Raw genomic sequence first — 144,179 nt, forward strand, 5'->3', positions numbered from 1 at the left:
GAGCACTGCTTTACATCTGTCGGCATCCCCACCCTGAGCACTCCTGCACAGCTGTAGGTGATTCCCCCCCAGCACTCCTGCACAGCAGTGCTAACTCCTGCATTATTGGAGTACTCCCACCCCGAGCATTCCCTGTCTGCTCGTGCTCTTCCATGCATGTCTGCACACTCTCTGGGCAGTTCCACATCTTCGTGGGCGCACACACCCCCTGCTCCCTCGCAAGCAGAGGTGCACCCTACACCCTCCTCCTCCGCACACATCCCGTGGCTATTCCTCCGACACCGCGGGTTGGGTGTCTACCCCACACATATCAATACACGGGTGCGTGTCCCCCACCCGCACTCCTCCGCGCCTGCGGGAGTCCCGCATCTCTCATCCCCCTCCACCACCTGGGGCTGGCAGACCCCGCTGCGGGCAGGGCGGAGCGAGAGCCGCCCGCCGCCCTTTAAGAGCCGCGGCGGGAGCGGCGCTGGCCCCACCCGCCGGCCGCGGGGCCGGGCCGTCCCCCTCATTAATATGAAGGCGGCGGCCGCGGCGGCGAATGGGTAATGAAGCTGTCACTCCGGCACCTACTTGTTGGGTGTCCGCGGAGCCGAGGCGCACAGAGGGCGAGCGGAGCCCGCGGGAGGGGAGCGGCGGCGGAGCGCTTCGGGCGGCCCCGCCGGCAGCCCATGCCCTGCGCCCCCCGGCGCGCTGCGGGCGGCTCCCCCACCGCCCATGCCGCGAGCGGCCGCCGGTCCGTGGCCGGTGGGCTCGGCGGGCTCCTCTGAGGCGGCGGCGCGGAGCAGCAGTGGGAGCAGGAGGCATGCGGGGCGCCGGCCGGCCGAGCCGGGCCCCCCGCGCCGCCGCGCTCGGCCTGGCGCTGCTCCTCGCCTCCTGCGTGCAGGTAGGGACGGGGCGCGGGGGGCTGCGCTCCGGCCGCGGGGCGCCGCGGCTGCCTTTTCCCTTCTCCCCGCTTCCTTTGCACCTTGCTCGTTTCTTGTTCGTATTTGTAGCTATAACACTCTGTACATATGTGTATGAATATGTACGCGATATATATTGCCGCGGCGGGGTTAAACCCGCAGTCGGCGAAAGTTGTCGTGGGGAGCCGGGGACCCGCAGCCCCGCGCTGCCCCCGGCCGCGGTAGTAACGAGGTTGTCTCCCCTTCGGTTTTTATTTTTAGGTGTCCCGGTCCACGGGCTATTTCGAGCTGCAGCTTAACTCGGTGCGGAATGTAAACGGCGAGTTGTTCAATGGGGAATGCTGCGATGGCACGAAAAGCCCCGAGAACCTGGACTGCTCCCGGGACGAGTGCGACACTTACGTGAAAGTCTGCCTCAAGGAATATCAGGCCAAGATCACCCCGGTCGGACCCTGCAACTACGGATTCGGATCTACCCCCGTTCTCGGTGGAAATATTTTCTATTTAAACAGCAACAAATACTCCCACCAAGGCAGAACCCCCGAGACGGGCAGGATTGTTATTCCCTTCCAGTTCGCGTGGCCGGTAGGTTGTTAATCGCGCTCTCGTTATCACCCTTTTTTTGTGTGCTGTTCCCCCCCGCGCCCGCTCCCGTCGGTGCTGCTCCCGCTTCCCCGTTATTGAGCGGGGCCAGCTGCCGGGGCGCTGCCTTGGGCGCGGCCGCCGCTTCCCGGGGCTGCGGGGCACGGCCGGCGGCGCGGGGAGCGGAGGCGGCTGCGCGGCGGGAGCCACCGCAGGCGGTGGGTCCTGCGGGAGCCGGCTGCAGGCTGGCTGGGTGAGGGGCCGCGGCCGGCAGTGGCCGGACCGCGAGAGGCTGAAAGCAGGAAAATCACAATAACGGGGAGAACACCCTTTTCTCTCTCTCTCTCTCTCTCTCTCTCTCCCCGCCCGCGCAGCGGAGCCCGACGGCGCGGCCGCGGCGCGGGGCTGCCCCCGGCAGGGGGCGCTGGCGGCGGGCGCAGCGCGCGGGCCGGGGCGCGTGCCGCGGCTCGCGCAGGGCGGGGGCGGGGCGGGGCGCGCGCGCCGGGGGGTCCCAACACCTGCGCGGGGCGGGGCCCCCGCACCTGGGCCGGGCGCGCGCTCCCGCCGCTCCCGGACCCGCCCCGCGTCCCGCACCGCCGGGGATGGAGCCGGAGCTGACCCCTCCACCGGCCCCGAGCCCCGGCCTTGACCCCGCGCACCCCGGCTGCGTGCCGGCGTTTTGTGTGTCGGTGCGTGCGGGACCCGCGGCCGCGCCCGCTGTGCCCTCCGCTCCGCGTCTCGGGGGCTGCAGTGGCTCGCCCCCGCAGCGCGGTGTTGCCTCAGTCCCCGCCGCCTTGTGCGCCGCACACAGAACGGTCTGGGTTGGAAGGGACCTTAAAGACCATCTCGTTCCAGCCCCGCTGCTGTGCGCAGGGACGCCTTCCACTGGCCCCGGCTGCTCAGAGCCCCATCCATCCTGGCTTGGAACACTTCCAGGGATGGGGCATCAGCGGGGGCTGCAGGCCAGTGCAAGTGCTTGTCCTTGGAGACTGAATGTTTCCTCCTGCTTTTGGGGGTGCTGGACGTGGACAGTGCCCGGCGCTGGGGAGCGGTGGGAGGGAGGGAAGGGAGGCTGGGCTCCCTGCCCGGCTGCAGGCAGGTAGGATCCTGCAGGGAGTTTTACAGCTGTTGCCCTCAGCCCTTCCAAGTGGGCCACGGGGTGGAAGCTGCCAAGCTGCGAGGTGTTGAGGAATGGGGATGGTGCAGTGCCCCGGCTCGGTGGGGAGATGTGTATCGGAAGCCTGGGTACCTGCGGATTGCATTTGGCACCTGGTGACCAACAGATGAAATGGCCCTTGCTGACCTCTCAGGCTGTAGCTCAAGGGGTCTCAGTTACTTGAAGAATGCCTGCTAGGAATGGGCAGGGACAAAAATGCTTTATTTGCATTTCAAGCTAAAAGAAGCCAGTCTACATAAATCATTTAACTTTCTCTGCTACCAGGGACCCTCCAAGCTGATGTTCATGCCCCTCAAATTAAGGACTGAGTTTGCTGCAGTTAAACGTTTAAAAATAAAAAAGGTACAACAGATACATTTTTCCGTGCAGAGGCACTTAAGTTCTGGTTGCTGGGTTGGGGTGTTTTGATGGCTTTTGGTTCTGTGCCCTCTTGAACTTGGAAATGTTCCTGTTAACGGGTATAGTCGATACCATAAACCCAGGGTATTTAGAACTGTGTTCTTAAGTTATAAGATCAAAGAGAAAATTCAGATTCTTTCTTCTCTTTATTGGCCATTTAATACAGACTTGATGAAATTGTAAACTCTTCAGTAGGAGATTTCAGTAACATTAGCACCTCAAACTTTATATGTTATCTCCATGAGGAAGTAAAGGTAACTTAACTCACACTTTTATTTTGCCAGTTTCTAGTATTGCTACTTGAAACACGAGGAGAGTTTGATAATCCTTGCGCTGCAGGTCCCTAAGCCCAGCCTTCTTTGAATTTTTCTCTGTTGGAATAAGCACATTCTTACCTTGCAGCTGCCGGATATTGTTGTTCTGCACTCACCCAGTCCTAAGTAAGGCCTGTTTGACCTGCCTCTTGCAGGTGAACTAATGCAGTGTCCCCAGCCCACACTGCCCTGTCTGCTGCTGTTTCTTGTACCATTGCCTCCAGCATTTTAAGGGAATTGAAATACTTGGGGTATTTTTTTTCCCCACCATTTTTTCCTGCAGTTGTTGCAAAGCAGGCTGTAATTTTATTTAAACAGTGCCACTGCAGTCTAGTGGGTGGTTAGCTGATTTTTGGATGCTTTACTGAATACTCTCCCAGCCCACCCTGGTTTCTAAAAATAAGCTGTGGAGTAGCTTTACTTAAAACAGTCTGTGGATGCACCTTTGGAAAGAAGCCCCTCCTGTATGTTGCAGTTAGGTCTTGAACTCTGTGTGTTCAGTCTGTTGATGGGGAACGTGGCATCTTTGTTGGAGCTGTGCAAAAGCTGGGTAGACTTTGCAAGGAGAAGCTTAATTGTAGTGCTAGTTTATCACAAGGGGTTTCTGAAGTAGATTGAGTTCCTGGGTTATGTTTCAACTCCCTGGGGTAATTTCAAAATTATTCTCAAATAGTGTTCTTTCTCTATTCGAGTTTGCAAACGAGAAACAACAATATGGACATAGTCTTTTCATATGACTTTTATTTTTGCTGTACAACAGTAATGAAGTTACTGTTTCTTTAATATCATGGGAAGGAGCAAGAGTAAAGAAAATTGGAAATTTTGTCCTTCACTTAGGAAACAAATTTGCTTTGGTGTTGGCAGTGAGCAAAGGGTTTATTTCAGTAGTTCTAGCTTGAATTTTTAAGCCTCACAGTAATGAAAACCAGCATGAGTATATGCAGACTTCTTGGTGAACCTCATCTGAATGATAACTTCCTCACTTAAAGACTAATGTAGTAATGTATAAATTGCTTGGGGGGGGGTGGGGAGGGTGTTCTTGAAGTCTGTGTGATACCACAGTGTCCCAAGCTAGCAGTAGCTGTAAAGCAAGTAATTTCTTGGACAGTGATTTGTTTTGTTTTGCTGATTGTCCTTTTTAATTTTATGAGGCAAAATTTTTCAGTTTGGACAAGTGTCTCTGCTGTAAAGCTGCAGTACCAGAGTTCAGCAACTTCCAGTGTTTGAAACAGTGTCAGTTATCCAGTTTATTCCTATTTCCTGTCTTCTTTTTTTTTTTTTTTTTTTTTTTGATATCATTAGTCTGATCTCTGATTTTCAAGAGGGAGCTTGGGATAGTGCCAGAAAGTTCTTAAAATTGCTACCTTGGGATACATCATCCACAGAAATCTGGCAGTGGGAGAGGCTGAGGAACAGCTAGAACAATACAGCTGTCTTCTTCACTCACCTACCTCACATTTTTTTCTTTGCCTCCTGCTGTAAAACTTGAAGCTTAATGCTTTTTTGAGATTGTTAACAAACAAATGATGCAATTAAAATTTATGTGCAACTTTAAAACAAAAGTCAGAAGAATTCAAGTAGCTTTGAAGAATTGATTCTGATCAGTTACAGTTTTGGCTTGTTAGTCTTGAGCATTTTTATTTTTTTCCTAGCACAAAGCTGTTTGTTCAGACACTGAAGCTTCAGAAATACCTGGCACATTAATATTTATCAATAGCCATTGGCAGAATTTTAGATTTGGGGTTAATTGAAGGTTGCGTCTGACGAGGGTGTTTTAAAGTTAGTCGTTCTGCAGGATGGGTTATGTGGAACCATTTCTTGTACTCCTTTGTAAGATGGCATGAAATGGAGTTGTGTGTGGTTTTTCCCTCCACCCTGTTCTTTCCCTCAGGGAATTCAGAGTTTTTCCTGTACCGTAAATATTGGTTATGGCATCCGTTACTTCAGTTAATTAGTCATATAAAGGAATTGTTCTGACTAGTTGTGGATGTTGAAATCGTGTATTACAGTATGCATGATTAGCTCCTCTCAGCCCCTCTGTTTTTGAGATCCTGGTGTGACTGACAGGCAGTGCAGTGCACCCATGGGTATGGTATGCTCTGAACTCCCCAGGTGAACTTCAGAGTTCAGGGCCTTGGAGATAAGAAGCAGAAACAAGCATTTTCTCCTCTCCTTTCCTTGGTGCTTAGCTAGGAGTCTGTGTAACCAATCTGACGGAGAGGTGGTAGAGGTTCAGGCAGCCCTTGTAAATTGCTTGGGTAAAGGGTGCCTTAAGGTTTTTTCCTATTTAGAGTGTGATTGTAGCACCTCTCTCTAAACTTCTGAAGTAGTGTTAACGTCCAAGTAGATAAAAAATGTGTGTAATTTTAATGTCCAGGCTCTGTGTGAGTTTCATCCATACGCAGTTCATGCGTGAGCCTCATCCAAATGCCTGGAGGGGTTCAGTTTTGATTTAAAACATACATAGGAGTGTGAACCATCAAAAATTTAAAGCTGTTAAGAGGATAGCTTGGCTACAGCAGTAAATGTTAAATTTCTTAGAAAGCAACCCATCCCCTACCCTGCCAAATCCTGAGCAGGAATACTTGACCTTACAGCTTTTATTAATGGGTACAGCATTCTGCTTGGCACTTTCACATGTCTGCTTAACTTTGGGATTCTGCATCAAGCTCTCCCAGTCCTTTTAATTTGAGAAATGAAGGCTGTTGGGCCCTGGAAGACGTTTGCTGTTCCAGCTTATTATCTGGGATCCTTGTGCCTCTAGGGAACTAGATAGCCTGGCTGTAGGAAATGCTCTTGTCTATTTTTGTTTGGCTGATAGATCCACAGTTGGTCTACCTCCTGTCTCAACACAGCCATCACTGCTCTCTGATCAGGATCTTGAGGCTTTGTAATGAAAATATCCTGGATTAGATTACTCTCTGCTCCCTGATAGAGTAAACATGCATCCTGTCATCTTGGATGACACCCCATCGGGAGAGATATGCTTAAATTAGGCAGGTTAAAATTAGGGCATTTAGCACTGGAAAAGGTACTTGTGCATGGCTGTACTAGAGGAACAGTAGGTATGGTTTTTCTCGTGAAAAAGATTACAATTTGACAAATGAAACCTCAAGGGAGACACAGCAAGCTTTACCTGTAATTAGTTGTTCTTTGCTCCATTGAAACTCCTTCTCAAGGAAAGTGCTTGCAAAAGCACAGTTCCAAGCAAGGAATAAGAAGTGAGAGCAAGACCTTATGCCAGAATGTAAAATTCATCTGGTAGTGATGGACCATAATGTACATGCATCACACCTCATTAGCACAGGAAATCAGCATGGAAAAAATAATGTAGTTGATAGCTGCATATTGATGATCTAATAAATGTTTAATGTCTTATTTACCAGTAGCCTTTTTTCCCCAGGTGGAAGGCTTGGCTGACTATACTTGACTATTTTTTTCCCCCACCTGAACTTGGTGCATGCTTACTACCTCTGCCTGATGGGCTTGTCAGCAGACTCTAGGACTCCTGTGGAGCTGCCATGCCAAAATATTTCTTATTGTCCAATTCATGGACAAATACACTGTGAAGTAGAAAACATGGATCCATGTTTCCTCAGTTTTGGGGAGGTAGATTATGGAATTTGTTTTCACCTGCTCAGTACTGTATTTGTCTTGCAGCCTTTTTGATCAGAAAAAAAAGGTTGAGGAAATGGTTTATTATAAAAGTTATGTCTCTTTGCTCTCAAGTGACACAAACGCAAAGGGTAGTTTTCAGGTTTTGTTTTGCTCTTTCTTAAAAGAAGAAAATGGGGTGATGTTTTAGAAAGTGACTTCAGCAATGCTGGGTAGTGACAACTCCAGTTGATTTCAATAGCAGCTGCAGGTGTCACCTCTAAAAAAGAACCAAGGCCTTAATGGTGACCACTTCAGAACCACTCTTTGAAAAAGGGATTTATTATTGGCGTGCTGTGTGTGCCAGCAACTATTTGCAGCTTGCCCAGAATAGAAAGTCTAAAGACTTAAGTTTCATGTAACTATAGGAAATCTGTCTTCTAATTTTAAGCAGAAGTGCTCTTTGCACTCTTAATCTTTCATGCATTCATGTCACTAAATCTAGAATTTCTTATTCTTTGAAATAAATATGCCTCAAAGGACAGTATTCTGCTAACTATTTAAACTTTAAGGTATAAAGTTCTGGGAGTTTTTTGAATGTCACAGAGATGGTCAGATAGTAAAGAACACTTCTATTTATACTCCTTGAAAGCTTCCTTAAATAAACATGTGCTTATTTATTGGAAACACTGAGGCTGAAGTCAAAACTTGCAGATGAAGTCCCTCATCTCCCAGCCGCTGAGAGTGTGCTTGTACACCTTTTGTCAGCTTTCTAATCTTTATTCCAGAAGGTGCTCCAGCCAGCCTATCTATGAAATGCTACACTCTTAGCCACACAGCTGGTGTGGGCATTAAATCTTTGACTGAAAATGGAATAGGTATTAAAGTAGTCAGGATTACTCTTACACGAGAGGATGTGAGCTGGAGAAGCAGAGCATGTTTGATTCACTGCAGTGCAGTGGTGTCTTTGTAGCACTGTCCCTGGGCTGTTTAAAGATGTTCCAAATGCTATTTTCTCAGTTTAAAAATCTGCATAGGAAAGGTTTGCTGGAGACATGACCACTTGTAGCTTTAACCTTAAACAATCAGGATTATCTTGGATGTAGTTGGGGTAAAACTATAATTGGTTGTGTTATATCAGACTTCTGATATTTGGGCTAATTAGGCTGTGTTCCCACTGTATTTTAGGTGGCTTGAGTGATCCTGTGAGGTTCAAGTGTTAGTGTAGATGCTGAGGAGCTTTGTGTGGCGGAAGCTGCCTTCTGTGTTTGAGGCTACTGCTTGTATTTCTTGTGCAAATGCAGCTTGCTTTGAGAGCTATTTGGGTTCACTGTTTTTTGTCACAAAAACTGCAAAAAATTAAGCTTTAGTCAAACAGTAAATGATGTGAAATAACTACATTTTCTGGATGTAAAAAAACCCAAAACTTATGTAGTAAATTTTTAGTGTATTTGGGGTTGATAGGTATTTTTGCCACAAAGTTTTTCTTGTATGAGAAGGAGATTTGAGACAGATGTGTAAGGTAAATCGTGATTTTGATTTTAAGCTTTGAAAATTACTTTTGTATTGTCCCCTGTGGACCAGTGGCTGTCTGGCCCCTCTGTCGAGCAATGCCTTCGAGTTACTGCGTGTAGGTGAGATGAGAGGAATTCATCTTTTTTTGTGTAGTCTGACTCCTCCTCTTGTTTTTCCTCTAGGTGTTGCTTTGTGTTGGCTCTGAAATACATGCTATGAACATACTTTAAAAACTACCCTAAGTTCATAAAGCAGCTATGATCATATCGTATACTTAGTCATCTGCAGGAGCTTTAGGTTATTGTGTGCCAGAAAGCTTCCCTCCCTGCTCTTCTGAAAACAAGCCCAGTGTTTTGTCAACTCTGTGTGGGTCCTGCTTGTGTTGCCTGCTCTGTTTCAGAGCTGCTCAACCTGGTGAAGAGACTAGAAAGTGACCCTGCCTTTTCTGCCTGCACACCCATTTGCTTTCCCTTGTTCCTCTCCAGTTCTAGCTGCAGTAATCCTCTGATCTGGAAGGAGCTGGAGAGCATCAGTTCGGAAGCAGAGAGGCTGCTTCAAGGAGTGAGGAGTAAGGGTGTCCTGGCAGTGTATCTGGCTCCTTGATGTTTATCCATTTGCCTACCTGAAGGATAGTTGCTACTGTTCCTTGGCAGTGACTCCACCATTCCCTCCCTCTTCTGTGCTGTGATAAACCTTTGATGGGCTTTTTGCTAGAAATCTGCTCTGGCTTTGGTTAGTGGGTGTCTAAAACGGGTCAATCTCCGGTCAGAGGTGACTGCTGGCAGTCGTGTGCTGTGTCCATTCAGTGCTTTGGAGCTGCTTAGCTCTCACAGGAGCAGGAGGTGGAGGTGTAGCCTGACCACCCCCACCCTGCCTCTTCTCCCAGGGCTGGGGGATGAACCAGTGTGGGTAGCTGAGAGCATCTTTGCCCGTTCACGTGGGGCAGCGCTGACCTTCTGCTTCCCGTGGGGTGGTGGGGCTCCCTTAGAGCTGCTCCTTCCCCTGTGTGCACCCAGGGAGACCTGCTGGGAGGGAGAGAGCTGAGGAGAACAGTGTGATGGCTCTGGTGTAGATCACCTTGAGTCAGGGAGGGGTGGCCATCCCTGATTTAACCACAGTCTCTAGTGCCTTTGCTTACTGTACAGGAAAAAATACTCTACGTAAATGATTTGAGCACTGTCTTCAGCAGAGTCTGTCATGTGCCCATGGATACTACGGGCAAGGAATGATGCTAGGCTAGGAGTGAACAGATGAGTTTATTTTTTGATTACTCCAGTGCTTTTGCCTTCTTTTTTCTGGTTTGATGGCCAGATTTTGCTTGAAGATAGTTAATTTTAGAAATCCAATGTGTGCAACATAGCAGACACATTTCAGCATCACCAAAGATTTAAATACCATTCAGCTCTAAGAGAAATGCTTGCTATTTGCCTGAAATATCTCTACTGCTGCTTTTGATATTGACCATTTTTCTTGTAATTATATTTAGGGAATGATTTACAGTTATAAAATGTTGTTTAAGAGTTTAGTTATACCTTACTCTCATTTGTTAAACCATTCCCAAGGGTTTTCTTTATAGTTGTAGCTAGCCTTTAATTTGTATATAAAGGAGAAAAATTAAATATTTATTATTACTGTTTCAGATGCTAAATAAAGTGTAAAAAGCATATTTAACATGAGGATCTTCTGATAACAAGAACTCTGAGCTGAAACATGTAGTAAGCCTGGATTTTATCTGTGGTTGCAATGACTGTTTGCTCCTCAATAGAAAGCTACATTAGATGGAAGGGACAAGGCATTTCAAGGCTAAATGAGAATCTTAGGCTTACTTGATTAGAGCTTGCAGAGGTTGCTAAGAAACAGCCTAATAGTCCTTGAGTAACCAGTTATATGCCCCTTGGACAGATGCACTGGTACTCATTCTCTGAACTTGCTTGGGTTTTTTTGTTGGTTTTTTTGTTGTTGTTGGTTTTTTGTTTTTTGGTTTTTTTTATTTGGTTTATTTTTTTAAATCTGAGATAAGGCTGGAGTATTAGTACACAAACTGCAATCTGTTTACATCCTGCTTTGGTCTTGGAAGTCCTGATTATATATATCTTGCTCCCAGCAGGATGTGCTCTGGTGGGCTTTGTTTAGTATGTTACTATTTGATTATTGTGACATTTAAATTATTCTTGCAGTGCCTCTTCTAGTTCCACAGAGTTCACTGTGTCTCTAGTCTCTCCAGTGCTTTCTACTACTATGAACATACCAGCTTGAATAACTTCAAGCATATAACATTCACACTGGATAAATTTTACGTTTTCAGACTCTTACTGAGTAGTAAATACTAATACTGATGCAATATCCTATGGTAGGTAGAAAAATGCTTGCTTTTGGGTAGAGCTAGCTTTCCTTACCCCTTCATGCAAATTGGAGAGAATTTTTGTATGAGCTAACAGTTAACTAAAACATCAAATAGAGTTATTTCCTTTTTCCTTTTTTTTTTTTCTGAATATGTATGATTCTGTTTATAGCATTGTAAAGGTCAACAGTCTACTTTAAGACAGAATCTACACTTTTAGTGTAATAGGTCCTAGATTCTAGCTGGAGAACTTAAGATCTAATTAGGGAACTTCTTCATACTTGGAAGACTTGATTGACACGTGCTTTAAGCAGTTAAGTTGAGAAATATTTAAAGAGCTTAATTATTGATCTTCAGTTAATCTACTGAAGTAGAAGTTTTTTAGGATGTGCAATTTTTGGTTCTATTTAGTGTTCTTCCTATTGACTGAGAAAAATTTTAACAGCACTGGTCTGGTAACCTGTGCTACTGCTTAATGGTTTCAGTTACTGTTCCTTTCTCTTACACCATTAAGAAAGGTGGTTTTAGTAGGTCTGACTTATGGTACAGTGACATGATTTTCCTTGTGTCACAACATGGAATTTTTACTGTAACTGGCTACATGTAATCAGCAAAGTCTAAAAGTCAGACCGTGCTTACTTGGACTGTGAAGGGCAGGTATATCCATGTGCTGCCCCTCAGTAATGACTGGTTTTTGCACGCCACAATGACCTGATAGCACCCCTGTGTTGGTTATAAACTGTTGTTTAAATCATACGTTTATATGTAGGCCCAGAATATTTTAGTGTTGTGTTTGGCTGTTGGATACCTTTGTAGAATAGAGTATTTTTTCCATGATTCATCTACACGTATTGGTGCTTTCTCCTATCAGAAAGTGAGGAAGGGAGGGAAGTAGGGTAAATGAAGTGCTTAGACTTGCACAAACATGTAAGGTGTAGGTTGTCAAATATTTAGTACTCCTGCAGTGCCTTCTGATGTTTGCTGTTCAGCTGTGATAACTTCAGGGTTGTGACTACCAAGCTATAAACCACACATCTCTTGTTCTGGAAGAGGTGAAGGTAAAGTGGTTGCCCAAACCCAGCTGGTGGCAATTCTTCAGAGGTTAATTTCCAGAATTCAGGTTCCCTTTATCTAACACTGTGTGTCCTGGACTTAGACTGAGGGCTGTCAGAACGTTAATTGTCACAGGGCTCAGGCAGAAGTGCAAACTGCTGCATGTCACCAGAGCTTGTCAAGCTGCTCATATCTACTCCCAGATCACTGCAAATATAAGGTAAACAAAATAAGCTTGGCTTAAATAAAAATAATAAGCTTGCTATCAGTGATAATTTGTTTGTCCCTAAGTCATTAGGATGGATTTTCAAGATTTGGTACTCTGTGAATCTTCAGCTTGCCAAGGAATCTGGAGAATTCAGAACAGCAGGGAGTTGGTGGCAGATGAAGTGCTGAAACTGTAAAGTGGTCACTAGGACGTACTCTTGAGTTATGACTCCAGCTTTGGACTAACAAAATTACTCTCTGGCTTTTTTTAATGTTGGCCTACTTTCCATGGCTTTGTTCTGTTCTCCATTGATACTCATCCTGATGAGGAAAGCTGTAACATTGTTACCCACCAGAGGAATAACTAGGGGTCAACAATGAAATAAATTTGAAGACTTGCTGACATCATCTCCCTGTCATAGCTTCCAGATCCATGGCAGTGGGAGGAGAAGGGAAAAAATAGAGAAGCATTCTTAATTTACATGCTTAGAGTAAATTTATAGGGAATGTGCTTACTTTCAAAGGCTGTTTCATGTACTTTGCTACCCTTGTTACAAAGCTCTCCTTGCTAAGGTGTGCTCATCTGTGGGCTTTGTCTGATTTGTAATAATATGAAGCTATATCAGATCCCCTCCAGTTTACATGAATCTGAAAGATATGGTTGGATATTGAAGTTCTGATGCTGCTTTGTTATGGTGGGATTGATCATGTCTTGGTTGTCATATATTCAAGTAGATAGCTTGGAATTGTGGCCTACATATGCTGTTTTATGCTGTGTTTCTTTGCACTGTAAGCAATTAATTTTTAATAGTAATTAAGTCCAGTGTAGTGGCTGGTGCTGCAAACATGTGATAAAGATTTACTGTAGCCACTGTTCAGAAGATTCAGTCCTGCTCCTGGAATATGATAGAAGCACTTGTTTCAGGAATGCGTTTATAAACGTAGCTTTTTCACAGCTAAACTCTGGCTCTACCATGTATATTTAACTGTGTGCACAATCCCTGTTTAATCCTTTATTCAAGTTCCTTGCATGTGTTGATCTACATGAAAGAACTTGCACCTACTCTGAGTGGCGACTCTTATTTTTTTGTTCAACTGATTCCTGTAAATTTACAGAGAACTAAAATAAGGTGTTTTATTTCTGCTTGCTTCCCTGTCAACCTCTTTAGCATGTGCAGAATTTGAAAACTGAGCTAGTGTTTCGCTTGGGGCTGAAATGAAGGACAGTTTAGGTGTGTTATCCCTTTCTTTTGGATTAATGACACTTCTGTTACTAGCCATGAACAGGTTTACATTCTGTTTGAGAAGTCTCTTGTGGAAATGCGATGTTCAGATTGACTGAAACTGTTGTGTGACTCATGTAGCAATAAAATAGAAACATTTGTGTTTCTTAATGTTGAAAAGGCCCGTGGTGATACCTGTGCTCAGAACCAAAGCCATGGGAGGAAAATGATGGATCTTGTTTAGAGCTGCATGAGGGTTCAGTCTGTCAGCTGCTGCCATCACTGTGGGCCAGTGGAGTCTTGGCTTCATGTCCCCTTTCAGCTGTGGCTGCTGCTGCCCAAGGAGCTCTAGGGGTGACTCAGTTGGGTAGGACTGATGAGGGAATTGAAGAGGACTTAGAAAAACATTGCCACAATCTCTGCTCCCTTAGGAGCAGTGGTTGAGTGTGGGCCTCTCCTCTTCCTAAGGCAAGACATCTAGGGCTCATTAGCTGGAATTGGTTTTGTAGGCCTTTGCTTTTTCAAAAACAAAGGGAAAGATTGCAGTGCTATCAACAACTAACATTATTTAAAGGGTTTAAGATTAAAACACTATTCCCTATTCCTGGGGACTTTGCATACATAGAACTTGGGGGCATATCTGGTTTTTTATAAATTTGCTTAACTTCTTAGTATGCATATTTCCAATACAAAAGAGAGTGCATGCAGGTGTTCTGTGTTCAGAACAATAATTAAAGTATGTTATTACATAGTTAGTTTAATTCCCTCTTGACTTCAAGTTGAAATTATAATGATGCATGGCTCCAAGTGCCCAGAGGACACTAATATCCATGCCACATGGAGTGCAGAGGGGAGGGGAAGAGCAGTATTAATTACTAGTCCATCTTTGAATTCTAAATATTAGCATAAAACAAGCCTTGCACTAACCGTTAATGGGTCTTCATGGTTGTTACATACACTTCAAAAGAGACAATCTAGCTACACTTTCATTAATGCAACAAGAAAGTGTGTGTATAATGGGCTTAATTTATCTTGGACTTCTTCCAAAACTTTAGGAAAAGAGTAAGACATGGATACTTGGTTAATATCAAGTTTGTCTAAAACAGTTCAAAGGTGGTAGCAAGGCTGAGAGCTTCCACTTAAATCTAATAGAGTGATGTTCAGATGGTCCACAACTGTCTGCCTGGTATGGTACTTGTACATGTCTATCTAAACGTCTTTTCTCTCTATTCTCTAATTTCATCAATATTTTCTTCTGTTCTTTGCTATTGGATTAATTGGGTGGATCTCTGGATACTCTTACTGCCAGCTCCAGCTGTGGGGGAGAGGACTGGAGCTTATTAACTGTGAAGTCATGAAAGTATCTGAAGATGTAGCTGGTTTATTTCCTTTAACGAAATGATCAGGCAAAATGTCTGTTGACACTTAATCCTATGATCCTCTATCTAAAACAGTGGATTCTGATTTTTTTGGTCCACTAAAACCGGATACTAGCAAAGAAACATCTACTGGCATTGCTACTCTGTTTCCTAGTATGTAATTTCTGATTCAATATCGATTTCTAATTTCAAAAATCAACACCTTGTGTTCTCCCTGAATAGGATGGAAGGCTGTTATTTAAGGTTCAAGCGCATTTTCAGGATTGATGCACGTGGGGTTAATTTCATTTTCCTTTCTGCTGCTTTTGCTCTAGGACTCTCAAAAAGGGAAATGTAACTGGGGGATGTTAACTAGGCTCTCCTGTTTGAGAGTGAGAATACAAACTGATAGCTGTTTGGCAATTATCAGGTAGACTACTAGGAGGTTTTCTCTTCCTTTTGTATGGTTGTAGTGTTCCATACCAAATCCTATTGCTTTGGATGGTAGCTGTTATACTTAAAATAGTGTTGGTAATTGGCTGGCTTCTCTACTATCTAATTTCTTCTAAGGTGTAGAAGGAAAGCTTGCTGATCCTATTTTATATTTCAATATGCTTTCGAGAAACCTCACTGGGACAGGCACAGTAACAGCCATATCAAAGGATACCCAAATATTTGTTAACTTTTAATCAGAGTACATAAAGGTTTAGTGTATGTAGATAGCTTGGGTAAATTAGCAGAGGGGAGCTGTGCCTGTAGAAAGGATGACTAATGGTTCTTCTGTAACCCTTTTGTATTCTGTGCTCACCATTAGCTCTGACCAGCTACTTGAAACAAAGCAAAGTGATGAGCAGGGTGGTTTAAGACTGTTTTCAGGTGGATTTTACTTTGTGTACATGTCATCCTTCTTTATGGTGTCAGTTTTTCTTTCACAGTGGTAATGTGTGAACAGAGCATTGCTGTGCTCAGGCTGCTGGGACAAGCTGTCCTTTTTTGAGGCCACATGCCTCAAGCTTTTTATGGGATGTCAGGCCTCTGCCCAGCAGATCCGAGGATCATCTCCAAGATTCTTCTGCCATGTTCTTTGTTGCAGATTGGAATAGGATTGGTGAGCTGGGCTTCCTTTACCTGGAAGAAAAGCAGTTTCACAGAGTTGTCAAATAGTATTGAGATTCTGCAAGTCTTTTCCCATGACTTGTTAGAGACCTGCAGGAGGTCTTACGTGCATACTGACCAAAACTTTAAAGGCATTTTTTTCCTTACTGGAGAGTGTGAAAAAGTACAAATGAGAAAGATTACCAGCAGTAGGTTTACCTCTATATAGGTATGGCTCCAGAAGGCCTGTGATGTCTTAATTCCTGCTTCTCTACTCCTGTTTATTTTGGTCTAAAATGTGTTTCCTGAGGTCACTAAGGATTTTGATCTCTGCTCAAATTCTGAATCTGTATCATCTGAGGCCTGGGCTGAGCCTGTAGCAACTGTCAGGCACACAGATATTGAGGCAGACCCAAATGGCTAAAAGGATATATCTACTGTTTCCACTTATCAGGAGTACTCTAGGGATCCGTGTAGAGTATCTAGAAGCATCTTTTGGAAATCTAGATAATTAACCTGGTTTGCTCTGAAGAGACTGATTCTTCCAGTAGTTTGTGTCTGGGATCTTGTGTAATGATGAGGATTCCTTACATTATTTCAAGATGTGTTTTATGGAGAGTAGTGCTGCATTTTGGGTGGTTCAAGCAACAGCAAGTCTGTGACTGGTTTTTGCTTTTTATTGCCTTTCAGCTTTTAAGTTCTAACGTTTTTTTAGCTGTTATTTTCAGACTGTCACAGATGCTCTTGCCTTCACAGCTTCTGTGCCAGTCATGCTAACCTAATCTTCGCCTTTCCTATTCTGTTCCTCCCCTAATTCTCCCTGGAGAGCAAAGATGATGTTTTGAAAGCTGTTTTGTTCCTTAGACTGGTTCCTGAGTGGCTGAGAGGCCCAGATTTTAATTTCTTGCTTGCTCTTCAGCTGGTATGCAATGACATGTCTGGCTGGTGTGACACTTGGCTCAGTGACACACGTAGACGGTGCAGAATCACTTTCTTGGTGGAGGAAGGTTAATTAGGAATAGCACCAGCCTTCTTCTGTGCCCCATAGAAGCCAGTAGGGGTTGGTTTTGGCTAGTGTAAATAGAACAGCTAAAGTTTGGAGATGAATTGTGAAATTATTTCAGTTATTTTCCTGTGTAAACCTTGGTTTACCAGTCTTCCCCAAAACAAGTACTGGTTTTCTTATAGTTAAACCAGGATTTTTGTCACAAATGTGCTGATGAATTTTTGTGTGAAAAATTGCTGTGAAATCATTAAGCTTTGTATTTCACTTGACACTTGTCAATCTTCCTCTAGTGAAATAAGTGCTTGCTGTATTTGAGCATTTCTGTTGTCTTGCTTTGAATGACAGTATGTTCTGCTTTGTGTCACCTGACTTAATCACTATTAAAAGACTGTCTGGATTAACTTTTCCTCAGGGGAAGTTTCAGAAGCCTACGGTCCTCTAAACCTTTATTCTAAATAATAAGATCTCCCAGTTAGTAGCTTTAGCTCAGCTTGCCTTTTTTATCTGAACAGCATTTGTTGCATTTACGGCAACAGGTACCTGACTGAATAGAATGCATGGGTTGGTGATTTCTGCATTTGTCCTATTTCATGCGACACTTCAGTATTGCAGAAAGGAGAATCTTGATTAGATTTTTCAATTATGTCGTCTTCTGTCATGGTTTTCAAAGAGGAGATATAATTATAAATCTGATTTAGAACTGCTTTGTTTCTCCTGGCTTCCTTTTCTTCCTCAGACATTCCTTGGTCACAATTTTCGTATTCGTGGGATAGATGGTAATGACTCAGGCAGGTGTGCAAGATTCCATAGTGTAATTGTGTTATTTATTCTAGCACTTTGTTGTTTTAATGTCAGCCATCAGAAAAAGTGAAATACTTGCTTCAGAACCACACCTGTGCTGGAACTGGAGTTCAGAGAATGTGAACAAATGTTCACTGGAGGTTAATGGCAAGAATATAGAAAACTGCTTGTCATTGTCCCAAGCTTTGTCTTCAGCCTGGGAGCCTCCAGAAATAGTCTCTCTGAAGTATTTGTGCCAGTTTGCCCCAGGACCCACAAAACTCTTAAAACTACTTTTCCCTGGGGCCACCTATGTAGTGTTCTGCCTAAAATGCAGTCTTCTCTCTCTCATTTCTCCTGGCTGTGACTCCTGTTAGCTTATTTTCTTACTTTTTAGTTCTTGCCAAGACCATGGAAACAGATTATCTACTCCTGACCCATCCCCAGGGCTTTTTGAAGCATTTAGGCTTCTGTCACACACTCCTGTTGTGTCTTTTCCAGACTGAGGAGTTTTGGCCAACTTTTTCATTTCTCTGATGGAAATAACTTGATTCTTTGTTCTTCCTTCTTGCATTTCTGTGGACCTTTGATTTCTGCAGCCCGCCTCCTGGAAGATTTTTGTTTTTCTTTAACTGCTTTTCCTATCCAGGGTGCTCTTTACAACAGACTTCTGAATATTAAGTAGTCAAGACATGGATGAGAGTGGGAGGCAGATCTCTTACTGTGATCACAGAACTTGTGTTGAGTTTGTGAAGGGAACTCGCTTAGCTAGGAAAAGCTAGATGGCTTAGGTGGATTGAAGGAGTAGTTAGTTATGGAACTGGCAAGTCAAAAGATGTATTTAGTGAAACCTTGCTTATCAATACAGATTTGCGCAGAAGAACAAGGTCACAGGTGTCATTAACCCAGGGTTATGAAGTGCTCTATGAAAATTAGTTTACATTCAACAAGGTTGGAAGTTAAAATGAGATTTGCAACACTGTAATCCTTATTATGACAGTTGGTACAAAGAATTCTGAAAGATACCATGGAAAGAGAAAAGAATAAGGAGTTGTTAAAAGACCATCTATAATGTCATTGTTCTAGTAACAACAATAAAGTTACTGGTCATTTATCTAGGATGAAATTGATTATTTTTTCATAAGCATTAAACTTATTCAGTTGGGAAAAAAATAATCTCTTTCCTCCTTGATGTACTGATTAGTTCTATAAGCCAATACTTTTGTTGAGACTTGTGTCACAGAGGATCTGCGTAGAAATGGCATAAACAGAAGGCATTTGCAGTAAAATAGAAGTATTTCAAGAAAACTGACAGCTTATAGCATGGATTGGTATTAAACATTGATATTCTTGCTGGAAAAATCTCAAGAAAGGCAAGTTATCATGGGAGTCCTGAGTAGCTGAATTTTCACTGATGCTTTTTTTGCTTGGTTCTGAAAGTATATGGAAAACAGATGATTTGGAAGTCAATCCTATGGTGTTTGCTCAAATTTAAGTGGCCACAGTTGGCAGCTCGGACTTCATGGTTGGAACTTAATCTGCTCTTAACACAGCAGAGATGTGTACATGCTGGAATCAGGGGAAGGGGGATGGATGGGGTGGGGATGAATAGCAGACAGCTAAAAAAAGCAGAGGCAAGCATTACTTCTGCTCCCTTGGACTAGCATTACTGCTATGTGGGTAATGGTGAAAGGCGCTGCTTTAGAATAGGGAGGGGCTCTTCTAGGAGCTGAGAGCAGCCAGCAGATGAGCTCTTCTTCGGATGAAATCCTCACCTGACTGCTGCCTGGTCACATCTCCTGCAGGTTTTCTAAATGAGAAGCTAATGGCTTGCTCCTGGTGCTGTGAAAACTGTTACTGGGGTGCCTGTTTCCTTTTTCCTCAGGGATGCTGCTGCCCTGGTGCAGCAGCTGGCTGACAGGTGCTATCAGAGGTCAGGGCCAGTGCTGAACCAAATGCCTCATCTCTGACTTGCCATTTGTCACAAGGTTGACTTGGCTGAGATTTGCTTTTGAGTGTCTGTCTAGGGTGCTAAGTTACAAGAAGCTTGTGGAGTCTTTATTCCCATGGTTTAGCTTCTCATATATAGATGGATCTCCAGAGGGCTCTCACTTTGCTTTTATGTGGTCTGAGGTGACTCTGTTAACGTCCTGCCTTGAGGAGCTCTAGTCTGTCAAGGCATTTAGGCCTTTTGTGAAAATGGGTCACTGTTTCTACAGGCATTAGCTAAAGCTAGTGTGTGACTTGAGATGATTTTAAGAACTCCACAGCTGAAATGTTTGCTGTTCCATGATATATAAAGACCCCTTCACACTGAGAAACTCCTGCTGCATTCTGCTGTCGCAGGAGGATCAGATTATCTTCAAACTCTCACCTGAAGATCTTAGTACAAATGTATCCTCTGGTAAGGTATGTCAGGATCCTGGTAGTTTGATCACCCTGGAGTGAAGCATACTGCTCCCATTTCATAAAACACTAGGCACTGCCAAATAGGTGTTGTGATACCCCTTTGAGTTCCTTCTTCAAGCTGTTTTATCTTTCAGATGCATGCAGCTGGTTGGTAGGATTCTTCCACCTAGTTGATGGGTAATTTTCTTTGCCTGAAGTGAGTCTCTACCTGGGTGTTAAATTTGATACACTAACTCCAGGACTGACTCCTATTCACCTGTTGTTTTTATTTGTGCTCTTTTTGCAATGAAATGATCTTAATAGTCTAGATTTCCCTCTGCCACCCCCATATGCACACACATACACACCTCTCCAGCTTAGGTTTTGCTTAGTTTGGTGGAGGAGTGGAATGAGTGTTAAGACTCATGTAGGTGGAGATATCAGCCTGTTGTCTGTTAACCATGGCAAAAAATAGCCCCTCTCACCCCTCCCTGGTTTTGCAGACTTCCTAAAGATTGTCAGGTGGGGCTAATTCATAAAGAGTTCCCCTCACACAACATTAAGGCTCCAGAGTTTGTAAACATCATCCTGCTTTTGTGACTGGGCCAAGAGGAGTATAACTGCAGTAATTGCTCTCAAATAGAAAGCTTCAGCTTGCTCAACTGCTTTCTGCTATCTGCTGCTGATGTTTGCAAGGCTCCAACCCAGCCTTCCACTCCTAGCAAAATGGGACTGTTTGGCCCTGGTTTACAAAGGGAAGGCTTTTGTTTAGGACTCACTGTGCTTGCTCCTTAAATGAAAAATGGGGATTTGGAGGATGGGCATCTTTATGATTTGCATGGTGGATGGTCTCTGAATTCAGCAGACAAGCTCCTTGCATGCAAGTGGCTGAAATATCCTTCAAGTTTCAAAAAAAGCCCCTTACCCTGTCCCCAAACCCCCATGTTCCCCCCAAATGGGGATGATTTATTCCTTCAGTAAAGGTCCCTATTATGACTTTATAAAGTCTGTTTCTAAAAGATAAACCTTCAGACTGTCTGTGCTTAAGCCTGTATTGACAATGAGTCCTGGATCTTCTCAGAATCTTTCTTCATTTCTTCCTTATTCACTTTCCACCTCTGGGTTATTCATGAGGAAGTTGTATGAACTCACTGCAGAGTTCCTGGGGAAGGAAATGGAATATGCTTGCCTTGAAGTCAGCTTTTTCCATGGCAAGCAGGCTGCCTGGGGGAGGGGAGAGGTGCTGAAACAAAAAAAGGGGGGGCAAGCCCCCCAGACCTGAGCTTGCCTCACTTGACTCAAAGTTCCTTAGGAAAGCAAGTATGAGAATTGACTGTGCTGATCAAGACTTAGTGGACTTGGCTGCAAAAAATATTGGTGGTGGCTTGTTCCAGAAGTTGCAGAAATTAACCTGCAGTGAGACTAGTGATATGCTATCCAGTGTTTGGACAGTTGAAATGTTTGAGTACAAATGTTGCCTGTGCTTGATTGAGGTTTGAAAAGAAACAGTATTTCCTGGTGATGAGACCCTGCATTTACTGTGTGACTGTGGAACAGGAAGATAAGATGGGCTTGGGATTTGTTTAGGAGCCACACTTTTTTAATACTTCATAGCTGGTTCTTAAAACATTTTTCCCTGTAGAAAATCCACTCAGTCCTTTTATTCATGTGAAATTAATAATTTTTTTGTCTGTTAACATAAAAGTCACCACAGAATGTTATTGATGCAGAAAACTTCAAGTATTGATTTCAGCTCAACCTTCACCTTTTGCATTTTTCAGACTGTTGGTTGGAGAATCTAAGTTCTATACCTGACTGAAAGTGTTGTCATCAGATTGTTCATCTTTCTTGGGATGAAAAGTCTGACATGACTGGTTTGCCAAAAAAAAAACAAATCCTACCTCTTGAATGTTGATTTGCAGATATCAAGGTAATAGTAATAGGTCATGAAAAGACAGTGCCAAACCAATATTACAGGTCTTGTTTCCCCCCTCCCCAGAAAGGAGGTCGCTGGGATAGTATGGGGAGTGTTTTGTTTAGTGTAAACAGTGGAATAATGCTTTGAAGTTGCTTGTGTCAACACCAGTCCTGAGAAAAAAAACACAACTGAGGCAGCATCACCAGGATAAACAGACTTAATTTGTATCTTTCCAAGCTACTTGGCATATCTGTTTAGTTAACTCCTACGAAGTGGCTCTTGCATAAGCTGTGCTCTTCTGCAGAAGTGTGCTGATACTCTTCTGACTTGTAGCCTTTAACATCTTCTGAGTTCTGGCTTGATGAGCACAAATCCTGTTGTTCGTGTGTTTAATTCTTTCCAGAAGATAAACCTAGACACCAAAATCAGTAGAATCGAGTCTCTTTTTCAGTACTGGTGCTCACCCCCATCCCCTCCCCCTCCAATGTGTGCTGTGGTCACTTTAAAAATATTTTCTAAATATTTTGCTAGTATTGGTTGAAATGAACAATAGATTCTACTTCACACAGCTTTTTGTATGTATCAGAACAGACTGGAATATGCATGTCCTGCTGTTCTATCAGCCTGCAGCAAGAGTTGTGTGCAGGTTAAAGAAGCAGGTGTGGTGATGTGTGTATTCTGCATAAGGCTCAAGATTTTGGGGCATTCTTAGGATACTTGTGTAGCGTTTTTTGTTAGATTTATGCATGAACTTGAACGTGCATCAACAGTCTCTGTGGAGAACATGTTCTTAAATAACTTTTAAGTGAGTCTGTTAGTATTAAAGATACATCAAAGAGCCAAGACACTGCTGGATGATGTGAGGGGGTTAAAGATTTGCTGTATGGGTAGTCCTTAGGTTCTGGACAAGAGCTAAATTAATGCAGGTTCTGTTGCTGTTTTCTGTAAGCACAGTTTAAGAAAGATGTCTGCTGTCAATGTCTCTGCTATAGATGAGTTACTCTCAGTTGGTGTTAGTATGTCCTGGGTAGTCTGTGTTAGACTTTCTGTAGAGGAGTGCAGATGCTTTCATAAAATAAGTATGGCCATTACAAAGCTGAAAATATCCTTAAAAATTTATATCCATTAGTGTTATTGAAGTTTAGTTCTTACTCTGGTTATTGGGTAAGGTTACTCTCAGGGTGAGCCATATGGATGTTAAAATTTCCACTAATAAATCATTTTGGTAGTAAAACGTGTTTCTGATAATTGAGCCATAACTGGGAAGCTCTCAATGCAGCATACTATGAACATATTTAGTAACACAGACGCTTTTTTTTGTAAGTTTTCAGCTGTCGTTTTAAAGTGAAGTGCAAAATTCAAAGAAACATAAGCAGATCTAGTGCAAGACTTGATGCATGTGGTAGTGGGCAAAACTGGTTTTTTTGAACGAGTGGGTTAAGAACCAGTTTTCTCTTTTGAGGTGTATAGCTGTAGTACGATGATGCATTGCACTACCACAGGGAGGAATTCCTCTTTGAAGTTATTGACCAGCTGGAGATGAGGAAGGGTGACAAGCTGGGTTGGTACCTTGTCTAGAGGTAAAATAGCCATAAAAATCAGTTTTATGGTTGCATTCTTGCTGTGTCTGTTGGGGTATTTGAAGGGTGGCTGTGTAACTCAGTAGAGACCAGGAAGTTGCACAACTGAGATCTGTCACAGATGATATTGATGGTCCAGTAAATACACATTTGTCTATCAATACTGTGTAATGCCATTTGATTAACATCTCTAATCTCCTGCAAGTGTGACTGCAAGCCTTTCTAAAAGGTTACCCTCCAAGTGCTTCTTCATGTGTCAGCAGCCAAGTGCCGTAACAGTAGACACAGGGAAGTGGAAGGATTTAAAAGTCTGTGTCTTGTCTTTGCTGTGTAGGTTCTTTAAACTTGTTGTGGGTGGGCTTGTGGTTCTTGGTGGTGACCAGTGGGAGGATGGTAAAAGCAAATGCTGGAAACCAGACCTGGAGCTTGCAAAGCCACGAGGAGGCAGCACGAGCTGTGTGGGCTCCTCCAAATTTTGGAGGAGCAGCTCTGCACCAGAGTCATAGTTGCTCATAATGTGACACTGAACCGTGCCATAAATCAAGTCCCTCCTGATGGGAGAGAATTTTCTAGAAGTCCTTGCAAGGAGTTTCAAAGATAAACCGAGACTTTTCCTTGAGTTTCAGTGCTGCTTGATAATTGTTTATTAAGCCTTATCAGAGGAACAGAGCCACTAGCGAGACCCAGGTACAGCATAGAGCACAGAAAGCAGTGAAGTCTCTAATTACCAAGATTTACACAGTCTTTTAAAGATAATTTAACCAATAGTTACTATAAATGTATATTATTTTCCCTTTCCTACCAATTATTCAGTAACATGGGCAGGAACTGCGGAATTCTCTATCCAGTCATTCCAAACTACTTTTACTGCAGAACATGGAGTAGTAGAAGAAGGAGAAGAAGGTTTAGAGAACAACAATCCTCCATTTTGATACTTTTTACTCCTATCTATTTACTACAAAGAGAAGCCCAAAACCTCTACATTTTTTACCCTGTGACAATCTTACAGAGTAGTCTACCACCTAATTCACACCACTGTATTTTCTAGTTCCTGTCTGATCATTGGTAATTTTTTCCAAGGTTGGAGGTTAAAACAGTGTTGTTCAGGGGGGTAAGAACCCTTAAAAACAGGCAGAGAAATATTCTCGGCACTCTAGGTTCCTACAATAATATACTATTAAGTTTTTATAAGATTGTAAAGCAATATTTTCTGCTCCAGAGACTATGGCAACTTAGACCATGAGATTTACCCCTAGAGCTGTGGGATTTCTTGTTTTAAGCATCTTAAAATGAGTAGAGCATCCCCACTGACACTGTCCAGCATGATCATGCTGGAACAGTGTGTTGCATGGAACTCTCTTTACCTACGGAAATTCCTTAGCATCCTGGGCAAGGATAAAAATCTGCTTTCAAATGGTGTTATGGGAAAGCATAGATGACTGGTCTGTTTCCTAAGACTGCAAGTCTAGCTCAGTTTTTTTTCTGACTTTTATGGGCGGTCAGGTGCAACAGCCAATTTGCAATAGGAAGGACCAGCACTTACATAAGATAAGTAAATGAGCATCTGGAAGCACTTGAGCACTGGTCTATACTTCTAGTAGAAATCAATGGAACATAGGAAAACTAAGGGATATGTTAGAAGGTAAGTCGTTAAAAGTGGAAGATGTGGATAACTTTGGACCTTTCGCTGATTTGCAGAGTTCTGCCTAGATTAGTTCATAATTTTGATGCAAAATAAGGAGACATGCAGTTGCCAGTAGGGCAGTACTATATAGAACTTATTTTCTCAACTATTGAATGTGTGGGTGAGGTAGCAGTTAGGAAGAGGGGTTGCAGGTAGTGTTTTCAGAGTACAGTAGAATCCTATCCTGCTTCCCTAAGTGCTGAGGCTGGGGGTGGGGGAGTGCAGGGAGTTGGAGGGCAAAGCTACTAAAATGCTCCACTAATATTTGTCTTCAAAAATTGGGTGGAGTTGTGAGCTGTGCTGTCACACCTCAGAGGCAGAGGCCTTTGCTTTCTCAGCTGATCTCTCTCAGTTGTCCATTCCCAAGGGCTGTACGAGCTCAAGTATGCCTCTGTCCAGTATGGTCACTGCTGAGCTCCCTTTTCCCTTTCTTTCTTGAGTCCAATCTAAATAGTCACCACTAAACCTGTTTCTGTTTCAGTAGTGTAAAATCATTTTCCCTAGGATATGTCTGAAGCTGAGAATACAGTACAAAGTTTCAAAGGCTGAGTTGTGGTTTGTATGTTAATGTAACTGAGCAATAGGAAAATAAGCACTCAAGTGCATTTCTGGGTAGAACAAACTCTCCTGTAGTCATGGAAGACCTCAAACAGCCCTTCTGCTTGGGGTGCTGCACTGATCTTATTGTTGCTGCTGTTCTAAAATGGGGAGGTTTCAATGTTATGATTAACCCTCCTTGGTGTGGAGTTGAGGGATGTATAAAGCACATAGGAGCCATCTCAAAATAAAAACACACATCTCTTGATGTAACAGTAAAATAGCCCTGATGATTGTGTGAAAGGTGGCTGAGTTCTTATGTAATTCCCTTCCAAAGAAGGTCCTTGCAATTTCTTGGCTGAATGTCCCCTTATCCATGTGAATTTATAGATCATTAAGCTGTGAATTGTGCACACATTAGGGCTTGGCTCTGCATGAAGATGTCTATAGGAGGGTTTTAGGATAGTGGTGCAATAACTTTTCTCTTCTTGATGGTTTTTCCTTGATTTTGAATATACGTGAGGATCTCAATGTTGCTTGTAGCAGTTGGAAGCTATCAAAGCTGAAATGGTTGGACAGCTATTCTTGTTAAACTCAAAACAGTTAAGAATTACCTGTATGCATAAGGTAACTTTTTTCTATATAAGTTCAGTATTTGAATATCAACATCTGTCCTACATATTCGATCATAAACCAAGTGAAATGCCTGCAGCCTTGGTTTAGTGAAGTAAAGCCTTCATGTTTTTTTTCTAAATAGTTTTAAAACTGTCTGAAATCATGGGGTTTTTTTCTCTCCTCAGGGGAAAGTACAGTACCAGGTGTGCTTACTGTAATAATTGTTTCTGCTGTGTGTTTTGTAGGTCTATTTTTCATGCTAGCCTTCCATGAGTCAGAAGTCTAAATTTTTGATAGATGCAGGGTGAACTGTTTCTTCTTTAAATATGTTTTTCTGTAAAACAGATCTGGTATAGACTTTTCTTTCATGTGCTCCCTAAAGGATGGCTCTCATTCCTTTCTAGGGGAGGTGGTTCATTTGTTTAAGTCTTAGATATCCCAGCTGTTTCCCAAGGTTCAGAACCTCATTTCATTTAAACCTTTTAGGACTGCTTCTGAAAAGGATTTCTGTGGCTAAGCAAAGCTGAGAATTAGATGCAGTGGGAGGAGAGTAATAATAATTCAGTCCTCAATGTGTGTGTGTGGAATGTTTTTGTTTTACTGTTAGCATGGCTTGTCCCACAATTTTTAATGCTGTTATATTTCATGCTTTTGAGAAGATGCCTTCAAGGGCTTTCACACGACAACAGAGAAATGAAATTTTCAACTGCTTCCAGTTGGCTTTCTTGTAGCAGTAAAATCTGCTTATTTCAAATCAGTTTGTCTGGTTATAACAGTTTTTTATTACTGTCTAATTGGTGTCTTGGTTTTTTTTCAGAGATCGTTCACATTAATATTAGAAGCGTGGGATTGGGATAATGATACGAAAGCTGGTGAGTATTTATGTAAAGCTTGGAGCTTGTGCTTATTCTGTGCTGTATGTGTGCAGCAGGATACAGTTTTCCCCCTTCTCAATTTGCAATCAGCCATCCCTCCAAATCAGCTCTAGGCAAACCTGTTGTTGAGTAAAGGGCATGTACAAATCCAAATTAGTGAGGAACTGGGAAAAATTATTGCTATATAGGAAAAAGAAGGTACAATTGTAAATGAGGGGTGTAATTAACACATGGCTTCTGATAATTAGCTCTAAAAATGTTTACAAATCATGGTAGGCCCTTTTTTTTTTTTAAAAAAAAAAGGAAGCTAATCTGTAGAGTTGCACTTCAAATTCTCCTCAGTCTGCCTGTGACCATGCTGTGCAATAGTTTCCATGATCAGGTGAACAAGTAAATATTCTTGCCCCCCATAAGGGAACTGTGCTTCATGTTCTTGGTGAAAGTGTTCTAAATCATGGTATGATCCCTCTCAAGTACTGGAACTTACCTTGCATTTTCAGTCTGTAAATGCCAATACTCCGTGTCAAAGCAGGGTTATTTATCTGAAGTGAAAGCAAGATTATTGTATAAATACTTGAAAATCATATCAAGGTGCTGGTTGCCATAATGCTGCCAAAGGAGGACTCCAGCTTGAACCTACTCTTTGTACATGGTTTACAAATATGTCTTAAAATAATTGATGCCTCTGGCTACAAGAAAAAAAATGAACCTCAGATTTGCATTGTGGTTATTGATGGACTATTAATTTTGGTTGGGATCAATGTAGAGGAAGGTAAGTGTTTGAACATTAAGGTAGCAAAGAGGTTATGTATGTCCCAAATCATCATCATTTCTAATTCTCAATTCCATGCTCTGCTGCTTCACTGACCACCTTTATCAAAATGCATCAAGCATAAAAACATGGCAAAGCTGAATTAATGTTAAGGCTGTGTTAGAGTCAGAAGGTCCTTTTTCTTGAAGACTGTTATCAGTCCCACTTGCACTTTCCTAATTCAGAGCTTTTTCTAACATACTCTAATGACAGACAAAGTAATGAGTTTGTCGTTTGTTTCTGAACCCTTCTTCTGTTAGAATTAAGCTTATTTTGTCTTGTTAAACAGCTCCTTCAGCCTTTTTCTATTGGCTGTGTTTTCTTTGCATCTCTGGTATTAATATTGCTGCAACCCTTCAGCTGAGTTGGTCCACAGCCTTCTTGAATGGCACTTCCCAAAGCTGCGAGTAGTGTTCAAAATGAGATCTTGTCTGCTGAGCAGAGTAAGCCTAAATCTTGAATAAGTTTAGATACCCTGCATTGTAACAGATTGGAGGAATCCTCTTGAATGCTTTGCTAAAAAAGTACTATGTGATGTGAATTTAAATGGTTTCCAGCTTGGGAATAATTTAACTAGGGGCACCTAATACAGCAAATATTAGAATATTCATGCCCTGTTTACAGAGGGCAAATCAACTCATGAGATGATGTAGGAAGGACTGAACATGAAGAGCCAGCCTATCCTGCATATCATCTGCCTGCATTTAAGTGCTGGATTTCATTTTTTAATTAGCTTTTTAGTAAATAATAGTATTGTAACTTTCTGTTTATTTCTTAGAATTTGCAGAAACCTCTTGCTTTAAACCCCAGATTTCTTTTCAATACACTTGATAAGAGGACAGTCACCTCAGGCTTGTTAAGTCTTTGTTATGCTTTTTAGTTTAACATGCTCTAACAAATCTCTTTACTTGCATTCATTTTTTTCCCTCTGAACTTCAGGCCAACAGGATATAGAGTGTCTTCTGGAGGCCTAGTGTGCCATCTCCTTGAATTAGCAGTTTTTATGAACTCTGGGAGGGTATATAAGTGTCAGATTACAGTTTAGCTCTATGAGAAACTGCTGATGGAAAGTGAACTTCCCTTTAATTTAGGCTGCCAGAGAGAGGTACTGCAAAGTTGTTTTGCATCTGAAATCTAGAAGGCTTGTCAGGTGAATTTAGGAAGGCTTTCTTGCCCTGTAATTTGGCAGAAGACTAGCTGAATGCTTGTCTTGGTTAAATGTTTTTATAGTTTGTTTACTGATTCTGTGATAGAGATATGTTGTTTTGCTGTGCTTCAGTTTAGGCTTTCAATGTAATATTCCTAGGAAGAACTCAGAATTCTCAATGCTGAAGGTTTGCTTTTTTTTCGGTTTTTTTTTTCTTTTGAGTGATCTTGGCAGTGAGCCCTCCAGTGGGTTTTGCCCTGTGAATCTGTCAAGACGCAAAGATGCTACACTTATATTTTTGCAAGCACCACTGAACTGCCAAACAGGCACAGATCAGTAAAAATTCACATGTTAGAGAAGAGGAAAGGGAATACAGCAACTGCTCCAGAGAAAAGACAATATCTGATCCTGGAGGGGTGCAGTGAATGTCTGTGGAAAGCTTAACTCCCTGTCAGTCCTGAGCGCTGTGCTGATCTGGGGATCAGGTTACATGTATCTTCTGTTGCTACTGTAAGAAAGATTAATCAAAGTAATTGCCAGGGTCTGTTTATAAGCTGATTAATTAGTTCTAGAGTCAGATTTTGCTTTCCTTTAATGGGGATGAGTAAGGCTGAAAGTTAAATGTAGGTTCTGTGTTCCAGTTTAGACTCCCAAGTGGGTATTACAAACCAAAACAACCCAAAAACCCCCCATCCAAAACAAAACAACCTCCCTAACAGAATAAAAACAGAACAATAGCAACAACAACAATAAATAACAAAACCCAAACAAAACAACAGGCAAACAAAAAACTCCTCCAAAACCTAGAAAGAGGGGCTGGGGCTTCCAGTGAACAACTTGAAGGTTCTAGAACATTTGTTACCCTTCCCTCCCTCTGTGTCCAAGCATCCTGTATTCTTCTTGCACTCAGTGAGAGCAAGGCAGGGGGACTCGAGCTGATCTGTGAAGTACCATCTCAAGAGCAAGTCTGCCAGGGCAAATGTTTTCCTGTACAAATTCTTAGAGGATCCTTCAGCCCCCGATTCCTGAGCTACTACTGTGTTTTTCTGCTCCTCTGCACCGCAGGGTTGGCTCGGGGCAGTGTAGTGTAACCACTTGTTTGCTTTGGGAGGGTGGAAGAGGAGGGGGAGAGGAAACTGGCGTAGATACAAAGTCACCGCGAAGGGCCTGTTCGCTGTCATCTGTCCCAGCAGTTCTGCTTTCCAGGTAAGTCAGTTGACTTGGCACACTTCAGAACTCAGCAGAGGCCTTGGCAAGGCCAAGCCCATGACAAAGCAAGCTGGCATCTTCACATGTGGAGTAACTTTCCATTTGACCCTGTCTGCTGCAGGGATGCAGTGCTTGCTTTCCTCCTTCCCATTAATCTGTGGGACACTAATCATCTGTCCTTAGGTTTTTGGAAATGGGGGCTTGAAAAAAAGGCTGAGGAGAATGTGCTTTCTGAGATGAGCATCTCCTGCTCCTTTTGGATGTGAAGTTTGTGTGATATCCCTGTGTTCCCTTACAACTACCAGCATCACCTTTTGTACAGCCTTGTTGGGGATGTCTGACCTCTACTAAGGGTCAGGGTGCTGATGGGCAGAGTTGCACAGTTAAATACCCTCCAGATAAGGCTTGCTCTTCCAAAAATCAGATGCTCCTAAAAATCAGATGCTCTGGGAACATTAAAGAACTACCTTTTAGCCATCATCTCATTTTATGCAAACATCTGTACCACTATCTGCTTTTCCAGAGAGACTTCTAGAAAACTTATTAATCAAGGAAATTGCTTGGGGGCTGTGTCTATGTACGTTTGAGTAATGAAGATGCTTTTTTGACCAATAACCAGAAAAATTCAGCCCTTTTCTGAGGGCTAAAAGTAATGAGTGTGAATCCCGAAGGTGAACCTCTATGGCAAAGTCAGATGCAGGGAGCAAGCTTGTGTCATCAAAACAGTTACGTGAGAGAGACTGAATATCTTCAGACACACTTTGGTATTGTGGGGGAGGGAGGAGAAACCTTGACAAACATGTTCCTCCCTGTGTTTACAGATCACTCTGGAAGATGCACCTTCTGCCTAGGATCAGTGTTAAATTTGAAGTTAAACAGAACTCTCATACTTACTCTGGTACTTAAAAATTTAGTATTAGAAATGAAATGGCTTGGAGCTGCTTCCCTGATGCCTTTTGTGGTTCAGGGTAAATTATTTGGCTTGCTTATTTAGGCTGTTAAGCCCTGCTTACACTGATAGAAGCTTGAGGAAAAACCCTTAAGACTCTGAATACATTCCTTTTCAGAGGAGCTTGTGAAGATAAAGTTTGAGTGTTCAAAAAGATGAAAAGAGCACTCTTGGGTTATTTCCCCTGTTCTTGACCCTGGGTATCAAGAGGTCTGTTCTGCATAGGTATATTTGCAGTAGCTGTAATGCTTGTTCCAGTTGTTTAACTGGGTCTGATGCATCTCCATTAGCCTGAAGATGTCTGATAAGAGTTTTTTTTATATAAGCCACTCCTTTAATCTCAGGACCTGTTCTTCAGTCCATCTGATGCACTTTGAGGAAGCACTTTCACATCAGTGGCTGCTGCAGCTGTTTTTAAGGAGCCTCTGTTGCTTATAGCAGGAAGGCAGCTCTATAATGTGTATTTGCTATTTGTTCAAATTTCCCTAACCATCCGGTGATTCAGCATGTTTTCCTTTATAGTTTTTCAGGTCAATAGTCATTGAGGGAAAATAAGATTATTAAAGGAGGCTGAAATCTGCCCAGGGAAGTGGTGAAGTCACCATCCCTGGAAATATTTGAAAGACATGTAGATGTGGTACTTGGGGACATGGTTTAGTGGTGGCCTTGGCAGTGCAGGGTTAATGGTTGGACTTGATGACCTAAAAAAGACCTTTAGGTCTTTTCCAACCTAAACAATCCTGTGACTGTATCTAATCATTAACATTTCAATGGTGACTGGTGTGATAAATATCTTATTGGTCAAAAATAAAATGCAGGCGGCCTTTTCTATCTTGCATGTTCTGCTGGAGACTTAAAGAAGAGGGATGGGCTTCAGTGTGTCTTGGCCAGCCATGAAATGTTTTATACAGTCTAGTCCAAGCAAGCATGCAGCTTATACATGGCAATACCACTTTTAATAATAAAGCTGAGAGTTACTATGAGGTCTCAATAACTGGAGTACCTTTCAATGCTTCGTTAAAAGGGGTTCCTTTTAAGTTCAATATTCTTTCATTTCAAGAGGAAACATTTTTATTGAAGCAAGCTTGGAAAAATATATAAAAAGAGTAAAATACTTTGCAGAGCCTGATACTTCTGTAACTTTTCCCTTAATGTTGGAGGGGGTGAAAATTGTCACTTTAGTCCTTTTACATGCTGAAGGGAAAATGCCACTTTGGTAAGAGATGCACAGGATACTTCTAAACTGTCAATAACTTTCTGGTTGAGAAACAGTCACTCCTTGGGTTTTGTTTTCTAAACAGATGAGGTTAATGAGTTCTAGAAAGCAACTAGATAGGTAAAATGCATTTGCTGAAGGAGATAGCTTAGTATTACTTGCTACCAGCTTGGCATGTTCTATATTATTAATAATTTGAACTTCAGGCCTTTTCTCACTACCATTTCAGCCTCTTGCTGTGTGCAAGTTTTTGGTTATTAATTTCTTTTAACGTGTACTTTACAGAATCTTTATTTAAAGAAAATGGGTGCTGAAGCTCTGCACTGACAATATTATAGCTATTTTATAAATGGGTATGGAATTAAAATGTGCAAGTGAAGCTTCTGTACCTTTTTCTCATCCTTAAATAGTGTTTGGAGTTCCAAATGCAACTTGCAGTCACCTAGAAAAGCTGTAGAGTAGGGTGGTACCAGATTTGAATGGTGAAACCATTATAAAACTCCTGTCACTGGGGCTACTCACTGTCTGCCCTTACCCCCCCCCCCCCCCCACTGTGCTTTGCTTATTCTCAGTGTTTGCTAAAGCAGTTGTATAATTTATTGTACTGGCTATAATTGTCTCACCTCCTGGTATTGAAGCTTCTATGCAAAGAATTATATGGATGAAGATACGAAAGGATATTCATATAAATGAAAATACTTTGTGTTGGCAGTTTCTATACTCTTACAGCCTAAAATCTTCCTGTCCCCTGGGACAGGTAATGCTTTGTGCAGGTTTGGCCTCAGTGAGTGGAGCCTGGCAGGAGCAGAGCTGCTGCTTTCTGTGGGGACGAGGCAGGATGCTCACAGAGTGTGCCGCAACAGGGATCACAGTTATCAGGAATTTCACTGGGAGTGAGGATAAGCAGGATACAGAGATGAGAATGGCTCTTGACAATCCTGGGTTCACTTGTTTATTTCTTCTCGAAATGTCAAATATGAGCTGTGCAGTGTTCTATGGAATGGTTGTTAAAGATGTTTTGCCTTTATTTTAGAGAGAATGATAAAATGGAAACAAGCCAGTTTATGTACATAATGCAAGCATACCAGAGCAGTCACTATTGCTCAGTAATTTCACAGCAAATTGAATGTATTGTGTTTTGCTTTGTTTTTAAAATTAAACTTACAGCAGATAACTTTATCTCAGCTATGAGATAATGCAGATCTTGCAATTTTATAAGAACAAAAAGGATGCAAGAAGAGCCTCAGATCAAGATAAAGCTGCTAGTTGTCAGCATGTGGGTGTGGTATGTTTGGCTGCCTTGAAAAATAAGCTATTTCCTATGGATTATGTTCCAGGGTTTTTTAATATTTCCTTTGGGACACTTTTTTAAATTGGCCTTCCTGTAATGAACTTTGCAAGGCAAAGGAAAATTCAGTTATACAGTAGATCTTTATCATCCTAACATTTTCTTTACTTGGTTTTCCCTTAACCGGTTGAGTACTTGTGTTTGGATTCCATACGTCCTCGTGTGCTATCAAACTTAACCCCCTGTTTAATTTACCTTTCTTTCCAAAAAGGTGAAAACTTGTTGATAGAACGAGTGGCACATGCTGGCATGATCAACCCAGAAGATCGATGGAAGACCCTACAAATCAATGGCCCTGTTGCCCATTTTGAAGTGCAAATAAGGGTGAAGTGTGACGAAAATTACTACAGTGCACTGTGCAACAAGTTCTGTGGCCCCCGAGATGACTTTGTTGGTCACTACACGTGTGATCAAAATGGAAACAAAGCCTGCATGGAAGGTTGGATGGGAGAAGAATGCAAACAAGGTAGTATGTTTCTTTTGTCTTGGATTAGCCCTGGTGTATGTAGAATAAGTGTAAACTGTAGTAGGTATTTCTGTGGTGTCAATGCTGTAGCATATTGATTTTACCACATATAGCCTTTGTCCTTTCAATATAAATCTTTATTTAAAGCATGCTCTGTGAAGAGTGGAGCACAGGATCCAGTGTTGCTTCTGGTGTGTGCTGTGGACACACCTAAACAAATGTAGTATTCAAAACAGTGAAACATCTTTTTACTAATTGACTTTATTCAATGGTGGTGTTTCTCCAAAGCAAAATGATGTATTACATCTGTTAATATAAGATTTTATTAAAGTGAGATCATCACTAATACAGTAGACTTTAATACTATAAAAATGCCCTCATAACACTGTTTCTGCAAATGAAAAAGTTTTAAGTGTAAAGTGTGCAAAGCTGAAAGCTTTTTGATAACTCTTAATGGGAACAGAAATTCAAGTGTAGTTGTCTCTTTTAATGTACCACTCAATCAAATCTCTGCATTTTTCCTTCAGTAAGTAATTAGTGCTAAAATTATTTGGCATACTCTTCTTTCTGCTGAGGGCTTCTTGGTTTTGTTTTCTGTTCCTTTTCAGTAAAAAGTTTGTTAATGATGAGGAGGACCATTTTTAGGGCTTACTCAAGGTCATGTATCACTTAAAGTTTGGGATTTCCAGCATTATACCAGGTTTTAAAACAACTGTATTTTATAAAAGTTTTGCTCTTGCTGCAAAGCCTTTTGGCTGTAATGGCGCTGTGTTTTGTGAAATAACTGTCTGGAAGCAACAACTGTTGGAACATGGCAAAAGGCAATCTGCTTTGCACACACAGCAGATGGGCTAAATGACAGGAGCCCTACCTGAGCTGCTCCAGATTGCTGCTGTACTAATGGATACCTGGCTGCCCAGACTGATGCCTAAATCTTTTTGTGTCTACAGCTGTGTGTAAACAAGGATGTAATTTGCTCCATGGGGGCTGCAGTGTACCTGGGGAATGCAAGTAAGTCTGCATGCTTGAGTATCTTCTCTTTTTTTTTTTTTTTTTTTTTTTTGGAGCACTGATTTCTCTGGTGTCCTCCATGTATGATGCTACTTTTAAAAAGTCTGCTTTAAAATGGAAAAATTCTGTACCAGAACATGGATGGAAATGGATTTGAAGTAGATGTCATGAGTGTAACAATTGCATATACTCTAAACTGTTTGGTGATGCTATTCTGTTTTTTTGCCTGAACAGATTTGTTTTGTGAAGTTCAAAACTGTGCCATCAAATGAGAAAAAACTGTATTTTTATTATTATTATTGTTTTCAAAATCTTTAGGAATTTTAATCTCTGTATATTTGTCTCAAATGAAAGAGCAGCTTGTTCTTTGGACTGTTAGACTAGGAGATGCTCACAGTCCTAGAGCACTCAATATATATTTTTATCACCAAAATATAGTAAATTTTCCTATTCCAAGAAAAAAAGGGTTTTGGTGGTAATAGAGATACAGTAGCAACCCCAACCTAAACTTTCCACCCCAGGTAAATTTTTTTGGTCCCTAAATATGAGAGAACAGAGTGAAATGTTCCCTTAACTTCATGATGCAGCTGAAGTAGACTGTGATAGCAAGGGCAGTTGATTGTTTTCCTGTAAAGGTTCAGGCATTCAATGTAGTAGGTCAAGGGGAAATGGGTGTTATTTTTACACTAGTTCTTGAAGAAATGGGACAGGTCTACTTGCAAGTTTGGGATCCTGTGTAAGTTGTTGAGTTTTTGTGGTTAGAGTGACATGCACCATTGTAAGGGTGCATTCACACAGATGTTCCTTAGCATTCTGTGTTGAACCTGCTTGATTGGAAGGATGTGAAACTGAGCTGTGGCTGCCAGAACCCCTGAGAGCTGACAAATACCACTTTGTGGCAAGCTGTGACAGTTTAAGGCAATTTGGCTTCATCCTTCTGACTACTACAGCCTCCACAGAAGTGGCAGAAATGGGATGCAGATAGTTCAGCTTTGCTGGGCTTAGAGCGAAGCTGGGGTTGAGGTGCCAGTTCATGAGCTGTGGTAGGGTGACATGCAGACAAGTCCTATCCTGCTGCAGAGCCTCCTGTTTTTAACAGTGGGGGATGGCTGATAAAGTAAGCCTTAAATCATAGCACCACAGAGTGGTTTCTTACTGCCCTGAAACTTCCATCAGATGCTGCTGACTTCTTGGAAGGTATGTTGCATTGTAACTCTCTGATCTGACTGAAATCTGTAAATTTGAGGTGCAGTGCTTCAGTTTGTGTGTGGTTTCACTTCTCAAGCTAGAAAATTTCCTTTAAAAGATTTTTTCAAGGCAGATGATGGCTTCCTTTTTGTGTAAGAAGGAATATTTTGTTAGTTATTTGTGAATTTTTTTGTATCACTAAATATCTTCCTTGTGATTTCAAGTATTGAGTGCCCCTATGGTCAGGCATCTTTTTGTTACAAGTAGAGATTGTGGTTGAGAGCTGGGCCAGTATCATTTCTGCCTGAGGAAGAAGCACTCCTTCCCTTAAGACTTCCAAGAATGCATTTGTTCCACTTGAGAGCTTATTTTAATGAATTTTGATTCATGTAAGGGTTTCTGGTGTCCTGTAGGTGTCAAAGTAGAATCCTAGGAGCCTGTGAACATTTGCTTTTCAAATGCAGGAAGTCTTTGACTAAATATGTAAAAGAAACAGATTTAAGCAAATACAAAGCAGTACCTTTATTTGGTTGGCGTTTTTTTTTGGCTGGGGGTGGGTGGGTCAGAGGGGTTGACAGTTTCCTTTTTAACTTCCATTTCTCTGTGATACCAGCTGTGTCTGAGAAGGCAGAAGCTGGAGAGTAGCAGGGAGGTTTCCAGAAGGGAATATAAAGCCTTTGAAGCTGAGGGGCTGGGTGGCTGTTACCTTTTCCAAGGTGCCTGTCAACAGGTGGTCTCACACGAGCGAAGTCTTTCCTTGCAGCCTGGAGCTGATGCGAAGAAGCATCTGGTGTTGTAAGTCCAGGTGTTCCCTTGAAACCTGCCCAGCTAAACTGAGCTCACAAAAATAACCCTGAGTCTGTTGAAGGACTCTGTCCAGGTATCTTCTACTTTGTTGGGTGGATTCTCTCATTTGAAAGTAAGTCCTGAGGGAAGGAATAGTGGATTGTATGCAGTTTACCTTGTTTCTTGATGCCTTGATGCTCAAATCAGATCCATGATCAGCAAGCTGAAGGAGAGCAGTGGCTTTTCTGTGTGTGGCCACTCTTTGCAGTATGGCAGAAAGTTCTCAGCTATCTCTTTAATGGTGATTTGGTAGCTTGAGTGTGTTCACACAGCTGTCTTTAAATTGTATTCTGTCATAGCTATTAGACTATATTGGAAATGTTGCTTTTAACCAAAATGGATAATTACTTTCTGTAGAAAAATGATGCTGGCCTAAAAATAAACAAGGCTTACAGACATGACCTTTATCTTTAGCAGTACAAAGGAAGCTGTTATTTAAAAGAAATTGCTATGTTTGGTGCTGTTGAATTTTAATCTAGATGCCTTCATCCTGGTTTCTGTAATTTAACAGGTGAAAACAATGTCCTTTTTTAATTCAGAAAGAAAATGAAAATGTGACAAAAAATATGGGTGTGAGGTATTTGGGAACCAGCTGGTGCCAAAAGCTACTTAACTGCCAAAATTTGCAGTGCTGTTAGTAAATAGAAAAGCTGGAAAATGGTTTCCATCTTCAACTTGCATGAACATGGAGGTAAGTTAGGCAGAGGCTCCAAGGCCTCAACCAAAGTCTCAGGAAAAGATCTACCCTCCATTTTTTATGTTCCAATGTAATTTAGAGCTGTTCTTGGATTAAAAGTTACACTAAAATCAGAAGTAGCTAAATGACCTCAGGCTGTTAATAAAGGCTACGTCACTGGTTCTGGTTGTGCATCATCTGTTGGTCAAGTTCATGCACCCATTTGCTTTGAGGAAGTTAGTGTTGAGATGTTTTTCCATTTCTTCTGTTGAGTTTCTATCAAAATGGAAAATAAGTAGAGATGACCAGATGTTTCAAAATGACCTGATAGAGGAAATGATTTTTTGGTGTAGCTGTGTCTAGGTGATGGGTTTTTGTCATTGTGGAGGCAATTCAGCAAAAACAAGAATTTCCTCAACAAAGATGAAAAATACGTCCTTGAGGATAGCAAAAGCAACTCACCTGAGTCTTGCAAGCATAGAAAATGCTGCCATCCTAAAGAGAAAACAAACCAGTCTTTATCCATAGTGCATAAAGAAAAACAATAAACTTTGGTCTGTAGTGGCAGGCTAAATGGTCCTTTTCTTTATTGACTTCACCAGACCAAAGTAGTAGGAGGGATTATCAAAAACACAACATTTGCAGAGCCCTGATGCTGGTGCTTTTTGTATGTTTTTATATCATTTAAAGTACTTTGTTAAATTCCATTAAGCTGTCTAGAGGAAAAAAAAAATTAGATCAAAAAAAGTTTGATCTAATGGCTCATATCTGGCTTGGGTTCAATGACCATATGAAATTAGCAAAGTTGAATATAGAGAAACCATCAGTGACAGTCTCTTTCCTCGATTAAAACTGCTGAGCTGGGTATGTTTGGTACCTCTCATAAACTGTCACTAGGCTTAGCAGCTCAATCTTTCACTTCCTTGTTATCCAGAGTGGTATGGCTTTGGTTGTGGTCCAAATATGCCTCATATCTGGCCTACACTCTCATAGTCCTGCCAGGATGATGGTATTTTCAGAAGTCTTTCTACTTTTCCCATTGCCTTTGACTGTTTGTTTCTCATCTAAAGCAAAACAAAAGGAGTGAAATCCCTAACAGTGCTCAGCTTGTGTTCTGGAGCCATGGTAAGAGCTGGGTTTTGTCCTGGGAAATGCCAGTCTTACTTTCCACAACTGGTACAAAAGTTTCTTTAGAATGTGCAGACTAACTGAAATGAGTTAGAAATGGGATCATTAATAGTACTCTAATGTGAATTCTGTGCAAGGTGAAGAAAGCAAACGTACTTCTTTTAAAAGAACTTTTAAAATGAATTAAGGTTGGTGTGTTTTGAACTGACTTGTTCTAGAACTATATGTGACAGTTTTAGTTCTACAGTTTTGGTGATTTTATGTTTGTTTGGTTTTGTTTAAACATGTACCTTATCTTTGTCCTATTGGAAAAGTTCTCTCAAGATTTCTGTCCAGTGCCATACCTTCTGTAGTCCTTGTATTCCCCTTCAGCAGTCCAGCAGTGCCTTCAAGGGCTGTGAGCATCTCCCAAGTGATTTTGCTCCCTTCATCTGTCACTTTAAGGGCCAGACCCTGCTCAGCTATTATTTAATACTTTCTTTAGAGTTGCAGGGACAAAAGCTGGAGCTGCAAAATGAGCTACAGCTACCTGGAGTATTGGTGGTATAACTGTTCTGGAGAGTCTTTGTTAAATCTTTGACTTCTCAGAGGTTATCCAATATCATTGATATCTCACTTGTGGTTTTGTGATGGTTGGGTGGATAACATGTTTAACATCAGCACTGGGGAGCTCTGTCTAAATTTTTTTTTTAAAAAAAACCTGAGCAGCTGGATTTTTGTAAACTTATTCTTGGGTATAAGGTGATCTGGTGAGGGTTTTCAAAACAGGTTGTTATTGGAAGACTGTAGAGGACTAGCAAAAGGTCACAGCTGAAAAAAAGAAGGAAATAAAATTCCTGCTTCTAAAAACTGGGAGAAACTAAGAGGTGGGCATCTTCCACAGTTGTTCCAGAATGGAATTATGAGAAATCTCATAGGCTGCTCTGAGCAGTAAACTAGAAAACAAAGCCTTGTTTAGGCAGTGTCCTTAGCTGCTTTGGCATCTGACCACTTCAATTCCTGCAGCACTGGACTGCCTGAAGCCCCTAAAGAGCATGAGGCTGCTGTTTGGCCCCGCAGGAATGCACTTGGTACCAGGACTGGGACATCTCCTGTCTCCTCTTTGGTGTGAGATATCCTATCACAGCTTCAGGTTTCAAAGATCTTATAAAATTCTTGCAATTGCTGTGTCTTTCGTCATGTTAAGTTCTCTTGCCTGTTGTTATAACCAGTGCGCTTTTATTATTGTTTCTTTTGTCCTAATGGTGTGCCCTTAGGGAGCGTTGGCAGGAGTTTCACAAGCAGCCACCTTAAGTTAGGCAAAGAATTCCATGTTTTGCTTCTTTATTGGTCAAGGAACTGAGGCATGCTCTGCATTCACTTGCTTGTGAGTGGGTAGGAAGATACAGAACATATCCTAAAGGTGTGAATCTGCATCCAGGAGATGTGAGGTGTGCAGGAAGTAAAAACATGTAGTGCTTGAACTTGTGTCTACAACAGTGTGGGGAGTGCAGCTGAACTAGAACAGTAGATCAAAGCAGCACAGAGAACCCAGTATCATACTCCAAACACTTCAGGGCTTTAAATTTTAGACTCTCTAGTCTGTTCTTGTGGCCTGAATGCCTGTTTGCAGCTGGAACATGTTGGGTGTGCTCCTGGCATACATTGTCTGACATTACCTTAGTTTAACCTAAGAGGAATCCAATTCCTTTGTTCCAAAGCAGCTCTGTGATGTGAACTAACACACCATCAACAGGAACGATCAGGCAGTTCAGGTAAAATGCATGTTCCTGGTGTGAACTAATGCAAATACAGGCACACCCTTAGAGCCACTTATGTAAGTTAACTGAGCAATGTTCTGCCTAAAAACATTTGAACCATCCCCCCTTTTAACTTGTTCTCAAAAACTCTGCGTAGTAATAGAGTGACACTGTTAGCTTTCAATAACTTCCTTTATTAGAGGAGAAAAAAGTTTCTAGGGAAAGGTTTGTATCTTTCAGCATGATAAGAATGCTGGGGATGAGAGGAGAAGATAACAAGCTTTCAGGTAATGAAATTATTTGAGTTCATTAATGAGCATGTTTTCCTTTGCTATTCACAAAATTGTCTTGCCTATTTAGAAGGTAGGAAAGTGGGCAAAGTGTTTCTGTGACAAGTATTAATGAATGAGTACTGTACTACTTATTAACCTTGAATCCAGATGCTCAGAAGTGTAGGATCTAACAGCTGGACAATATTGCTGCCTGCTGTGCAACAAGTAATCTCCTAAAAGTTTAAACAGGCTTTCTTATGGTTATTTTAAGTAAATAACTAATATAAAGCTATTGTTCTGGCCTTTGCAACACCATCCTGTTCACGTCACTAGAAAATTTAGTGGTTTTCTATTTAAGAGGGTTATTTCTCCCCCACCCCTGAATGATGCATTTTGCTTCTGCTCTTAATGTCACTGTTTTGCTTTGTTTTCCTGTGTGTTAAGTGTTTTGGCCCCAGCTTCCACTTGAAACATGATTGGGAGAAGCTCCCTCCAAAAAGTCTGCTTATAAAAAGGTGTATGAATACGTCACAATGATGTTCTCGTCACTCCTTGCAGGATGTGCAATATATCAGTAAGGTGTAACCTGTGATATTTAAAGGCTTACACCACATTGCCTACATCATCCCTAAGATTTTTAAAATTTTTTTTAGGCCCCATATTCTGGTGTTGACTTCAGAAATAGACTTCACTTTGGTTGCTTAGGTGTATTTATGCATGAAGTGCTGACAAAGCTCTGTAAGTAGGTGTAGAACAGCATTTATTTAGGTATCCTCTCATTCTCATGAATTACAGAGCTTTTTGTAAGGTTTACCAGCATAGATTAGTGACTGGATGAGATGTGCAATGCGAAATTCCTCAGCTGAACTTTCTGCACAGAAGGATCAGGACTCTCAAATAACCAGAAGTGATTGAACCAGGAGAATAAACCATGTGGGAAGATATTACCAAAGAGCTGAGTTTAAGCTGACCATTGAGAGAGCACCCTGACTTTCTGCTGTTAGCAGAGGCATCCTCCTTTTGGATAAGGAGGAGTTAATCATGCAAGGTGCTGAGGGGCTGTGGTTCACAGACCATCAGGATCTGGGGTACATCTCTTTACCTTTCCACATCCCTTCTATAACTGCCACTGTAGGATTTGACATAAAGTCACGGAGTCTGGACAGCATTTCCAGGGTCATCTAGTCCCACCTCTTTGCCCAAGGAGGTCTAGTCAGACCAGATTGCTCAGGGCCTTTCCTCACAATGATGTTCGTTTTACATACAGCAACATGGGACCTTTTGAACAGCTTGTTCCATCTGATTTGGAAATGCTCAATTTCAACTAAGCTCTCAATAATTATAACACAAACTTCCTCAGAGGAAAGCAAAGGCCAGTCAGCTTTTTCTGTAATTATATCTCTTTCAGAAGAACATAAGGAAAACATATTTCTGTAGAAAAATCTGCTTTATTGGACTTGATGAGTTTAGTTTTTTACTGGCCCCAGGAAAAATTAAACCCTCCAAATGTTCCGTTTCATTCTCTTTTTCCCACTTCCCCCTGCCTCTGGTACATATGTACCTTTGAACTGTGTATAGTAATGAGTGTTTTTGTAGGATTCCCTGTTGCTAAATTTACTATTTTAAACACACTGAGATTTACTGTAGAAAGTCCTTTTTCCTTATCCTGAAATTTAGCTGTTTGAAGCCCCACTGAGCTGAATTATTGTGGCTTTGCTTGTCAATGACAGCAGTGTGTTTTCTGCACAGTTGCAGTTTTTCTAATCTGAAGATTTGAAGTCTTATCTGAAATTTTTTGCTAATGTTAACTCCTGCCACCTCCACTTCCTCCAGCCTTGTTTGAGTTCTCATTTTCCTATTATCACCAGGCTTTCATCTAAGGAAAATGGAAACTGTGAAGCATGCCTGTAGAATTACCAGATCTATTCTCTAAATTCTTGGTTTCAAGATAACCAACAATCGTTCTTCTCTCCCTATTACACTTTGTCTGTGTTAATTCTGACCCAAAGGGATGCTTTGGTCCGGGAGCAGTTGCCTGTGCTTCAGCCTTCCATCAGGAAGTTACTAAACTGTAACAATCTATTTATGGTAGCTTCTTTGTACTGCTAATAACCCAGGCAAGGGCTAAGATTAAGCCAGGTCTGATTTTGTTTTGCATGTGCTGGATTGTGAAGACAAGTTTGAGCTGATGAAGTCAGCAGAGGGGAAGGACAAAGGAAGTAGAATCTTGATTCCAATAAGAATTTTCTTTGTCTGTTGAACAATGAGAATCCTTATAGATTCTCTATATTTGGCTTTCTTATTTTGTCAGATGTGAAATATTTAGAATTGGAATTTAGTTGATGCTCAACTGGGATGGGAGGGCAGGGAAGAAGTAACTTTAGCCCCACTATTAGCTGCACTGGCAGTTTCCTTCTGGCTTTTGCACAAGTGGTTGGTACATGAAAAGGAATTCTGCCTTGGGTTTTTTGGGGGGTTTTTTCCTAAATGATGTTGAATTTGTGTTTGTACCATTTGGGCTTCTCATAGTGAATCATTAACCATTTTCATCCTTGTTTTTTGTCTTGATATTTTTGTCATAAATTACATACCCATACCCATAAATGACACACTTACCTATTTCTGGGTTGGTTTACCTTTATTGATCCCATCTTGCTCTCAGGGGGAGCTGAGATCCATGTAAGCATTATCTTTTTAGAAGGAAGTGGAATTAATGCTGCTCTAGCACCTGTTAATGTAGGATGCGACCAGACTTCCTGTTCAAGAGGAAATCCTAATTTATTCTTCCTTGTAAACTGACGGCTGATCAGCTTACCACATAGTAACCTTTTGACTTGTAAACACTGTGTTCCTTTGGACTGCTTTTAGCCTCTAGAAGTGATTTCCCTCAGGCTTGGTGGAAACTTTAACAGTAAACTTTGGCTGTGTTGAATATCACGAAAAAGCAGCAACCTTTTTCTGATGAAGTAATTTTAATGCCATCAAGCATACCTGCAAACTCGAGTAGGTGCCTAAGATGCCTTCAAGTTCTAGAAGGGAGCTGTATTTTTCTTTGTACTCTTAAGCACCGCTGCAATGTTGAACAAAGTTTTTATCCATTGGCTGGGGAGAATAAATTGAGTTACTGTGATTATTTGCTTTGTGATGCAGACTTTCAGCTCTTGAAAATGCTTGTTGTATGTGGGTGGGGAGTTGGCTCTGGCTGGGATAGTCATGGTGAATCACTGGCAGTAGTGCCAGGTTTGGCATGGATGAAGATTTGGGTTGAGGCCAGTAAAGTGAGTTGCAATGCTTTTTTTATTGTTTATTATCATCCTCTGAAAAGATTTTTCTTGAGGAGGATTTGTGCTTGAGGAGGAAGGAAGAGATCAAATTTAGCAGGAGCAGTATTTGTTTCCTCTTGCTGCTGCTGCAGCCAAAGAAAGAGGCTTCCAAAATATGAGTGTTCTCCAGGCTTCCGCCAGCCCAGCTCAGAGGAGCAGTCGAGGCCTCTGGGCTTGACTACTCACCTGAGGCTCTCCTTGCAGATCTGCAACTGGGAGCTTTTTAGGGCAGGAGCAGGTACTGGGACATGAGCTCAAAGTAGTTCTAGAACTTCATATGAAAAGAATGGTCTTGCAGAGATCTGCCTCTAGATTCCTTCTGCCAATGTAAATAGTAAGAATTTAAATGCTGTGCTGCCAGCACAGCTTGTTCTGTTCCTCTGGCGATTTGATCCAGCTTACTGAAACAGTGGAAGAGGATTGATTCACAAGGAACCAAGACTCCTCATTTATACTTTTCTTCCTTGTCTTCTCACTGCCCCTCCTTCCCCTCCCTCCAAGACTTAATTTATTTTCTGTTCTTTTATACTATTCAAATCATGTGGGTAATAGAATGGTAGTGTTTAATCTAAAAAATGTAGTTTGATTTCTAATGTTTTTTCTTCCTCTAGGCAATAGGGCTGCACTGTTGTGTGTGGGCCCAACTCCCATTCAGTGTGATTTTATGCATCTTTTTGTTGCTAGTATGTCTCTTGAATTCTGTATAAGAAATACTCTCTTAACAGGCAGAACATTTCTTTTGTTGGCCCAAAAGAACAAGCTTACTATTTCTTGGTACTTAAAATATGTGTGAAATATATTTATATGTTAAATCATTAGCCTATCCTCCCTCCCCCTCGTAAGTTCAAATTTTAATACTTTTCTGTAGCATAAACAGTTGCTTCTTTAGAAGAGTTCTGTTACAGATCAACATAAATATACTGGTCTCAGAAGAAATCTTGGGGAAAAAATTCAGCTCCAAAACAAGTGAATTGTTAATGGCTTTTGTTTCTGTTCTCGCTCCTCCTTTCTCCAAAGAGTACTTTTTCCATAGTGTCAGTAGAGAACACTGAGGGTATAAGGGAATAAATCTGTGAAAAAAGGTTTTCTTGAGAAACCAGGCCTTGAGAAATTTGTCAAGACTGCTGCTTCTCTGGCTGCCCTGGTCTTTTGAGGCTGTAGCACTCTAGAGCAAATTGGCTATTCTTTTGAAATCTCTCTTCACAGAAAAACACTATAGTGCTTGATGCAGTAAGCCAGCAGTCTCCTTCTGAAAATCAATTTCAGCTTTCTTGTATCAATCAGAATTTTTGTCCTAGTGTGAGAGGATTATGTGAAGATGGGACTTCTTGTGAAAGAACCACTAATTCATGTCCAGTTCTCATAACGTGTAGTGCTTGGTGGTGTTTGTTGCCATGGTGTGTGACACATTTGAGCAGGATCAGTTCCTGTAAGGATCAACAGGACTAGTTGTGTCCCTTCTAAACAGGATAAATAAAGTTTTGTTATCTGTTGCACATTGAACAGTTGACCTTGTTCTTGAGAATGGTAAGTGTAGTGTTGTAAATACATGTAATGCTGATCATGAAGCATCATGTTGCTAACTTTTAACATGTGAACTTACATCTTAGGTGTCATTATGGTTGGCAAGGACAGTTCTGTGATGAGTGTGTCCGCTACCCAGGCTGTGCTCATGGGAGCTGTAATGAACCATGGCAGTGTAATTGTGAAACCAACTGGGGTGGCCTGCTCTGTAACAAAGGTACTTAACATTAATGTACAGGAAAAATAAGTTAAGTTGCATGATTAACTAATAACTCATTAACCCTCTTTTTTTCTGCTAGTGTGCAACTACCCGAGTGTTTCTGTGCCTTAATTCTTGTGTGGCAGATGGTGCCTAGGCATCAGAAGTATAGGAAGTTCAAGACAAAAGGCTTGGAATTGTCCTGACTCTTCTAACTCCTGCAGTTGTCTCTTGTTCATTCTTCCCTGTTCTGTGGATAGTTACCAGATCACAGGCTAGCCATTGGAATATGGGGATGATGTGGGTGAAGGATGTTCGAGCCAGAAAGGCATCTGTGTGTCTGACTAGGGATTAAAATGGTGAGATCTGTTCCCTGCTGACTGACCCTTTTCTCTGTGCAGATCTGAATTACTGTGGGAATCACCACCCCTGCCTGAACGGCGGCACCTGCATGAACACCGAGCCCGATGAGTATCGCTGTGCCTGCCCCGACGGCTACTCAGGAAAGAACTGCGAGATCGGTACTTTGGGATATTGCATCTCTCTTTGCAGATCTGCAGCTGGTTTAGGCACTTCTACATTTCAGTCAGGATATGCTCCATCTCTCCTGTCTAGTGCCTTAGCCTGGCTGTTCAAAAAATCACTAAAGACAACAGAAATGCTGCACCAGTTTCCCTTTAGATAAGACTGAGAATATTTGGCTTCTCTTTCTTAATCCAAACATGCAGTTGGGCTGTAGTCTCATGAAATAGGTTACACATGTGGCTTTCCCTGTTGCCTGTCTCCCTGCTGCCCATTTTCTTGTCTTCTGGCTTGCTGGCAAACATGCATCTTTTCCAAGCTGGGGACTAAGAAAGGTGGAGGTGATGAACTCTTCAGTTTCTACTCTGATGTGGGGCTTTCGCCCAATTTTTTAGTTGTCTGAATGTCTTGACTATCCTTTTTAATCAACTGAAACGTAATCTTCTAATATGGGACTTCTGATACGTTTGGATTAATAATGAAAGGTTAACTACTATGGAAATGTGCTCAAACCCTCTTACAGAGTCACCTTAAACAGTCTGAACAGAAAATGTCTTCCTTGTGCCTGTTGGCTAAATGGAGGAGAGCATTTAAACCACATTTGTGATGAAGTATGGCTTTCACTTGAGTCTAACAGATCTGTCTCTTGAAAAACTGCTTCCTATCTCAACCGCAGTATGAAGATAGCATGTTGCTTTTTTCTATCTGTATATGTATTACACAAAGACCAAAATGTTCATGTTCTGGGGATGATTTTGGTCTTTGGTGACTTTTCTTGATTATTCTCACTTTGGAGGCAAATGGGCAAGTGTGCAATTTCTAGTTCTTTCATATTTTGCTTTAAAGATTTGATGTTTGGAGAAGAATTGAAACTTTTGATTCTACTTTTTCACATGTAGTGTTCAGTTGGGTGTTCTGGTTCTTTGTCATGATGGGTTGTTAAATCCTTCTTTTAAAATATGATATTTAGTCTTCTCATGATGAATTTTGCTGTTCCTTGATAGCTAAAAGTTTAAGTGGGAAGAACCCTTGCTTTTTTTCCACCTCAGTGCTTGGCCTTAAATTCACTAAACTATTATCAGCAGAAGGTTTTCAGAGTTAATCAGGATGTAGATCTTTGAACCTCATAAAGTGCTATGTGGTATTAAAGATACCATCAAAACTTGAATTTTGCTTCAGCTGGTAGAATGTGATGTAAAGTTTAGGCTAAAATGCATGAAATCTTGTCATAACTTGCCCTGAAAGCTGTGGGGGAGTAGCTTGGCTTTTCAGGTGAGGAGGCAGTGAAAAAAGGAGCCATTATACTTGCTGAGATCTGCAGTGATTTTTAACAGTAGGATGGTATGTGAGCTGCTTTAGGTACTGGTACTAAAAGCTTCCTTGGCTTCTGAGAGGGGAAGTTACCAAAAAGAAGTTTCAAAAAGGTTGTCCCTCCTCAACCTGATGGTTGCTTTGTGCAGCCTCTGCAGTGTTACAGCCCTACATGGAGTGACAACGAGCAGCCCTGCCTGTAAGCACCTCTGTTCCCTGCCGTTTCCAAGGAACGGTGTTAGAGTGAAGCTAAACAGACCTTTGATACTTAAAACTGCTACAAATGTTCAGAGCCTTGCTTACAGCGTATCTGTTTTGTCTCACTGAATTTAAAAGAAGTGCTGGAGTACTCTGGAAGTGCATGGCTGGAAGCAGAGTGCTAATGGGGAATTCTGCTGGTTCCTGGGATATTGAAATAGTGACCTGTCTGTGCTTAGGCTTTCTAGTCATTAGGTAGGAAGGATGGTACATCTTCAGTAAAATCCTGCTTCAGTTTCTTACTGGGAATCTTAACTCTCTGCAAGGGGGAGAGGAAGGCTCCAAACTTCTGTGCTGGCATCTCTCCGCTGCAATTTTCTTGGTTACTTTTAGCCAATGCAACTTTTAAGTGCAAGTTCTCCTTAATTGGTACTGGAAGAGTATTTAGCAGGAATTTCTTTCCTTCTTTCTCCCCAGCCGAGCATGCTTGTGTATCTAATCCCTGTGCTAATGGTGGAATTTGTCACGAGATTTCGTCAGGCTTCAAGTGTCACTGCCCATCGGGGTGGAGTGGACCAACATGTGCTATTGGTGGGTATGCTTTGGCTGGTGACTGACCTGTTGGGTTGAAAGGGTTGATGAAGCTTACTTGGTGATATCACACTCTGTGTGTTTGGAATTTGGTGGTAGTTTTTTACTTTCCCTGTCTTTTAACAGCTGAGCATTGGCAGAGTGAAAAGAGGAGGGTTCTGTGCAGCCCACAGTATTGACTCGATGCAGTTGAGATCTGTTATCAGAAAGTTATCAAAAGCATAGCTGGACCATATCCAAAAGCTTGTTTGACAATTCCTCACTCCTTAGCCACTGTAAAGCAAAATACAGAATGGTTTCATTTTGAGAAATATAAATGTGAAGGTCAAAGGTTCTCCCCTTCTTTAGTAGTAGAAGTGTAGATTTGCACACTTAAATGCTTAAGTGTCTGATTCAGAGGACAGAGAAGTGGTTGAAATGTATTGTGGGACTATAATTAGTTTACATGTTGCCTGTGATTTGGAGCACAGGTGGCTTACCTGTTTTTAAACAGCAACTGTCCTCAAAAAAAAGAAACAACCCCAAAAAACCCTGAAAATTACCAACCACAAAACCAAAACTGGCTAAATTTGTGTCATGAATCTAGGAATATAACTTTCAATGAACATGCAAATCATAGGTAGCTTAGCTGATTCTTCTTTGCTGTTTGCAGATTTTCTCTCCTCTCTCTCAAGGAGGTGAGAAAAGCCTAAGTAAAAATTAGGTTAGAAACGTTAGTCTGTTCCTAAGCTTATTTGTTTGAACATTCTCCCCCTTCATCTCAAACTAACTTTGAAGCAGAACCTGTTAAGCCAAGCCTTAGGCCGTGTAATGGAAGGCCCCCTTTGACTTTGCAGATATTGATGAGTGTGCCTCGAACCCCTGTGCTCAAGGAGGGACCTGCATTGATGGTGTCAATGCATTCGAGTGTATTTGTCCACAACAGTGGATTGGAGCAACTTGCCAGCTTGGTAAGTAATTCGAAAGCTTTGGAGACCACTGGAGGTTATTCCTAAACAGTGAATAACTCTGTGTGGCTGGCATGGTGTTTATTGAAGAAAACATGGAATGTGTGTGTTATTAGTATCTTGGATCCTCTTTAGCAGATCTTAAAGCCAGAAGTTTCAAATGGATCTGTAACTATTTAAGCCCCAACTTCAGCTGACTTGTAACAGTTCCTTTAGAATGCCCCATAACTTTTCTGTTGCAAAATGCAGCGTTGGTGATGGTAGCTCCTTCTCCATGGTGGCAGAACAGTGACTAAGCTTGTGGAGGCCAGGGAAGGGGTTTGCCCTGACTAACAAATTGCCTTTTTGAGTTTTGGCAAAGGGAAGAGTAAGATAACGTGCATGTGCTACTATAGGCAAGTGTGCATTCAAGTCCTGTGATATGTAAATGGTTTTAGTGCCCTACCAGTGTATAATATGAGCTTCTGATGCTTGGATTGCATGGATGCTTTGCTTGGTGCTGTGGTAATCTGTTTCTGGGTTTGTTCTTTATTCTATTCTTTATTTTCTCTTCTTTCACAGATGCTAATGAGTGTGAGGGGAAACCCTGTGTTAATGCTTACTCTTGCAAAAATCTCATTGGTGGATATTACTGTGACTGCATTCCAGGATGGACAGGAGTAAATTGTCATATCAGTTAGTATTTCTTTAGTATGTATGTTGACAGTAGGATGCTTTGTTCTCTAAAAAAAAAATAAAAAATCATGATGAGTGATGGTATACATACTTTTAAAATAAAAAAATACCTGTTGTCAGGATTTTTCTAACTTCTAGCAATGTAAATTGAAAATACGGTTTGAAAATTTATTTTTAAAGGTAATTGGTATTAAAGTGAGCTTAGATATACGCTTAACTAATAAATCTCTTGACTCTTACATGTTTCTGAATGATATACACTGATTCAATTTAAAATACTTTAAAATGTTAGATGTTAAATTAACTGATATTGATACCTCACTTTTAGTACACTGTAGCAGAAATATAGAATGTAATTTTCTATTAGATATTTTTTAAAAATAGAGATCTCTTAAGGCATCAAGAATCCTTCCTTTCCATTGAAACATCTAGAAAAAAACCTTTTTGAAAATCACTTTTCTTCATTTTTATGCTAAACCTATACTTTACAGCTTAGTCTTCCAGTATAAATTTTAATGCTTTGCATATTTTATCCATAGATATAAATGACTGTCATGGACAGTGCCAGCATGGAGGGACTTGTAAGGTAACTCTTGTTCATTACATTCCATGTTCAAAATTAGTCTTTCTCTGACTGGTTATGAGTTCTGTAGTTTGCAATTACAGTTTGGTTAATTGAGTTCAAATGTTAGAAATGCAATGCTGCACGTGCAGACTCTTTCACCCATTTCACAAAATAAAATTTTGTGGTGCTACTGCTGTTCGCAAATCCAGAATACCAAACAACTTGAATTTTTGTGTGCAAGTTTCATCAATAAACAAATGCTTCTGCTTCTTTTCCCTGCTCTGTGAAGGATGAAGTGAATGGTTACCACTGCTTATGCCCTCGTGGTTTCACAGGAAAAAACTGTGAGATAGAAACCAACGAGTGTGAAAGCAATCCCTGCCAGAACGGGGGCCGGTGCAAAGACCTGGTGAATGGATTCACTTGCCTGTGTTCCCAGGGATTCTCGGGAGTCTTCTGCGAGGTGAGGGCAGCACAGACATTACTGCAATGCTTGGCATGGATTGAATTCTTGAAAGAAATATATCTCTGGGTTTAAATGGGAGTAACCCAAGGCTGGAGCATTGCTGCCTATCGTAGCTGTTACCTGATATTCTGAATAAGCAAATTTGTTGTGGAGTGCTGTCATAGTAGCTGTAAAGCTTGAATTTGCAGCCTGATAAACTGCAAGTTGTTGCACATAGGTGTTGGCCTTCCTAAGTGTTTTAAGGCTGCAAATATTCCTTAAGCTTGAAATGTTTCCGTTTGTAATTTTCAGGACCTGTGTCCTTTCCTTACACTAGAGTGCTTTAGGTTTTCATCCTAGTAACTCTGAGGTACATAATTGAATTACCCTTCAAGTAATACTACTGCTATTGGTAGGAGTATAATAATTATGTATCAGTTATTTATATATAATGGTGATAATTAGCATAATTACTAAAGGCAGGCAGATAGGCAAGTATTGGCTCTCAGAACTTTCTGTTTGAGATCATTTTAGGAACATGTAGTTCTAGTGCTTAAGGATTCAGATCTGAAATATTGAAGTCTTAGTGAGAATTCCTAAAGTCCTTAATGGAAATGAAGATATTCCTCTTTTTAGGGAGGACATTAGGCTTTTCAGTGTGAAATTATTTTGCATTAAGTATTCACTTTCTGGCTTTTGCTGATAGTCAAATCCATCTGAATCTTATGCTTACTATCAGCTGGAGGCATTAGACTAGAATGTCGTTGGATTTGCTCCAGAATTTTTTTGTGGAGGATATTAGAGTGATGTCTCTTAAAGACTGAAGTAAGTTCATTCTATGTCATTTGCATCATTAAAGAAGCAGTGCACTCATTTTATTCAAAATTTAAAAGGTCTGCAGATACCAACCAGTTTAATAAAACTGGTGCAGCACCTAATAGCTCATGAACTGTTCCTGCATAAGGATCATAACTTCAGTGCTCTACTCTGGGCTGATTTATACAATACTGTGTAATTAAAGTTTTAGCAAATGTGCTTGAATAATAGGGGAGAGTTGGCTGCTTGCCTTGTGTGTTGCAGGAAATATCTACCATTGATTCCAGATGCTAAAGTACCAGCTACTGAACTTGCATTGGGAAGGGGAAATTTACACTAATGGAAGGAAACAAATGGAGACATCTGATAGAGGAGATCTGAGAATCTTTCTCAGACCGTAGCTATTCTTTTATAGCTTGCTTTGAATGTTCTGTATGAGAGCACGAAATGGTTTGCTGAAAATTTTTCTGTTGCAGCTGGAATTGTATGTGCTCCTCTGAATTAAGTATTTAACACCATTTGTGTTCCTTCTCCTTTGGCTAGCTTTGCATTTTTCTCCTGTTTAGCTACTGAACTGCTAAAAATAGGGATCAAAACCACTATTGGACTTAGCTTTCAACTTTACAGACATAAAATTATCTTTCTCCCAAGAGAGATGTGAAGAAGGAAAAACTGACTTGAGGGAAGAAAAGCAATCCTTAAGAATAACAATTTGGAGGAAAGATACTGTGATGTAAAAATATCCCTTTTGAGGCTGCTTTGTGGATTTTGATACCAATTTAGGGCATCACGAATCAGTGATCTTGTGTCAGTCTAAAGCAGAAAGCAGCAGAATTGTTTTGCCACAGCAATGTCTGTGTTAAAGGTTATATATTATGAAGGCAAGCTTTGAATTTTGCTCTCTGGATCAGATGGTCAGAGTTCAAAATGCATCTCATGTTTCTGTGTAAATTGGTGTGGTGATGGTATTTGTGAAAATAAGGCCCTGAGCAGCTGGGTCTAACTAGACCTACTTTGAGCAGGAGGTGGGGAGTAGCTGACCTCTAGAGGTCCCTTCCAAGCTGTGTGGTTTTATAATAAATTCTATGTGCTAATTGAGATGGGAAGAGAATTTGCTCTAGGGGATGGGATTTTGTTCAGATTCTGTGCATTTTAAGTATCTTGCAGACACAAAGCTGACTAGTGCACTGGTATTTAACTTGCCTTGTAGCACTTGGTACGTGGGTGTGAAGGACAGAGAAGTAACTTATAATGATCCAGAGAAGTTTGCAGTAAGACATCTCCTAATGGCTTAAGTAATTATTTACTGAGTTACTGCAAATGTGCTTATTCAGACTCCTGCAAAGGAGTATTTTTTAGCAGTGTCAGAAATGCTTTGTATTAGGGTAGACTAAAGTAAGCTGAAGTTTCTCTGTCTTGCAGGATGGAATGCAATATTTATGATTCATAAACCTTCTTAAAACTTGAGGTTCCTTGTACATTAGCTTCATCTGCATCTTTGGCAAAGCAGATAATGCTGCTTACTCCTGGGAAATGAAGCAGCTGCTGCTAACTGTGGTCTCTCTTACAGATGGATATTGATTTCTGTGAACCTAACCCTTGCCAGAATGGGGCTAAATGTTATGATCTGGGAGGAGATTATTATTGTGCCTGCCCTGATGACTACGATGGAAAAAATTGTTCTCATCTCAAGGACCACTGCAAGAACAATTCTTGTAAAGGTACCTGCTGTTGTTCATAAATCTGTCTTGATGGTGGTGCATTAAAAAAAAAAAAATTAAGGCATTTTGGGGAATAGTGTAATGCAGAAATGTTTTTATTATGTTCTCTTGGACTTCATAAAATAGTGAGGCACTGAGAAGAAATGCTCCTTATTTTATGAAGAGCTAGATGGTGACTTACAGCTAACATGAAATTGTGATTGGTTTTAATTTTTGTAAAACTTCTTTTAGAACTAAAATCTGGTTGGTGATACAGATCATTAGTCTAAAGACTACACTTCTTTTTTTAGTAATAGACAGCTGTACAATAGAAGTCTTCACTAATGCTACCCAAGAAGGAATCCGTTTCATTTCATCCAATGTTTGTGGGCCTCATGGACGGTGTATTAGTCAGCCAGGAGGGAATTTTACTTGTGCCTGTGACAGAGGTTTTACTGGAACATACTGTCATGAAAGTAAGTAGGAGCATGTAAAAGATTATTCTTTTTGCTCTACATTTATTTTAAAGTTAATGTTACAAAGCTTTGCAACATAAAATAAAACATTCAGATTTCAGCAAAGTTGCATAAAGCACTGTTTCAGATGTACTGCTTGAAATTGTTTCTTCTGGTAGCAGTCTTTGTAGTGGTTTACACTTCCTCTGTGAAAGAAAACTGGTTTTAATCCAACTTCAATGTAAATGTGTCTGTACCCACTACCTTTATGTACAGTCTTATGAGTCATGGATTTCTCCAACAGGAGAATGGTAAAAAAGGGACCAGAACATGTATTGCTGGTCTGAGTGTTTTTTAAACCCCTGGATATTTTTGCTGGGTTAACTTAGTGCTCTGGTTTGACTTGCTACATGAGAGACAATACAGCCAGAAGCCCCACCAGGCTTGAAAACAGATGTTTGAGCTTTTCTTTTGCATGTACAAATGCAGTAATAACTTTGTGCTGCTTTTCCTAGAGACTCAAGTGTAGAGCACTCTTCTGAGTAGGTGAAAACAACCTTGAGCAATAATTGTTGACTTTCTGTTGTAGATATCAATGATTGTCTTGGGAAACCTTGCAAGAATGGTGGGACATGTATTGATGAAGTTGATTCATTTAGATGTTTCTGTTCAAGTGGCTGGGAAGGAGAACTGTGTGATACAAGTGAGTACTGCTCCGTGTTGCAGGGCCAAATGATGCACATTTGTTGTAACAGATGGTTGGTATGTACTTAATAATGGGTTAGTTTCTTTGTTCTATAATTAAGTCTTGTTTGCAGAAGTATTTTCAGAAATAACTTCAGGTAGCTGCTCTGAAAGCCTCAGTGCCTTTAATAAGAGCAGAATCTGATTCTCTGGTATAGTTCAGCATTTATCTCAGGAGAAGAGAACTTTTTGTCCGGGGGATAGGCAAAAGTGTTGGCCAAGAAGTGAACTAGACCTGTTCATGGTTAAGACACCTCAGAGGAAACTGCAGTAGTTTCTTTTTCTGGTATGAATGAAGCCTCTTCTACAACATGATGGCAAGGACTTGCTGAGACTTGTTACAGGACATGCATCAATTAAGATGTGAAATACAGACTGAGCAGGTTTTGGCAGCTATTGCTGTCAAAAGAGCTTTTGTGTGGTCTGGATGAAGTTTGTTCTGGAATACTTATGTTCCACCCATTAAAATGTTTGTCTCAAGTGAAAGGAGCTTTCTCTAAAATCCATGTTTGTGAAAATATGTTTATATGCATATGCATATATGTGATTAAGCCACCTCTGATGGCTGTAACTCTGTGCTTTGAAACATAGAACAGAAGAAGGGAGCCTTAACTGTCTCTTGTTGGTGTCCTGGGTTGGGGCTCCTTTTCAGGACATTGTGGTCCCTACTAGAAAGCTCTTTCTGAAGTTCAGAATACAGCTGTTTGTAAAAACAAAGCAACTTTGGTGCTCTACTGAGAAGCCACACTGTATGGTCCTTCTAAGCTGTCAGAAAGTCATAACTCATGTTGTTCTGTATTAAATCAGAGTATTTTCCATGCATGTATAAAGATAACCTCATAATAATTAGGACTGCTGTCTTCCTAAATAGTACAAAATTTATTTTCTTTTTAAAGAAATATTTTCTGTTTTCTCCTGGCCTTGGCTGGGATAGATCATCTAATCTGAATAACTGGGTTTTTTTTAGATTTCAATGACTGTTCTCCTAACCCATGTCACAACGGTGGCCGATGCATTGATTTGGTAAATGACTTCTATTGTGAATGTAAGAATGACTGGAAAGGCAAAACTTGTCATTCACGTAAGTGTTCCTTGCTTTGATCTTTAGATTACCCAAAGATTTATTCTCTTCTTGTGGTACTGAAGTTCCTGAAATTTAAAATAAAACAATTGCAGTGAAAAAATAGGTGCTCTTTCATTACCCCTTCCAGTTTCCCAGTCACAAAATGGAACATTTGAAAAATGCATCCCCTCATGTAGCAAAACAGTTTCATGAGAGATGTCCTTAGAGTCCATTCTTTGGGTTGTTTATTGTAATACAGAAAATGGAACAATGTGTCTTTGATACTGGTGCATTTAAATACGAAGCCTCTTTAATTTGTGATTAAAAAGTCCCTGTTTCTAACATTCAGCCAGACCAATGGCAATTAAAACTGCTTTGTTGTGGTGTGCAGGTGAATACCAGTGTGATGCAAACACTTGCAGTAATGGTGGAACATGCTATGATGATGGAGACACATTCCGCTGCTCGTGTCCTCCAGAGTGGATAGGAAGTACTTGCAACACTGGTAAGCTTTTTAAATTGTCTACAGATGAAGCCAGAAGAAGCAGAGAAGTATTTAAATAATCAGCTGTTTAGTAAACAGGCACACTGTTCTGGCTGGCTGGTTCAAAGCTGTTCCAGTTGGGTGGTGACTGAAATATAAGTAATTTCTTCCACTCACCTGACATGATACTGATTTTTAGGAAGCTATTCTCCTCTGGCTGCTTATATGGTCTTTTCCATAGCTTCTCTCCTAAGCAGTTTTAGAAAACTTGGACTGGTGTCTTGACTTCTCTATTAGTGTTTAGAGGCCCTGTGTAAAGGTTTTCCTGGGAATTTAATCCCCTGCTTGGCTTGCAGAGCCATAAGATTTGTGATCATGAGGTGTATGAGCAGGAATGCCCAGGAACAATGAAATGAAGTGGTTCTTCCTGGGGCATTTGCAGAGTTACTGCCTGCTGTAGGGGAACCATTTGTGATTTTTTTTTTCTTTGGAGACTGAATGTAGTATCTGTGGTGTATCTTTCTGAAAATGAAACTTCCATTTTGATCAGGAAGTCGAATGAAGATAAGTTAGTACAGTTTTTCTACTTTTTAGATGCAATTGCAGCTTTTAATCAAAAACTGAGATTTTAATACTAATATTTTATTGTAAAGAACACCTCATGGCCTGGGTAACTCAATGCCAAAATAATAATTTAGCAGTACTTGAAGAATGCTCACACAGATGGGGCAGAAAGGAGGTAATTCTTTGTTAATAAAATCTCATGGTTTGGTTAAATGATTGAATTGGGATGATGGTGAAGGTAGGTGAGAGACTGTCATGTGATGTATTTTAGGAGGTTTTTGACCTCTTTTTAAGTTTTTAACTGTTGGCTTAAATACTATGTAGGATTGTGATATTGACACATCCAGATGATGGGGTACTCTTTGTCTTCTGGGCTAATAGAGACTTTTTCTGTTTTCAAAGCTAAAAACAGCAGCTGTATTCTAAACCCTTGCATGAACGGTGGAACATGTGTTGGCAGTGGAGACTCCTTCTCGTGCATCTGCAAAGAAGGATGGGAAGGACGCACATGCACACAGAGTAAGGCTTTTCTTCTTTCTTCCCCTGCATCCCCCTGGGATATTGGGAGTGTCTGGCAGAGAGCTGTTAACTGAGACAAAGCAAGTTTATGGGGTTCATGTGCCAAAATATCTGAATCATTCAGAGTGGGAGGTAGGTAAAGAAGACGATGCTCGAGTAATGAATGAAGGGTTTGTCATGCTGCTTTTTGCATCCAGTCTCTGCCAAAATAAGACTCTCAGCCTTCTATAAAAATACAATTTTTGGAAATGTGTGCAGAGCAGAAAAAATACTCACAGAAATAATAATTTTAATAATGAAAAGTATCTGGAAAGGCAGCCATTTTCTCTGAGGATAGCAGTTAACTACTTTGACATACCAAGACAATGAATTGGTTAGGTGGAGTAAAGCCTGAAACTTGGATTCCCACCCCCCCTCCCCCCCCAGGTGTAACATTGGTAGTGGGAGGGAAACTCTTAAATTTGAGTTCTGTTTTTACTCTGCCTACTGTTGATATAAATGATAATTGAACTTCCTTTGCAAGTGTGGAAGAAAACGTTCAGTTCTGTATTTTTTTTCTTATCAAATATATTGTCTTCTGAACTATAGTGTTGTCTATTAGAAAATAAATTGTGCCCCTATTTACACTAGTCTATATTCTTTTTTCTAGACACCAATGACTGCAACCCTCATCCATGGTAAGTGCACAAACTCCAGTCCTGTACCTATTGTGAAAATAAAAATGAGCACAGTAATATGGATTTACATTACAGATTAGAACTATTTATACTCTAAAATAATTGAAGCCAGCCTCTGTAAAATATCTTATAACCATTTTTTTTGCTATGCCTTATCTATTCCTTGACAGCGACAAAGATTACAAAACAATCCTGAGTTGATTCACGTATAAACAAGTAAAAGTATTTTAGTGTAGTCTCCATGGTGGAACTGATTAGTAAATTACAGTGATATGAAGTGAATCACATATGATGACATTTGAAGTATTTGTAATTGGATAGGATAAAAAAATGAGAAATCAAAACCTGTTCGTTTACAGTAAATAATTTTAAATAATATAAAAATGTCTTGTTGGACCAATTACTATGTATAAACACGTTTAAAAAAACCCTTGAATTTTGGAAGATAAAATGGGAATATTTTAAATATAGAGATTGATATTTATGGTTGAAGGGGAAAAAACTGATGTGTGGATGAAACAATCTACCTTATCTTTCTCAGTTGTCCACTCTGATGCCATAATCCGTGCTTCATGTATTAAAAAAAGAACCAAATTTGGAAAAACTTGGGCTTTCTTTGTGTTCACTTGAAAGTGCTGTTCCACCTCTGAGTTCTGTGAATGCACTTCCTCATGCACCTGTAGGATGTTGCTGTTTTAATCTCTGACTTGCTAAGCAATAATGATATTTATCTATCATTACACTTTCTCTATTGATAGGAATAAATTGTCCCCCTGAAGAGCAGCAGAAGCTTTAATTACCAAAGCTTTAATTGACCAATGAAACAATGTAGGCTTGTTAACTAGACTTTTTTGTTTACAGTTACAACGGAGGGATCTGTGTTGATGGAGTGAACTGGTTCCGATGTGAATGCGCCCCTGGCTTTGCTGGTCCTGACTGCAGAATTAGTAAGTACCTGCATGGGTAGAGACCTGGATGGGTGTACCACTGCACAAATTGGAAAGAACACCTGATGACCCTTTTTACATTAGCTCAGCTGAATTCCAAATAATGAAGCAGAAGCCACCTGTTAGCTAGGTACTGATACCTTGTAAGTAATGGCAGGTTGTGGTCTGTTACTTATTTCATTGAATGGCACTGAAGTGAGTTGGCTTTTAAATCATGCTTAAAGACTTCATTGCTGGCTTTTCTTGGATAATTGTGACATTTCTGTGGTGCTGGCTTCATAGAAGCTTAAGTTTTAAATATTTCTGTTGATAAACATCTTGTTGGTAAAGATGACATATCTGTATGTGTTTTACTGAACATTAGAAACCAAAATCCCCTGAGACATTGCAAATGGAAACAAAAACATTGTGAGTGTAGTGCTGGCACGTGAATAACAGAAGTATGATAAAGGTCTTCCAAAGCTAGAAAACAAACTTGTTACACTGCAATTATTCTGAAGGATAGAGGCTGAAAAGAAGGGAGAAAAACAGACCCTAAAACTCTGTTGAAGTGTTGTGGAACAATCTGGTGGGGGAGTTTTGTTGTTTTGTTGGTTTTTTGGGTTGTTTTGTTTTTGTCTTTTTAATGGAATTTTACCATTTTGACTTGAATGGATATATACTTTATTTTTACTTTCTGCTTTGGAAGATCAGACTTCAGATCTTCTGTAGCCTCAAGGCTTTTGGGCTTGGTCCTTCCACTCCATCAGTATGGTGATGTGCTTTCAAGTTGAGACTTCATCCTCATTCTGGCATAGAGAAGACAAACCAGCACCTCTGGTTGGAGGGCAGCTGCAGCCCTTGTGGAAGCATCAGCTTAGCGGTGTCTCGATACAGAACCAGGGATGGCAGATCATTGTGTGTCTAGATCCAGATACCCAGAAAGGGATATTGAATTCTCCTTGGCTGCTCCTCTTCCCCTTAAGGCTAGGATGCCACAAATACGAATACTGCGCATTTGTAATGGAGCTGCAGACATTTTTTACTTGTTTAGACTGGTCTAGATGGAAGGAGTAGCTGACAAAAACACCTTTTATGGCTAATGCAGAAACAGAGTTAAGTCACCTTTTTCAGCATACAGAGGCTGAAGAATCTTAAATCTATATAGCTTGAAGGAGTAAAGAGGAGGAAAGAGTAGTTAAACCCTGTTGAAGTTTAGATCTTGTGTATTTGCTTAAAACTTCATCTTAGTGCACTTTTGAAGGAAGCAACAATTGGGTTGTTTTCCATTGCCTACATGTGCAACTGTCTCACTACTGCCATTTATTCTGTTCACTTTCAAACTCCTGTACTTTAAACTGAGCTGATGCTGTGTATGACACAAGAACTGGTGTGTAAACAGTTTTTGAGGGGTTGGAATGGGCATTTATATTCAGTGGAAGGAAACCTTTCAAAAGATGCTTTGGAAGAGAAAGGTTCTGGTTGAAGATGAAGCAGTTGGTGCTTATGGCTCACAACTTGATAAGTTGGTTTCTGTTGCATAAATCAGTATTGGTCACTTCCCCAGAATAACAAATGGCACATTGCTGTCCATCTGAATGGATCATGCTTCCGTGCCTTTTTCCATTGGCTTCTGTGGCTAAGCCTCTGCATCTTTAAAGGATTTAAGAGGTTTTTGTGCTAAGTGTCTGTGTACTAAATTAATCTACTCACTATTTGAAGGTTATTAATGTTCAGCAAATGTGTGTTACAAAGTAAACTGTTATTGTTCTGCCTTATGGTCATTTGTATTGCAGTAAATCACTTTTTTGAGCATTGTTGAGCAAGTTCATTGTTCAGCTCCTGCACTCTGATAACTTCATGAAAGCACATGCTCTTGTATGAAGCCTAAATGTCTGAGATCAGTGCCAGAACAGGATGTGGGACTTGTTCTGTAGCTGAATGTGGAGAAGGCATTAACACCTTCAGCTGTCCAACACCTCTGCTCTGTGAGATGAGTCAGCATATGACTGCTATTTTGATTACCAGAACTTCAATTAGGGTGCAATTACAAGAAATCTATTGCAGGTTATTGCTGAAATGGCAGAACTGTTTAATTACAAGATTAATTCTGAAGCTACAGTGTCCTTTGCTTTAAAGAAAGGAGGTATTGTTAGATTACACCTCAGTAAATTATTAATTACAATATTTTGTGTCCTTGTCACTGATTTTTACCTATTTTCTGTCCAGATATTGATGAATGCCAGTCTTCTCCTTGTGGATATGGTGCCACCTGTATAGATGAAATAAATGGATACCGATGCACTTGTCCCCCTGGAAGAATTGGTCCTAGATGCCAAGAAGGTATTCCTATATCTGCTATCAACCTTTACCCAGAAAACAATAGGGCACAATGTAGCCCATATAAAGTTTATGTACAGTAGTCTGATATGTAAGGAACAGTAGCTAATATTTTTAATTTAAATTTGTATAGTATTTATAACTTGAAGAGGTGAAGTGTCTGAGTGTGCCTTTTTTTTGTTTTTTTCCCCTTAGTGATTGGAATTGGAAAGCCTTGCTGGCTTAAAGGAATGACCTTTCCCCATGGCAGCCGGTGGGAACAGGAGTGCAACAGCTGCCACTGTTTGGATGGACGTATTGACTGCACCAAGGTAGGCATTTTGGCCTATCTTCTTAAATTCCTGTGGCTGGAACAAACTCATTGTTCTTCATGCACAAGTTAGTCTTTGTCTCCTCTAAATTTCCTCTGTTTAAAAAATTTTTTTTAAAAAGTGGCTTCCTGTAAAAGTACTTATGGATTGTCTTATAATCATAAGTTACTGCCCTGCTCCCTACCTGCTAGAACAGGCTCTCTAGACCACTTGTTGCAGAAAATGAAATGTGAGCTGGCAAAGAGTAAAGGATAAATAAATCACACTGCTGAAGCTTTGCAAACACAGTTTTAGAGCTCCTAATTTTGTGAAATTAGGACATGTAGGAAGAAGTTTTTTCAGTGGGTATTTTTGTATTGTCCTTCAGCAGCTTTATGAATTGACAGATTTCAACCTTTGTGTATATATTATGGACTAGATCCTGGTGGTTTTGTGACTGAGGAAAAGTAAGACCTAGATGCAGATGGAACATGTGCTGTAAATGCAACTCATCCATGTGTGATATTTGGTTTCTTCCATGTAATGGCACAACTGCACTTTCTTGCTGACAATTGTGCTTTAAGAAAGCTCTAAGTTCCTGCACCAATAGCTGTAGAGTGCTATGTAGGATCTTAAAGGCTACATGGAATTGTAGAACATCCTGAATTGGAAAGGACCCACAAGGATCATCCAAGTCCAGCTGCTGGAATGGAGCTGTATTTGGAAACTTGCTGCACCCCAGTAATTTGTGGGTACCAGCAAACTGTTTTCTTCTGGGAGCATGGTTGGAGTGGCTGTGCTTATCACCAGTGTGCATCAGCTCTTAACATATTCAGCATTCTCTGGCAGGGGTCTCAGTGTAAATATTGAAGAAATTAATCTTTGTGGGGATACTTCTTTCTAGATTAAAGACACCTAGAGGACTAGATTAAAATAAATGCTTAAACTTCTGTATAACTCAGTTATGTGTGACAAATTCATAAACTTCTAAGGAGATGTGCCCAGTCAGTGGTTTCTTGGATTATCTTTGCACAGTTTTTTACTCTTCTGTCTGCACAAAATGTCCTCATTTTGTGGAAGAGCAGCTCCATCTGCTACTAAGACTACAGCAGTATCAAAACACAGATATTCTGCAGGCAGCAGTAGCTCATGACCATCCTATGTGAATTGCTTATTTTGATTTGATGTGTAAGAGCAACTTGCAACAGTGCTTTGTTCTTTTTAATTTCTAGGTGTGGTGTGGAAAAAAGCCTTGTCTGTTACACAAATACTGGGATAATTCAAATAACCAGTGTCCCATGGGTCAAGAATGCCAGGAAAAGTATATGAAATGCTTTCAGCCACCGTGCACGGACTGGGGAGAATGCAGTGCCTCTGAACCTCTGCCTATCAATATCAAATGTCTGCCTAATTCTGGGTACTTGGACAATGACTGTGCTAGAATTACTTTAATTTTTAATGGAGATAAAGTCCCCCAGGTGAGAATGGAATTCTTAATGAAGTGTGGCACTATATGTAGGGATCTATTCTATGTCACAGCATGCAAGATTAAGGTTTCTAGTATGACTCCTTGCTATTATAAGCTTGCAAATTTTATTACTAGACTCCTCTGTTGCTTTTAATTGTACTTTGTCTAAAGGGTGAGGCAAAATTAGGGTTTGTACTGAATATTTTATTTTCTTGAGTCTTGAAGAACTATTTACACTTCAAGATGGGCTCAGACTGTACTAACGTAATCATGCAAGCTCAGTTTTTTGTCTTTCATTCCAAAACACTGTTCTTCACTTTTCTGCCCTTTCTTGCTGCCTTCATCAGTTCTTAGCAACTGCTAGAACTCTGAAGATCCTTATTTTTACATGCTATTTTTTACTTGAACTAAAATTACGCAATCTCCTTTGCTTCTAACAGGGCACTACAACAGAAAATATCTGTTCTGAAATCCGATATTTACCAGCTACTAGGACTGTTTCTAGGGACAGAACTCTGATAATATTATGTGATCCATCTTACTCCACAGAGAACGCAGTGGAAGTTGCTATTGTAAGTATGAGACTAGTGTGTGTGTATATATATATATAAAAATGTGTTTTCTTAATAGTTTTTTCTGGGGAAGAAGTTGTTCAAGCTTGTTTCACTTGAATGCAGGTGGAGCAATCTGTGGCTTAGTCTTGTCTGCAAAGCAATTTTGTGATCTCACAATTTCCTACACTGCCAGAGAGCTGAAACTGCAGGTTTTGTTAATGACAGACAGCTACTACAGCCTCATGATAAATTACTCTAAAGACTAGTTCAGCCCAAATTAGTGAACGGGTGCCTACTTGTTCTGTCAGAAAGCTGGAGCTATTGACCTTCTCAGTAAGGAGATAGGGTTACAGGTGGCTGGATTGTTCTCGTGGAGAGGTTTCTGCTGTGCATTTAGAGTATGGCTGCTTCAGGGATTTCTTTACATATAAGGTACTAAGTGAGAAGTGGAAGAAGGTGGAAGTTGAGTAGATAAAAGTAACTCTTGCCCTAATGAGCTAAAGACTTGCTTTAGATGCATTTACAGCTCAATCACGCGATGCTTGTGTATAGCTTAGTTTTCAAGCAAGAGTTAATTTTTGTGGTAAATGGTTATCCAGGCAGAAGCTGGACTGTCTGTCTCTACTAGTGCTGTAAAGAGCATGCTGAGCCACAATGGGAGCAAAGTGTAGGGTATAAATAGAGCAGACTGTTATTAGTCCAAGCTCCTATCTAGATAATCCACATGTCTTGAACTGCTCCAAACTATGACTAAGTTTAGCTCATCAATTTAAGTAACTTGGAAGTCACTGCCTTTCCTTTGAGGTATGCTAAATTAACAAGTAGGTGTGCTACCCACCAAGTCTGACACTGCATCTGCAGTTGGGGTAGAGCCAGCCATGCTGTTGCTGTGGTAAAGGTTGATAGCAGTTTTAGAGAACTGTTTGTAGCTACTGTCAAACAAATTCAACTGAGTGAACTCAATTAAGATGTCGCTGGATTTAAAAAGTACATTTCCATGGTTAGGTGAGTGCAATAACTTCTTGTTTTCCCCTGTCACTCCATGTAGTCCTTTGTCCCACACCGAGATGAACAAGATAACAGCCTCATTCAGAATGCTGCTAATACAATAGTGAATGCCATCACCAAGCGACAGAACAGCACGGTTATGTTGGCAGTAACTGAAGTCAAAGTTGAGACCATCGTTGTTGGGAATTCATCATCAGGTAAGGTTCCAGTGCACACCTCCTCTGTTGTGTTTTCTGTTCCCCTGCTGTCAGGCTTCTCGTATCTTTCTTTACACACTGGAGAAAATGATCCACCAGATTGTCTTTAGTTGCTGTTACTAACTGAAGAGAAAGCAGCTTTGAAATCAAGATTCTGGGCTTGTGTGCTAGTTTAAACTTAACCTCATCCCTAACGTGATGTGCCCAGATACTCTTGCCATAGTTTTGGCTCTGACTTCCAGCCCAGCTCTCCAGCCTAAGCACACCTTTCACAAGATCAGGAGTTGTTCTCATGTGCAGTTCCAATCCTGTCTAACTCTCCTACATTAACCTTAAGCCAGCCTCAGCCCTTGATGCTGCTGCACTGAGGCTGTGAGGAAATGAAAATATGGGGAGAGGGAAGGTGTGGTGTGATACCAATCTCTTCTGAAGTGCTTGTGTGCTATTTATTTACCTTAACAAGAGTTAAAGTTGTCTAGTTTCTTCCAATACTTGGCCATGATAATGTAAAACTCCACTCTCTTTTTCAACATGTGTTTCTCACTAGTGCACAGCTGGCTTAAAATGTAGTGTTCATTCCTCTTAAAGAGAATACAGTGTGATTGGAGACCTTTATCTCTGAATGCTGGCTCTCCAAGAGCTGTGCCAAAATAAGCGATTGAAGATTCTGCATGCCTGTGTTCCTGCCTGGGGGAGGCAGGAGACAGGCTTGTGGAAGACCGCTGCTAGGCTCAAGTTCAACTAAGCCCCCGAGTGAAAATCTTACAATGGTAGGAGGCTCTCCCAGCTTTTTCCTAGGCCTCCCCAACATAATCTTCTGGAAGATCTTCCACCCATAGTCCAAACAATTAGCAGATTGCCTGGTTCCACTTCCCTTGCATTTTCCTTCTAGGAAATGCCTTTCATCTGTTAAAGTCTTGGCAAATGTGCTGTTTCCTCAGCTCTCCTGAAGGAGTGTGCCTGCTTTGTGCTTGCCTTGAACAGCAATTGTGTAGAAGATAAGGAATTGAGCTGGGGTTTTCACATACCTCAGCCTCTGGTTTTTCTGATTGCATATTAAATTCTAAGGCTAAAGGGATGCAGATTATTTTGCCTCCCACCTCAATAAGATTTAAAGATTCTCCTAAAATAGTGGATTAATTTGGGTTCTCTTGCAAAATGATCTCCAGACTCGTCATTTTAATATGGATGCTCAGTATGGACCAATGGCCCCTAGTTCTTTAAACTGAGTTGTTACAAGGCAAACTGTAACCTGGACACTCACGTTTTTTTATTTGGTTTGCTTTATTGCTACCCCTTAATTGGGTGAGGTGGGTGGAAACCTATCAGAAAATGTGGTGTAAAGCCCTTTGCATTGAGAATCTGATTTCTGTGGGATGCTCAAGTGTCTGGGTGGAGATGATCATTTAGATGCTTCATTGATTTCCTCAAGCTTTACAAAAAAGTAGTCTGAATTTGGAATCTGTATGCCAAAAATTCTGTATAAAGAACCTGTTACTAAGTAAACTTGGATCCATGGTCATATGATGAAATAATAGCTGTGATAGCAGTGAGAATGCAAGCTTTGTATCTAATCTTGGAGAAGCTGTTATGAAGAGCTCCTTTTTCTTTGAAGTATTTCCCCCCTTCATGATTTAATGTTAGGTTGCTTATGAAAAATCAGGAGAGAATAGCAGTTGCTCATGTGAGTGCAATCCTTCCCTGAACTGTTAAAATGCAATTTTGAGATCCCTTGAGGCCAACAGTGTTGGCAGTTTACTCACCCTCCTTTACCAAAAGGAAATGTTTGAGAATGTGTAACATTGCACATAAGAATGTGCTCAGAAGACACTTGAATGTTGGAGCAAATGACCGTGGTGTCAAAACACTGGTTGTTTTTGTATAGTCATTTCCAGGTTATTCTGCAAGCAGATGTCTTAAAACTGCTGAGGGAGTTTGTTTGGATCAGGCATTAGAGTGGTGGGTTGACAGCATTTGTCTACAGAGCTGTTGAACAATCATGTTACTCTCTAAAAAAACAAAGCACCTCATTTTCTGTCGCCTCTTCAGGTGTGAACTTTTGCTTATCAAGAAGAATAGAAAAAAGTTGTTATTCTCTCCTAGCTGTACAGCTCTTGAGGAAGGGGAGCAAAAGTAGTCCAAAATTTTCAGAAACATTTTCCTAGAGAAATAATCTGTGTCTGTGTGGCTGTGAGAACACTGTAGTGAGGTCTGCTTTGGGAGTGAAGAAAAGCAATTGCCACAACAACTTTTGTTTGTTCATTGAGTGGCAAAGACTCTTCTCTCCAGGGACAATATTTTGGTATTTCATCCTGAGGTAGAACAGGAACATGCTGAAGAATGCATGATCAATTTGGTTATGTAGCTCTAACCTGAATGTTTTTGGAGATCATTGATGCAGAAATGTCTGTAGACGTTGATGGTAAAGGACTGTTCTTTCTGATGATAAATGCAGGATATATTTGTGGTGCAAGTGCCAGTACTTCTAGAGCAACTTAAAGGCACAGTACTCCACTGCCTGCCTCCTGCTAGGATAAGGCTTTTCTTAGGAGTGATTACTCAGGTTTTCTGGGCCAACTTTGCTTAGATGCTTGAGAAAGATGCTACTTAATAAAACCAGTTTGTCTGTTGGAGGGGAAAAAAGACCTCAAATGGAGCTTTCCTCCCTCATCATTAATCACGTAAAACTGAACTAGTAAAGAGCACTTCCAGATGGACCTGCTGCATTCAGGCAGTTGTTATTGTGCTGTAAAGACATCTTGCTTCCTTTCTCCTAAAAATGGTTCAGGGGATCACCTGTAGTTGAGTATGAATACTTTTCTTGAAAATGTCCAGCGCTATATATCTTGTTCTGTTAACTCAAGACTTTATTTCTTTCCATTTGCCCTCTAGATTATTTGGTTCCAATTCTTTGTGCAGTATTTAGCATTGTGTGGCTGACTTGTATAATCATCTGCGTGTGGTGGACTCGGAAAAGAAGAAAAGAGAGAGAGAGAAGCCGTCCTCCCAGAGAAGAGGGTGCCAATAACCAGTGGGCACCTTTAAATCCCATAAGAAATCCTATAGACAGATCTTACAGTAACAAAGACATTCGTTATGAATGCAAAAACTTCATATCTCCTCAAAAGAGAACTTGTGATGCAGTAGAGGAGTATGTAGAGTATGAGGAAGAGGAGGATGAAGAGGAGGAAAGAGATGAGGAAATGGACAAATTCCTCTCTCACAAACTCGCAAAGCCTTTGCCGACAAAGGTGTCTGACACATCAGAGAGCAGTCCAGTAAAGAAATCCCATCAAATAGGCAAAATGGACAACAGATCTGTAAAAAATGTGAATGCATCAAACTTTGAAGGCAGTAGAGACTAACCTGTATTTGGGATGTAGGCAGACTGCGCCTGCACTTGCTGGGGAGGGGAAAAATTGACATCTCCACTTTGCATTAAGGACTAAAAATATCTGGAGTCAAATGTTCATAGTTTCTTTATTTTGCGTAAAAAAAATAAATAAAAATAATAAATAAAATTTATTTTGTTTCTTTAGCCTTGTATAAATTATTCAATGACTGTCAGATGAAAAAAAATGAGTAATCTTTGATAGTTGCTATTTTTGTAAAGTTTACTTATAATACACTCGCTGTGTGGCAGAGGAGAGGTTGTATTTTCAATAAGTGTAAAGTTTATTACAAAAGACTGTACACTGTTTACAGAATGTATTTCTTTTTATTACTTGCTCTAATTTAATGGTGGCTTTAAAACCTCCTGGTTGAGGAAATTGTGTGAACTTTAAACTGCTTTCTTGACTTTGAATCTCTATTAATGGCAGCTCACTGCACTTGTTACGTTAGTAGCTTCTGTAAGATTTTTTCCAAATTTGCCTTACACACTTTGTAATAGGAACAAAAAAAAAATTATAGAGATCTTTCAACTGTGGTTTAAAAGTGGCCTTTTTATTTCTGTTTAATTACTTTAGAATTGCAGTATTGAAGCATGTGACAAGTGCCTTGAGATTAAACTTTTTCTATAGCAACTGTCAAAGACTGCCATATCAATATAGTAAAATTGTGAGAACTCTAGGTTCCCCAACTGACACAGTTTATTTTCTAATAGTGAAAGTGCTTTTGTGTAAATATGTACATATTAAATGAATCACTCTGTATATTTGATTTAATAAGTTAAATATTTTGGTCTTTTTTTTTTTTTTACATGTCATTCCTTTTAATTTATGTTGCAGAAAAGGAGGTTCTATGGCAGTTTATAAGACTTTTTTTGGTATTATGTCCAGATTAGAAAATGATGTTAATACAATCAATGTTAGGAATCTGTTGGTCATTTGTATTTACATAGGAACATAACCACTTACGTGTAAATAGATCCAGAAATGTTTGTTTATCCCCATGTTCAGCCCATCTCAAGAACACTAACGGGTGCATCTACTGTACAGTACCAACATAGAGAGGCATTGTTTTTTCTTTTGTGAATATGTTAATTACATGTGGTATTACTTTTTTTTTGCGTTTAAATACAGGCCTAATGAAGGGAACAATATTTTCCTCAATCTTGTTTCTGTTGTGCTTTATTCATCTTTCGCTCTAAAGGGAAAAGGCTGGCAAGCTCAGAGGATGGGAGTACCTCAGCAGATATTGGTTAAATGTTGTGGAAAGCTTATGCTTTTTTTTTTTTTTTTTTTTTTTTTTTTTTTTTTAAGGCTTTTATTATTGCTGTTAACTGGGCAGACTATAAGTTTATTTTAATTACTGAAGAAGCATAACACTACGTACACCTAGTTACCCTACCACTGAGAGGAACGGATGTCTGAGAGTGTAAACTCTGGCCCACGAGCAATGTAAACATGAATGTTTTGAAACCAGTTACTTTATACAGGAATGCAGGATTTGCTTTGCAGGATCATCTGTTTTAGTACATTTTTTTGACATGTTCTTAAAAAAAAAAACCTTTCAGAAAAGAAACTATTTATTAAAGCATTTTATAATGATGTTTGTTGTAACTTTTTTACTTGTGCTAAATATTCAAAACTTATTTTGATAACCTGGTTAGGAGTTAGTTTAGAAAAGGGTACTATCCTTCTCATGTTCCCCAGTATAATCCTGAGTATTTAAACCAAAAACACTTTTTTTCTGCTACTCTTGTAACTTTTTGTACTGTAATGCTGCTGTCTTCCATAATCTAATAAAATGATTCCCTCATTGTGTGTAAGATACTTCAGATCGTTGTTTGCTTTCTAAGCTCTTGGAGCTCGGATGTGAGCAGGCTAAACAGAGGAGGAGTGAAAGTCCTGCTTTAATTCCCGGTACTTCCCGTAACCCGAGCGTGCAGCACCGAGCGCCGACGCTTCCTGAGCCAGCTCAGCAGCCTTGTCCCACAGCCCTGCCACTGCCAGCCTGCGGAGGAGGTGCTGTCCACATGTGCCTTAGAGACACCTCTAGCTCCCAAACTGGAGCTCTCCCTGCACAGCACCAGGGCTGTGTTCAGCTGCCAGGAGCTGGGCTGGAGGGTCCATGTGGGTCCCATCCAGCTCGGGATATTCTGTGATTGTGTGTTCCATGCGCATGCTTTGCAGTGGTCTTCTCTCTGGCTGCTCAGTGACGCCTTGTCTGAGCAGAGTTTGCTTCCTTGGGTGAGAAGAGGGCTGGCTGAGCATGCAGGGGCCCGAGGAAGTATCCTTGCCCAATTGAGTTGGATTTTGAAGTAGTATCTTTCTCTACGCTGCAGCCCTTCAGATCTTTTGCATGACATGCTCCAATCTCAGTTCAGAAGGTCTATGCCTGTTTCTGTAACTGTTCCTTTGTAAAAGATATTTTATGTAGTAAAATATGGATTCCTGTGAAATAATATGGAATATGAAAGTTGATTTTTTTCCTGGTAGTTATCAGCCTATGCGGCAGAATTCTAGATTCTAGCAGAGCTTTTATTCCAGTCATCATATAGCTACTTTTTATTGCTTTTCTTGGAGTATTTGCTGTCTTTATCTTGATAGAAACAGCTCTTAGCTAAGTCAGTTCTCAAAATCAAGTTCTGTTTCTCAAAAGGAGAAATAATAGGTTTATATGCATATAGAGTAAGGTCAGTGTTGTTCTGTCACGGAGCCATGAGCTGGCTCACTGCTCCCAAAGGTGCTAATTCTGCTTCTTCCCAGTACTGAAGTAGCACGTAAAATAAAGGGGGCACAACAGTGGTTATCACCCACTGTTCTAAGCCAAGGGTCTGGTCCCATGTCCAGGACTCATTCCCCCTGTGGATTCACAAAACCACCACAGGCAAATGTTCCATTTTGTAGTGTTCTTCCCCTGCCAAAACCAAGAATTATTTGATGCCTCCTTCATGTGATAGGTGAGTTATGTACTTTGAGATATGTGAAACAAGATGAATAAGATCAGGAGGATAAACAAAAAGTTAACTTTCTGACTTCCACAAGTTAACCTTGATCGATTTTATGCAGATTTTATATGCTGTTTGTAAATTACTTGTATGTCTCCACATGCCTCATCTCACCTTATTCAGTAATTTTGTTTCATCTTGATTTATTTTTACAGGAGATGTTGAACTCTTACATCTCGATTTCTTGCTGATGTACATGTGCTAAGCATTATGGTGCTGCCAGAATCCTCTCTGTTGCACAAACTACATAATGAGGCAAACTAATAAATGGGCTCTTGTGATGTTTCTAAGTAATGAGTAGTTCTGGGTTAATTTTTCTTGTCTGATGCTCTTTCCAAGACCTGATGTTAACCTGAAACACCTGCTGAGCTCAACTTTTTTTTGGCCATTTGCTGTTGTCTGGTTTGTTCTCCAGCAGGCCACGTAATTATTCCTCTTCACATCAGACTGTGCTTGGATGAAAAGTTAATGTATCCAGCAAAATAACTCACTCTGCCCATACATTTTCAAGAACAAGCTAAGGGTTGAAAGGCATTTCAGTCACTGCCTTGAGAGCTGCAGAGGACACCAGTTGCAGTTCTAGTTGTGAGGAAACTTGGACAATAGGGATGGGGTCAGTGTGTAACAAACTTGCCAAGGAATTTGTGTTAGAGGTACGATATATGAGACTGAATTGAACTGCCTCATTGTTCTTGAGTGCTTTTGCTACACTGGAGAAAGGATGAGCCTGAAGAATTCAAGTAGCCTGTGAGCTCTCCTGGGCAGTTGGCATCCCTTAGGCAGTCTAGCAGTGACCTTTGGAGGAGGTTCTTGTGGGTAAGGGGGTAGAGGTTGTCTTTGCTCTTCCTCCATTCTCAGCGTGAAAGTAGGTGCTTGTATCGCTCTTAGAATACTGCTCTTGCTGTGAAAAAATTATGTGACTCTCAGACTCCCTCTGTTCAGTGCTGCAAAGCACTCCCTGATTAGCCCTGTGTCCTTATTTCATCACAGGTAGTAGAATAAAGAGTGGGCTTATAAAACAGTAAAGGAACAAAAGGTCCCCTTGAGAATGAGAGATGATTAAATCCTTCCCAAGTTCATCCTTGTTTCTATATGAATACATGGAACTTTTTGCTTTTGCTATGTATGCATTATGCTATGTTTTTTCGGAGTGACAGGCACTTAGTCTAAGTGCAAAAATATCTCTTCTTCAACCACTTGATTGTAAACATGTGCTTGCAATCAAAAGTTTATAGATGAATGTCATAGGTAATATCCCTAGGTAGGAAGTCCTTTTTTTTCATGAGAGTCATTAAGTTTCATGATTCATTGGGTCACCTTTTCCCTTGCAAAAGCTAGATTGCATCCATCTAGGGAATCTGGATGGTTTAAATGAATCTCCTTTTTACATTGTATTTATAACTTCTAGAGCAAGAAGAAACAGACAATGTATAAGGTAGTGTACATTATAAATGAGCTGAACAAGGACCCACCTGTCCTGCTTCAAAGTGAATAATCTGGGGTTTTTTTGCAGGCAATCAGCATGATTTCATTGAAATCCTTCTCAAAGGGCACTTTGGGCTATCTTTATGAAAGGAGTACATAAATCAACAATCTTGAAGGACCAATGAGCCAGTCTTTGGAAGCTCAGAAGAAAAGCTCTATTTAATTTCTTTCCCTGGCAACAAAGCTGCTTCAATTTTTTTTCTAGATAGGAAAAAAAAATCTTGGAGAACTTTTGCAATATTTAAGAGATGTTACGGTTTTTCTCATATTAATGTACTCAATCCATATTACTCTTTATAACCACTGAGACACAAGGAATGAATGTGTGCTTTGCTGAAGTCAAACTAAGATTTCTTGGTTTCCAGTGGTGGATAAGGCAGAAGGATTACTTCGCAGGTGTAAATGTGACACCCTGTAAGGATGCAAGACTGTGAATAGGGAGGCACAATGTTTTCTGACCTTTGGGTTCCCAAGAGAGGCTGTTGCTTTCAAATGTTCTGGCAAAACAAGAACCACACAGCCAACCACACGCAAATCCTTCAGCCCTGTTTCATAGGGAGAGACTTGGTAACTTGTGGGTCTTTTCCAGCTGCTATCCTATCTTTTCTCCCACCCATCTGAAGGAGGCTTGGGTTGGAGGGGACTTCTCACTGTGGCAGATTTGCTGTGCCGATAGGCTGTGAAAGGAGGTTGGGCAGGGAGCTGTGGAGCAGGTTTGGAAACTGCTGTGGCAGCGGCCTACAGAAGGCACTTTGAAGGCTTGGCCATCTGCCTGCAGGCATAACTCTGGGCATAACCCCACCTATTCATTAATGAAGCCCCACCTGTGGGTGAAAGTTGCTCAGCTGACAGCTGTACTGGTGCAGATCAAAGGTCCATCTACTGTAGCATCCTCAGTCCTGCAGTGGCCGGTGGAAGATGCTTACAGAAAGTGCAAGACAGCAGCATATTGCAGCAGGAGCCCTTCTCACACCCATCCAGCTCTTTTGGTCAGCAGTTTAGGGACATATTTGATAAGCACCTCTCCTCTGCAGCATCATATGTAGCACATTTTTAAGCTTCAGGCCGCCACAACATCATGTGGCAATGAGTTCCACAGCTTGCACCATGAATTGGGTGGAAAAGCGCTTAATTCTGTTTCTTGTGAACCTGCTCATCCATAGGTAATGTGAAAACAGCAAGCAGTTGTTCCCTCTCCACCATCTCCACAACATGTGGGATTTACAGTGCAGACACCACTTTCTCCTTAAATCTTGGGGTTCAAAGTCACAGTCTTTTCTGTTTCCACTAGCAGAGTGCTGTTCCATGTCTCCAGCTGGTTCTCTGATATGACCTCTGTGCCCCTCCAAATTATTCTTTGTCCCTTTGGAGTCAGGTTGACCAAACTGAACAGCATCTGATGCGTGGGCACCCCAGACAGGCCAGCACTGTCTTACAACCTGTTCAGGTCCTTTCTTGACCATCCCTGGTGGGCTGGTTACTTTTTGGCCCATGTTGGCTTCAAGACTGATTAGAAAGAAGACGTGGTTGTTTCATGCCTTGGCTCTGCATACTCCTGGTTCTTGTTAGAGTAAAGCTGTGTGAATCCCACTCTTCTGAGGGGCCCCATGAGAAGCTCGGTCTACCATGACTGTTGGCACGGAGCAGCACTGGGGTGTGGGGTTCCACACTGGGCCTGAGCATTGTGATCTTGTTTGTTTGGGGCAGGGTGGGAGTGGAGGGATATGTCAATGACAAGGATTTGTGCACACCAAGCAGTAGAGGAATGAACCCTGCAGCCTGGCTAGCAGGAAGGAGGCTGAAAAGGATGTGGGCATCAGTGAGTGTGGAAGAAGACTGTGTTTTGGGGAGTGCTACATCAGTAAGATCTAGAGGCGAGGGTTGGGTAGCTACCACGTTGCATTGGTTCATCCCTCTTCGATTTCTCTGCTGCTGAAAAGCTGTGCCACAAGTCACAGCTGGCACTGACTGTCTCAAAAGTGGTGTATCCACAGCCCTGCACTCTTCAAGGTGAGGCCAAAAGTGCCACGTTAATGCTGCACCACCAACATTTGTGGTTTGCTGCTGGAGACGCAGAAGGGAGAAGGAGGAAGGGGTGGGTAGCTGGTGGCCATTGTCCCATGCTCAGCCCTGGGCAGATATGTGGCTGCTCAAACCATGAGGAGAGCAGCCCAGGAGGCTTCTCCCCACCATTATCGATCAGAGAGCATCAGCTCTGTTTCATCACTGGGCTGCCTCTTATGAAAAGCTTACCCGTGTCTGAGAACTGCTTCAGACAGCTCATTGTTTTAAGACCAGAAGAAATCCTCTGGCAGGGCTTTTCTATGTCCTGATACCTGCAAGTGCTGGGAAAAGCAGCTCAAAATTAGTTTTGTGTATATTGGAGTTATAGTTTCAAATAAACATGTACGTGTAGCATCATTTCAAAATAGTGTGTGATAGCTGTTGGGGAGAGGGGGATTGTCCCTGCTTTTGTACCCTTTTTATCTGTGGATCCCAGACCTGACCTCTCCATGCATAAGAAATTCAGGGACAGTTTGTTTCTCCTTTTGCCATGTGGCTTACCTAAGTGCTTCCCTCTTTGGTGGTCCCCTCACTGATGTATGTCTACATGACTGGGCTCCACTCCAAAATCCTCCATGTGTTACTTGCAAGGAGGTGCAAAGGGGTGAGAGAAAGGGCTGTTCAGTGCTGAATCCCCCAGTCAGCCTATGCAGGGAATGTGCCAGCCAGCCCTTGCTCTGGCCAAGGTGACATCCCTGACCTGCTCTGCCTTCCGTCTGTCTCCCCCAGACAGGGCTGGTCCCTCCACAGGGCACCACAGGATCAGCTGCTGCAGCATTTTCTCATCCCCACTTCCCAAAAGAAAACAGAAATGATGAGTGCAGCAGCTTCTCAATGGGAGGCAAAACTGCTGGAGTTGAACACTTGGGCAAGTTAAAAGGTGAGCATGGATCAGCAGGCCCTCCTCTCTGTTTCTCTTCACTTTTTTTTTTTTTTTTAATTAAATGATAAGCAAAAAGAGAAAGAAAAGAAAAAATTTGACAGTGAAGAGCTCTGCTCTCTCGAGACATCCTTGAAGCATGCACTGGGAAGTGCCAGGGTGCTGCCTAGGCTCCCTGGGTTACCAGGATGTGCCTGGATGCCACTCTCAGCCTGGTGAGGCTCCCTGGCACGGTGGCACAGAGAGAGCCCTCATGCATAGTCCCAAGGTCCCAAAGACACAGCAGGTCCCCCAGGGACTGTTCTGACAGTCTGCTGACATCACTTTCAGTGCAGATAAACCAGTGAGGTTATCTCAAGTGCAGCAATAGCCTCTAAAAAAGTGAGGAGGAGAACCCTCTTTGCACTGTGTGACACTGGATAAAAACCTGTTAATGGGCAGTGCTGGTGGGAGCAGAGACCCAGCACCTTCTACGGGCATCGCGTGGCAGCAGCCTGGGTGTGTGGGACCCGCAGCTCAGGGCAGTGGAGGGAGCGCATGGCCGACATTTTCCAGCCTGGGTGTTTGAATTTTGCTCTATATTTAGTGCCCTGAATGAGTGCTTTGATTCGCAGTGTTTCCAAGCACCTGCTGCTTCCATTGACTCTGGTGGTCTATATGGGTCCCAGCAATCCTCGGGGTTAAGCTGCTCTATCTACATGCCTAAATTTGGGTACTAAAGGTTGGGAGCTGCGGGTGCTATATTCTGCTGGGGTTTGTGTTTCTCCTGCTGTGGGGCACGGTGCTAAACTGGGGTTTGTGGGCAACGTGTTTTCAAAACAAGAGTGGCTTTGATTTGCCAGTTTCTGGTTCGGCTCACCCGAGCGATTAATTGTTTATCAGACCAGAGAGAGATTAAAACTTCTAGAAATAAAAGCTGAATATAGGCTGGCTGCAGCAGATGCCTGACATGCACAGTGTCCCTGCTGCAGGACCTCTCTCTTGCAGTGGGAGCATTTTCCAAGGCCTGTCCCCTGCACACCCAGTGGAAAGGCCGAGCTCTAAAGCTGAATGTGACCACCCCCCTGTCAAAACCTCCCACTGACTGTGAGAGCTCAGTGGGGTGCTGCTACCAGTAGAGCCGGGGCTGGCCTTTTAAGGAGCCCTGGTCTGGAACTGGGCATAAACACTTTTCCCTTTCATGCTCATTTCCAGGGCAGGTAATTTATGTGTCTTGGTAAGCACTGGCAACCATGTCCATGCTTCTGTCCCTTTGTAATATCCTGTTGTTGCTTTCCAGAGAAAAATACCAGCAGACATTCAAGGTTACTTCCTTGGCATGCTCTGTGTGTTTTCAGCCTGATTGTATCTGCACTGCGTAGACGTTTCCTGACATGCTGTATCTCCCCCGCTCTTGCATCACAGGCTGAGCATTAGCTGTGCATGCTTTGCTGCAGCAGACCTTTCCTTTCTGACCACAGCCCCAGCTGTCTTTCAGGGGCTTGCTTCCAGCCACGTTCCCTCCTTTGTCCCACTCCCAGATTGCTCCTCAGACACTTCCTGGTGCTCAATAAACCTTGAAGCAGGTCTTTCTCCAGAGCAGGAGATGATGAGTGAGCATGGCATGGATCAGATGCTCACACAGGTGCTGGAAAGGGCCCCCACCTCTCTTAGTTCAAGACAAATGACATCTCTCAAAGGTGGCTTTAAAGAGTAACCCTCATGGCAGGCTGACTGCTCCCAGATGTTGTCCTGGGTCTCTGCAGCACCTGGACGAGGAGCAGCCCCAGGATCCTCGTGTGTGCCTGGTTCACTGACCTGGCACTGCTCCTTTTGTCCATCCAGACCTTGAGAAGTGTGAGTCCAGGTTTGTTGTTCCTCATTTCTCCAGGATGCCTTGACATTCCTTGAGGAGATCAGAGCTCATTCCCATCTCCACTGTGAGGCCTGGGCTGTGGCAGCGTGGTCCAGCTCCAGCACAGAGCCTGTATCGCGCGTGATGCTGCAGATGAAAGCTGTTGTTTGTTTACAAGCTTTCCTCAATTAGAACTCATTTGCTGCTCACACACTATATTTAAAAGCTCATGTTTAAATCAGCGCTGGTGATTTAGGAGTGCCTGTTTTGTTTTCTTTCCTAGATACATACGATAATTCCTCCACCTGTTAAAAATCTGTTGCTAATATTTGCTGTCAGGTTTCTTTTTTTTTTTTTTTTTGTCCCCTGCCAGGATAGCTGGAGGCCTGCAAGTGTTTATTTAACTCTAGCTGTTTGCCTCTCATAAATTTCCCTCCCTGAAAATCCATTTGGGATCAGGCAGAAAAAAGCTCCGCAATCATGCTGGATTTGATTAAAATAGACAGAAATTTCAGTTTGGGCATTTTGGCAGCTCTGGATCTCTTCGGAGCCACTCTCAGTGAGGCTTTCCAACATGCAGCCCCAGTGGTGTGGAGGGGATAAGTTCATGTCCCAGTGTCCTGGCCAGTGCAAGTGTCCCAAGTGATGGGGCAAGGCAGGAGTTCTGCCCATGGGACGCTTCCCTGAGCACCATCCATCCTCAGAGACCTGCTCCAAGAGAGCCACTGCACCATCCCTCTGGGGTTTATGTGACCTTCTAGCCTTAATTTCTGCAGGTCAGCTGAGTAGGGAAAAGTAGGATTTGAAAAATTTTTTTCTCAAGGTTATTGTTTTTACAACTTTCCTGTAATTTTTTTTCTGTTCTCTTCATTCTTCATGAATTTTGTTAATTTGTTGCAAACTTGTAATCTGTTGTCTATGTATACCTTTCTCAGAATATCAAATCAATCAGATTTGCCCATGGGAGGATGATTTTAGTCTTTCAAGAAAAGTTTTGTTCAGATTGCAAAACTCTTGATGCAGAAGTTGTATTGGGTTTGTGTGCGCTTGTTTTACTGCACCTTTCCATGAATGAAACGTGTGAGAGCTCCTGAGCCAAATTCCGGTGTAAATTTAGGAAACACAGGGGAAGCCCAGGATGAGAAGACAAACATCCTCGCCATGCAGATGAGCTGATCCAGCAAGTTTCCAAGGAATAGGAGCACACCCAAACTTTGAAACCTATGGCTTTGGGTTTCATCAGGCATTTGTTTTAACTAAACCCTGGCCTGTCATGGTATTATTTGTGTAATTATCCCTTTTTATATTTTTTTGTCCACCGACTGAATTTTAATGAAATAGAATGTTTGCAGAGATCAAGATGGATTTTCCAATGGGCTGTGAACTGGGATGCTGATACAAAAGTTCCCATGAATGTATCTGACTGGGGGACACATTTGTTTCCTCCAGACCTCTGGGTCTTCCCTGTATTTCATGCTTTAGCCAAACGCCAAGTGGCGATCCCCATTTCCCTCTTCCACACTTTGGAAATCAGCAGAATCATTCTGGATTCTCTGCCATGTGCACGAAAATATTCTTTTGTTCCTTTCATAATTTTTAGAGCAACTTGAATGTCTTCAGGGATTCAGTCAGGAAACATAATCTTGAATAAGATAGAAACAAGAAAGTCAAGTCCTTGTTGTATCTTCCATGCTATTTCCATCTCCAATGTATTTCCTCTCTCAAATTGCTTCTCTCCAGAGTCACACTCTGCCAGAGATAACTAGGTGGCAGTGAGTGAAGAAAGGAACAGCACTGTCTACAGCTTTGAACCATGAATAGCCCTTGGAAAAACAGCAGCAGAGAGAGATACAAGCTCAGGTTGATAAAGCAGGTTGCCAAGTGACTGAAGACTTGATCCTGTTTCACTGAAGTTGGCGGTGAACTCCCACAGATGTCACTTTTATCACTGCTCCCAGCCCATCTTGGGTGCCATCCACCAGCAGCCTGGGCAGAGCGTGGGCAGAGCGTGGCTGTGAGGAGGTCTGTGGGGATGGGGCTGGATTTGCTGGTGGAGCCTCTTTCTGCTGCAGCTGCAGGGGCCAGAATATCCAGCACCCACATGAAGCAACTTGGGTCATCTGAGGTTCAGCATTGTGCTGATGCTGTGCAATGTCTTTTGGCTTTGTGCTGCTGGCAGAGTGAGCACAGATACACACCCATATATACATCGTATTTATGTACATCAGGGCGTCAAAGTTGTAAGGAAAAGTCCCAGCAGCAGCTGCCATTGACCAGTCCCTGTTGATGAAGAGTGAGGCCCTGAGCTCTCCATCGATATTGAAATTCATCCTCAGTCCTGGTTCCATCAGCAAAAGCCACCTGGCTGTATTGATCCACCCCTCAGATGGCACAACAGGCTGATCCCATGCAACGGGGTCACATCCTTGGCCCACACCAGATCGCCAGGTGATGGAAGAAAATGAAGCAGTTTAAGGCCATTTCAACAGCAGCCCACTTCCCTACTTCCCTTTTCTGCCCCCTTGATACACACAACATGAAACATCGGGCAGCCCTGCAGCACAGCCCCTCGCTGCTGTCACCGAGACCAGTCCTCAAAACCCTGCACAGTGTCAGCCAGCAAAGAGAAACCACTTCATTTTGGTGCCTCTGAGGGGGCTAGATGAATAGCTGAGCTGCAGCAGCCTAATGGATTTTGGAGGGGGGCGGGAAGCAGGACGGGACATGCAACAATTTGCAGGGAGGCGTGTGGGGAAATGTTGTTGCAGCAATGAGGAGTGGGAGATGGAGTAACAATGGCTCCAGTTTACATTGTGCTGTGCTGGTGCTGTGATCTGCTGCCAAGATCAACCCTGGAGAGAGGAACTTGAAAATAACACGAATAGTGTGGCAAGAGAGATACCCTACAGCATATCCTGCTCCCTCGGACTTTGCCTTTGAGTCAGGAGTGAAATATTGGAGCTATTGTGGTGAAGTGAGACTTAAAAATAGAAGGAAAAATTGCCGCTTTCTTTTTTTCTTTTTTCCTCCAAGGGGACATTAATTGTTTTTAAGTTGTGCTACTTCTAGTTTGAGTCAAGGAGGAAAACACTTCAAGGCATTGAAAGGGCTAGGAACCATGTCACTCATCAGCTGTGCTGTGAGGGCTGCCCCTTATCTCCATCGCCATAGAGATGCTGCTTCTCTGGTTACTCTCCCTGATGGGTTTCACGCTGCTCCTGCAGTACCCTCCACGCTTGAGATCCTTTCAGAGGAGGCCTGGTTAATACCATGAGTCTTACAAAAAACTAATGCTGAAACTCAGGTGGGTTAGCAACATTTCTGGCTGCGCGTGTGTTACCTGCAGGGAACAGAGAGAGAGCTGATGCCTGGGATTCCCGCACAGGAGGTGAAGCTGAATTCCAGACAAAAGCTGGAAATTCTCTTCTGTCTTGCAAGAACAACAGTCTGGAACCAACGTGGTTTTGGGGAGTTACAAAGTTTATATTTCTTGCAGGGTTTTACCTCATTTGGATTTTTTTTGTTGTTGTTACTTCAGGGATCAGTGGTCTGGTAAAGCTTAGGGCTCTCTGGATTCTCTAAGAACTGCATTTACATGAATGTGAGATGAAGCAGAGCAGCATCAGATCTGGTCCCAGCCATGTGGATGCTATTTATCTACTGTCTTCAGAAACAGCACTCCCATCTGTGTTAGGCTCCTGGCTGGGTGCTTCAGGATGATGCCAACACTGGACCTCTTTCAGGTGCCTTCTGGGAGCACAGAACCCTCCCTGTCTGCCTCTGAGCTTCCTTGGGAGTGGAGAGGCCAGTCTGGCATGCCAGCACCACTGCTAAAACCAGACAGCTGTGGACAGCTTCCAGCCATGCTCCCAGGGATTGTCCCCCCATCCCAGACTTGCTGCCACCCTTTGATGAGTGATTGCTGCCACGTGGGGACAGAGCTGCTCCCCTACAAGGAGAGAGCTGCACTGGTTTGTATAAATATAGCATGCGACATTTATGTCTGAGTTTATCAAATTCGGCCCTTTCCCACTGGTAAACTGTGAGAACCACCAGGGCCATAGTTTTATGGCCAGAAGGAATTGCTAAATCTGGATTTACACAGGTCACTGAGCTCAGTCACTTGAACCCAGTAGCTCATTTCACTGAAGCCCATGTTGCTCTGAAGGCACTGGGAGATGGGGCACTTCTTTCTCTTTGTCCTAAAAACTCATCACCATCACTGTTCACTCATGTGCTTTCCTCCTGGTTCAAAAATTCTTGTCCTTCCATGTCTTGGTAATGTTGCAGACTCCAGAAGAACTGAATACTTTCACATCTTCAAAGTGTATGTATCAGGCTGTCTCTCAGTCCTCTGTGGTAAAATTAAGGAGGCTCTAAGCCTCTAAAGTCTGCCCTCCTCCCCTACCTCTTACATCCATGATGGATAGCATTTGTCCCAGGCAATCAGCATCAGAAACCTGGTCTCCCACAAACGATTTCCAAAACTCAGGATGTTTCATTCTTTCCTCAGGCTCTGGAAAGTGCCTGTGACCAAACTTTGGGATAAGGCCCTCCTCTGGCTGAGATCCTATAGGCAGCAGCTGCAGGGCAAGCATCTCCATGGGATGTGTCCACCCTGAACTGTGGGACAGCTGATGGTTTCTGTGGGACGGTGCCCAAGTGCAGGGTTCCTCCAGGAGCTCAGAGGAGCCACCATGCAACGGCTCATTTCTGCAGCAGATTCAATCAGCAAAAGGAAATGAATAAAGAACAAACAACGGGTTTCAAAAGATGGAAAGAAAAGATAGTTTTTAATCTATGGGGAACCTGACAAAATACCCATGCGCTGTTCAGAGATGGCATGACTTGATAAATGTGATGAAAATACAACATGGGGGAAGAGAAATAACTCAGGGCCCAGTACTGCCCTGGGTATGGGTGTTGGCATCTCAGAAGTTATCTCTGACCAGCCAGGACAGGTTTGATGACAGTGCTGTGGGGAGCAATCTGTGGTGCTTTGAGTCCATGTTCGAAGGAGGGGTATTGACTCAACACTGAAGGTGGAGCAGGCTCTAAGCATTAGTGTAGGGGCTTTTCTAGTGCCATTAAAAGGGAAAAGGAGAAAAACACCAACAGCACTCAAATGCTGGAGGAACAATATCTCACCATCGAGAATCTGGACTGTTTGTACATGGTTATGTCAGTGCTTTTAGGGCCTAAATCTCTGAGGGATGGAATGAAGAAGTTCAGGATGTAGGACTTGACAGCCAGAGCTGCTCACTGGAGAAAAAGGTCTCTTTTCCACATGTTTTTTAGCTCAACACCAAAGGGAAGCCTCCCATGCACCCTTAATTCTGTGTTCAACTTGGTGTGCAGAGTGGGCAGACAGGTTCCTGCTTCCCTCCATCCCAAGGCAAAGCCCAAGAGCTGCACTCACCTCACTGTGCCTTTGGCTTTGCCCTGGGTGGAGAAGAGCCAGGAGCACTGGTGGTTTGCACAGGGGAGAGGGAGAAAAGACCCCTTGCTCTCCGGCCAGCTAATGCCTGGCCTGGTATCTACTAGGACAGAAAAATTAGCATCTCAGTTAATGTCCCGATCCTATTCCCTGGACACAATTATTGATCCTCACTGAATTGTCCTTGCTACAGAAAGTCCTGTCTCAATGAAGGTCCTTTGTGAAGTTTTATTCAGTTCAAGCTTATCCTACATCCCACATTTCTTGTCAGAACGCACCTGAAATTCTGACAATAAAAAAAAAAAAGCCCCAACAAAGCTCTCCACCCACAACTTGCCAAGAAAAACCCAAGGCCGCAGTCAATAGCTCCAAGGAGTTCTCAGCGACCTTGCTCATGTTCACCAAACAAATTCCTTCCTGGGAATTATTAGCTTGGTTGGAAGTGTTTCGTTAGTCTCTGTGCAGTGTTGGGTCTCAGGTGACAATTTAAGAATCCTTTGCCCACAGCTGGCTGACACAAGTGAGGAACATTTCACCATTTCCTCCACCAAGCCACACAATGTCACTGGAAGGGGGCATTGCGTGGGGCCTGTTGGGTTATCAAATCATTCCTCCTTTAAAATATAAATCTTTGCACAGGAATACTCACACTTACCTTGCTGTGAATCCTTTGGTCCTCAGAAGAAGAAACATTTAATATTTGTTACTTTCAATCTGGACAGGAGGCCAAGAAGCCTTCCCTTGCAAAGCTGTTTGGATGCCACAGAGCAGCCCATGGCTTACAAGCATGACAAACATATCTTCCTTATGAGTAATAAATAACAAAAAAAATACCCATCTCGGGCAAAGGAGAGAGGTGATTCAGCAAATGCTTCAGCAATGGCCTGGGTGGCATTAATCAGCTCTCATGTCAGAGATGTTGTGTACAGTCATCTCACAAACCAAGCTCATGGCAGCAGCTCCTGCACCTCTGAGTCAGACACAGCTTCAAAACCTCCGGATGCCAAGTTTTACAAGTGACCTCAAAGTGGTTTCCCAAATGGGGAGTGCAGAGGATTTGGAGCCCACACATCTGCAATGGGACTGGGGCACCATCCAGCTGTCGAGGAAGGACTAAAGGGTCCTTTGTGCAGGACAGAAAGGCACAGGAGAGGAACATGTGTTAAAAACTTACCAGATAAGGCCAGTTTTTTGTACAACTCCTTTCTTCTGCCTTCCCCATTTTATCCAGGAGCTGAGTTCTTGATGGAGAGTTAATAAGAACTTCTGAGAGCACCTGCTTGCCTTCTGCCCATACACAGAAATATTTCCAGGCTTGCTCCCTAGGCCTGGGCTCATGTTTGGGTCTGGAGACAGCTGTCAGGGAAGCATGCCCAGCCTGCCTTTGACCTCAGAGCATGCCCAGCATCCCAGCTCAGCGCTGCTGGTGTGGACCAGCCCTGGGCATGGGCTTTGCTTTCCACAAACATTGTGGTGTGCAGACACCATATTCATGGAAAGCCCTCAGATTTTGGTAGTGCAGATGAGAGAATCTGTCTGGCAAGTGTTCCATGGCCCAGAAATTTGGATCCCCTCTAATCTGATCTCCCCTGTGTGCCTGCATTGGTCCTTTGGCTGCTATCCTCTCTTCAGAGTCTCCTTCCTTCCAATTTGTGCTGGACAGCCTGCAGTGAGGCTTCCCAATGCCGGTCTGACATTTCTGGGAGTGGAGCCACTCCAGGAGCAGCTAAAGAAAAGCACCTCTGCTCTGAATATTCTGCTTTTCAGCAGTTTTTTCTCCCTACTGTGTTGTGCCATGAAAACTGATATCCCCTAGGTCCCTCTCCAGCCACCTCCTGCTCCCATTTCTGCCTGCACCTCCCCAGGGACTGCAGCCAGGTTGTCTCCTGTCAAAGGTCACCAAGCAGCAGGGTTAATACAGCCACAGACCTGCAGCACAGCCCTCCTGAGCCAGAGCCCAGACCACAAACAACCTGGGACACTGTTTGGAGAGAACTTGGAGAAGGTGCTGCCTGCAGCACCTCCCTCACCAGGGGATGCTCACAGGGTCTCTGCACGCTGCTGCCTTCCACACTTCCCACACATGTTCCCCAAGCAGGCTTTCCCATTCCCCACTGCCAATAAGTGCCTTTCTGCCAGCTCTGCCTCTCCTTGTCCCTCTGCCTCATAGCAGTGCTGGCAATGACACATTTCACAGGTCTGTGGGAGAAATGAGTAAAGCTACACAGGATGAGAATTTCCTTCGGTGACTTTGTGGAGGGAGGAGAATTTACATGATTTTGAGACTTATCTGAGTTTGAAATATTGGTACCAAAACATAATTTAAAAAAAAAGTTTGAAATCTCCTTGGAAAGGTACAAGTGGGACTTCAGATGTCAGAAGAACATTTTCCGTCAATACAATCAATGCTCCTTACTCCAGGCTCAGTGTTTTCTGAAGTACATTGCTGTTTGTAATAGAATATGCATTAAAAATTAATGAAAAGTTTCAAAAAAAAAGAAAAAAAAAAGACGAAGGCTCTTAGAAAAGGCTGAGAGATTATCTTGACCTTGGCAAGAAAGTGCCAGTGCAACTTCCTGCAAAGTCATTTTTGGTGAAGAGCTACATGTTCCCACAGAAAGTCTGAAAGTCTGAATTTATTTAAGGAATGGCATTTTCTTTTCTTTTCCTTTCCTTTCCTTTTTTTTTTTTTTTTTAAATGTTACTGACAGAATAGGACTCAACCTGATTATTTGCAGGCAGCTGTCTAAATTAGCTATGACAAAAATGTCTTCTTGTGACACTGAAGAACAAGCAAAAGTATTTTTGGTCATTGAAGTGGATGTACTTAATATCATATATTTTCCCCTCTACACTTTTCCCAGTGCATTTCCCAAAGCTGCTGGGCAGCGCATTCCCTGCTCAGGAATTTCATCCCAGGGTTTTTTCTCTCAATCTTGGGCCCACCTGAGCATCCTGCTGCCATTTTGTCCCATTCTCATTCTCTCTTGTCTGCCCCAATGTGAGCTGATTGCTTCTTCCCCCTCTTTTGTCAGCCTGATAACCTTTTCAGGATCCCGGCCATTTGTTCACAAAGTGTGTATTGGTGCCCACAGGCAAACTTTAAGTCCCTAAATCCTCTCTTAGATGCCTCAGTGGTGCATTGAATCTGGTTCAATAGCCTCTTAAGAAACAGACCCTCCATAAAGAGCCAGGGGACAGTCACATCCCTTTCTTTCCGCTGCAGTTTGCCCTCCAGGATGAATAGGAGCATCCCAGCTTGCAGCTGATTATTTTTTTAACACTTGGAGACATCTGCCTGGGAAAGTAACTGCCTCCATGGGATCCGCACATGTTTGTGCATCAGACATAAGTCAATGGAGGGCAGTTTTCCAGAAAAGATCCTGGGCATGTGTGTGAGAGAAAGAAACTGCAGGGAGGCCCTGATGGAGAGAGGAGAGAGGCCCATAAATGACCTTTTCCAGAGGAGGGGGGGGGGAAGGCAGTGAAGAAGATGAGGAGTGGAAGCCAGTGCAACCACAGTGCCCTTTCTCCTTCTGCAGAGAGGAAAGGAAAACGAAGATGTGAGTGTGGGGAAATCCTGCATTCATTCCCAACGATGGGGCAGTTCCAGTGCCTGATCGACCCAAGCCCCAAAATTCTCTCTCCATCCTCGTGCAAACAGCTTGTCCCTTGATCACCACGTCCCCCTGTGGCTTGGCCACGACGGCAGGGCCTGGTGGTGGGCAGGGCCCACACGGCTTGTGCTCACAGACAATGCCACAAAGGAACCTTGTAAAGCCAGGAGCAGGGATGGTGTTTGGCCCTCCAACCCCTGACCCTCCAACAATTTAGTTAATGATTGTGGTTATCAGATACACTGGCTCAGCAGTGCATCCATCACCGGCCTGACAGGGATTCAATCCTGCAAGGGGAGGGAATGTGCAAACACATTCAATCTCGGTTTGGCCAGCCCCCAGCATGCCTCTGCCCCTAAATCCAAGAACAAACAGAGAGTTTCCATCGGGTAAGAGCTGCTGTGATTTATTGTAAAGTAATAGACAAGATGGACCTGTGGATGCTGGCAATGCCTCAGATGCAGGACCAGTCCATGAGATGCTGCTTAGCTGTTGATGCTCCTTGCAGTGCTCTGAGAGGAAAGCAAACAAGCAGTGGTGCTTTCCTTCCCATGACAGTCTTTGCCTGTTCCTCTGCAATATTTTGCTTGCTTTTTTACTGGATTCAATCCTGCAGCCCAAACCTGAAGCCAGCAGCTTGCTTTGCTGTACCTAAGGCTTACTCCGTGCATCTGTACTGTTTCGATGTCCCAGCTCTGCACTGAAGACTCCTGCCCCATTGGTTTTCAGTCCCTGTCCAGGACACCATGAACCCCCCTCCCTGTTCTGACAGTTCTTCCACCCCTTTTCAATCGATTGTTCTGCAATAAATCACAGCAGTCCTCACATGATGGAAAACACTGTTTGTTCTTGGGTTTGGGGGAGGTACATAAAGATGTTGTCAGCCACAGCAGCCACAGAGGTACCAAAGGGAGGAAGATACAATTGGTGCTATGACAGCAACAGCCCGGGGTCAGTTTGCCCACCCTTAGACCCAGACCAAAGCTTGCAGCTCCTGGCTTGTCCCTGTATTTTTGAATATCACAGTATTTTCATGGTGAGCAAGGTCTGAGGCAAAATGCTGGAATACGTCTACTGAGCTCAACATTTTTTTAAGAGGCTTGGAAAAATCTGGAAACATTTTCTTGCCTTTTTTTGCATGGAGTTGGCAGCAGGGGGGCACTGGGCATATCTGAGAGTGGAAGTTTTCACCCTCACAACAATTCCATATGGAAAAGGAGATGTCCAGATGAACCACCACCAAACCCTGGCTGCCCAGGAGCACCAGGAGACAGCTGACCACAGAGCAGGGCATGCATTAACCAGCCTGGTGTGCATCTGTTCTGAGTAACAATTATTTCAAATATGGCCAGGGTTAATTAGCTGCTCCTGGTTGCCATTGTCTGAAAGAGGTGACCCTCTGTGCCACGGGCTGCAGTACACAGCAGACCTGGCACTTGCCTTCACACCTGAGCAGAAACTGGGCAGGCACAACCATGCAGGATTTGGAGGGCTGCAAAACACCGTGGTGAAATTTGTATCTTATTTTGCATCCCTCAAGCAGTCCAAAACTGTGGCTCAGCTTTCTCCAAGCTCACTCCTAAGCAGATGACATGAGCACAGGAAGGCTGGCTGCAGGATAAGGCAACACAGGCAGATCCTGGCCAAAGGGTGCTCTCTAAAGTACCCGATGCCAAGACACTTGTTGCTCCCTGGGCAGGCTCATGGGTAGCCAAAACCCACTTCCCTGGGGTTTACAACATGACCAGGTCCAGTTTCTGTATGCAGTGCTGCTCAAAGGGAGCAGCTGGCCTCAGATTTGGAGCTGCAATGAATGCACACGTTTTCCCCTGCACTTGTCCCTTCCTCTCCATGCTTTTATGGGATCCTCAAGGAAGCAGAACACAGCTGTCAGCCCAGGGAGGACAGCCTGATCCATTTCTGGGTAGCGATGCTGCCCCTGGTCTCACATTGGCAGGGTCCCGGAGGATCCGCTGTGTTAGGGAAGCTGCACTGCAGCACTGCATGATACAAGCAGATAAGAGAGTTCCTGCTCTGATTATGGCATGACCAAACAAGTTCCCTGATCCCATACCTACACCAGCCGATCCTTGAGACAATACTGTTATCCTAGGCGGGAATGTGCAGGCAAGCAGCAGCAAACCAGAGCCACAAGCCCTGACACCCTGTGGTAAATAAACGTCACTCTGTACCCTCATCCCAGGCAGGGTGCAGACTTAGGGACTCGGGCAGGGAGATTTCCAATGCAAATGTCCTGGCAGGGCATCAGGCTTGGAAGAGGCAGGGAGAGGGGAGCTACAGTGAAAAGAGTACAGGATGTGAACCAGTGCGGAAAGTATGACAAAAAGCAACTGAGATTACAGAGCAACAGTTTCTCTTTGCCTTGCAGCAGTTTGCAGCTTGGTGCCACAGGGCAGCTGAGGCTCACAGCAATGCAAATGTTCTTCACTCCATCAGGTCTCTCCAGCTCCACCAGGGATGCCATGACTGCCCCACTGGGGTGGTCCAGCACATCCCGAGTAGCTCCAAGCCACTATGGCCTGACCACCTTGTCCAGAAGAAACAGACATGAAGAAGCCCTCTGCAGCTTTGCATGTGTGCTATGGGCTTTGTTGGCTTGGCTTCCGGAGAAAAAAAAGCCTGTCTGGCAAACTGGATCAAGCTCTGTCGCTCCAGTCCCTTCTGTCTCAGGACAAGCAGGTTTGGGGAGCCTGGGGAATGATGTTTTCCCATGGAACTGTCCATTTGCATGGGCACTGACCTGGGAAAATCCTCTTACTCAACATTAGACACATCATTATCAGGCTGATACCAGTATTTTAGGGTAGATCATATGCTGACCTGTGGGGAATGACTTTGATGAATTGGGACCTCACTCACAGGGTTTCACCTGCCTGATTTCCCTCAAGTCATTGAGGGAAATCATCACCCTCCTTTTAAGTGATCACATGGGTTTCTGGTACTTCACAGAGTGCTTAGCTCCGGTCCCAGCAGCAGACCGAAGCAGAGAGCTCCAGATCTGCCCAGGACTCTGCCTCTCTGATCTTTTCCATACAGTTACTTGAAGGAAACACACCTGAGTTTAGAAACAGACCTGTTGTGCCACTGTAGTATATTCAAGCCCTAATGTAAGGACACAGTCACTTACCATGGGATCCTTATTGTGTTTATATGGCAGTGAAGCCATCAGGGCTATGCCAGGGGGAAACTTGGAGCACAAGTGTGATAAGGAGCAGCTGAGGAACCTGGGGTTGCTCAGCCTGAAGAAAAGAAGGCTCAAGGGGGACCTTATTGTTCTCCATAACTACCTGAAAGGTTGTAGATCGGGGGGGAGTCTCCTCTCCCATTTCACAAGTGATAGGATGAGAGAACATGGCCTCAAGTTGCACAGGGGAGGTTTAGATTGGATATTAGGGAAAATTTCTTCGTTTAAAGGGTGACCAAGCACTGGAACAGGCTGCCCAGGGAAGTGGTGAAGCCACCATCCTGGAAGGAATTTAAAAGATGCGTATGTGTGGTAGCTGGGGACATTTTAGTGGTGGGCTTGTCAGTGCTGGATTAATGGTTGGACTTGACGATCTTAAAAGTTTTTCCCAACTTTAATGATTCTACAACTTTATGAAACCAAGACAAATGCAGCCCAAGTAAAACCCATGCCCATGTGACTCGATGTACAGCTGAAAGTGGTTTATGAACCTCTTGTTTTTGCAGGCTCATTGTGTGCTGATTTAATTTGGGTGCCCAATCTGCAGCCTGGACTAACAGCACCACTTCATGCCAGGGTGTGCATCCAGCACATGCAGCCGGTACAAAGGAGCACATAAGGGCCCGTTAGACCACGGTATTTAGCAAAGCCCACAAGAAAGATCTTTCCAGCTATCTCAGAGGGCTCATTTGCATCAGAAGAGCTGGTTTGCTCCTCTGAGCTCTTCCTGGCCTGCCACCCCAATGGCTCCCCAGGAATGTTGTAATAGGGACCACTGGGTAAAACTTTGTAAACCAGAAAGGTGACCAGGAAAAACACTCGGAAGTTATCTTTTTCCTGCATTAAGAGCTAATTTGCATAAATACAGAGGGATCACCAGAGGGTTCTGCTGTTCTTCAAGCCAGCTTCTGCAAGGGACTCATGAGGCAGAGACAATCTCTTCCCCTCCAAAGCAGTGAAAGTGCTCTGGTAAATACCTCTGCATTTGTCCTGAGGTGAAATGGTTCAACATAGGCATTTTCATGAATCTTCATGGGTTGCTTAGTCCTGTGAACACCTGCTGGGTGAACTATCTCCTTTCATCCTGAGAGCTGGGTCAAGTCAACGACTGTGGTAGACCTTCTCCTGGTGTTTTGTCTCTTGGGAATTGCACCTTGGCAAGGGGCTGGGAGGTCAGAAGAGAAGAAAATCATGGTGTCATTTGGCCAGCTCAGAACCAGGAGATGAGGAGGTGTGTGGAAATAAAACACATTAAAGATGGACTCAGATGGTGGTAATGATTTATACTTTACTGAGGAACCACCTACCGAGTCTCCTGATCCCTACCACTGCTCAGCAGACAGGCAACTCTAGTGTCAGAAGCTTAGCAATGGTAATTCATCACGTTTGAAGGTGCAATAAGTCTCTCTAGATATAATTAAGCTCTCTCTCAAAGGAAGGGACTATTCCTAAACCTTGCAGGCATGTTTACCTGACCACAGAGGGCTCTCATCAGAGCATCCAGTACTAATATATTATCACTAATGATGACAACCAGCAATTTCTTCTCCACATGAATTACAATTACACATTCTTACTTGGCTGGAGAGTCCAATTATCCACAAGGAAACTTTTTCTCTCATACAGGACAAGAAATATTAGCAACATCTACAGGTTGTTCTTTCCTACCTTCATTTTTTTTTAATTTGACTCTCTGTTTTCCACCTCTAATTTGTTTCAAATTATTTCCAGCATTATTAGAGTGGTATGAATGATCACCTACCACTTTCCTCTTTCGTCAGCCCCACGTGCCTTTAGATTCTCCACATTTTTACAGTTAGCCTGAAGGCGATACTTGATCTCTCAAACCAGCCATCACAACAGAGTTTACCCACCTCTGTTTCATCACCAAACACTTCTTCAGCACGGCATTTGACATCTGAGCTACATGTTCCTCTCACCTCAAGTTCACCTTTCAAAGTGTTCCTCCTCCAACAAGCATATTTTAAGGACCACTGCCCTGGTGTCCCATACAACGTCCTACACTTGACATAACAAATTGCTCCATAAAGATCCCAGGAGGCTGAAGCAGTTTGGAGGAAGGCTGCTTATCTCCCTGCAGTCCAGTGGGCTGGAGGAGGCTCTTCCCCATAGTAGTGATACTGTGACAGGGCCTCCAGAAGCAGTGCCTTAGGAGACCTGTGAACCAAAGGATCAGCAGCAGCTCTTACCACCATTGGAGGTGGAAGGTGTTAAGAGGCACTAGTGTGAAGTTGTTTTGACTACACCCCAAAATGGCTGAAATGACACAAGAAGGAGGCCCTAGGAAGGCCTGAATCTGCAGGAGAAAGTCATGGCAATCTCAACAGCCTCTGACAGGCAGCACTGATTCCCTGAGCTGATGTGGAGGGATGGGGAAGTGTTGTGTTATCTGGGCTTAAACCACTTCCCCACCTCCCCTGTGAATCGTTTTTTGAAGTGCACAGCCCAGAGCTCAGCAGTGCCTGCTGCCACATCCCTCTGGCTGGATGGCTGGACTGCTCCTGAGGGAGCACAGAGGACTGGTACCACCCAGGGAGAGCACATCAACACCCAGCATGGCAGCCAGCACCTGACACAACCTCACTGTCCCTGATAATGAAATTCCTTCTGAACAAGATTTGCGTCCCTGTATCTGCTAGACAATCTCCAGGCAAGTCAGGCTTGCTCTGGGACACTGCTCCATCTCTCATCTGTCCACCAAGGGATGGAGACACAAATGTCTCTCCCTGTGACAAAGTTGTCTTCTGCTGTAATGCAGAGCCCACACCTCAGGTGTGCTCTGAAATGTAAACCTGCCCTTAGGTTTTGTGGATGCTCATTCTAGGCCTCTCCTAGAAAACCTCCTCTTCTATTTCTATCTTCCCCACCACCCCCAAATTGTTACATGGCCAAAAAGTGCTTAATCAAGGAAACTGGAGCGGAGCCAGCACCAGGCCCGTTGCTTGTTTTGCCCCACACACTATTCTGATGTATTGCAGAGAGCTCAGCTCTGAGGGCAGAATGAGGTTTATGAGCCCCCAACATCCCCAGCCACAGCCAATATTCCAGCCAGTGTTACACCTCTCTTCTCTAATCATTATGCTGCATCCTGCTAAGTACCTGCTTATTTAACACTTCCTTGATTAACAAAACTCTGCAGCCACTTCCTGCCATCATTCCCAATTTACTGCACTGAAACCTGCTGGCAACTTGTCACCGATTTCAGCCAGGCGGCTGGGTCTGACCCTCAGAAATCGGGGGATTGCCATCAGTAGGGTTTGTTGCCAACAAAACAGACATGAATGTCACCCACTTTCTTCTTGGAGTCTTCCCTTGGCTCACAGGCCCTGCTTCAGCCCACTCTGGAGCTTGTCCTGCACAGCAGTGCCCTCCTTCCCGCTGGGACGGGATGAGGAGTGCTGGAATCTCATTCATGCATCTGCTGTTGCACCGCTGCTGCCAATCCAGCCCGGGCTTTAGGAGAGAAGAACATGATCACTTCGTGAGGCGCTGCTAGAGTCACCGCACAAGCAGAGGAGACCATCTAATCCTTGCATTCCTGCAGGAAAGAAAGCACCCAGTGAGCTAAACATAAATGCCCAACGGTGTATGTGTTATTTTTAAGTCCAAAAGCCTGAAGGCAAGGTTTAAAGGAGAGTTTCATGGCATATTTTTCATGAGCTGTCTTAAGTCCCCCTGTCTCTCGCCTGGATTGCGTCAGCCAGCAGTGACATATTTTGGTGCAGGACCTGTCTCTGTCCCTGTTCTCAAGGCACTTTAAGCCTGGCTGGAGCAGGCAAACTGAGACATGGAGCAAATGCCAGCTTCCATCTACATATCTTGTCATCCAGGATTGACAGAGACCACAAAGTGGCCTCATAAAGGGATAAAGTCAAATGATATGGCTGCCTGATGTTCCACGTTTTACCCTGCCTCTCCTCTCTGAAGCTGAGAGGAGGGCCACTGTGCCTGTGGTGATGTCTCTGCCAGCAGCCAGCTGTCCCTCTCCAGCCAGAGGCACTGAAACAGCCCTGCTGGGGCACACCATGTCCTCCCTGCCACCCTGAGCACTGACTGGGACCTGCGGATGTGAAAGTTCAGCACATATCCTCCTTCCCCTCCCAGCTTTGCTGGCCATGGAACAGCAGGGCTACACCAGTGTCCACAGAATCACTGCTCCTGCTCATGCATGCTCAGCTCCCATAGCTGCCAGAGCATTGTGCATATCCTGGCCAAGAAAAAAAATCAATGAATTCACAGTATGGATGTGTCTAAGTCCCATGTTAAGAAGCTTGGTTGCTGTGTGGGGCAGCACTGGGTGGCAAAATGTGAGTTGCAAGTGCAGAAGGCTAAGGGAATGCACCCAGCCTAGGCAGCAACCTGCTGTCCTTGTGCTCACTCAGCCATAACTGGCCATCCCAGGTAGAAACTGGCACTGCACGGCATTGAGTGATGGGCTCCTGTTCAACCCTTTCTCCGCTGAAAGCAGCTGCAGAAGCAATGGAATGGTCCCCAAAACTCCACACTCTCTGCTGCAGTGGTGTTTCCATATCCCAGCAATCATTTCTGACAGCAACGTTATTTTTGTGGGACTGCTTCAGCCGGCTGACATAACCATAAAGTATAACCAGCTTTGGCTTTTGCAATGTTTCCTGCTCAAAAATGAAGATGAATATTTTTGTTACTGTGCAGATGACTTGCTGAAACAAGCAGCTATTCCAGTTTGGATGAAATCTGGAAGGTAGCTGGGTTTTTGGAAGGAGAGATGACTTCTGGGGACAAAGAAGCCCAGGTCTTTCCCCATATAGAAAGGATTGGGGCTGAAGTCAGCAACCGTCATGCCCCAAAGTCAATGAATGCAAGAGGTGACGGGAGGCAGCCTCAGGGCTGGAGGGTGAGTGTGGTTTCAGCCCATCTTTCAGGATGGCCTCACCTGTGCATACTCAAGCATGGGCTGACACTTCATCCAGAAACACCAATATCCCTGGCCTGTGCATACTGCTCCCATCTGTACTTCTCAGTGTAAAGAAAAGAAGACATGTGACACAGAAAACTACCATCAGTGCTTTGTTTTCATATGACAAACCTGTTCAAATGAGCTGTCTTTTTTGATCTTTTTTAGCTTTGGCTGTGACATCCTCCCAGTTGCTCCTCTTTTCAGTGACCTCATGGGCATTTTTGCTTTTCCTAATCCATGGGGTTTTTTTGTCCTGTCTTCTGTCACCTGAAGACCTTAGCTCTCACAGTCAACACAGATTACGGAAATAAGATACACATTGCTCTATCACCAGACCAGCTTCCAAAATTCCCTTTCCTCCTCTACTGCATCAGGCTGGCACCTGTGGGGCAATTGGCACAAGAAGGACTGATGTGAAAACAGCATCCCCTGCATAGGCAGGAAAAGAGCCTGATCATATGGACCAGTCCCTGCCTCTCTAGAAGTGGATCTCTAAAAGCTGGAGTGACTCGGGAGTGGCAGCACAATGTTGTGCAGAAGCACTAGAGCTTCTAATCATGGCCTCATCCCTGCTGGGTGAGGCAGACCCTGTGTTTGGACATCATCTTCAGACTCCCTTGGAACAGAGGACTGCTTCTGATATGATGAAGAAAAAACAAAAGAAAGGAAGCACCAGAATAATTTTGGGGATGGAGGTGAGGAGGCCTTGTGTCTGAGTGTTTTAATTAGTTGAGTGATGAGAGTGAAATAAAATCAGTTTAAAGGAGCCAGACTGATTTAATTAGCAATATGATTATGAGTGCACTGCCTTCCCAGGCATAGGAAAGGTTCTCATCTTCACCAGTTTCATTAAAATAATGACTCATACCCCCTCTTCCTCCCTGCCACCCTCACCACAGGTCCTCCCTCTCCCATGCCTGCAACTGTGCTGGGATATGCCCTCGATAATCTTCTGCTATCCTGGGGCCCTGGAAGGCAAGAGGGTCATGGAAAGAATCCCTGCATTTCCATCTGTCGAATTCCCGAGAGACAGAAACCTGACCCCGCACGGAGCGGGGACGAGCTGCATTATTGCTGCTGTGGCAGAGCGAGCCCTTGTCATGCATTATTAAGTGAGCTCAGAGAGGGAGAGACACCAACGAGAGGGTGAGTGAACCTGAAAAGTGGAAAAGTCAAAACTATCCCCATAATAAAAAAGAAATTTAAAAATAAATCCAGCCCTGAGCAGCCTCAGCAGCCGATGCGGCAGCTGCTCCCTTGGGCAGAGCGGGCCAGGCACAGAGACATGACAGCCATGCTGATGGCTTGCTGCAGTAGCGTGGGGTTTTTCCACAGTTTTAGCCAATTTGTAGACAGGGAAGGAGCCTGTGTGAAAAATGAGGCAGTAAACGTTAAAGCCTGCAGTACACTTGTTTCTGTCCTGATTAGCTCAGTGCTGAGGGAGTGGGAGTACTTTGCCATTGGATGAGCTACCCTAGAGCCAAACCCCACAGACATGGGGTGGCACTGCTGTCACCCAAGGCTGGTGGACACCATGGTTGGTGCAAAGCAGCTCAGCCTTGGGTCCCCTGCCAGCACATCCCCTTGGTCCCAAAGCACATGCGGGAGTGGTGGCAGGACCCCTGCCCTGAGCAGAGCCCTACCATGGCCAAAGCACCCCTAAACCATCTGCTGAACCTGTCTGGGACCCACATTTATCTGTGCAGCCCTGCTCCCAGTCAAACTGCTGCATTGTGAAACTGCACAGCATGAAACACAGAGGAAAAGTGTGGATGCAGGGTTTGCCTTCTGGGACTCCATCACCCACAGAGGTTGATGGGATCAGATGTGGGGCAAAAGAGAGACCCCAGAAGTCACCTTCTTTTGCTCAACTGAGCAGTGTCACAGCAACAGCAGGAGAGCTTCAGCCAGCAACCACCACTGAGCCCACCTGAGGGGAAAGGCCACCCACCAGTGGCCTGGACCAGACATGTACATTCGGGCAGGTATGCAATCTCTTCGCAGTCTTTTCCTGAGCCTGTTTAGTGATGCTGTTTGGGTTGCTTTTGCCAATTTTCCAGTCCACTGGCAACTATTCCTTATATGGACAAACAAGAGCATAGAGAAACTTAGTGTGTTTTTAGCTGCTTTTAATGAAATTTAATAAATTCGTCAAGGAGGCAGACACAGGCCAACTAATTCTTTGTGAATCCAGAGCATGTAACTGGAAGGCCTGTCTGAAGCAGAGCAAAAATGGCCACTCCTGTTATTTGCAGAAGAGGCAAAATTGCAGAGGGCCAAGTATTGCAAAACCCCAGGTTCTGCAGAAGGTGATTTATAGTTACCTGCAAAGATGTGACTAAGGAGCTCAGGAATCCCAAGCTGAACAACAGCCCATTGATAAGCCCCAAGAGACTGCAGGCCAAACTCTTGGCTACCCCCCAGCTGGCCCTTGGCAGTGTCCTGCACTTGCTTGAAAGGCAAATGTGTGCAGGGGAGAGGCAGTGGGGAGCACAGGAGGGCACTGCTGCAAACCAGGGGTTCCACAAGCCAGGGACTCCACATGCCAGGGCTGGTTTGCTTTTGACAGCAGACGATGGACCCAATCCATTGCTGGAGGCAAGTGACTACATCTCTGTCAAGGGGCTGAGGGTCAGACCTCTGCTAATAGTGTTGTGAGGTTTTTCAGGGATGTTATCTTTCCACTTGTGCTCCTGGAAATGCAGAGGCACACAAATAGAAAAGGATAAATCAATAAGCATTTATGAGCCATGAAAAAGCTTTCTTCTTGTGCAGGTAAAATCTTAGTTGTGCTCTTTATGTGGCTGGGATGATTCATTGAGCTTCCCTCTCCCCCACAGGCAAGCAGAAATAAACAGGAATGCTTTCCAAATTCAGGAAGGGCACCCTCCCTCCCTCTCTTTTTCCCTCATTTCCCCAGTATAAGTAAATTTTTCTGCAGACAACTCAAATGGTTATGTCTGAAAATTCCTTCTTCTAAATTCCTGAACCTGCTTGGTTTGCTGCAGCACAGCCTGGAATATAGGTAGATGGTCATCCTGGCCATGGATGTGTGCCTCCGTCAGCTCATTTCCCTGTGTGCCAAAACACCCCAGCAGTACTGGCCCCTGAGCTTCACTTTTGCTGTCGCTGTGGTCAGAGGCAAAACTTCCCCTGGCTCCAGCAGGAGCAGGAGCACGTTTCACCCAGCAAACCCACCCATATCACCATCTGCTGCTTTCTCTCCGTGTTCTGTTTTCCTTTCAGCCCTATCTGCTCCATCAAAGACGGGAGCTGGTGGCGGTGGCCGCACGGGTGTTTGCACAAAGGCGGTAATTCAAGCCCTGGCGGGAGCTGTTTTGGCAGCGTAGCCAAGGCACCGCTCCTTGCTCCAGCTGACCTCTCCTCTGCGGCCCTGCCCGCCCTCCTGGCTGGGTGCAGGGCAGGGTGCAGGTGGCTCTCACTCCAGCCTTTCCCCCTCTATGCTTTCTAAAGCCTTTTCCTGTGACTCATTTGTGGATGGAGCAGCTCCTGCCCTGCTTAGCAGGACACCTCAGGGTGCTACCACAGGACAGTTCGCACCCTGAATTATTTTTAAGACCCTGCAGGGCCAAGAAGTGCTGGGCAAAGGCAGCGAACTGAGCCATTAACATAACACACATAACAGCACTACGAGCAGGTGCTGACAGGGATTTGACTGGTGTAGGTCTTTGCTTGGGCAGGAGAGCCAAACGCTGCTCTTCACCCTGCTTCACACATCATGACCAGCTATCAGTGCCTCTACCACCTCATGCTGAGAACAGGCATTGCAATTCAAAGGAAATCATGGCTTTTCGTCATGTCACTGTCCCATTTGTGTGAATCCTCACATAGATGGCACCCAAGCCCTTTTGCTCATGCTTTGCAATGGCCTGGAGCAGTACTCTCCAGCCTTGTCTTTGCAGACACTTTGCTTCAAGCCTGTTGCCTCCCTCCAAGGTCTCTGTAGTGAGTTTGCTGCTCCCAATAGGCTTGGAGAAAGTGCAGGGTGAAATTCCCTGTAACCGCACATCTCAGTTCAGTTTCTCCCTGCTGCGAGAAATTCCAGGATGGAGAACAGTCAGATCAAAGAGAGACAATCCCAGCTGAAACATGCATGATTTGCATATTCCATTAAAAAAAAATCAAAGGGGAGGGTGTGTAAAATATTTGCGCCCTGGAGCATATACAATGTATGCCCCAACAAGATGCTCCGTATAGGGCTTATACTTATTTACTCTGATGCTTAATCACAACAACAAAAAAAAAGAGGCTGTTGTAATTTGCACATCCCAAAAGATTCTGGCTCATCTGATACGCAGACCATCTCCTTGAAAGAAGCACAGATACCCCTAAAAAACTCGGGCAAACTTTTGGCAAAATGCTTACTTTTGAAGGTCAAACTAAATACATTCCTTGTGCAGTGGGAGGTCCCCATTGATAGAAATCTTTATTGCTCTGGTTCTGCTGCTTCATTTAGCATTTGATAGACTCCAAACACAAGGGAGGTGAGTGGAGGATACGCAGACAATTCTCTGCCAAATTTTAGAATGGCATTGTGAAAAGTCAAATTGGCAAAGCTGAGTTTGTTTTAGGCTGAGGAAAGGATAGGCTAAGAGTTTAATTCTGTGGCTGGTTCTGCTGGCAGCCAGCTGGATGACAGTGACAAGGGCACTGCTCTGTGCCACTGTTTCTCCATCTATTAAAAAAAAGTTATTGATCCCTTTTTTGTAGTATTTTGAGACCAACTGCTGGAAGAAGATCTGTGTGGGCCAGACACTGCTACTGTTAGCATTAACATTCTTGCTGCCTTTTATTACCCCAGTGGTGGCTGCTAAGGCTACCAGCCCGTGTTGCTCCACCCAGGCATCTGAGCACAAGGTGGGTAATACTCCCGAGTCTAATGACTGTGTTCTTCTTCTTACCTAACAATTTCAGCTTCTGAGTCTGCAGTGAGTGGTGCTACCTTCCAGAAGGAGACAAAAAATAAAAGGGGAGGTTTATTGGTGAGGTGGGTCACAGGGCTGCTCTGCTGACCCCCATCTCCAAAGCCTTTCTTCCAGCCATGGTTTGCACATCAGCAGGCCCTGGGGGATGCAGGAAGGCTGCAGGGTGGCACGCAGAGAGGAGAGGCAGGGGAAGATGATGAGTGCACTCCCAGGTGGAAAACATCGCTGGCAAGAGCAGAGCATCTCCTCCTGCCTGTGACTGCCTCAGCCTGTCCCCAGACTGGAGCACAGCCCCTGGCTGTCCCATGCAGAGCTTTGGGCTGAAGGAGACACACTTCCCCTTTTCCCTGTGCGGTTTTCTCATGGGTAAAGCGCTCCTGTGCCAACGCCCCACATTCACTGAAAAACCCACAGTCCCTCCTCCTTCCACTCGAAGGGACCAGGCACTGCAGCCATGCATGGACATGCCCTAAAAAAGATGCTGGCTACCTCCCATGGAGTATTCCTGGCTGTTGGCACACCACAGCAGTGCTGCATTGATTTGCTTAAAGGTGACAGTCGAGTCCCTCATAATTTATTGAGAACCAGCCGGGCGGTTTTTGCTGACTCCCACACCTTATGTGGTTCACGTTAATCTGGTGCCAGCAACAAGTCATTTTTGAGAATACAATTCCACTCACAGAGCATCTTCCAAGAAAAAAATAATACTCAGGAAGAATGCAGCTTGAGACATCAAGCGTTTTAGCGCTGGTTTGTTTGCCTTTTCCCAACAGCCTGCCTTTAAGGTACATCATTTCTGGCATCAGATTTCCTCACGTAGAGACCATTTAAGTACTTAAGGTGCTCTCTATGTACTCAGCCAAATGTTTTGCCAAGAAACCTAGAATTTCTTTGCTTTAGAGGCATAAAGTCTTCCATCTGAGTCTTAATTATAGGGTTGAATACACAATGAAACTGCAGCTAAGCCCCTACATGTATGGAATGTAACACCACTTCACTGCGCCTCACCTGAAAGACAACTTGTAAAAAAGCCACAGATGACTAATAAACTGGAAGGACACTAATAAGAAAAGAGAAAAGATTTAAACATGAAACCTCCCTCCAGTAAATAATTAGCTTTTCTTTCTGATTACACTCCTCCTGATAAAAGACAAAGAGCCCCGTCAGGAAGTGACTCCATCTGAGAACCTACTTCCAGAAAACGTGGTTTTAGTGGTCTAGACCATCTGCTCATGACCAGGGGAAGGGTGAGTCTGAACCCGTCTGCATTCAAACCACTCCGATGTGGCAGGTGACGAAGCTCTCTTGAATCATGCTGCTGGGCTGGGTGTCCCAGGGGAAGCAGAAGGAGAAATGGAGTCCTAGAGCTCCCTGGGGAGGAGGAAGCCCAAAAGACATTGCTGCTGGGACATGTCCTTGGTTCTATTAATGATCTGCAGTGCTGGAAGTCAACAGGAAATTTGCCTGGGTTTCTGTGGGCTGGAGGTCAAACCAATCTGCAAGTCTCGTTCTGCATCTGGGCAGGGGCTGAGATATCCTTGGGGATGTGGCAAACACAGATGCTCCTTTGAGGCTGCCCTGGGGCTCTGTAGGGCACAGCAAAGCTGTGGACAGTGGTCTCATGACCATGCTTGGGCCAGCCCTGACCATGGTGGCCCTGTGCCCACCTAACTCTGGCTTCCCCTCACACTATTTCTGTTGCAGGGGCTGTGCCACAGGGTTTTGGTGTGATAAAACACTGTGGGTAAAAGGGATTGCCCAGCTCCAGGGAAAAGGAAGGGGTGTAAAGAGTCTCCTTCCTGGGAAGGAGAGAGGACAGGCTGAGCTGAGGAAGTGCATGGGGTGGGAAGCTCTGGAGAGGCAGGTGGGTTCCCTGTGCCACAGCAGCTGGCTTTGCCTTTACCCTCCTTGTGGGTGCTGTGACACATGCCACAAAGAGCCCAATGCCAGAGTGAAGCCCCCTGGATAAACACCTGGAGTGGCTGGGCCATCTGCTCAGAGTCAGAGGCAGGAGGACAACAAACAGCAAGATAAAGCTATTGCTTTGACAGAAACGTGTGCTGCATTTCTTAGCAGAAGAAGCCTCATCAAAGCATACCTGCAAGCAGGGAGCATGTTTCACCCAGAGTACACAGTCTTCATTTTTAACCTGTAATTTATTTTTTTTTCCATAGAAAGATCAAATTAGCTGCTTTAGCTCCATCCCTAATTAAATGTCTTTCCTTTTTCCTTTTTCCAAATGGCAAATTCCTGCGAATTCGAACAAGTTATATCACCTGGCAGAATTAATTTTTAGTCAGGACATGCCTGTCATTCCAAACAAATTAGATATCTGAAGGGGAGTGTTTAGCTGCATTTCTGTGCACTAACCAAACCAAGCAGTTGTGATCCACACGGGGCCAAAAACTATATTCTTCAGGCGACAGTAACCCCTATGCATACCAGCACCTCGCTCAGTCAGAGAGTAAACACCCATTGTACCCAGGCATATGCTGCTGTGGGTCTCTGAACCCATGTTTAATGACCTTGTCAGGGAATGTGTGTGCTGTACTCTTACATTTTTAAGAAAGCATAATGGTGCTTTTGTCTTCTGTTTTTTCCTGTGTAGCAAGTTGCAGCTAGTCTTCAAACTTAGCTTAAAAACTTCACTTATTACTTCTGGACAGTTCTCTAGTCACTTCCGTGCTTTCTTTTTTTGCTTTTCTTTTTTTTTCTTTTCCTTCTTTTTTCTCCTTTTTCTTCCCTTTTTTTTCCTTTTTTTTTTTTTCCTCTTCAGCTGTGTGTCTTAGAAGATATTGAACTTTCTGTTTTAGTGCTGTAATTGATAATTTGGGAACCAGTTGTGTGTCTGTGCACATGTGTATCTGTAGACTCACAGTCTCCAGTCCATTGGACAGCCATAGAACAAGAGCATAACCTGAAGACCTAAAATAAACACTAATGCTCCATTCAAAGGGCCCTGGTGTTTAGTGTCTCATTCAGGAGGTAGGTTCCCTAGGTGGCTATCTTTTAACATGTGCCAAAGTCGCACTAAATTTAAGACTCTACCAGGTTTTATAGACACTGAGAAGACCGAAAATGCTGGATTCACAACCAAAGTGAAGCTTTCTCTTCTCCCCACTTGGAGGCTTTCAGGAGAAATTAGGATATGGAGTGATAGGACAAGGGGGACAAGAGGGAAGGGCTTTAAGATGAGAGAGGGCAGGTTTAGATTAGATATTAGAAAGAAATTCTTCTCTGTGAGGGTGGTGAGGCACTGGCACAGGGTGCCCAGAGAAGTCCCATCCATGGAACTGTTCAAGGCCAGGCTGGATGGGGCTTTGAACAACCTGATGCACTGGAAGGTTTATGGCAGGGGGGCTGGAGATGGATGAACATTAAGGTTCCTTTCAACCCAAACCATTCTGTGATTCTTTGATTCTCTTTTTGCCTGTGTTTGCCCTGGTGTGCACATGGGTGTGTAAAGCACAGATACAGCTCATCAGCCTGCCCCGAATTCACAGCTACAGACCTCAAAAGCTGCTGTTTCAGGCATCCAAACCTGCAGTTCTGCTACAGAAAGGGACACTTCATTACAGATAAGACAACAATCTGTGTACATACCCCTTGAAAATGGATACAGAAACCCATATAAATTTCTTGGGACCATGATTGGGATTGGGAGGTTCAAGAGGGCATTTGGAATTAGGAAGAAATAGGAACTCTTCAATCAAAGCAATGAGAAAGGAGTCAGGTCTTTTGATGACTTTTCTCACTGCAGCTGGGGATTTTTCATAATTCCTTATGTTCTTTTTAAGCAGCTTTAATTACTAGAGAACAACATTCATGCCACAAGAGTAGGATTCACGTCACAGCATTTTAGATGTTCACACCACTACTGTCTTATCAGATCTCCCTCCACAGCCATGTAACATGGACCAAAGGATGGCTGTAATTGATTTTGGGCACCTATTTCAGCATGAGATAGATCCTTCTTGAAGGCATTGATTCTAAAAAGACAACAGCAGGCTAGATGGTAACCAGATAGATGGGCACCTGGAGCTAGGGAGATGAATTTCACCCTAGGTACAATTTAAGTGTTGAACAGGTCCATCAGCCAACTGCTTTGGCTGCAAAATTTGTAGGAAAATCAGTCAGGGAGCTGGAGGAGTCTGGCTCTAGGCGAGGAACATTTTCATCTCCTGGCAGGAAGAGAAGGCACTGGGAAGCAAACAATTAGGAAAGTGTATGAATATTAAAATCCTAATGGCTCCTGAGGTGCCCATTAACTTTGCTAAAACCTGAATGCAAGGGAAGGCACAAAATGGGCCTTCCTAAAGAAGATGAGTGTGAGGGTAAAGGGTGTTTCTTGATCAGCTGATTTTGCTTCATGCCCTGTAATGGCTCTCGGGAGCCAGAATCCCACTGGAGGGGAGCTGAAGCAGAGACACCCAGAGCTCTGAGTCTCAGCCATGGAGGGTTGCTCACAAAAACCACCTGAGAGCATCCTCAAGCATGCTGAAGTGAGGGAGGGGGAATCCTGGGAAATCTCCTTATAGGATATGAGATTTGCAATGATGTAGTCTCAAAGAGCCCAGATCAGCTGATTTGCCAGGAGACTTTTCCTCCCATTGCCTGCAGGACAGCTGTGCAGGAGGCAGGGAGGAACCAGAAAGGCGAGCTGAAGGACCCAATCCTGTGCTCACTGCTCCACCACAGAACCTCCTGAGTTGAAAGGGACCTGCAAGGAGTGAGTCCAACTCCACCACATGCCACAAACATGGGTGTGAAACACAAATAGCTCTGCAGGGTATAGACTGGCAGGAGATGAGGTGGAGGATGGCAGGGCAAACATGAGTGTGGGAGCACTCCTCTTCCTGAGAGGGTGATTTACCCTATGGCATGCTGAAAAGGGGACAGAATTTTATCACTCACACTTCAGCTTCACTCCCAAAAGCCCTACTCTTCCCTCTGGGTCAGGAGTTGCTGACTCCATATGCCACAGCCCCTTGCTGCCCCACAGTGCGAGACCCTGCCCAGGAGCACCACATCAAGCTCCAGGGATGGACACACAGCCGAGCCCTGGGACAGGCAGGAGATGTTACTGTGGACAGGATGGGTCCCTTCCCCCAGCTGGGATGGGTGGCTCAGCAGCACCTGCATCCAGCTCCGTGCCTGCTGGTCGCACCCCAACACTTCCCATCTTCCAGGGGTCACAAAATGCCACACCAGGCAGTCTGCACACGTGTGTGAGCACAGGCTTTTCTATGTACCTACAGACAGAGTTTTATAGGTTTATCAATCCAGAAAGCTCCTACATTTTCCCACAGTGCTATAGGAGACCATTACATATAATGTCAGAGCTTTAAGACCCTGCACAAGTGCCCCATATGAAGATAACTCTTCCCATCCCAAAGCACTTACAATCGAAACATAAGAGCAGAGGCAACAGGTGGGCACAGACAGCCAGGCTGGAGGGAAGCACGTGGCAAAAAAGGAAACCCAGAAATTCAGGAGGTGCTGATGAAGCTGCACATCCCCATACTGAGATTGCTTTTGCCCATTTCATTGCATCAAAAAATTCACGTGCTGCATTCTGGGTTGTACAGATAACCCTGGAGACAAAAATGGATCAGCCATAACCATATGCTCAGATATGGTCAAACACTGGCAACTCATAAGGATCCTGTGCAGGAGATCCCAAATTAGCTATTTTTGTTTAAATGACACTTCTGCCCTTACAGCTTTTCTCACCAGCTGTCCTTTGGAGGACTGTGTTCTATATCCGTTTGTTTACCTACTCTGCTGTAGGAACCGTTCCTATGACAGCTCCTATTAGAGAGAACACCTGCAAATCTGAAACCCTGTGCTCCTTGGGGTTGGAAATTAATTGATCATCTTGATGGGCTGAAGCCTGAAGCATTTAAAAAGGGGACAAGTGAGAATTTCCAATGAGTGGCTGTAACTGAGCACAGGGGAGGTGCATCTAGAAGATGGCAGCTTCAGATAATGTTTTCCAAGATTCCCCTCTGCTAGGTGATGGGTTTGAGACGGTATTCTGCAGTTGCCTTCCTTTGTTAACTAACTGATGATATGTTTTCAGGATCCCTGAGCTTGCTCTAGCAGGCACCCTGTAAACATACAGAAAGGACATAGCCCAGAGTTTACATTTTCATTCTGTTCTGGTCTTTTTGGTTTGTTTTTTAATTCTGCTCATTAATAAGAGCTGTAAAAAGGTGACTTGCAGCTTCACACAGCTCAGATTCTGTGATTCTGTGGCAAGGCCAAATCCAGAAAAGCAAATCTCCCACTCAGATGCTCCTTCTGCATTGCTGAAATTAAACTGAGGCCAAAAGACATTCCCGTAATTTCCTAGAGTACAAAGCCAGGAAAAGACTTTTTAAACTGTTTTTTTTCCAGGAGGGGTGCCTTGTCTGTGGGGTTTTCCACATGTTAGAACACTGCTGGCACATATCTAGCAAGGGTGCCTGACATGAGCTTTATCAAGCACAGCTAACAGGAGAACAACCCTGCTGGGGACCTGAGTAGGTTGGACATTTTACAGTGATCACCTTGCTCAGCAGCCTCACCAAGGCTTTCATCTCTTGGCTAGAAACTCCTCCTTACTGGGGCTTTCTGTGCTCCCAGACTGGAAGGCTCTCCTCCACCACCTTTTTTGTCACTCTTCATGCCTCCTGAGTCCCACGGAGGGAGTAAGCAGCAAAGAAAAACACCATTCATTTAAAATTCTGATTTCTGCCCCTTGGCTGTCACCTGGTAGGGGTCATGACACAGCTCCTTAGGGCTGTGTCTGCAGCTGAGCAGCCCAGGGCTGACACTTCATGCTGGGGGTTACAGCAGGCTGGAGAGCAAATGAAACCTCTGCAAACAAACTCTTCTGTCTTAGAAGCACAAACCTAGACAAGCTATTTAACATTTTGGCCATTAAAGTGATACCTCTGAGTCTCAGAAGCATGAAACACCTTGACCAGGCCTTGTCCCAGAGCCCAGATTTCACAAATGACCCAAGAGGTCCCTTCAACTCTACTCCCTCCTCCAAAAGCCAGCTTGGGAAAATGAGACTCCGCTATCAGAGTCAGAACCACGTATTTGGATGCATCTGGTGGCCCAGCAAGCTGCTAAAGCAAGCACTAGCAGTGCTACCCCTTGGCTTGTCCTGTAACACAATACAGAGCAGCTCCCAGGACTGATGCTTGGCAGTGCTGTCACCCGAGGAACCACTGGACTCTGCTGGTAAACTGATCCTTGTGGTGAGGCCAGGGGGCAGAGGGGAGGGGGCACACTGAGGAGGATAATCCCCACCTCCTTTAAAAATCAAACACTGTGTTCCACCGCTCCAGCACTGGGTAGTACTTTGCTCTGTGAAAACACTCACAAGAGCCAGGATATTTTAGGGGTCCAAGCTGCCCAGCTGTCAGCTGGGTGCTACATGTAGGGCCTTGCCTGGGTGCCATGCAGGCACCATGGAGGACCCCATGCTCCCATGTGCCTGGCCTCACAGGGGGAAAAACCCCTCCCAGAGAGACCAAAACAGGGAGACACACCCTAATCATACCTCCCCCATGGACAGTAAGAGCCTGCTTTGCTCAGATAGCTCTGTATTCCTAATTTCCAGTATCTTGTTGGCACCTATGCCTTGAGTGACACTTCCTCATCAGGTCCGTGGCTTCAAAGCCTGTTCCACAAGCAGCACTGGAGATCTTGTAGTGCAGGGATGGCAGCCAGGGCTCAGATGGGACCAGAGCTGTACGTATGTCCTGGGTGGCTGCCCCTCTCCAGCCTTTCACAGGCTGCCACATCACCGGGGTTATATTTAGCGAGGCATCTGCGGTGACAGTCATTTTTCCAGTATTTAGGAAATGCTAGTGCTGTCTTCTGGTTGGCTGCCAGGTGCTACTGGGAAACATGTGTTGGGATTATTTTCAGTGCTCCCACCACCACAGTGCCCATCAATCACTCCTGTGGGGCTGCTTCAAGTCTGTCTGGACCACGGCAGCCTCACAAAGTCCTCCTGCCTCCCCAGGGCAGGGGGAGCACAAGCATGAGGAGGCTCAAGGGGGGCATGCAGATCATTTTTAAGGCATTCCTGTCATGCCAGGCTTGGCTGAGCCCATCCAAGCCCGCTGCAAAGCCTGGGGTGACGTTTAAAAAGAGTGCGCCAGAGCTGGGGGCATGCTCTGGCTTCATGGTGGAGGCTTCCTCCAAAATGGTTCCCAGGAGGAAAAGCTGAATGCAATGTTCTTTTTCCTTGATATGCTGGCTTACAGCAGGGATTTCAGCAACTGAGATGTTGCTTCACTTTACAGCTTCTCCCAGGAAGCAACTCTGAGTTTGCTTTCTGCAGGGAACTTCTTGCTCTTTAGAAAGTAAATGCACCAAGTAATTGCTTGTGACTAAGTGAGGCATTGGAGACTAGTAGATGGTTTTATAAGTATTGTCATTATATAATTGATATGCTCTGTTAAGCCCTTTATTTTCTTTTAAACAGGGTTTTTCTTCTCAATGTACTTTGGCCACAGCAGCATCAAAGAAGCACAGCTTGAACAAACATTTCTGCCAGGTCTTGACTGCAATTTCTCCAGGATTGCAAAAGCCTTCCCCAGTATTTGGCGGATTCAGTCCAGCCTCCACACCTCAGTACCCACTGCTTACCTCTGGAGCTTTTCCTTCGGGCTTTTGATGATCATGGATATTCCATCCCAGCCTCTCCCCTTCCTCACAGCTATGCTTCCCTTCCCTGCCTGCTCTCCCACACACATTTCCTTGCTATGGGCCAGCTTTATGCTGAGGTCAGCCCAGGAATGAACCTCAGGGAGGGCTATTGCTGTGCTCAACCCTTGGCAAGGTCTGGGTTTCCTGTGGAATCAGCACTGCTGGCAAGTCCCTGCAAGCTGGGATGAGGTTGAGTGCTCCATTCCAGACCAGGGCACCCCATCAGCTGGGGAAGGGGTGCAGAAACAGTGGCTGCCTCCCCAGCGCTGCTCCAGGGGCTCCTGCCTTCCATGCAAACCCCTAGGAAAACACACTGCAGTCACAATGTTTAAGGAAAATCTGCACCCAGGGAAAAGGAGAGGGTTTCCCAGCTGGCAAAAAACAGCAAAGCCTGTTTCACAGCCTGGCATACCCAGCAGAAACCACAGTCATGGCCCCGAGTCTTTGCTCCAAACTGTCGACCAAGATTTCTCTCTTTCTCCCACCAAAACTTTCTTCCATCCCTGTTGTGCCTCAATAGTCTTAAAACAGCATTTTAATCTTCATGCTTTGCTTGGCTGCTCAATTATTTTTTTTCACTGGAATATATACATATATCAAGCTGCTGGTAACTGTAAAAATGTCTTGTGAATAGTGTCATTAACAGCCACAAAGTGATGGCTGTGAATTAAAAATTATTTACAGAGGAAATCTGGACACTGTTTGGAACAACTGATAAGATACAGAGTTTTGCAATAGGTGAGACAGAAAAGGACATAAAATTTCCCAAATACGTTGCTGGTGATGGATGGATTCGTCACTGTGTTGTATCTCTTGTACCAGATTCTGTTTATGTGGGCTCAGAGAAGCATCTCTATAGGAAATTGCTTATAAAAGTGTTTAGCTTTCCCTGATGGGAATGCTGATCTGCATTACATGTTATGGCAAAAGCTGATAGGGGATGGATTATTTGGCTGCTGGGGGTGGGAGGCCCTGTTTGTGCCAAGAAAGATATTAGATGCAAATCCCCTGCAGCTGATGTTTTTATGATTCAAGTGGGTATGTGGAGGTCCCTTTAGCTATGTGTGGTGTGTGCCAGTGTCACAAGCCAAACAGTGTGCTATTCCCAACAGACATCACTGAAACACACAGTTTGCTCTCTTTAAAGCATCCATGCAAACATTGAAACAGTGTCCACATCACCTTTCCACACCTAACACTGACTCCCACATCTCCCTTCAACTTGCTCTTGACAACAGATGCCACCAGTCACCAGCTCTCCATGCAAGGCTTCTTCTCTGACCAGGCAGGCAGAGGCACATTGCACAACCAGGGACGGAAAGATCAGTAAAATGGTGAATTTTCTACCCGTTTCCCACATCAGAGCAGCACAAATGATCATTCTCCAGCTTGTGGGTCAAAGCACTGGTTCAAAGCAGAAGATAACACCCAAAGTGGGATGGAAGATCTTTGGGGCCATCCAGTCCAGCCTCATCAACCCTGTGAACATCAGTCAGCTCTCCAGTGTTGCCTCTGCATGTCCCCACCATGCAGTGAAGGATCAGGGCTGTGCCCAGCACCTCAAATTTCCAGTGAAAGGCCAGAAACTCCAATGTGCCAGAGGAAGAAAGCAAGAGGAAACAAGTTGTCACCTCTGTCCTGGGCCTACAGAGTAGGAGGGATTTAATAGGTTGAAAGTCCCTGTTTGAGCCATAACCCAGTGCCAAACCTCAGATAGAACAAGCCCCTCCCTGGTTATCATTCTGGCTGGGATTTTTGCTGAACTGTCAAGAAAAGAATTTCTTATCAGCCTCTTGCCACCCCTCCCCAAAATGCAGTTATGGCAATAGCCAAGTTTCTTCACAGTTTCACAGAAACACATGGGAAGGTCTCTGCAGTTCATGCGCACTCTCTCACAGGGGCCTGCAGATTGCTGACAGCATCCCAAAATCCCACAGTCCAGCCTTGGCCACCTTCAAGCTGTACATGCAGCACATGGTGAATGCACTGAATGCACCCTGGACACCTTGGACCTGCTGTGCACAAGCGGTGGAAGAGGTCTGTATGTGGTTAGGAAGCTCCATGTGTTCTGAACCCATCAGATTTCCTTTATAGTGCCTTTTCCAGGAGCTGACTGCACCCAGCACTGCTGCTGTGCCCTCCCTGAACTGTGCAGTTTCTCCATCCATACCCAATGCATCCTGCCCAGACTCCTGCATGTTCTCAGCTGGGACAAACCCACTGCCCCTCCCAAGCTGCAGGTCACCAGCTGCTGGCACTTCAAAGGCAATCTTTAAAAACCCAAGAAATGTATCCTATTCTTGCAATGGGAGCATTTGCTAACCCAGCCTCGATGCCACTGCATCTATGCCTGCCCCCAGCCCCAGTTGCAGCAGGCAACCAGAGAAAATCAGTTTCAGGCAACATAAGCTGCCTCTTGAGGATTTTTGAAGGCTGACAGCCTATTGTCCTGGAGCTGGAGCCCCCAGGGTTGCCTAGCTCACCCAAAGAGGGCTGTGGGCAGTCAGGGTGCATTGTTGGTGTGTAGCTCGTTCACCAGCAAATTCAGTTCCTGGAAACACTTGTTATGGGTTGAATCTAAGAATGGTGATGTTCCTTCCTGAATGGGAAGTATTTTATTTTATTTTATTTTATTTTTTATTATTTTATTTTATTTTATTCTATTTTCAGGTTTCAGATGCTTCTCAGAGAAACATTTAACATTGCTATATCGCTTAGAAAGTGAGAACAAATGACTCTTTGCTGGAGTAATAGAAACTGAAACATGAACAGTCAACAAAACATTTTGTCTACAGGAACTGCAAGGTTGCATTTAAAGCAAAGTGTTCAGAGTGTCTTCAGAAGTCCTTTCTCAGCCAGGTACCCAGCTTACTTGTGCTGTCCTGGGGGAGGAAGGAGGGACAGAGGGACATGGCAGCATCCAAACCCTCTTTGCCATGGGTAAAACATCACCCTTTTCATCATCCCTGTGCAATATGTACATGGGGCTTGTTAGATCTCATCTTGCAACTGAGAAACTGCACCACAAATTTACCCCTGAGTGGGTTTTCACATGTCACTAACAAATCCCACAACACAAAACCGATCATAGAAAATATTCAGCAAAAAAAAATGCAGTGCTGGGGAGGAATTTCTCTGCTTTCTTGTGTGTGATGTCTTTTGAATCATGGCTACCCAGTATAGGCAAAACTTGTGGAGTTTCCCTACTTAGGGAAATCTCCCCACAGACTTCAGAGGGATTTTCAAATGAGTAAAATTCCAGAATACATCCATCATGGTGAAAGAAGGGATTCTCGTGTTTAGTTGTCCAGGTTTTCTAAGGAAAAGGGGAAACCAAAACCTGTTTTTTTCACATTAAATGGTTATTATGTGACATCAAATGAGCTAATTTCAGGGCAAACCATGTGTGTGTATGTCATGTGTAACCCTGGTGAGTGACTGCCCTGGAGCCCTTACATACAAAGACTTCAATCAAGATTAGTTAAAATGTAATAAATCTAAGTAGGCAGAGTGGTCTGCCCCAACTATTAATAGCAGGAGTGGGGAACTCAACAACTGCTGGTTGCTCAAAGGGCTTAAATGGATAAAATGAAACAGAAGGTATATGTTTTATTATAGGGTGTCACAGTGTTATCAGATGCATGGAAATCATCCTTGCAATGCTACTGCACCACTAAATCTTGCATGCAGGCTGAATGAAGAGGATTATTTCCAATATCCTTTTGCTCATGCTGCTGTCACAGCTTTTCCATATTTGACTTTGGGAAAAGAAGAAAAGAGTTTGCAAAAGGAAGAGTCATGGCAACACTGCGTGTTAGCACCAAATCAAATCAGTCATGGCTGATCTCATCGGGACATCAGAAGTTACAAAGCCAGCAGAAAAGGCCAAAGATCCTGAGCAGGGATCCACTGGTATTTGGGTTTATATCCATTTCAAAGAGAAGAAGATATGGGCAAAGCACTTTATGGCTGACTGACATAAAGCATTTATGAATGTAAGAGAGTAGGCAACTTGGCCCAGTATGCCACAGGAAAAGTGCATTTAGAACTGGATTTTATTTTCAATTCTAAGGAGTCTGACTCCAGTTTGGACACTGCTTCTTAGTCCTTGCCCACCTTTACACTCTCGTGGGCATTGGGGTGTCAGTGGTGTGGCACAAGCACCATTTCTCAGCATATGCTTATTCAAGGACTACCCCAATGTGCCCAATCTTAGCATCTGTAGGAGGTATCATAATGCTAATATAACCTGTGGGTTGCCTCAAAATATTTTTAGACGTGCTTCAAATATGAGTCTCTCTGTGGGTGTGTAGCTGGGATTAGCAGGTTTTCTGCAGATATTACTAGAACTGCTAGAAATGAACAATGGAAAATGAAACCTAATTTCCATTATATTCTCTCACCTCTTCCAGAAAAATGACAAAATATATTAGAATGTTGGAAGTGGGACACATTTATTTGACTACAGCTATACCACTTCCCGTAATAGCTACTAGTGACTTCCAAAGTTCCCTATTTTTCTTTCAGCTTCCAAATTCATAGTACTATGAAGGATGACAAGTCATAATGCTGATAGGGATTTTTTGTTGTTGTTGTTGGCACAGTCTGAATTCATGTCCCTCTTGTTCACATTTCCCCTACAAGTCTAGGGGTCTGCTTTGTATTTAGTCTCCCAGACTTGAATATGCATCTACAAGTTGAGCCTTTTGTCCAGTGACCCTTTCAAATGATGCAACTTCCTGAAAATCTGCTACAACCTTGGGAAAACCAAGAATGGGAACCAGTGAAGCAGAGGTTACAATGACAGCAACCTTCCAGTGCCTAAAGGGGGCTCCAAGAAGGCTGGAGAGGGACTTCTTACAAGGGTGTGTGGTGATAGGACAAGGGATAATGGCTTCAAGTTGACAGAGGGCAGGTTTAGATTGGACATCAGGAAGAAATTCTTGGCTGTGAGAATGATGAGGCATGGGCAGCAAACAACACAAATTGACTGTATCCATGCTCCACAGTACTTGGCATCAGGTCTCCATTGGGCCCCATGGGATGACCCTCCAACATGAATATTTTTTACCTCTTATTCCAGCTGAAAGTAACACTGAGGCCATCCTGTCACCAGTCAGAATGGTTAAAATGGAGACTGTGCACTGTGTGCCCTGGAGAGAAGCTCTGGGAAGATGGAAGCATGCAGGGCCATGCTCCATGTGGCAGGAACAAGCAGCTGGACAGGCTTGCCCATATAATCACTTGTATAAGGGCCAGTATATCAGCTACACCACATCCTGCATAGTCAGGACACATGCAACAGGGTGCTCCCAGAAAGGGAAAAATGGATTGTCTCTGCTACAGGCTGCTGGGGCTGCCCCATAGTGCCTGCACTGTGTTGGCTGGCTGTCTTCTCTCTGGCCATCTGGAACCAGGGAAACTAGCACAAAGCATGTGTGAAGGGAGATGACAACAGCTGAAGCTGGAAAGGAGAAGCAAAGAAAGACAGAGGAAGCTGTTAGTGATGCCAGAATCTATTTTGGTAGATGCAGGGGTTTCATTTATTTTGCAACATATATCAGAGGTTGGGAAAAATTAGAAACAAATCCTAAAATGATGAAGGTAGACTTGTGAGAAATCATGATTTTTTTACTGAAAAATATCAATAATTTAAGCTATTGATATTAATCTATTAAAATGCTTGAAATTGCAATTCTCTTCCTTATCTTTCCCCTTTTACTCTTCATTCCAAGTCCCTTTGTTCCTCACTTGTCACTCAATGTGACATAGATTTTGTGATAATCTGCATTTTCTTTTCAGCTTTCTTGCAATCATCTGTTTGCCCGTGTCTCATTTCTCTCCCAGTCACTCTGGGTGCGAATCATCTGACACAATTTCAGCCGTTTGGGAGTCAGGTACTCACTCAGGCTGATCTTCTGGGCTCATTTTACAGTGGGCAGAGGGAGACCCAGCTGGCAGTTTATCCCACGCCCTCTAGGAAGGGGCAAAAGGCTGAGCTTAGCTTTCACTGGACATCTAAATCTGAGACAGAGAAAGAGGGTGACAAGCCCTGTCATCTGTGACTTTCCAATAACTGCATAATGCTGGGCTTACAAGGACAAAAGGAGGAGTAAAACAAAGGTGTGCTATAACTTGAAAGGAAAAAAAGCAGAAAATCAAGTTTCTCCACTTGTCAGAAAATGAGTTGGTTTGGGTTTTTTTAGAAATGTTATATTTAGGAAAATCCAAAATTTTCACGTGTATTCAAAATTTAGGGCAAAAAGGGCATTTTAAGCAGAAAAGTACAAACCAGATTTAGTGAAATTATAGACATTATTTCTCTAAACCTCCCCAGCATGTAGTTGAATACTTTATGAAAGGTGAGAGAATGTTTTAAGCAAGAACAATCTTCTAGCACCTATGAGCTGATTTGTCATTGACCAGGGAGCAGATATGTTTTGTGATGTGACAGATGTTGCAATGACAACAGGGGAACCCAACACATGGATCAGAAACACATTTTATCTGGAGCCCTGGTGCATTGCCTACAAAAAAACAATAAAGCCAAACCAGGTGCTACATTTATCAGAAAATTATCTAAAACTTGAAGAAAGTTCCAGTATTTTTTTTTCAAAGTAGAACAAATCTGTAGAACTTTGTGTGATATGTAGGTGCCTCTATCTCCACTTTCCTGTCAGCCCCACATATCCCTTGACATCTCTTCATTTCTCCCTGTTTGACTCATTTAAAATATCAAATGTAGTTTTCCAGCTGATTTTCCTTCCTGAATTTTTTAATTCCATTTTTCCAGCATCCTATTAAATGTCAATCTCTCCACACACGCATAAATTACTTCATAAACTTGGGGGTGGGGGGAAGGGAAGAACAAGGGCACATTAAATAAAACCCCAAATCATTCACAAATGATGGCTAAGGAGTAAATGCTATTAACGCCATGTGGATTTTGAAGCCATGGGGATGCCATGGGGATGCCATGCTGCCTAAAGCCTGTCCAGCCACTCTGCACCTTCCAAGGGCTTCTGTGCACAGCCCTTTTCATGTGCCTTTGCAGGGAGGTGTGAACTGTGGGTGGTTTGATAAGGTGCTCAGTCTGGGGTATCAGGCCATGCACATTTCTGCTTTGTCCTGAGAAGATCTGACCTGCAATAATTCTCAAAATTTGGGAGAACTGTCCCCGTGTAACTGCTCCATTTAACAGCATCTCACAGATTCTGGCTGGCCAGCTGAGCTCCAGCATTCGTGTGCAATTGCAATGAGTGGGAGAAACCTTCTTTTTTTCTCATTTTAGTAGTAATTCATTAAATTGGAAATTACCCCAGCTGTAAAATCGATATGTTCATGGCTTATAGAGGCATATGAATGCACAGCCCCTTCTGCAAACAGAGGTTTAATTTACCTCCCAATTTCTGTGAACTGAGGTGATATCAGTGCAGCAGTGTCCCATGTAATCATGGCTGAGGTCAGGCTTTAATGTTTGCAACCCCCTGTCCAACAAACAGCTCTTTGGTCACTGAATTTGTTGATAGGGCTGTCAGAAAGAAGCACTTTCTTCTTCTAAAAGCATTATCCTTGTGACGTAGATGGGTCACTGTTGTTGCAGGCTTGTTCACCTTGTGAGAATTCCCTGAGATGCTCAGAGAGACCTGTGAAAAGAAGGATTCTGCATATGGGGAGAGAGAGGCACGAGGTGGCAGCATGGCCGGTGGCAATTTTCCCCTTCATTGTGTTGCCCTGACATCAGCATTTGGCAGAACTGGCTGTTGAGCAGTAATTACAACTCCCAGGCCATGCTTCCATGATCCTTTCTTCCCTAAGGAATTTCCCTTGTGCCAGTGTCCGAGTTCAGGGTCACATGCTGGTGACCAGCAGATACAGGTGGCAGTTTTGTGAAGCATGTTGGATTCTCCTTGGCATTCTCAGCTGCCTCCAGCCACTTTCTCCTTTCCTGCTATTTACCTTTTTCCTCACCTTTAAGATGGTGAATCATTGTCTGTGTCCAAGTGCCTCTGTGCTAAATTCATTTGTGTTCATAAATATGTGAAGGCAACTACAAAAGTGCAAAAAATGAATATATGTTAATGTATTCTGTGATCATAAAACCAGAAAAGGGAGAAAAGAAAGCAGTGATTTTATCTCTGTAGAAAGAATAATTTAAGAAACATTACCAAACATAGCTATATAACATGGCTAATGACTCCATTTCAGGTCTTAACCTCCATAGTGACCTGCCCATAAATGAGGTGTTTTTTCAACCTCATGTCCTTCCCAAGCTGCAAATAATCCACAGCATCAATGATTTCAGTCTCATTTATTTGCACCAGTGTGACTTTCTTTTTTGAATAAAAAGCACAGTGCCACACATTTTGCCTACAGCTGGAATAACACGAGAGCTGTTAGCTGTTAGAATTCACCCGAGGGGAGCAGTTTAAGGTAAAGCAGCATTAGCCTGGAGCACAAGTCACAGCACAAGAGAACCCCCTCAAAATGAAAATAAAAATGCAAATCTGCCCTCTGTGTTGCCTGTTACACCATCTTTCTAGGTTTTAAACATTAAGAGAACAGCCCTGCTTGATTTTTTTACTCCCAGGTTGTTTCTTTAGCTCAGTGCACAGATATTATTCTGCCAAATAACTCCTGCGTAATTTGAGCTATGCCACAAGATTAATCCCTTGGTTTTTTTAGAGGACAACCTGATGGAAAGAGCTGCAGTTAGCAGGTGGGCTTGTGGCAAAGAAAAGAGAGCAAGGATCAATTATAGCCTTGGACATGGCTGCTCAACTATGTATCAGATAACCACCAATTCCCTGAAAATCTGTCACTATCCAGCAGTTGCTACGCAAGGGTGAGTGTAAGACTGCTGAGTTCATGTTCGTAATCGGGCCAGGTGGGTGATGCCTTTTAAGGAGAAGTGGCAGGAGGAATGCACTGGGACCCAGGATGAAGAGCCCTGTAGTTTTTGCCGGAATAAAATGCACTTGATGGCCTGGGACCTCTAGTTTGTCTGCAAAGGGTTATTGCAGGGGCACCACATAGAAGCAGAGCCCTGCCAGTCAGGTTGTGATGCTGCTTTGATGGCATGGGTATGTGGAGGATAAGGAATGGGTCTGATCTAGGAAGTGCTTGCTTTCTCTTGAACACAGCCCACTTCTAAATATCCCCCATTTTTTCACTGTAACATATGTTTCTGTGCATTTTTAATTTCTAATTTCTCCTCCTGCTGGCACCGTTGCACAGACATTCTCTTTTCAATACAGGACACAATATCTGGAGGTTGGTTTAATTGGTCAGACAAGATTATCACATGAAAACGCTTAAGATTGCTCCCTTATCTGCGGGGATACATGCAAAGCTCTTTGATGAGAGAAAGAACATGCTGGTTCCACATCTCACCTCTTCAAACAATCCTCTGAACCTGGTGAAACATCTGGCTGATCCAGCTGATTACCAGATCTTCATGTTCACCCAGACAAACCCACTTTACCCCACCTCCTGCTACTATCTCACCTGGCAGCAGTTTTATTGCACTGCTGAAACAGCCAGTGGAAGAGACCTGAGAGCATGAGCCTGACACCCACCAACATTATCGCGTATGGAATTCCTCTTGGGTGCAAAAAACTCACATCCTGTGATGTGCATTTGCCAGGGTTACCCAATATTTTTTACCAAGCTATCACAAAGTCTGAATGAAGTTGAACAAGTGAAGAAAGGAAGGGGCAGTGGGACACACCACTCACAAGGTGACCACAGATTAAGCTGTCCCCACAGCTGGGTGCTTCTCAAGTGCTCTGCAGACCAAAGATCATTCATAGCTGTTCCTCAGCAAACCTTTTTATATCATGAAACAATACCATAAAGAAGATAAAATGCTGCTCAGAAGCCAGAAAAAATAACCAAGGCAAAACAAACACAGCAAAATAAACAGATATTTTAGTGCCAAAAGACCAGTAGGTTCTTAAGTGTCAAGAAATGAAGCTGTTCTCAGAAGGGGCTAAAAAGATTGAGGTAATGGGAGCTCAGGGACTTGTGGTTGCCACTACACAGTGGGACAACTGAAGTCAGGGACTGCTCCCAGCTGTCCTCTTCATGTTCCCCATCCAGAGAGTCAGGACATCTGCCTGCCTCAGCCATTGCATTTTTAATGCCATGTGAGTCAAGACCCTTAGGTTCCTCCTTTTGAAGATGGGGTGTAGGTCCTTGTGTCTCTTAGTTGTGTATAAAAACACTAACCAAGAACCAGAGATGGAGTTACAGGGCAGTGACTCACAACTGCCTGTTATTTACTAAATAATTTTATGGTACGCTAAGCACATATTATGTTCTTCTTTGCCCTCCCAGGGGAACTGTTGCAAACAAATTTTGGGAGATGGTGTCTGTCCCAAAGCACCTGTAGTCTGGACAGGCAAGACACACAAAGTGTGGAAGCATAAACAGTAGGGCAGATAAGTGATTTGCCTGAGGTCACAGCATTAAAACTGGGACTTGTTTCTCCTGATGCCCCATTCCCCATCAGGTATTTTGTCCATTCAGTTCTGACACTGCTATCCCTGGAGATGGAAAAAGTCAACTGAAAAATATGGCAGAACAGAATATTACCAATGGATGATAGGGGCTTTTAGCTGGTACCTATTTACAGGATTAGTTGTTACAGAGGAACTAATCCTCAGGGTTCCATGACCCATGAAAAAAAGGTTGGTTGTCTTTGACACCATTTTTATTTTATCTCTTCTTCCACCGAGAAAAGGTGGTTTAGGATAGGACAGGATAGGATGGGACATTCATTGCAAGAGTGCTTGATACAGATCCTATTGCTGTCCCGTGGGTACAAGTGATATGTCCATGGTATTCCAACTCATCTGTGGCAGAGCAGAGGTGGGTGATGCAGGGATGTCCTCCAACAGCTGAGTGGGGAAGAAGAGCAAGTCCCTTGGCTGCTCTCCTCAGCCATCAGCTTTGCAACCCTACCCTTAGTTCATCTGGTGGCAGGTTTTGGGGTGACCACTTATGCTCTCCCATGAACTCGGGGTGCTCCACACACCCATCATGTCTCTATCCCTGCTCTCCTTTTGCAGAGGTGTCATTCAGATGTGTCCCATTTTACCAGGAGCGAGAACTGTGGACAGAAAGGGAAGCAGAGGGGATTAAATTTACCGCCTGGAAACCTTGAAAGAGGCACTGGAAAAGCTGGAGCAGTAAGCTGAATGTTAACACCTGCCTCTGAGAGCTCCCTGCTTTGTCTATAATTAGAATATTTGTTCTTGAAGCAGCTCAGCTATGCCCCTGAGAAGGAAGAGCAGGGAGAATGTCTCAGGGCACTGTAAGAGCCAGTGAGCTTTAGGAAACATAAATGTGTGTATCTTAGGCTTTTGTGGTTTCTGTGACATCTCACTGGCTGTTGGAATGGCAGAAAATTTCTAGGAACAGGAAAGGATCCTGATACAAAATGAGTAAGAATTCAGGCCCTTTGAAAACCACTTGCATTTTAATAGCATTTATTCCTACAGAGAGGCAGCAAAGAGAGAAGCTGCTCAGGGATCATGGGGATATTCCAACCACATAAACATGCTTCCTATGGCATTTATTCCTGATTACCTAAACCCACAAATTGGAGTGGATGGCAAGAGGGGAGGGGAGCTCTTGTGGGAAAGATGGAAGAGGAGCACTGGTAGCGAGGTACAACCACATCTGTGAAAGGTTTCATATGCTTGGGACCACTTTGAGGAAATTTTGTGTGGACAAAAGTATCTGTCCATGCAGAAACTTATCAGTTTAAGCTGGGGTGTAGGAAAACCATCAAACTTCACAGCCTCTGGCTGTGAAAGCCAAGGGAAGGGAAAGGGTCTTTCCTGGTGGACCAGAGACACAGTGTGTAAGGGTGGGACGTCCACATGGGTAGAAGTTGAGTTAGGTTAAAGGGAAGAGATGAATCTTGAAGCTTTCCTAAACCAATGGAGGATGAACTGAATCCCTCCAATAAGTGCAGTTGTGGGGGCTGGAAAAGGGCAAATCCCTCAAATGCTTTGCCCTTCACAACAGCAGCCTGAACCTTCAACATCAAAGGTTGAAGAGAAAGGCAAGGTGAAGAGAAAAATGGCAATGGTGTCCCTTGGTGCAGACCACAGTGGGTCTTCCAAATGGGTGTGTTTGAGTGTCTGTACAGAAACAGGGCTAAACCCACCACAGCTGCTCAGCCAAGCTCTGGGCAAGGGTGGGACCTGAGCACCAGGTGAATCCCTCTCTGTCCTGGGAGGTGAGCTCCTTCCCAAGACACCGGGAGCAGCAGAGGAGTGGGCATGAGCAGCCCTTCCCTGGCTCGATCGCCTCGGTGGTGAGAACCCAGCGGAGCTGACGGCCCCGCTGCTGCTGCCAGCCCTGTGCCAGAGAGCCTGCCCAGCCTTGCAGCCGCTTTATCATTTTAATTTAGCTCTGCAAACCATGAGCTGTTAGGGCAGGATTCATGCCTCTGGTATTCACTCTTGGCTCTGGCAGGAATACACTCTCCATGGCTTCTGGGTGATGGGGAGGGGCCCTGCACACCACGGTGCTGGTGGGGCACTGGTGCGTGCCTGACAGCTCTGCCGACATCCTGGTGCCTGGTTCCTGCAGCTACTCAGCTGGCTGGAGTGCATGGGACAGGAGGAATGGGCTCCCTCAGGGCACAGATTTGGCTGCTCTGGGTGAAATCCAAGCAATGCTCACCCACATGTGGCTGAGGGGTGGCATGATGGCCAAGGGAAGGCCACAGGGTCCCCCCACAAGGGAGGGATGTGGGCTTCCTCTTCTCGGCTTGTAATTGCTGCCCTGGCCCGACTGAGCTGGGTGAAAAGTCAGGCTTTGGTAGGTGGGCACAGCACCACATGAAGCTGTTGGGTGTTCCCCTCCAAGGAGAGGTGGGGGCTGAATGTGGGGCTGCTTTGGTCCATCCTGGTGTGATGTTGTAGCACTTCCCATGGGTTTTCCCAGCCAGGCCCACGGCCCCCAGTGAGCCCCAGCCCTGCAGCATGCCCAGGCCCAGGGTGCTGGGGAACCTTCCAGCCTCATTCATGGTGGCCGTGCCTTCCCTCCCATGCCAGCCCATGCTGCCCACGCTGTCTTGAGTGCTTCCTGCAAGCACTGACAATGGAGCCAAGCCAGGGTGCCATCCCCTGGGAGCTCTGGAGGAGCTCTATGTCCCCGAGGAGGCTCAGAGGTGTGTACCCAAGGGCAGCCTTCCCAGTGGACATCTTGGCAGGCTGCAGCTCCAAACTGGCCCTCCTTCCTCCCAGGACGAAATGGAGCCACCCCAGAGCAGTGACTTCAGCATTGCCCCTGGGTTGCAATGGGAAGGGATCCTGCTCCCTGTTACACCCTCCAGTAGCTCGTCAGGAGCATATTTCTTTCTGCAGATGAAAGAATAAGGATTTTGCTTTGTTTCTGTTTTCGAGAGCAAAATACCTCAGTGAAAACATTTTAGATCTAATAGCTTGACTAAGCTTTGAATTCCTGTGGTCACAGAAAGTGATGTCTTATGAGCATCCATAAAAACTTCAGGCATTAATCACGAGTGCAATATTCCTCGCTTCCATAGCGGCAGCAGGCGATGTGTTACAGCGGTGCAGGACGTGCTCCTTCAGGGAAGGGAAAGGCACGCCTGCAGGGTGACTCCAGGGAAAACAGACCAAACTCCCGCCATCCACAAGCATGACAAAGTTTGGAGTAGCATTTTGAGATGAAGTTAGTGGAGCTGCTCCAGACACTGTAACTGACATCACCCTTTGGCTTAAAACTTTTCCAAACAGCCCCAGTAGTAACACCACTGTATCCTTCGGCACTGGGGGAGGGCCAGGCATGGCAAGTGGGTCATCTTCCCTCTGGTGCCACCTTCGTCCCCACACAGCTGAGGGTCTCTAGCCTCGCAGGTTTTTCAAGGCATTTTGTTAGATTTTTCATTACTGATGAAGGGTTCATATTGTACTTAAAGCAGTGATTTGGCTCCTAATTATTTTCTCTTCTAGGAAATTACTTCAAGTTTTTATTGTTGTTGTTTTTAAAGTTAAAATAATTTCTTTTCCGCTGTGTTTCCTCCCTTCCTCAAAAGAAATGCCACTTATAGGACACCAATGTCTGCACCCAGAATTTAATTGCTTGTGGAAACTTGTCTGTCCATGAGTGCGTCAGCTGTTTTATACCTGAATCAAAAGTGTATTTAGAGAAAAAAAAAAAAAGATAAAAGAAAATGGAGTGTTATAAAAAGCATAGCTGAAGGGGTTTGAGAGGCATCTCCATATCAAGAAAAGTTACATCACCTATGAAAACATCAGATATACTCTTCCAGCTCTGCAGTCATTATCCTTATTAGCAGTGTTGTTATTACTGCCGGAACAAGCGTGAGCTCAGGGCCATGGAAGCAGAAGGGCTCCGGGCCACATCCTGCACATCCTGCAGCACACACCATGGGAGGCCTGACCTAGACATGCAACAGCAAAAAAACCAAAACTTGTACAGAAGAGATGAAGGAGAATTTTTGTAGCTGCATTTCTGGGAGAAGTGATTTTCTTGAGAAGGAGCGTTTTAGAAAATTCTTTTTGTTGTTTTTCTCTCACTGCAAACACAGTGGGGCAACTGACATAAGAAATTGGGCACATTCCTAGAAAAGAGAGACTATTTATAAAGCTCTCCCCTAGACAGGAACTGTCTGCAGCCTAGCAGAGATCTGCCTGCTAACCCAAGGGAGAGGCACACACTGAGAGCTCCTTCACCTTCAGGCACCAGCAACCCCCAAAACCATCACACTGTCTTCCTGCCCTCCCAGGGATCATGAAAAATTTCAATGCTTTGTTTAGAGGAGTTGCTTTAGTCCCATCTGTGGCAGAGAGGTGGACACCACCAGGAGGTTTTCTCACCCTAAAGGGATTATTGAGAGAAGGGGCTGTGTCTTCTCACTGGCTTATAGCTTATCCCAACAATGACAAACAAAGGCCTGTCTGAACCAACACACTCCCTTCAAAATGGACTACTCCAGGCAGGTTGGCAGAATTAAATCTGGCCAAAGGTGGATATTTTTGTAAACAAATTGTATTTAAAAAAAAAAGCCAATCCCCTTTCCTAGGAAGCCACCCACTTTTTGCATGCCAGCTGCTCTGCTGCCTGGAAACTTTCCAGACAAAGTGCAAAAAGTTTCTGGATGGGCTGTGAATTAATTCAGCAGCAGTTCATTTGTTTCCTTTAGCTGCATGTACCAATTGCAAATAGGGTTAACAGATGATGTTTTCTACTTAGAATAGTTTATAAAACAGCACAGGAATTATTTATAGCTGGACTTCTCTGCATACATGGAGATTCAATCCGAGGTTGAAGAAATCAAGCTCTCTAGCACCAGTTAAACCCCTTCTTGTTAAAGTTTCATAAATTACCATCAATGGAGAACAGTGTACAGACTTATACCATGCCAGCTGGAATTCTGGAAGACAGGTTTGCCACTTCATCAGCGAGAGGAATCACACCAGTTTTCACAAGGAAACAGGAGGAACTGATGTTCATGCTGTTCTGCATGGGTTGGGTTCTCTGCTGATCTGCTGCTCCATCAGCAGCAGCACCACAATTTGTCCCCACCCAGGCATCCAGATTACAAAAAATTAGAAGTGCATTGAATTTAAATGTCAGCATTTTACAAATAAGCCCACAGATAAAGTCCTTGCACTGCTCACTGTGTGCTATGTCTCAGTTTTAGATAGTACCAACACCTCATTTACAGGCCAGTTAGGAGGTTAATACACTTATATATGCATAAATGTGTGTATGTATGGATGTGGGTGCAATTTTATAGCTAGCATGTTAACAGGATTGTCACAGGCCCAGACTGGACTGCTGGCTCCATCAGCTCACCATCTGAAATGTCTCTTTTCTAGATCAATCTCTTATAGCTCATTTAACTCCTCACACTTCATGGTTATGGGATAGTGTTGGATTGGTTCACTCCAGCTTATCAGCTGGTTACTTACTATGCTGGAAAAGTCCTTCTGCATGTACATTTAACTATATTGCATTTCAAAATGAGATGGACCACTTATCTGTAGAACTGGTCTTGAGGTATACTTACAGCACTAAAAGAGATTTAAAAAACCAGCCTTTCTTCAGCCTCAGAAAGAGGACAGCTGATGCCTTCAGAGCTGCTGAACAAACTCTGTGCTCTGCACCCTTTTGGAAAGAAAAAAAAGCAGATTCCTGTGCTTTCAAGACTGACTTTTTCCAAGGGGTCTACCAGCACTTGTGCTCCTGCTGCCAAATTAGCTCTGCTCCTAATGAGGAGAACTTGCAAAGGTCTGGAGACAGTGCAGGTAAACCTGGTTTGGCTTTTTCCTCCAGCATGCCAGGAAAAGCTTTCAGATGACATGTGAGATGACCACAAGGCCCTCAGATAACAGGCCGGAGATGGCTGCAGGCATTTCCAGTAGCATCAGCATCATCTAGCAGGGAGGTCTGTGCAGTGAGCAGTGAGTACAAGGCATCCAGTACGTGCAAGTGCCAGGAAGTGCCCGACAGTTGAGAATTTATGCACTTATTTTTCACATGATCATCAAGTCCCAAGGGAGCCTGGACACCCTGAAACAAGCCAAGTGGTGTGGGTGCCTGCAGACCAGCCTTTTGTCAGAGTCAGATATGACTTAACTTGAACTGAGGGTGTCTTCAAATTGCATGCAGAACCATAGCTTCTCTTCTCCTCGAGTCCTCTAGATTTGAACCAGGTTCCATAATTGGAAGGATCAAGTGGGAGCTAAATCCATGGCTCTTGACTTCTTTCAAAGACAAAACAGTGCTTACTTCCTTGCGTTCCTTCAGGCTGCTCCTGTCCAACAGGAGAGATCTAATGACCTAATCCACGTGAAGCCCTGGAGATACTGTTCTTGCTTCAAAGACTAAATGCAAATTTTGTTCTTGTACCTTGTGTGGTTGAAGGGCTTGGCGTGAGTACAGAGGTGGGAGGTGCAGAGGGCACTGTCTGAGGGATCAGCAGCAAGTAATGGCAGCACCTTGCCACAAAAAGGCTAGAAGATAAAAGTCCTGCTAGTTGCTATTCAGGTTTTCTTGTAATGATGCAGGGACTGCCTCCAACACTGCAGATTCCTCAGTGTGCACCAGAAGTCAGACTCCAAATGATTTTGAAAAGCAATTTTTTTCCCACCTCAATTTCAAAGACCTTCAACTCCAAGGCATCTCTTCACACCCCAAACCCTCTTCCTCTCCCAGTATTTTGCCACTCAACCACCACCTTCTTGGCTGTCACCCTCCCTCCTGGAGCGGACAAGGATGACACTGAGAGCCGTGTCCTCCCTGGGAGCAGGTGGCTGTGCTCCATGGCCATCCAGGCATGAGCCTCTAAGGTTGCACCACTGAACACAGGTATGGAGGCATGAGAGCAAAGAAATTCTTTGGGATGCATCTTTTCCATTTAAAGTATCATCTCCCCCCTTCCCTCTCTCTGCCCAGGGCCACTGATCTCCAAGATTTGTCAAAATCTTGGTCTCTGAGCATCCTTTGCCTCAGCTTCCCCTTCTCAAGGCTGTTTTGCTTCTGCTATTTCTCCACCTTTGTTGAAGTGCAGACACCTATTCTCTTCTCCCATCCTATTCTTGGATAGTCTGAAGCCACCACAGCTCTTGCTGGCTGTAAAGTTTGTCCCAGTTCACAACACTCAACCCTGAAACAAGAATCAAATCAAATGAGGGCTCTGACCACATGTGGCATCAACTGGTGATAAACAGCAGCACATGTCTGAGAGAAACCTTGCTTGGTGGAAATTGGTGTTAACACATCCCCTTGAACATCTTCCACCCAGTCAGATCCTGCTGAAGGCTGGATGCCACTTCCAGACAAAGCCTGCACAACACCCAGATACTGCAGACTGTTGATGACTTGTAAAAGGGGTTGAAAACATCATCAGCACAGCATAATTATTTGCAAAACAAGCCAATTTCAATGCTCAGCCCAATAGTTTTAAACAGCAGTTAATGAAAATCAATTTCCAAGTCTGTTGAGAGGCTGATAACATCCCTGGTTGCACTGCTCGTCCTTCTGGCATGCTCATTCCCAAGTAATCATATTAGAGGCAGATGTCATACAAGAATGTGACCCCACTAACCATTAAGAGACACTGAGCTCCTTTGTCTTCTGAAGCAAGTTTCCATGGGATTATACTGGGTAGAATAATTTAAGATTGAAAAACAATAACAATCCTGAAATAATTTAATGGGGTATTTCTTTAATCTTCCTTGTATGGAAGAATCCAGACTAATCAGGGGTAAGGGGACACCTCTCCCCAGGGGTAAATGGCCATGAAATACTCACTCACATCCAATTTCTGTGGGACCAGGCCATTTAGTGGTTGTCAGTATCTTTGCAAATCTCCCTCCTAGGTGAAATTGCACTCTGCTGTTCTGCCAAAAAGTAGTAGTTACTTTTGGTTTCAGGGGGGCTTTCTTTTCCTAGATGAGAATATACAGATATTCTCATCACTTTAGAGAGACTTTCAAAACCCAGGTGCAGATCTTTGGCATCAGCAACCTCCCCACAGCACTTCATAGCACATAAATCTTGCTCCCAGTTAATCAAACAGTGCTGGAGTGAGCCAAGAAACCATGAGAATGTAAAATGCTCTTCTCCTCTCTTCCCATTTATCAGAGATTGCTGCTGCTGCTTCTTCAGAGGCAGAGTGAGGAGTTTATTGCTTCAAATGTGACTTTAACACTGGTAAGGATGCTGCCTTGGTTGGACATGGGCATTTTCTGTGCAAAGGAGTTTTCTGGGTTTGGATTTTTTAACCCAGAGCTGCCCTTGCTGGGCCAGCTGCTCTCCTGCCTTAACCCTTCTCTGGAACTGGTTTTTCAGCCCTCACCTTTACTTTACCCCCAGTCTGAATTCTCAGCAAGGCTGTAACTGTTGTGCAGTTGTGTTAGGAACAACCACACCATTTTCCCCATCCAGAGACTTTGCTGGGCACGTGGCTGCCTTCCTAACATGGCAGCAGAGCACAATGCAAAGTGCTGTGACTGGGATAACAACCCCGCTTCTGTTGCAGGTGTTTTGGTCCTCTGTGCTCCCCAGATTGTGTGCTGCAGGACAGCTCAGGGTGCTTTGCCTTTTGTTGATCAAGAGCTTTGTGAGGGTGAGAGAGGAGATAACTCCACTGACACTGTAATTTTCCCACCAAAGGAATCTTGGAGCAACACCCCCTTTTTGCTCAAAGTTAACACTGCTGGTGCCAGACTTGCTTTCAACCAGGGATGTTCAGACTCAAGCTGAGCCAAATAGAGCCAAAGGAAAAGACTGTACCTCCAAACTGTCATGAAATCAGGATCAGCACATGAAGAAGGAGCTGTGTTTAAAGACTTGTTTAACCTCCTGCTTAACAGAAGTCTTTACTTTAATCTATAATGCCATCTTGTTTTGTCTTAATGAAGTTATGCAAAAAGTTCTTCTCTGAAAAGAGCAACCCAGCATTTTCTTTCTTCCCTTCAAGTTGAGATGAAAAGGACTGCCTGCAGCCTGAAAGTTTGTTTCCTTAAGGAAACGGAAAGCAAAGGATTTACTTATATTAATGCTTTGTATCAAGTACCTTTGAATTTCAAGGGGTAAAAATCAGCCTTGACCTGGCTGCTGAGTCCAGATTTTCATGATGTTTTTCCCACTGTGCTGGCGCCAAGGTCAGTCAGTTGCACTTCTGCTTCAGTCTGTTTTAATTCTGGTCTCTTAACACTGATTTCTCTGTGCAAGACATGGAAGCCACACCCTAGTGTGTGCTACTCCCAGCCATTAACAATCCTGTGCTAAATAAACACACAAGGATACTTCTGCATCTGGTTTTACTGGCAGGAGAAAGAGACATTATATGTCTCTGGAAATCTGATAAAACAGTGACATATAAATTCTGGATTACTAACATGGCCAGTTTAACTCCACTGGACAGAACTTGCTGTAGTGCTTAAGGCTGAGAATAAAACTTCTCACTTTTCCTAAGCACTGTAAACAGAAAAAAATTTAAATTAGCATTTGGCAATATCTACAACTTTCAACCAGCAGATAATCACCCCTCAAATTCAGTTTCTGCAGTCTGCCCTACTACAGGGTAATGACTTGTCATTTGTTCCGTCTTATTTGTGGAGCATTGCACAAGCCTGTCTTTCTTCCATGAATTTTTTAAAAAGCTGGATAGTTGCTTGGCAAAGGCCTGGGCTGGTGCCTGAGTATTGTGCAGTCTATACCAAGCTCTGCCACGAGCTTCCTGCGTGACCTTGATAAGTGCCTGCGTTTCTCCCGTTTCTCAATTTCCCATCACAGCCGTGCACATTTTCCTCCGTCTGTACTTTGTAAATTCCTTGAACTGGTAAATATCTCTCTATATATTCATCTTTATGCAGGGCTTACTGCAGATCTAGTTCAGCTATTCAGATGCTAGAAGCACTGTGATTAAATGAAGAAAAAAAGAAGTTTTGTTTTTTGTTTTGTTGCTGCAATACTTAAGATTATCTGATCATGATACAAATATATAAATATATGTTTGTTTAGCCTCTGTTTGCAAGAGCCATTCAACTAGCATCAGGTAAGGAGAAAATAGTAAATGCTACGAGCTGGTGAACATGGAGGATGTGGAAACCTGGAGCAGGAATGGGCATGAAGGATGAGTTTACAGAAAAGTGAGTGGCAGAGTTGGGATCATACAGCAAAAATTTAAGGAAACAAGGTCAGGAGAGCACTAAGAGCAGGGTAGATGGAGATTTTGCCAAGAGTGGTGGAGGAAGATGGAAAAAGAGTGGACTGGGAGTGAAAACGGGGAGTTTAACTTTGGCCATTGCTGATAGTGATTCCACATGAAGAAAAACATGAGCAGGACATCAGAATTCCCCTCAGACCTCAGGACATTCCTGGCCTAGAGAACCCAGAAGGATCTGGCTGTTTTTAACAGGAAAGCAAAGTCTGCATCTGTTTAAAATTTAGTCCCCGTCTCTGACCTTTCTAAGAATTGCAAGTGTGAGACTTCTGGCACAAAACTTCCCTCCCTGCTACCAAAACAGAGCCACCACCTTTCTCAGCAGACAGGGCAGTCTAGTGCAGTGCTGATGGAAAAGCCATTGCTGAAATACTCCATTCAGCATGTTTAAAGAGGCTTCATCAAACAAAACCAGAAAGAAGAATCCTGAAAGGAACATTATTTTTATTAAACGGCAAAATTTATATTATTAATGGGAGAGCCATTCACAGTTCATGTATATGGGCTGCATTTAAGGAACATGTTATCTATACATTAAAAAGTCACTCAGAGTGTTATGGAAAAAGACTACCCACAGATAACATTGACACAAGCAAAGCTGTGAGCACTTAACCGCTTATCTTTGCTTAAGTGTCTTCTTAGGAACACACATTTTCATATCCATCTTAATTTACAGAGCTTAAGTATGAATGAAATTTGCACCCCATTTGATTGTTTCAGATACTGAACTAGACTCTGGTCTTAGCTCCTTGGTCGAAGTAGACATTTCTGTCTGTCAAATGTAGACTCCTTCTGAAGAGATGTTGCTAGTGCTCTGGCCCATGTTTTGACATAATTATGCAGTTTCTATGTTTTGCCTTGATTAAAGTGTAGGATTTGTCCTTTGGGGTCAATGCTGCATTTATGGTTTCCAAATGGGCCTTTGTAGTTAGATCCTAGAGAAGTAATTCATTGCAGAGGAATTGTGCACAGTTACGCTTTGTCTAGTAGGAAAATATGCATTATATGTGTGCATAACAAGAATTTGAGGGCAGAATTCTTCTGTCTGAGCCAGATAATGGGGTAAGAAGGTGTTCTGGAGATGTACTGTGGCCAGCAGCTTGAGTGCAATTACATGATATGGTCGCTTTGATGGTAAAGTTATCTTCAGATGTTCCAGTGAAATAGAAACGTCCCAAATACTTTGCTTAATAATTTAATTTTCCACTAAAATATGTGTGTCCTTCAAAGATGCCTTCTTGTTGAAACAACTTAATTAGAGACCAATATTATGACAAGGTGTAATGTGGATCTTCTGTGTGCTTTGTGGCTAAGAAGAGAGTTCTGCCAAGCTGGATCAGCCGAGGGGCACAGAGTGTCCGTAAAAGAAAGATGAAAATAGCTGCAGTGTCTGATTGTCATCCCGGAGTTTGGTGGGTTTGACACTTTACACCAGCAGCACTTGGGAATCAGGAAGGGCTCCTGGAGCTGAGTGTTAAGTACATGAACCTGAGCAGTGTAAATGTCACAGGAATAGGGCCAGTTTGGGAACCGGTGTTTGTTCATAATCGAGTCTCCAGGCTTTGTCTGACACAACTGAAGTCCATGTACCAGCACACTCAGGCACTATCTTTCCCCCCTCTCTCTTTCCCTTTTCTCCAGATAAGAGCATAGCACACGTTATTCTAAGGAAATGACAGAGATATTAATCACCGATTCATCAGGATCTCTAACAAAGGCCCTGCTATTTTGAATATTCATATTGCCATGGCATTAGGAATGTCAGAATTGCCATCGTTCTGCAGAGAATGACACATCCCCGCTCTTCCCGCTCGGCATCTCCAGGATGCAGCTCCGAGGAGAGCGAACCGCGCGCGGTTTCTTCTCAAGCGCTGCCCCTGCTCTCCAGACGGGAGGCAGAGGCACAGAGACATGAAATGACTTGGCCAGATCACATGGGATCCCAAGGAGAGGCAGGAAAGGAACGCAGGTCTTCTTAATCCTGGCACAGGGAGGGAACTTTGTTTCTTATAAACAAAATAATTCACATACCTGACATGAAAGGATGTATCGGGGTGATGAATGTATATGTGAGTACATGGGCACGTAGGTGATACACATATAATATTTGTGAGATATATAATATTAGATGTGTAACTCATTCAGACTTGGCCAGAAAGAGCTATTGTAGTGCTGGCTGAACAAATTTATGTAAATCAGTCACTGATGAAATTAATAACCTTTGCAATATTCTTCAGGCAAATCAAATGCTTGTGGAACTGTTGGTCCCAGAGCCCCAGTCTAGAAAAGAAGTTATGATGGAAAAATGGGTCTTAACAGAGGAAGAAGGTGTATGAAGAGGGAACTCTCTGTTCTCCATCTCACCACCACCCCAAGGTCATTCTTGGCTTAGACCACCAGGATTAGCCTTTCTTGCACAGCTGGTACTCAGCTTGGGGAGTTTGTTGCTTTAGAAGGCTGTGGAGACAAGGAGTGACAGCAGAGCCAGGGATTACACAAATTCATAAACAAAAGGTGCAAGCAGGGATGTGCCCTCTAATGTCACAAGTTGGAACATGGAAAATTCCAGTTAGAGGTAAGGCCAAAAAATGTTTTACCATGACAGTGGTCAAATATAGCACAAGCCACCCAGAAAGGCTGTGGGATTTCCCATCCTCACAGATGTTGGAGGCTGGACTGAACAAGTCCCTGAGCAAGTTGATCTTGGTCCAACTCAAAGTTGTACTGAGTTGTTCCAGAGGTGCCTTCCAGACTAAATTATTCCTTGGTCCTCTAACGAAGTTACCAGTTCTTCTTTTTACTCCTGTCTTTCTTCCCTCTCCTCCCCCTGTCTTGCTTTCTCCCCAGCATGGCTGGTCTTGCAGGAGTTTGGGCTCCCCTCTTGCCCAGAAACCCTCAGTCTATGGCCTTCAGGATTCCCATAATACTCTCAGGGCTCATGTCTTTTAAGGCTAACTTCTTTGCTCTTCTCTGTGGAGACTTTCCTGTTCCAGCCCCTTGAAACAGAAATTGATTTCCTCAGGCAGCAGGTCTGTGGTAGGAACCTCTGGGATTTAACGGGCCTGGGAAAGGGCTGGCCCAACCCTGCCACCAAATGGTGGTTTCCATGGTCAAGGTACACCAATTTCCTAACATTCATCATGCTCCTTCATTTTACTTGGCCCACGTTCCTACACTGAAATTTTGCCTGGGCATCAAGTAAGCATTCACTCCAAAAAAAAAGAATCAGACAATTTTGGCGCAGCTGGCCAGTGGCCTATAACTTTAAAAAGTGGGAATGTACTCAACTTAAGCTGGTTTTGGTCTCTGCACAGCAAATGCCTGGCTTAGCTGGCCTGTCAATGCTCATTTATGTGGAAATGAAGAGGCAATGACAGCATGAGATGTATTAGCGGGAAAGAAGACACTGGATTTCAAGTGCCTGTACTAGAACTGGGAGGCTGTTTGAATGTTTTGTGCGTCTTCTCTTCCTGCCCTGAAGTATTTCAAACACTCACATCTTGTTTGCTGAACACTCTGAACAATACACGTGGAGTTACAGATTGATATCATAAATCACCTAAAGAACAAGACGGTCTTTCAGAACAGAAAGGACAATTTTGAGGAAGTTTATTTTTTAAATGGCAGTATTTATCCTCTTAGTACTTAGAAAAAAAAAGAGTCTCAGCTGTTAGGCCTGAAAACCACCTGGAAAACATTAAAAAAAGCCTGTATTCTGTCTTTAACATTGTATGCTTCTGTGTATGTGTGAATGCACTTGTATATATATGCATGTATATGTATACATAAAAAATCAAACAAAGTAAAAGTGGGTAGGACCAAATTTTGCGAGCCAAGTGAAATCCCAAGCTCCACCTTTATTTTAGATAAATGCACATTTTTGAGCCAGTGTGGAGATATGAAGCTAAACAGGAACAGACAGGATAAGCAGTGATGGAAGCTGAGTTTCTCCTTCAGAGGCTGTGCTGGAATGGCTGTGTTGGCAGAGACCCCAGATGTAACTGTGTGTACACTAAAAGCAGGATCTCTGTATCTGATACAGCTATGCTGTGTCCCCTAGTAATGCAAGCTGGGTCAGCAACATAAATCTTGGAAGGTCCTACTGAATGTTGATATTCCGCCTCAGGAAGATTTCCAGAGTTTATTCAGAGCGGGGTTGAAAACCTGAAACTCCAAAATTGCTGTAAGGGAAACCTTTGGGGAAAAGAACACAAACAAACATGAGTTTGTTTGATTTAAATTCAATCTTTTGATCTAATTAATTTTTATTTTTCACTGTTTCCATTTTGCACTATATTTTGTAACTACTTTGTTACATTATGATCCGTGTTACAGTAGGATATTAAAATGAGAAGCTGTTCTAGGCTGGAAATTGAAAATTACTTTATTCTCAAAAGGTGGAATAGGATGTTTCAACAATTTTTCTGCTTGATTTTAAAAATCTTCCAGATTTTAATAGAAACAATTAGTCTTATTTCCACTGATTTCCACTGACTTTTCTCTGCCTAGCCCAATTTTAAAATATTAAATAATTAGAGATAAAAATACATACCCGATGGTCAGCAGCTCCCTGTAAACAAATCCCGCTAAGTTAGGTACAGTTTTTCTCTTGATCAGAGAAGATTCTCATTGTAGGACATTGTAGGGCATTGCCAACAGGTGCAACAGACTCCCTAAAGCCTGAATTTGGTAAATAATGATCGTATAATTTTTGAAAGACTTGTTTAAAATCAGTTAAAAATTATGAGGGCAGATTCAGGAACTGTGAAGTGAAATTGCATGACCTGTGTAAATGATCAGAAGGATCTCTCTGGCCCTTTATCAGGCATTGATTTTGATTCAGTTCTGAATTCAGTAAAAGGGGATATGTACACTGATGGGCTGTTTACCTGTTCCCCATCTGACAAGCAGCTCTGTTTCAGAAGCCTCCCTCACAGACTCAGCACAGGCTGCCTGCAAACTGTATTTTTCGTTTATTCAGCTGCATTACTTACATTCTATGGATCAACTTAATTTACCCAAGTATTGCAAGTGGGGCTACTAAACACAGCAAGGGTTCAGCAGCTGGAATATGAAGTGGTTTCAGCCTAAAGAGGTGTGTGACAGCTCACACTGTTCCCACAGGCAGTCCAGGGAAAGGTGATGTCCTCTCACTTTGCACTGGCCTCTGTTTGTGTGCAAGTGATAAATTGGTGGTGAACGTTTGCTCTCTGCCATGAAGAGAACAGAGGAAGTGATTATCATCACTGCTCCCTTCCAAATAATAATGAAAGCATCCTCTTCATTTTCATGGACTCTTCACTATTTGATCACCTGCCCCTCTTGAGCAAAGTGGCCTCTTCCCAGAGACACATCACCTGCTTTGCTAGACCTTCCAAAGGTTTAGTTTGGCTCCAGCTCTCCTGTGCATATGGACAAGTGTTTTCTTGGTACAAAGAGGTCCTGACTTATAATGTCTCTGCTCTGAAAAGTTTTGTTGCAAAGCAGTTGTTCAGCAATGCATCTCACAGAGGAAAAATGATGATGCTCAGTCTCATTCATACTCTACTGTGGATGCCAAATTCAGATCAGGACAAAAAAAACCCCAAAACCAAAACAAACAAAAAACCCCCCAACCCAAACCAAAAAGCTAATTAAGGCTGCTGTCTTTCCTAATAAATTAAATGAGAGAGAGAAGTCAGATTTCTCTTTCTGTCACATCCATCTTCACCTCTTCCCAGACATTGTTAGCAGTCACTGAAATTCTGAGCTTTTGAACTGGGGCCAGCTGTGGTCCTGCTTCAAGCTGCTGTAGGTTAGTACACCAAAACATACATGGCTTGGACAGGATTTCTGTGCTGATACTTTATAAGATGGTCAACTGCTGAACTTGGCGTTTTCCTCAACCCTTTCCATACTCTCCTCATGATGGCTGCTCACAGCAGGATCACAGCTGCTAGGTGGGAGTGGAGTGCAGCTCCCTGCCTTCTCCCAGAGGCCATTTTCTGCTCCTGGAGTGTTGTCCAGGCTTTCTGAGAGAGAAGGGGCTCCCACTGCAATCTGGGCATGTGGAAAAAATGAGAGGAGGAAAAGAATAACTGGGAAGAAGGAGGAATGAGAAGAGTGCTCTAAGTCACTGAGCAAACAGACCAGTGGCATCCAGGCAGGCTGCACTTGTGTAGTTTCAATCCTGTGCCCAAAGAGCCTTGGCTATCCCAGACCTTGGCTGTAGTGGGGTTGGGGGAGAGAGGGAGGGGACAGAAGTAATAGTTTCGCAAGGACATAATGATCTTGAGCAATTTCTGTGCAGGTATAAACATGATTTCCGGCAGCATGGCTTGGCACGAATGTCTCCTCACTCAAACAGGACTGAATGCATTTGTTTGCTGTGCTTGATGCAAGGAAAACTTCTGACATATGTTTTATTTATGAGGTGTCCTAACGTAGTGATACTTTTTGTGTGCATGAGGTAGGGAGGGAATTGGTTGCCTCTCCATGGCTCCTAATTTGAATGGCTGAAGACCGTGTTCGTAGAAACATGTGGAGGGATGTCTTAAAAGCTATACAGACCTGGCCTGTGTAAGACAGTCAGTAAAAGTAAAGGGTCTACTGCTGAGTATGTCCACACACCCTACAGCTTTCTGCAGAGCTCATCTGCTTCTTAGAGATGCCTAAAATACAGCAAAGGTGGTTCTAGAATCAGAAGGAGAGAGTCAAAAGATCTGTGTCTCTCTGAGCTGATGCTGTGGGAATTTGTGGCAGATGGAGAGACCAGTGGAAGACGAAATGCCACTGACCTCCTAAACCAGGAGAACACAAGGACAGGAACAGCAGCCTGGACAGGACAATCCCTGTGCTCTCACTGGTGCTTGGGACAGCAGAATGAGCCCACCAAGGAGAGGCCTGGGCAAGCTGATGACCTCCACACCTGTGGCAGCCTCAACATTTTCCAGTGTTAGTCTGCTCCTTCTCTTTTCAGCTGGACATGGTGGAAAACTGATGTGAGTGTGAGGGGTTGAGATCTCACTCTGGAATGGAAGATGTGGAGGACAAATCCACCAAAACATGAGAAAGGGTCTACCAATTCAGTCATCAGACACATCTTGCTCAGAAATCTGACTCTTGGCCTTGACCTACTGGTTGTGGTGCTTGTAAAAAGGTAAGAGTATGGCAGATGCACAAGTTTCTGGAATATTGCTATCCTCTGGGATTATATGGCATTCTCACTTCCTGGGCCAGGACTTGTACCCATATAGCCCTCTATAATTTCTTGTGTTGTGATCTGGTGGTGACTTCCTGAAGATGTCTGAACTCTCCAACACCCTGCTGCAAGGACTCCCAAGAACTGTGTGAGGAGAGGACTGATGTGGAACTGGCAGAGAGGCAGGGAGCCCTTGGCAGAGGGGGCTGGAGGGTGTTTGTCCTGACTGGGCAAAGATGACCTTTCTAGAGGCTGAGGAGATGGTGGGTGCTTGGTTCAGGCAGATGGAACAGGCAGTAAAGTGGCAGAACGAGACAAAGAGGCAAAGCAAGTCAGAGGGAGAGCCCTGGTATAAGGTAGAAGACAGAAGCCAGTGAGACAGACATTGACCACAAGGCAAGAAAAATACAGAGCCTTGGTGAGAGCTCCAGAAAGCATGAAACTGGGATTCACTGTCTCCTAGGTCAGGAAATAGCGGGAAACACAAGGAAGAGATAAACCATCCAGACGGGGAGCTGGGAGAGAAGCAGCTGGGATTGTTTGGGGCAGGGTGCAGGCAGGAACTGTAGACAGTGGGATGAGCCTTGAACAAGAGCGTGCACTGAGCAATGTTCTGCTCAAAAGTGAGTCATTTAAAGGCAGTTTGGGTGCATCTGCCCTACAGTTACGTCTGTGAATGCAAGGAATTATTAGATTTGCTGGCATGGGCCGTTCTGCACAGGGCAGGTTACTATAGCAGTGTTTACTTTTATGGCAAACAAACTTTTCCAGTGCGAGTTACCTTGGGGACAAGCCTCCCCACTGAGAAATAGTGATATTACAGCTCAGCCCATGCTTGAGCCTTTCCTTTGTCTCTACTCCCAGGAGGATTTGGTGGGAAAAGACTTTAATAATCACTTCAGGAAAGAAAAATGTACCTGTAACTTCCTGCTGACTAAAGTGTTAGAGCTGGATGGGGTTTCTGTGCAAACCAGTCCGTTCAACAAACCCACAAATGGAGTTTTGGAGAAATGGGTTCTATTCATGCAAACAGGTGGAATTTACAAGAGTTTTGGCCCAGCTCAGTGCAAACACATTCTGTGTAGGGATGCAGTGTAGAAGATGGATATGGGAGGTTGAAGATGATGATGAAAAGGTCAAACAAGATTTCGAATTTTCTTTGTTTCATTTGGAAACACCTTCTTTTCATAGTCCCCTCTTTCTAAGTTTTTCTTAAGGGCTTAGGCAACCTGCAAAGAAATTAAGCACTTTCTTTGCAGAAGGTCTAAGTGGTCCAAAGTAATTTTTTCTTCCATCTCATTAAAAAAAACCCAAAAGAACACACATACAAAAATCCCCCAAAACAACCAGTAACAAGGAATATTCTATGTAATGTAAGTGGTGCAAATGAAGCCTGGTGCATGGTAGTCAGCCTGGAGCTGAGCCCTTGGGAAGTGCTGCACGGAGTTGGAAATGGCCATGCTCTTTAGGAAGGAGAAGCAAGATATGTGCATGCCACTACTGGGGCAGGGTGGGGAAGGAAGCATCTGAGCATCTGGTCCCTCCCTCCCTCCCTCCTACACAGGTCCATTGTGCTACAACTCTTGCGTGTTTGAGTGTAAAATCCACCCTGACTGGGCCATGCGTGTACAGCATGAGGCACTGGCAGGTCTATATATACTTTCCTGCAGGAAACATCAAAGTCACTTCCCCTGCAGTGTTTCTTCATCAAATTAACTGAAGCAATGCCTGCAGTGACGTGGTGAGGAGAAGTCTCTGGCTGAGCATAGGCTCCTTAAGCTCCCTAAAGGCAAGGGCTAATTGCATCAGCTTCCTTGCTGCAAACACCTTCCTCTGCCCAGCAAGCACTGATCTCTTTTGCCCCTGAAATATCCCAGTCTCTGAGTCACCCTATCCACAGAACTCAGGGCAAAATTCAGCCTGTCATATCCTGCTTTTTACTCGAAGAAAACAAAGAGCCACAGGTCTGCCAGCAGGGTCTTAATGCATGGGGACTGCTGTGAACGCCCAGTGGAATTCATGGGGGTGTGGGTGACATCTGTCCAGGAATTCAGATGGCTTCTTTGGTCCACTTATCTGGATGCAACAGAGGACACAGAGATGCACTTGAGTTTCTAGACAGGCTTCCTGCTTGTAACACATCTGCTGCTGGTGGTGGGTGTTTGCAAGGCCATTGCAATCAGCTCAGGGTGTGATGATCCCTCTGGACTTCAGCAGGATGCACTGCAGCTTGCTCTTGGCATAACCTAATGCGCTTTGTCTTCCAAGTCACTTCTAACTGCTGGCCTGAGTTTATTTGGAAGATGCTCTGCTTTGCTCTGCAGTTTTTAGGTAGCTCTTTGACTAATAAAAAATCCCCTTCCCCTAATTTTTTTAGATTACCACTAGTAGGAAGAGTGTGTCAGGTGATGGGTACCATGAAGCTGACAGGAAAAGGATTTATTCCAACCACAGGGGCAATAGAAAAGTTTCCTTTCCCTCAGTATCATAGTGTTCTGTAAATTCTATCATCAACACCCTATGTTATTCAAAAATAGAAAATGTCTCTTCTTTAGAATGAGCCACAAGAAAATGTGTTTTGGAGTTATAACCTAAAGGAATTCTCCTTTTACGGGCTGACTGCTCATGTCACATGCAGAAAGCCCAGAGTAAGACTGGCTTTCTGTGGGTTTGGTTTAGTTTCATGTTTTTCCAAAGCCCAGTCTGTCTCCCTAGAGGGTACATGAGCCATAGCTAAAATCTCTCTGAGTTGTGCAGGGTAGCCCACGGCTCCAGTAGCTGCTCAGGGATTTTGCAGCTGTTCTCCAGCAGAGATGTGTAATAACTGTGCAGTAACACACGTATTTTCTTTCATAGTGGATGTTAATTTATGAGCTCGCTTAGAGCTTTAACACTCAGCTGGTTTACTCTGCACCTTTTTGTGTTATACATAGCATTTCATGAACCAGGACAGCAATTGGATACAGGGTTGCCTCAAATCCTCAGCAAGGTCTGCCACTCAGAAATTCCACCCTAAACCCAGGCAGGTCTTTTGTCACAGAGTATTATTAGTTCCCTCTAAAAGGCCCTGAGAGTCATAAAGTACTTTTTTTTTAAAAAAACCAAACTCTTCTCAAATGGGAGGTAGAAAAGGTGATGGGAGGCTTATTGCCAGTGAGAAGATGCAGACTGAGTACAGGACACTTTTTTCTGTGCTCTCATACTGTACAACATATCTGCAGGTCTGAGAAGTCCTTCTCCCATTTTATCTGGCTCAGCATTACTAATATTAAGAAACCATTTATTTGCTGCAGGGTCAAGGTGACATCACATGGATATCTGACAACTTCCCTGCAAGCTACAACCCTCTGAGAGGGACTGTGAAAAACAGGCTTCACGCAACCAGTCCTCCACAAAATAGGTGCCTGGGCACTCACCCAGAGGGATGGAAGGAAGAACCAAGGTTTATGTGGTTCTCCCAGTGCAGCAAAAGGGGATTCCCATTCAGTAGGTGGCCATCCTACTCACTGGGCTGTGGCATACAGGCAGCATCCAGTCCCTGCTTCCCTTACCTGCCCACACATCCAAAATCCTCTTCAACTCTGTCCCTTTCCCTCCTAATTATCCTTGTATTTTCCAGTAAAATAAGTCTTCAAGTAGTCCCAGGTGAAACAGATAACTAGGACTAAAAAGAATGTTTTATTTAATCTGATTTTTTATAGTTTTATTGGTTTTCTGAAACTCACAGCAGACCAAAAGAAAACCTCTGATTTTTTCTAGCCTGGTTCAAGCATGTAGTTAACTTTCCCTGGTTTCTAAAGGTACTTTCTACAATACTTGGAGGTAAACTCATGCCCAAGTGCTTCGTTGAATGAAATCCCCCTGTTCTCCGAACACAGAGAGACAACCATGGCAGCACAATATCACAGAGAAGTGCCAAGGGATCTCTTCTTGGGCTTCAGCTGGAGCAGTCTTTCAGAGTTCTATTTCCAAACCCAGAAAAATCTCTCAAAGTTGTTCTGACACGCATTGTAACAGTAAATAAATAATCACATGGCACTTTATTCCACCACCAGAGCTCTCTTAGCATGGGATACCGGTGGATCTGGACGAAGCCAATTCTAATTACAGATAAAAGGTTTGATGCATAAAAAGAAGCTGGTATTTACACCCAATTTATCTGAGGGAGGAGAGATAGGGATGTGCTTCCTTTTATCATTTTCATTAAATTTCTTTTGAAATTAAAAGACTCCCTGAGTTTCTGAAGATGTAACAGTCTTTTCAACTCACAATCAGTGAGATACAGGTTGTTTTCCAGGACATGTTGTGCAAGTTCAGACAGTGGGATCGCTCCCTTGACTCCAGTAGAGCATTTCATAGTGCTTGCTCATCCAGTTGCTTCTTTAATATCCCTTTGCTGAAGTTTAAGCTCCTGGAGCTGCATTTCATGTATTTCAGGTCTGAAGAACCCTGTGTTTGTAAACTGCCTCTGCCTTCCCATCACCTGAAGTAAATTGCTTTGAGTGAAGGAAACCTCCAAGCTTTTGGGGATTGTTAGGGAGGGGCAACACCAGCCCACTGAGTGGTAAGAGAAGGCAGCTGGACCTACTGATGCCACTTTACCGCAGGGAACCCTCAGAGGGAACAGACAGAGGGGATGGGAAGCAGCCAGGTGGATGTGTTATCCCAAAGAAAACAGCTGTCAGGAATGGAGCAGAGAAGGATCTTGACAGCTCCATTGCTCCTTGGAGTCCAGAAGACCTGGTATTTGTGACTCTTGTCCTCCCTCCCCCCCTCCCTCCTGGGAACTTGGAGCCCAGCCTCTTTTCTTGGTCTTAGAATAGATCACTTACTTCTCCTCTTAATTTCTCCATCTGCAAATTGGGGATGATGTGCATAAAGCTCCCTGAAATCCTCTGCAGGGAGGTGCCACAGAATGGAAAGTATTAGCTATCAGTATCCTTGTTAATATTCTGCTCAACTCTGAGTGAAGTCACATAATCCTGTGTTTGGGTCATCACTATTTGTTGCTATGGAAATGTGTGTTATCAGATACTACAAATTCAGTGTCTGAGGACATCTGAGGAGGGGGAAAATCCTTTGTTTGAAGAAACACTTGTGTCAGTGGCAGGAAACTTTGTGAGGAAGAAGGGAATTCACCTATTTCTTTTGTTCTCCAAAAATTGCTGGAATGAGTCAATATGAGCTCCCCACGCTCAGCTCCTGGAAGCTGGTATCTCTTACCCGATGCACAATTCCAAAAGGACTGCACATGCTGGGTGAATTTGGGAATGCATCTGGTAGGATCATTAACACCAGAGAAGAAGACAAATGCAAAGTATGTGCTTGGCCATATGGGTGAACGTGAGCTGCTTAAGACTGTGTGCCATAATAGAGATGGAAAGTCTTACGAGAGAAGATCAGTATCCCCCCACCTCTCTGGTAAGGGATTAAGGCAGTTGGTCTTGCAGGAGTATTCATAGAGCTTAAGGCCAAAGGGGACGCTTAGGTCACCTAGGCCAACCTCCTGAATGCTGCAGGTCATGGTGTTTCTTCCAGTAAGCCCTGACCTGAGCCCTGTAACTTTATGTTGAGGCTGCAGCAAAGCTTCCAGCCAGACCAGAGGCAGATACCAGCAGCTCCCTGCCCAGTTTGTCCCAGTGAATAAGCACTCTCACTGGTAACACACAACTGGTAAGCGTGGGTGCAGATCAAACCAAGCGTGCTGCAATGGGGTCAGACATAGAAATTGGATGCACTGAACCAGTGCAGTTTCCTGATCTGAGCTGTGGGGTTACATCACCCTGTGCCTCAGTCCCTTCTGGCTCCAAACCACTGCAGGAATATGCCATTTCCCTGGAAATGTGCTTACTTACCAATTGTCCACATAGTCTCCTTTGAGTGAAACCAAAGGGGCTTTTTGGGCAACTTCCTGTGGTTCTCTATTGCACCCATGCAAAATCTGACCACATTTTTATATCTACAGCTGTCTAATGCATGTAGGTGCTCACTGTCTGTCGTGTGCATTGAGTCTATAGATAGAAAAAGCCCTTTTTGGATATACTCAGCAACAGTTTCATTCCTAGACCTTTCTGTCAGGTTCCTGGAACAAAGGATGTTGTAAGAGAAAACAAAGTTCAGATTTTGATAATGTCTCTATTTGCGGTATTTCATGGTCATGCTCTTACTTCATGCCTAAAGATGCAACACAAGCCCCACCTTTATTTCTCTTTGGGTCTTTGTATTGAGTGCATTCCTCATCCTTTGCCAGTTTTTCACTGGGTTTTCCTCCTTGCCTTGTAGAAAGCTGATTTCAGGTTGCAAGCAGGAAGAAAGGTGCGTAAGACCAAGCAGGCCAAGCAGGCCAGGTTGACTTTTCTTAATTAAGATCTTTATTTTCAGTTATTCAGGCAGGTTGTAAAAGTTCAGCAATACTTGGGGGAATGCAGCCACAGGCAGGCAGGGCTGATAAGAACCATTACCTGAACATCATGCATATATATATTTTTAGCACACCTGTGTCCAGCACTACCAGAAGGCTCTTGCAGTGAGAAATGACCAACCTATGAAAAAAATATATATATGCTTTTAGGTAGGTATGTATATATGTGGGCATATATATATATATACACACACACACACGTATGTGTACATATACATGTATGCATATATAGTTGTCAATATTTTTCTATGACAAATGTTTAATATGTTTACACTAAATTTTCCATATTTAATGGAAAGTTGTAGTGACAGACTTACTAAAGAAAGGAATATATGCTGTAGGGTAATTGTATATTGTGCTCTATAAATTCCCTGTCTGCTAAGAAAGATGATACAGCTTTCATTTTGTACAAGTTTCGGATTTACAACTTGGACAGCAAAGATCAGGCTGGGAATCTGAACAACAGCTTACTATTTCTGCATCTCTACTACCATGGTGATTTTTGCCATCAGAACTGAAACTACCAATTACAGGGCTGAATCACGAAACAAGACAGGATATACTTTGCCTTTCCATCCAAATCAGCAGAACGTGCAAAGCTCTTGGTACTTGTAATTAACATTAACATGCTCCAAGTCACATTTGAAAATCAAGAAGACATCCAGAACTGTCTAAGGTGTTGCTCATCAGGAGCAGAAATGGTGAACTTAGATTGTGTTTGCAGGAAGCCATTTTTGGACACTTTCCATTGCTATTAGAAATTACTTCAGTGCCTGTGACATTGTTACCTCCTTCCACAGGCTGACAGTACTCAGTACAGACATTGCAGACCAGGAAAAATGCAAGTGGAGAAAACCAGTGTCTATTTTCCCATGTGTGATGGGAGAATGCAGGTGCTACATGTTTTCCAGCCTGGCAAGTTGTTCTTCATGAACCTCAGCTCTTCTCTTTGCTGAAGCACAGACCACAATTCTGATCTTGCAGGATGGTTTAGCAGGAATTATACAGACATAATTTTTAGGCCTGTTGCAGGTAAAAACCCCAAAT

At 43.5% G+C, this 144,179-nt stretch overlaps 1 protein-coding gene across 2 annotated transcripts; it reads left to right on the top strand.

The window, feature by feature from the left end:
• The first annotated feature begins 505 nt into the window (after positions 1-505).
• Positions 506-70,473, top strand: JAG2 (jagged canonical Notch ligand 2). 2 transcript variants are annotated; one of them, XM_048307688.1, is made up of 26 exons: positions 506-886; positions 1,167-1,490; positions 27,089-27,143; positions 34,038-34,292; positions 35,243-35,303; positions 46,086-46,216; positions 46,600-46,719; positions 48,707-48,820; positions 49,657-49,770; positions 50,329-50,442; positions 50,982-51,028; positions 51,297-51,470; positions 53,839-53,989; positions 54,280-54,444; positions 55,013-55,126; positions 56,135-56,248; positions 56,622-56,735; positions 57,681-57,797; positions 58,447-58,474; positions 59,336-59,421; positions 61,630-61,743; positions 61,936-62,051; positions 63,263-63,508; positions 63,939-64,070; positions 65,101-65,257; positions 68,150-70,473. In XM_048307688.1, exons 1-26 carry the CDS (start codon positions 542-544, stop codon positions 68,620-68,622), a joined length of 3,981 nt encoding a protein of 1,326 aa, XP_048163645.1. In that variant the 5' UTR covers positions 506-541; the 3' UTR covers positions 68,623-70,473. The 2 variants fall into 2 exon arrangements, with proteins under 2 accessions (XP_048163645.1, XP_048163646.1); XM_048307689.1 differs by lacking the exon at positions 50,329-50,442 and having other exon boundaries at positions 703-886.
• Positions 70,474-144,179: the final 73,706 nt, after the last annotated feature.

The sequence above is a fragment of the Corvus hawaiiensis genome, chromosome 6 (genome assembly GCF_020740725.1).
Source record: "Corvus hawaiiensis isolate bCorHaw1 chromosome 6, bCorHaw1.pri.cur, whole genome shotgun sequence".
Classification (NCBI taxonomy): domain Eukaryota; kingdom Metazoa; phylum Chordata; class Aves; order Passeriformes; family Corvidae; genus Corvus; species Corvus hawaiiensis.

What these genes read in the sequence shown, in the direction of transcription:
- JAG2 (XM_048307688.1), top strand. Translation starts at nt 542, where the DNA reads ATGGGTAATGAAGCTGTCACTCCGGCACCTACTTGTTGGGTGTCCGCG. An exon ending in AGGAGAACTGTGTGATACAA is followed by an intron (nt 55,127 to 56,134) that starts GTGAGTACTGCT and finishes GGTTTTTTTTAG; the next exon opens with ATTTCAATGACTGTTCTCCT. An exon ending in TGGTCCTAGATGCCAAGAAG is followed by an intron (nt 61,744 to 61,935) that starts GTATTCCTATAT and finishes TTTTCCCCTTAG; the next exon opens with TGATTGGAATTGGAAAGCCT.